Below are 144,179 nucleotides of genomic sequence, written 5' to 3'. Positions count from 1 at the left end.
ATTATCACAACCTAAGCTACTTACTGTGTAGGGTCTTGGACACAGTTAAAAGGCTTTACCTGATTATTGGTAAGGCACTCTTTGATATTTTGACCAAACTTCTTTGGTAAATTGGTTATACTGATGTAACAAAATCCATTGCAGTTATGACTACTGAGGAAATGATATATTGGTGCCCACTTGCTGTGTAATACCTGTAATAAATAGGAGATACTAAAGTTTAGTTATTATTATTTTCAGTTAGAATTTATTCCTCTAATAAGCTATTTAAAGACCAAGAAATTGAATAAGTTTTTTGATATTTTAAAATTGTTCCCACACTGAAAATCAACACATATTCAGGTATTCATTCAACAAATTTGTGTTAAGTGTCGACTAAGTGGCAGGCACTTAGTGGCATATATAGGAATGGAAAAACAGCCTATTATTGAAAATGGTATATTTTCAACAATGTTTAACATCATGGATGTTAAGAACATGTTGAAAAGATTTGGAAGAAAGACTATGTCAGAAAAACTCAGATTTTGTCATATATTTTGTAGCAGTGATATTCTATAAAGCATGTAGATAATCAACATTTTTAAAAGATTTTCTTTATTAATGTCTTATTTCCTGACTAACCAACAGTGCCAGATACTTCTGTACCTTTTTCCCCACTTCCCAGTACTCTTCTAGGGTTGTTCCTCCTTATATTAAAACCTGGATGATAGCTTTTGAGAGATTTTCCCATATCCCTACTCAGAAGTAAGTACCATAAATATTAAAATAACTATTTATGACATGGCATTTTAGTTGAGGTATAGTCACAGTATCATCTGTTGCCAGGGCTTTAATCAAGTTTTCTCTCTGCATTATCTGTCCATTAACAAATTCAGAATTCTCAGAACAGAAATCACTCCAATAACTCAAAGACAGTTTATGAGTAGGTGTATTTTATGTAATATATGCATAGTGCTATCAATATAGTACAAACAAATAAAAGTCTTGAAAAACATAGTTTACCACTTAAAGGAAGCTTTCAGTGAATCCTTTTGTAAAGATAAAAATCGCTGACATTTAGTCATGTGTGTAAATATAGATTTTCTTTTATTAGGTTTGCTTTATTATGATTTGTTCTCTCAACTCACAAGTTCCCCAAACTTTTGAATCTGTATTTACTGTTATTTTTATAAAACAAAGCAGCAAAATACATGTGTAAGAGCACTGAATATAAGAGTCAGAATTGTATATTTCTGTGAACTTGAGTGTGTCTTTTATTTCTCTGGACCTAATCCAAAGGAATTATATTAGATGCATGTTCAATTCCTTCCAATTCTAAAATGTGATGATATGTTGTGATGCAACAGCTACTTCCGTTATGTTAGAAGCTTTTTATCAGTACCTACAGTACAAAAATAGAATTGACTAAAAGTAATCATCTGGTGCTTTTCTTCTTGATGTGATGTAAGCTGTTCTTAGAACACATTCCAGTCTCTGTCATATGCATAATTCTAAATAGAGTTTTCTGACTGTTCAGATATTCAAAGAGCTTCAGTAATTTGTGGACTATGGCATTCTACCTGGGCCACAAGTTAGTGACCGATATTCTGATCTACTCTTTTGAGGACTTTACAATGAACTTAATTAAGCTTATTTTCTCTTATATCATTAAAACAGATTGCAAGACCAAAGTTTAACTTGAAAGGTGACTATATGCTCTTTTAAACAGAAAGCAATATTTTATTTTAATTGTTGGAACATTTGTCATGTTTCTATTCCTATTGATTTTTTACATCATTACCATTGAATAATGTTTCCAAAAATTATGCTATAAGTTTAAACATAAAACTTGAAGTTCATAGCTACATCGAGGATGCCATAGCACTGATCTTGATATAGAATTACAGCCATTGACAATTGTAAGGGTATTTACATGAGAGAGTTTATAAATAATTCTTAGCAGATCAATTGTGTTAGAAGCCATTGCAACAAACAAACAAATAAACAACTCAACAAGGCTCGGGAGAATTACCTGATTCTTACCAATGGGAGGTACAATTGTATCAGAGAACATGGTGTGCCCCTGCCTTCATTTGCAACTGAAATTGCACACTTTTCTTCCTCTCCGTGTTTCTTCCCATTTAAAAGAAATAAAACCGTAGAGCTTGTTGTACCTCACTGCCCTTGTTTAGTGCCTTCTTGCCTCTTTAAAATGTAAACCTCCTAATCCAGAAAAGGGATTGTCTTTTCTAGCATCCCAAGCTTAGCTCAATAGCTGGCACATTGCAGGCACTCAGCCAATGTCCCTGAATGTCTTTAATCCATAAATGGGAAAACTGAGGCCCAGAGATTAGTCAAGTGGCTTGTCTAAAGCCACTCAGCTTATTTGCTGGCAGAACTGTGAGTCCTCACTCTTCTAAGTCTAATAATCTTTCCACAGAACCACACCACATAAGGCAATGCAGTTAGCCTGCGTACATTCCGGTTATTTCAATTATGCTTTTGTCCTCTGCTTTATAACAATATTCTGAATAGACTTGCTCCTTGAACTCCTGAAAACCAAAACTTGCACTCATCCATGAATATACCACCTTTGCCCCTACTCTATGCTCTGCTTGTTTTGCGCATTTTGGAATCTTGCCTTTGCTTTCAGAGCTAAGAAATCTCCCCATTGTAATTGCCTGAGTGTCTGCCTGATGGTCATTAGCCACATAATCCCAAAGCAGGCAGAAAGCAAAATTTCACTTATCACGTATTTTATCTTTATTGATACACAGTGTGATTATACCTCTGAAGAGTTAATGCTCCAGAAATATTAGGTATGTTCATATGAGATCCATGAGCCATTTCAGATGATAAAAAAAGTACCACTTTATGGAATTCGAACCAGTCCATTAACTTTGCATTGCATGAAACTATCAGGTTAGGATTTTTAATTGAATGGGCTTGAACTTTCTTAGTGGCTATTTCTTCCTTTCCATATTAAAATCTCACCCTTATTGCTGCTGAGTATATAAACAAGCATATACATATACAAACACTCCACTTAATTAAAACCAGAAAGCCCATTCACTTAATTAGTTAGTGTGAATAAAGCACCCTTTGGAAAAGATGCTACTAACTTTTGCCACTTTAGAAAAGCAATTTAACAAATATTAGTGACTCTCTTTGGCTCGGTGTAAATTGTGTACAGAAATGTGCCAATATTTACATGCACACACACTTCAGATGCCTCAACAAGACATTAAACAAATTCATAGCATATATAATCAGAAACATTTTATCATTTGTAGAAAAATTAAACTAGTGAAGAACTTCTTGATTTTTCTTTTTTTCTCTATAGTTTAATAATCAAATCTGTTGGCTATTAAACACTAAATATTCTTCTAAAAATGCTTCACATGAGCTATCGTCTGCCAATGCTAACAAAAGCATTATAAGAGAGTGTGACTATTGCCTCCACATATAGATGAGGAAACTGAGGCACATGTAGGTTAAATAATTTGCCAATGGTGGAGCTTGAATTTGAACCCAGGAAATCTTGATTCCAAAGTTGGAGCATTTAATCATTGGACTGTACAACCCTGTTAGTCAAAACAAGTGTAAACTTTGTATTTTATTTGAAAATATATTTGCCTAACTATTCTCAGGTATCTATGAATACTGTAGGTATCTTTCACTGTTCAAATGTAAACCTTTCTGTGATTTAAATTCTATTGGACATTGCATAACACATCAAAAATAATGATTTAGTCTCTCACGCATTGATTTACCATGCTCATCTGTAATAAGGGAAACTTTTCCCTAAAATGACTTAAATCATCTCTCTCATTGGTCATTACTTTGATTTTAATGACTCAAGTATTATTTTTGATTTCCTCAATATTTTAATACTACCTCAGTTTGGGAACCTCCCCTAAATTATTAGAAAATTCATGGACTAGGTATCTGAAATACTTTACAGCTTTAGTATGAGCTAAAGCTACATAATACACTTGTTGGAACCACATTTAGGAATTTATAAACTACTGTATCACTCAAAGCTTAAGCTGCAAGTGTTCTGATTTTCAAGCCCATCCGGAATTAGAAACTGAAATCCACAAGAAATGGATGAGTAAAGTGGAAGCAACCACTTGGTACTAAAGAAGGAAGCTTGGACACACAAAAATTCACACAGATTTGTGTTATTACAATGTTTAATGATAAATATTCAAAATAAGGACACACATTATCAATAAAGAGCAAAAATGTTTTTAATTATAGTAGTCTGGAAAGTTATAAATAATACGTATTACAAAAATGACGAAAAAAAGAAATAAAAATTGCTGGCAAGGGTGTGGAGAAGAGACAACCCTTGCACACTGTTGGTGGGAATGTAAATTGGTACAACCATTATAGAAAACAGTATGGAGGTCCATCAGAATAGAGCTATCATACGGTCCAGTAATTCCACTTGTTGGTAAAGATCAAAAGGAAATGCATCACTCCTACTTATAAGCTGGTTGTTTGGAACTCTTTTTTTGTTCAGTTATTAAATGGCATGTTCTGTTTTGCTTATTTGTCTGACCAGTTTTAATTACTCTGTTAATTTCTGAATCTCCTCTGGAATTTTGTCAAAAATGCTAGGAGTAAAGTGCAAAAAAAACCAATAGCCAAAATTCTAATGAATAAGAATTAAGTATCTACCATGATAAAACCTTTCTAGGCATTGTTGGGGATTTACAAATTGTGATAAAACAGGTATTATACATACATTAAAGCAGTGCAAGCAACGAGGAAATGCATCATCTTCCTCTATAATTGATTAATTTCTATTGGATATGGATCTGATTCTATTATTACCAAAGACAGAATTAAAGTAAGCATTCAATCTTTGGAAACAGGCTAGTCATTATATTAATTTTCAGCATGTTATTAAAATATACACACATGATTAAATATTTCAAGTCAATTTAACTTCTAATAAGGGAAATGTTATAAAAGTAGAATAATGCTTCCTAAATGTCTGGGCAATACAAATATAATCAGAATGATGAAAAAACAAAAAGCAAAGAAATGATAAAAGGCAAGATGAAGAGTAAAGGGAATCAAATAAGATAATTTAATGGAAAAATCTGGGAAAGCAGAAGTAGAAGAGAATACAATAAGTCAAAGATAATGAGAATGGAGAAGAGAAATTAGCTGTAGAAAAAGGTAAATTCTGAAATATGAATTTAGACTATTTACAATTTCATTTTGGGTGGATTTAAACAAATGGCAAATGTCCACTAAGTAACCTTGACTATTATGGTATTTCAGATATAATAAGGTCAGGAAAATAGTGAGCCTGTCTGAATTTGTGCCTGTCTTAAAAATTTATGTTAATGTACAAACATAACAGGCATATATTAATGAGGTTTTCTCCTGTACATTTTAAGTGTTCATAACTCTCTTGTTACCTTGAGCTACCTATGTGTTTGAGGAGGATTTAAATTTTTTAAACTGTAGCGTAAATAATAGTAAAAATAAATAATAGCAATAAGTAAATACCAAACAAGATATTTTAAGTATATTAAAATCACTATATGCTAATGCAGTACCTTTAATGCTTTGCATTAATGGATACCACAGATTAGCTCATTTAGTATCTATTTCAACTTCTTTCTATTGTACTTTCTTGAAATACAGACTCTGATAAAGATTATATTTTTATATTTTCTTATAACTGGGATTCAAGATTTTATTTAGCTCCCATCCATTATATGTTCTCATGCATTCTTTGAATTTGGAATTGTACAAAGTGGAAAAAGTCAAAGTATGATGCATCCATTCTACTGAAGTATGTCACCAACAGTATGACTCTACAGTTAATGACCACTTGATTTAGAGACTTTCCTTTAGTAATAGCAGCAGTATCCTGAATGTGGCATTATTCTGAAGTAAGCAACTTCACGATTTTGAACCATGGAACTGCATCTTGCAATGCAATTCTGGAGATTAAGAGTTGTTCCTGGAATTTTGGCCTGAAGCAAGCTCTATTGATGATATTTTCAGGCATTAAATATCTGGCAATGAATCATTTTCTTTGTAGGTTTGGAAAAGTTGTTTGTGTTCTCTATAACAAACATCTAACTGATAAACTATATGAAAAAGAAAGGATTAATACATATCCTCTGACAAACAAAGTAGGATTTTCAAGTTCATAGCTAAAAAATGGGCTTGAAAGCCAGGTCTTCCAAAGACAGAAAATAATATTCTAATTGATTTAGCTCTGAAATTTAACAAGAAGCATACTAGACCACTTCTAAACAGGATGCTGAAGAAGGGAAGGATCCAGTATCCAGATAGGATGTTGAAGAAGGGAGGAGTCCAATGCCTATTTCCACCATTGTGACTGATGGCACAAGAAAGGTGATTCAGATAAGAAAGACGGAAGTTAAAACATGTGTGTTTTGATATTCTTTCTCCATGTTTGGTCCCAGAATGGAGAGGTATATAACATCATGAAATGTCAAGGCAAGGCGTTGCAACACTTCACATTTAAAATATTTGAAGGAGATTCCCTTGAAACTTGCCCTATAACAGAATGTTGAGAGTGGCCATGTCAAATGGAGTTTCAAGGAAAAACTGATTAAGCTAGAAGGCGGGCAGGAATGCTGCTTTCCTGAGCACCTCTTGAGTCCTGTGAGATGGTACTGGAGCAGAAGCTTTGGTATAGACTGGCTGAACTGTGAGCCAGGTTGAAAAAAAAAAAAAAAAAGAAAAAAAGAAAAACAGTGAATGCTGAGAGGAATTTCACATCCAATAAGATCCAAAGTGAAACCAACCAGCCTGCAGGCATGTATCCTAGCCAAATGAACAAATTAAAAATCCAAGGTTAGGTCATGAGCACAATCGATTCAGCATCAGATACCAGTATGATGATCAGGAATGGTAAGTTCAGATCTCAGTTACCAATCCAGGGAGAAACCCAAACTAGTTATTCCATTAGAGAAACCCTGATGATCTGGACAATACAAGGTGGACTTAAGGAGTATATTTCCCTCCTGCCCCACAAGGTCATGAAAACTATACATCATCCCCGTATCTCCAGGCACTACTGGAGAGGGGCAGATAACTTGAAAACACTCAGCATTTCATGTAAAGAGAATGAGAAGTTTCTATAAGGGATTACTGAAATATTTAACCAGATTGAACTATAATTTCATTTTTGATTTTTGTTACTTTTTCTTGCTTCCCGGTGGGGTAGCCTACTTGAGGAAAATGTCATTTATAGAAAAAATTTAAAAACTGTTTTCTTTTACTATTAGATTGTAGCATAGGTTTATAACTATGTTCTATTTGGATACCAAAAATTTACTGATATATGACTAAATAAGATTGATTTTACTAGTGTAATGACTACAAGTGAAACACTAAAATTATAAAGAAGATAGAATTCCAAATTATAGGATCTTTTCAAAAAGCATGAATTGAGTGTAGGCATAGTTACACTTTTATAGGTTCCTGTTTATGCCAACAAACAAAAAAACAAACTAGATAAAATGTAAACAACTTATCAAATTTTATTACCAGTGTTTTTGTGCACATTTTTCTTTTCTTTTTAAAATTAATTTTAACTTTTAACCATAAAATATACCATAATTGATTATTGTTATTGGTATCTATTGGTAATAGATTGTATCATAAAATGAATACTGTTATTGGTATAGAGTTTCATGAATATTAACATGTATAGAATTAAACATCACCAAAATTACAATTCAGAAAAGATTCATCACCTTTAAGAAAACATTCCTTGCTTTATTCCCTTATAATCCCTGCCAACCCCCATACATCCACGCACCTAACCCACATCAACCACTGATATGTTCACTAACACTGTACTTCTGTCTTTTAGAGAATGTATTATAAATGGAATCTCACAGCGTGTAACAATTTGAGTTCTTTAACTCAGCATAATGCATTCAAGATACATCCAAGTTGTTAGATGTATCAAAAGTTGACTTTTAAAAATAATTGCTTAAATGAACTACATTATAGGAATACAGATGCTGTAAACATTCTTGTTACAGATTTTTGTGTGAACATAATTTTTATTTCTAATTACATAAGAGTAATAGTCTTTGGTCATATGATGAAAGTATGTATAATTTTATAAGAAACTTCCAAACTGTTTTTCAGAGTGGTTCTATTAATTTGCATTTTCACCAAAAATGTGTGCAAGTTACAGATGCTCCACCAACTTGTTAGTGCTTGACATTATCAGCATTTTGATTTTAACTACTCTAAAGGGTATGTAGTAGTAATTCATTCTGGTTTTAATTTACATTTTCCTAATGGCTAATTATGATGAACATTTTTCTATATGCTTATTTGCCATTTTTATATCCTCCTTGGTGAAATGCCTGTTCAAGCATTTTGCCCACTTTTAATTGGATCACTGGCTTTTTAATTTTTAACTTAGTTCTTTACATACATCTATGTGTGTGTGTATACATTTATGTGTGTATATATATGTGTGTGTGTGTGTGTATCTTTGTATTCCTTATACATTTTGTTATTTATATGTTTCTTTACCAGATTTGTGATTTGTATTCTCTTACCCATTTTTTGTAAAAGGAAAAATTATCAACTTTGATGAATCTAATTGATCTTTTTTTCTCTTTATTCTTCTTCTAAGAACCCTTTGCCTAACCCAGGTCACTAAGATTTTTTTTCTAAATATTTTATAACTTTATATCTTGCATGTATATCTATGTTTATTTTGTATACTTTTGTATAAAGCATGAAGATTAGGTTGAGGGTTTTTTCTTGCTTATTTGTTTTTTTGGTGCGTGTATATCCAACTGTTCCAGAAACAGTTGTTGAAAAATATATTATTTCTCCATTTGCAGTTTTGTTGATAATCAGTTGGCCATAATTGCATTGATCTATATCTGGTTTCTCTCTGCTACTTCATTGATCTATAATTCTGTCTCATCACTGATACCACATTGTGTTGATGGCTGTAGCTTTATAGCAAGTCTTAATGTGAGATTTGCTATAAAGGATAAAGTAATTCTTATAAGGATAGAGTCTTCCTATCTTATATTTCATTGAAATTGTTTTAGCTATCCTAATTCATTTGCTCTCCTTATACAGCTTAAAATTATATAAAATTTAGAAAGAAAATTTTAGATTTACTATAATTTTATTGAAATTCCAGTAAATCCAGAATCAATCTGGATGAAACTGAGATCTTTACTTTGTGGAGTCCACAAATCTCTGGGCATTTTATGTCTACCCATTATTTGGACTCTTTTTATTCTTTCATTAATATTTTATATTTTTCCATATACCTGTGCATGTTTTGTTAGATTTATACCTAAGCATTTATGAGCTATTATATTGTTTTTAAAACACTTTATTTCCCAATTATCCATTTCCACTATTAAAAAACTATGGTTGAATGTTGCATGGATCCTGTGACCTTGTAAAACTCACTTATTAGTTTTAGGGGTTTCTTTTAATATTCTTTGGCATTTTCTTTTCTTTCTTTTTATAACAGTTTTATTGAGGTGTAAGTGATATGCAAAGAACTTTACATATATAATGTGTACAGTTTGATGAATTTGAACATATTCAAACATCCTTGATAGCATCACCACAATCAAGGTAACAGATACATCCAACAACTCTCAAAGTTTTCTTCCGTACTTTTGTTTTGTTTTTGTTTCAAATGGGTGCAGCACACCAACATGGCACATGTATTCATATGTAACTAACTTGCACATTGTGCACATGTACCCTAAAACTTAAAGTATAATAAAAAAAGAACACTTAACATGTAACCCCTTTCAACAAATTTTGAGGTGTACAGTACTGTATTGTTAATCACAGGCACTGTCTATATTTCTAGAACTTATCTAACATCACTGAAATGTTATACCCATTGAACAATTCTCCATTTTTCTTACCCTGTAGACCCTGAAAATCATTATTGTCTTTTTTCCTCCTATGAATTGACTAGTACAGATACCTCCAATAAGTGGAATTTTACAATATCCGTCCTTCTGTGAATGGCTTATTTCACTTAGTGTAATAACCTCCAGGTTCATCCATAATGTCAAATGGCAGAATTTCTTTTTTATGAGGATGGAAAATATTCCTTTGCTTGTATATGCCACATTTTTAATCATTAATCTCTTAATGGACACGAGATTTTTTCATATATTGGCTATTGTAAATAATGCTGCAATCAACATGGGCATGCAGATATCTCCTTGAGATTCTGATTTCAATATTTTTGGATATATAATCCAGAAAAGGAATTTCAACCCAATAATAAAATAATAATAAAATAACCCAATTAAAAAGTGGGCAAAGGATTTGTACAGATATTCTTTACAGAAGACACACTAATAGCCAACAGATAGATGAAAACATGCTCAGCATCATTAATTATCAGGAACATGGAATAAAAACTACAATAGGATATCACCTCACACCTATTACAATGACTATTATTTAAAAAAAATAACAAGTGTTTCCAATGATGTGGTAAAATTGAAACCCTCATCTACCGTTGTTAGGAATGTAAAATGAAGCAACTACTGTATTAGTCCATCCTCACATTGCTATAATGATACCACCTGAGACCGGGTAATTTATAAACAAAAGAGGTTTAATTGACTCACTGTTCCACATGGCTGGAGAGGTCTCAGGAAATGCAATGTGGTGGAAGCAGAAGGAGAAGCAAGTACTGTTATCACAAAGCTGTAGGAGGGACAGAGAGTGAGCAATGGGAAGTGTCACACTTTAAAACCATCTGATCTTGTGAGAACTCACTCACTATCACCAGACCAGCATGGGGGAAACCATCCTCATAATCCAGTCACCTCCCACCAGGTCCCTCCCTCAATACATGAAGATTACAATTCGAGATGAGATTTGAGTGGAGACACAGAGCCAAACCATATCATTCCACTTCTGGCCTTTCCCAAATTTCATGTCCTTTTCACATTTTAAAACCAATCATGCCTTCCCAACAGTACCCCAAAGTCTTAATTCATTTCAGCATTAACCCAAAAGTCCAAGTCCAAAGTCTCATCTGAGACATGGCAACTCCCTTCCACCTATGAGCCTGTATAATCAAAAGCAAGTTAATTATTTCCAAGACACAATATGGATACAGGGAGTGGGTAAATGTTCCCATTCTAAATTTAAGAAATTGACCAAAAAAAAGGGGCCACAGGCCACAAAAGTTCAAAACCCAGCCAATCAGTCATTAAATCTTAAAGCTTCAAAATCTTTGTTGACACCATGCCTCACATCCAGGTCATGCTGATGCCAGGGGCGGGCTCCCACAGCCTTTAGTGGCTCTGCCTCTGTGGCTCTGAAGAGTTCAACCCTCGAAGTTATTTTCACCTACTGGCCTTGAGTGTTTGCAGCTTTTCTAGGTGCAGGGCGCAGCCTGTCAGTAGCTCTACCATTCTGGGGTCTGGAGGATGGTGGCCCTCTTCTCGCAGCTCTACTAGACAATGCCCCAGTGGGGACTCTGTGTGGGGGCTCCAACCCCACATTTCCCCTCTGCATTGCTCTAGTAGAGGTTCTCCATGAGGGCCCTGCCCTGCAGCAGACTTCTTCCTGAACATCCAGATGTTTCCCTACATCCTCTGAAATCTAGATGAAGATTCCCAAAGTTCAACTCTTGTCTTCTGTGCACCCCCTCAGGTCCAACACCATGTGGAAGCTGCCAAGGCTTGGATTTTGTACCCCCTAATGTAACGGCTTGAGATGTATGTACCTTGGCCCCTTTTAGCCATGGCTGGAGCTGAAGCAGCTGGGATGCAGGGTCATCAAGTACAGAGGCTACACAGAGAAGTAGGTCCCTGGGTCCCACCCAGGAAACCATTTTTCCCTCCTAGGTCTCAGGGCCTGTGATGGGAGGGGCTGCCATGAAGATCTCTGAAATACACTGGAGACATTTTTCCCATTGTCTTGGCAATTAATATTCGGTTCCTCATTACTTACACAAATTTCTGCAGCCGGCATGAATTTCTCCCCAGAAAATCAGTTTTTCTTTTCTACTACATAGTCAAGCTACACATTTTTCAAACTTTTATACTATGCTTACCTTTTAAACATAAGTTCCAATTTCAAATCATCTCTTTGTGAACACATATAACTGTACATTTTTAGGAAAATCCAGGAAGCCTCTTGAATGTTTTGCGGCGTAGAAATTTATTCTGCCAGATACCCTAAATCATCTCTCTCAAGTTCAAAGTTCCACAGACCTCTAGGGCAGGGTAAAAATGCCACCAGTCTCTTTGCTAAAGCATAGCAAGAGTGACCTTCGCTCCAGTTCCCAATAGGTTCTGCATCTCCGTCTGAGATCACCTCAGCCTGGACTTCATTGTCCATATCACTATCAGCATGTTGGTCAAAATCATTCAACAAGTCTCCAGGAAGTTCCAAACTTTCCCACATCTTTCTGTCTTCTTCTGAGCCCTCCAAATTGTTTCAACCTCTGCCTATTACCCAGTTCCAAAGTCGCTTCCACATTTTTAGGTTATCTTTATAGCAGTGCCCCATTCTCAGTACCAATTCTCTGTATTAGTCTGTTTTCACACTGCTGTAAAGATACTACCTGAGACTGGTTAATTTATTTTTAAAAAAGAGGTTTAATTGACTCACAGTTCCACATGGCTGGAGATGCCTCAGGAAACTTACCATCAGGAAGGAAAGAAAAAGAAAAGCAAGTATCTTCTTCACAATGTGGCAGGAGAGAGAGAGAGAGACAATGAGCAAGAAGAAGTGCCACATTTTAAAACCGTCAGCTCTCAGGAGAACTCACTCACAACCACCAGACCAGCATGGGGAAACTGCTCACCTCCCACCAGGTTTCTTCCTTGACACATGGGGTTACAATTCAAGATGAGATTTGGGTGGGGACACAGAGACAAACCATATCAACTATGAAAAGTAGAATGAAAGTTCTTCAAAAATTAAAAATAGAACTATCATACACCTTAAATCTTATATAAAGTCAGCACAAAAGTCACTCTAATTGAGGATATTTTGCTTTATTAAGATAAAAATGACTTTTCTCCCAATTTACCTGTGCTTATTTGGAAGTTGGTGTGTTTCCCAAAGTGAAATAGTTGTATAAACACTGAAAACTGAATAGGAAAACAAATTACCGTTAATATGCAGCCTGAATATTATAACTATCCACAGATAGGAGAAAAGTACAAGTTAAAAATCTGTACTCTTCTAAATATTTGACACTTGGTAGGTAAGAAGCCTACTTTTTCAAATATTTGCATGCTTAATAACCATAACAAATAGATATTCAGAAGTAAAGCATGCTTTTTGTGTTATATGAAGGGGAGAGATAAATGACAGAATATTGACCTACTATTTACAGTCATGGAAAAAAAACCACTGAGTTCCTGAGCGCCCCCTTTTCTCACTTTTAAATTGGAGATGAAACAGTTAAATTTTTGCTCATCTCACATATTTATTCATTAAAAATGTGATGAAATTGGATAACATCAGAAAGTCATTTTGCAACCTTCAAGCCTTCATATATAAAGTATTATTCCTTTTAAATATTTGTTGTAATTTAGCCCAAATAGTCATTAATTTTTAAATATAAAAGAGTAAATGTGATTATGTACAACTCAGCTACATAAAGCATTTTATTTTCCTTTAAATTTGATTATTGCTCTAATATTCACCAAAGATATAGACAAAGTGCTTTGTATTTATTTAATTTTTCTATTTACATTAAAAGGTAACACAAACTAATTCCATTTGACCTCCCCCTGCTCAATCTCCTTAATGATAAAATATTCTTTCAAATTACAAATGACATGAGTATTTGTATAGTAACTAATCTCAGTAGTTTAATCCTAGATCTTATTAAATTTAATCTTCCTGAGCATTCGGCACAGGGAATCAAACCTTCTTTTTAAAGTGTCCCATTCAGGTCTCAATGTACTAATCGGGCTTATCTTTCTATTGCAAACTGACTCAAACTAGCAGAAAAGGAAGGAAGAAAGGAAGGAAGGGAGGAAGAGAGAAACGGAAGAGGGGAGATGGGGAGGAGGGAGGGATGGAAGGAAGGAAGGAAGGAAGGAAGGAAGGAAGAAAGGAAGGAAGGAAGGAAGGAAGGAAAGAAGGGAAATTTATATGATATTACCAGAGGATGCTTGCAAAAACAAGAGATGTCAACCTAACTACATCAGGCTTTCTCCACAATTCTTTTATTTTCTTGCCATATTTTTGGTTTCCTTCTTCAGGTCATCTTTCTTGGCACTCCATCTCCCCACATTTGATCAAACTTGATGTTCTTATGCCCTCTCGTAACTGTATTCCATCTCCCTAGATCATCCCATTCATTCTCTTTGATTGAGCTTTCATGTTGACGTTTTGACTCAAACTTTATTACTTGTCTCAATACTCCTGGTTTGAGGCTTGTATTTCAACATTTTTTTCTGTAATTGTTTACGTTTCTCACATTCCACATCTTGATTATTGAGTATATTTATGCACATACTTGAGTTAGAAACCCCAATTATCAAAAATAATTCATCTTTCATGGTATTATATTTTAAATCTGTCATTAATTCCTTTTAATTATATTCTCTTAGCATCTCAAGAATCCATTCCCCTTTCTCCATTTGCACAAAAATTTCCATAGCTATATCCCTGAATATGAGTTGCTTGCCTTATCATCATGGCTTTATTAAAGTTCCCTCTGTCTTTCTACTTCCTCATCCCAAACCATATTGCTGTGATGTTCTTCCTAAATTACTGATTTCATTATGTTATTCCCATATTTATAAACCTCTGTAAGATATAGTAAAATCCCTTTGTATAGCAACAAAGCCTGACACATTGGAATATACTTAAATACATTTATGATATTTGAGCTTTGGTTGAGGTTGTTTACATAACTTATGAGCTTTATAATGGCCTTCAATACATCAAACATTATACCACTGTCTTACTAGTAGAGCTGGACCTAGTTTTGAATCAAAATTTGGGTAAAGGAATTAGGTAAGGAATCTCGATGCTTACATGTAGCAATTCATAGATTGGCTAAGAAAAGAACATAAATTTATATATATAATTTATAAATATACATACATTTGAGAAGTTATACATGAATAATGGGACACTTTGTAAAATGCAAGAATAGTAAATGGCATCTGCCATGTAAGAGAATGCACTTTAAAGGAAAGGAGATCTTTAGGCTGTAGGAGATGATAGATGATAGAGTATGTGTTGGAGTGGAGTTTTATGGAGAGTAAAAAAAGCAAATGAAGAAAAAGAGAATGGAGAAACACAAGAAAATGTTTATCAAAGAATAAGGGCTACTTTGATTTAGTGTTAGGTTTAATAATTGGTAAAATTCTCAAATTTAGAAGTCATAAGAAAAATATAACATGTGAAATGTTCTCTCCAGATTTAAAAATAAGAAAGTAAAAGAATCACCTACAATTTCTTAAAATCAATACATTTTATTACAATGTCATGTTTAAAAAATGTCATGTTATTTTGTTTCACCATGAAATAAGGCTTAACTCTCTCTTTGCCTGTATATAATATATTTCTCAAGCACATCAAAACACTAGATTACTTACCACTTTTCTTGCCGAGGGATGTATCTGCTTCTTAATTTGGTGCTCATGGTTTTATACTGGCAATTTTGGCATTAGGAAATGTTAATAACAAACGTAATATGTTACGTGTGGATTAGTTACCTTCTTAAACTGACCTGTCAATATTTTGCATGTCATTGTCATCAAATCTTCCAAAGAATGAACATGTTCTTTCCCTGAATTGAGATGCACCATTTATAATGGAATGGAGAGAGATGTATACAAAAATCTAGGTAGGAGCTATGAGTTGCACTTACATGTGGAATATTCTGAATATGTTACTGAAACAGGAAAACTATTGAGGTTTTTCATATATTAAAAATTGTTTCTATTCCAGAGTCATCCTTGAAAGGGAATGTCTTAAAAAAAGAAAGCCTCAACCAGGCACTAACCACCTCTCCCCACCCTACCCCTCCTACACCTCCTGCTTTTTTGTGCATATGCATGTTTCAGTTAAATCACTGACAAGGAAACTACCAGCCTTATGTTTCTACTAATGTTAGGAACAGCACATAGAATTTGTAATGTTAAGCATAACAGCTGATCATAGTATAGAGGAGTAGAAAAGGACAAAAAATGATGCCATTAACCATGCAAATGTGTGCCACATCTGTACTAAATTGTCATTTGCATGAATACAGCTAAGGCAAGCAGGATTACTGTCATTAGAGCAATGCTGTTTGCACTGCTATATTGTACTTAAGGTTGTGTGGGTGTTTCCATTTATAATGCCCTCCTTCTTTTTAGGAGTTTGTAATTTGGTTGTAATGATCTGCTTTTGGATGAAACGTTATTACAAGTTCACAGAGGGGGAGAAATTTTTAATTACAAAATTGGATTCAAATTGGTACAGCCATATTTTATCTGGAGAAAAGCATTTAAGAACACTAACCAAAAAAAATGATGTTCCCTTCCAAAATACAATTCTTTAGAATAGACTGTGTAAGGATGTGGCTTTTAAGCTTAAGATAGAAAACTGTCTTTATTTTCACATTTTCTGTTTGTTGATTTTGCATAGTCTCCCAACAGGAGATCAATACTATATAATTTGTCAATTTTACTTCTTGACAAACTTCTGAAAAATATTATTTTAAGTAGATATTTTATTAATGGTTTTATCACCCAAGCTTTTAATAAACTACATATTGTGTATTAATATAGGGTCTCTAGAATCTAACAAGACATGAAGTAGTGCATAGATACTTAAGAAAAACTTTAAGTTTTGCCTACTTATAAGAATAACAAATTACTTCAGCTTTTGGAAAGGTTGGCAGGAAGTTTAAGTGCTATCATAGGATGTTTTTAAAAATCAAAGATATAATTATGACTCACAATTATCAGTTAGAATATTGACTTTATAAAGACACTAGTTGGCAAGAGATGTTGCCTGTGCATAGGTCTTGAACACTTCAATAACTTTATATTCTGAAAAGAAGTACTTAGGAATACATGTGGTATATACACATGTCTGTCTGTCTGTCTGTCTGTCTATCTATCTATCTATCTATCTATCTATCTATCTATCTATCTATCTATCTATGTTCTCTGTTGTATAGTAATGGCTAAAAGTAGAACTGACGTTAATGCTTACTCATTGAATAGAATTATTGGTGATTAAATTAATTAAGACCGTATCTATAATACTCTAAGGAAAAGATAGTCATTTGTTAGTTTTAGTAATTCCCACAGCTGTTGACAATGTCATTTGTAGATACACAAAGTATGTGCACCATAAATCCATACACATTTGTAGATGTTTCAGTCAGTCTCCTGTCAAAAAATAGATGACACCATCAGATAGAAAAATTGGAACAGAGTTTACTAAAGGGACTAATTATAATGGCATGAGTGGGACAGAGAAATGCTGCAAGAAACAGTGCAGCCTCTTGGGAGTAGTGACAGAGGGGCTTAAATAGCATACCTCAGCCTGAAGGGCAAGAGGAAGAGGCAGTTATCAGAACATGGAGAGACAGAGCTTGGGAGGGGCCCTTCTGAAAGGAGCCAGGACCTTTGGTCAAAAGAAACTATCCCAAGGTAATCTCTGAGAGAAGGCACAGGGGGAGTAGACCTCTGCACATTCATTTTCTCACTGTTGCAACCTTCTCGTAATGTTCTTTTTTGGCCATTGGAGGGACAAACAGAAGGCCGCCGGCACAGTAAGTCACTAAAAGTTCTGAATTTAAATGGCTTTAAATCCTAAAAATCGCTATTTAATAGCATCTAATAGCTACTAAGACAGCTTTTTGCAATATTAACTGAAGCCTTCAGTCCAGTGACAGCAGCTGAATATTTTGGCATATCTTAAAGTTATTTTTGCTAATATTCATGTTCATGCAAACTACTACTTTTTAAAATTTCAATTAATTCATCAATTCTCAAATAATTTATGTAGAGCCTATTATGTAGCAAACAGAGAGTCTTGCAAGATAGAGTTGGATATGACATGGTCTGTGCCATAGAGGGGAGCAAAATGTGATGGGGCAATAGCACCTATAAACAAATAACTCTAATTTCAGCATATGTGTTGTTGTTAGTAGTACAAATTGACTGCTATCAAGAGATGAGCAGTAAGGGATCTATTCATAACAGAGACGAAGAAAGACATAGTGTACATCTTAATTGGTCTGGGCCTTAAAAGGTAGCTAGATTTCAATAGGCAAAGGGTAGGCTTTCCTGCCTGAGGGAATCCATGGTATGAGTCTGAAAGGACACAGTAGTTCAAGGGATGTTTCACATGGGAACAGTGTTCATTAAAAGCAACAAGAACAACAATAAAACAAGTTGATATCTTCTAGGAGGAAACTTTAAATGTTATTACATGAAATTTGTTTTGTAGTGAATATGAAAGAGCAAGTTTCAGAACAAGGAAGTAACACAATCACAGCAGCCCACTAGAAAGATTGTTCTGGCTTTTGCAATTAGTTTGGACTACTTTGGAGAGGCACTGTGTATAGGACAATCACGAAGAAAAGAGTATCAGTAAACTGATATTCACTAAGATGACAAGGCTTGAAATAGAATGGAGACAGTGGAATGCAAAAAGTAGAGGCTAATACAAGAGAGATTTCATAATGTGTTCTCTGACGTCTAAGAATTTCAATACTATATTTAAATATGAAATATCTGTCTCAGATCAACTTAAAAGAAAAAAAAGAAATATTTAGGTTATCAGATGTATCACTGCCTAGTATCACGTTCTCCTGAATATAAGTTTCTTTTCAATATGCTTTTACAAAGCCAAGGGAGGCCGATCGCTTTCTCCTCTGCCTCCCTGTGGTTCCAACAAGTATCATTATCTCTAATCCCAGCATTGCTCATCCTGCTGAGCAACCAATAGCTATTAAAGATAGCTTTTTGCAGTATTAACTGAAGCCCTCAGTCCAGTGGCAGCATGTGGATATTTTGGCATATTTTAAGCTACATTTTTTGAATGGCTTATTAGAATTCATCGAAGTCATTTTGCGACTAAAAAACTCACTCATCTTACCTGACTTGGAACACACTGCTAGGAAGTTTTATGCTCTTCTTATTTGGTGATTTATACTGATGAATAAAATTTGCTTACTACATTTGCATGTAAATTGGTTTTGTGAAATTATAATTTATGAATGTCATAATCATAATAACAAAAGCATTAATAGCACCAATAATATTTAAAATATATCAGTCAAGTAAAACACCAAGACATTACTAAAAATAATAAAATACATGATCCTTTTTTAAAGTTCAAATAAACATGAATTTCTCAGTGTAACTCTTAAGTCTACAATTCTTTTCCCTTTCAGTTTTTTCCTATCATGTATGGATGCTACTTGTTATGATATGAAAACAGTATTCCTGGATTGGGAAGTTAAGACCGGGCATTTTGTCCCGACTTTGAAAGAGTTGGAAATGTCCCTATGAGCAAGTTACTCTGAGCGTCTCTGGTTCTTTATGGCCAACTCTGTTAAATTAAAGAGTTGGACTTGATATTTAATCTCCTTTGCAGATAGTTAGCATGATGTCTTATTTCAATTTCAAATATCCATACATTGATAGTGTGAGAGATTTGCTAAAATAAAATGTTAATAATGTATGTTATAAGTTTATAAGGTGGATTTTGGAAATCACTGTTTCATAATGACAATATGTGGAGTTCGAGGTTTTGTCTTCATGACACCAGTGAAGCAAAAGATTATACACACACATATACATATATATATGCACACACATTCACGTGCTCACACACACATATACAAATCAGTCAGTAAGCGTATTTCCAAACATCTGGATTTTTTACATCATGGAAACCAAAACTTCCAGATGTTTTCACTAAGGCTTAGTGTTAGGCATATTTTTAATACAACTGTTGAGAATCTCAATATAATTAACCCCAAAGAAAAGTACACGTATGGTTTCTGTGTGGGTGCGCGCACGTGTGTGCATGTGTGTGCATCTGAGAGAAAAAGAGAGAGAGAGGAGGTAAGGAAGGAAGGAAAATTAACCACTTTGCTACTGCATAAAAGGTTGCACAGTATACCTGCAACAACTTGCTGAAAAAATAAGATAAATTCTTCATTTCTCCATGTTATTGTCAGCTTGACTTTGGTTCCAGACTAAAAGGAATGATTCATCATTTCTCAACTTTACACCAACAAAGGATATTTTTTTCAAACTTATTTCTGTCTATAATTTAGTGCTTGTGTTTTCACAGTGTCTTGTGACTTACCCTGTATTTTATTATATTTGAATTCTTATTGTTGAATATATATAAGCACGTGCTGTCCATGTATTCGTCTCCGTGTCTGTCTTAGAAACAGGTAGGGGAGAATCCTTTCAGTGAGCTGCAGAACTGCTGGGGTCACCAAAGAATTCTGCTTTCCTTACTTGTCAGTTTAGGTTACCGTAAAGAGATCAGCTCTTAAAAATGCATGACTTTATAGGGCAAAATGTGTCAAAAATGGTTTAAAATAATAAAATCCTAAGAACCATAGGGGGTGGGAGGGAACAGTAAAAAGAATTACTGGTATTTTCTTATCCTATATCCTATATTTATAGCCAGTATGACACATGTGAGATGCAGTCATTTTCTCCAAATAAGTTTTGCCAAAATTACTGCATTTACTACTGTTACACTTATTAATTATCTCGATATGTGTGGCTGGAGTGCCTATCTCTAAATGCTCCTGTGCTTTGCCATGGAGAATTCTTGCTCTCATCTTAAGGTGAGGAAGATGCTGCTGAGTATCACTTCAGGAGGCTATGGTATGAAACTTTAGGAATAACCACAACAGAAATCAAATTCTTGGGGGAATAATATGTAAGTTTTAAAACAATCCTACTTTTTTTCCTTTAATTAAAAAGGAACACACATAGAATATTGCATAAAGTATTTCCTAATTATGCTGTTACTTTTTCAAAGTTGTGTCAGTACACACTTTACTGGGATGCTCTGGATTACATGTAATTTTAAGGCAAATCACTATGAGGTAGGAGATATTTTTAGCTTTCTAATATATGATTGAGATACTGGGTATACTACGTACCTAATCATGAGGAAAATAGCCTTGACTTGTATGTCAAGGAGTCCACTAGTTGAAGGATTAACTTTTTTTCTTCAAACATGCTAATTTAATTTTGTACCTTCAAAGTCACATTCCACATCCTATACTGTATTCACTGATGATACCAAATTCAGCAAAAATATGTGTATCAGTTTATATAAACAAAGCTATCTTTATTTATGCAAATTAAGTAAGTTGGTGTACAGTGGCACAATCTATGGCCTCAAAGGGTCTTTGGTATATCAGTGTGGGTTTTGTTCACAAACTGGTGCACTGCAAATTTGTAGGTGCAAATTTTGAAAACTCTTTCAAAAACATGGCACATCATTTCATTCCTAAAAAATGATTGGTATGCTAACCTAAGAATTTCATAGTGCAAATTATATTTCATTCTGAAAATTCATGAAGACCTAAATTTAAATAGATTGTCATCATTTTCTCAATCTAAAAGCACTGAAGAAACTAAATATATTTGAAGGTATTTTTCTGTGTAAATTCTGGCCCATCATATCTGTTGAGGCTAAGTAAACAGTTGGCAAGGAACTCCCTCTTGTGGTCAAACATTCTTAATCAGAAAAAGATTTTGTACTCAACTGATGTTCTGGATTATTAAAACATGGGTCACTTGTAACCATTAAGATTAACAGTACTGATATAAGTGCTTTTACTGAAGCAATTCATTGCAAATTAGGGCTGAATTCTGGAACATATGCTCTTAATTTTTCCTAAAACAGGGCTTTGCACTGCTGTTCAGGATAAAACCACTTCGATTACAATTTCTAAGGTTTCTTATTGCTTTAAAAATATCATCGTACTCATTAACAATTATACACACACACAAAAAAAACAGACACATTGAGTGTAAGACATTTATGAATTGAGTATTGTAAGAAGTGCAAATTCTCTTTATTTTGATCTCAGCACTTTATTTCTAATAGTTTCTAAAACTGTAGGACTGTTCAATATTTTTATAAGCAGTGAGAGAAAGAGTTCCCATATGCTGTTAACCAGTGCTCTCCCAGAGTACATGTGGCAACAGATTCTACCGTCAGAGGTAATGCATACCTGACACCCAATCAAAAATGTCCTAAATACTTATTATGAATGAGACAAATTACTAGACACATAATGAAACTGACAAATTATCATTTTTTTTCTGAACATTTGACTTAAGCAGCACTTTCAACTACTTCCCAAGATTGGTAATAGACAGAAACTATCTGCCCTAGTACTGAATATGCAATTCATTTTCATGATAGCAAATTAAACCCTGATGCCAAGAATCCCAGGATTTGTCCTGACAGCACATGAAAGCTTGTGAAAAAGGCTGTGCTCTCAGATCAGGTCACTGCTGCCAGTTCAAATACTAACTGTACAATCCGAAAACTTCTTTTATGGGTGACTTTCAATATGAGCAAAGGAAGGATCTAAAGTTAGAGTCATTATTTAAGAAAAAAAAGAGAGAGAGAGAGGTGCTTATTGTATAAGTTCTGCGTTTGTGCAAGCAATGTCTACATGTGAGAGAGCTATTTCTTTATGTGTGCTGGTTCCAACATACCTTTGCCTGCCTAAAGTTAAACACTCAATTAATCATCACCCAAATGATGCACTTATGCTTCCTTTACATAAACTAGGGAAGAACACACATAGAAGGACAAAATTGTTTGTCTTTAAGTTTTTGTTCATATTTCTTAGCTGCTCCTATCATTAAGTTTTATTGACTCTTGGTGTATTCTGTCTTAATTGTTTTTCTTATCTTTTAAATATACAAAACTGAGTATGTTCACTGTAGAAAAATCAGAAGTATACACATTTTTATATTGGAAACGTAATAAGCATTTGTGTTTCCCAATAAATGAGTAAATTTGTAATCATTTTAGTAGCATTATTTCACAGACATTGACTCTTTTTCATGTTTGTTTTAGCAATCTGACTTTTAATAGCAAGCACACTCTTTATTACATGAGTGAATTGTTACGTATTTACTCAATCCGTCATAGATGGAAATGTTTAAAATCTTTTAAACTTTTCCAGTATTACTAGAAAGGGATATTTACTTAGTTGTATCTTTCTATACATACTTATTTAATAATTTAAACCAGTTTCAAATTAGTGATTTATGCCAGATGAAAGGTGACAATATTTTGATTAATGTATTTTTACTTTTATTTAAAAATGGTATATATTTTAGTATATTTTAAGTATATTTCATGGATTCATTTTCAATTAAATCAAATATGGAATGCATAAATATTATTAAAATAATATTTATGTAATATTTTTCTCCAAATAAAAATAACTTTCTATCACCAGAAAATAATTAATTAAACTCTGAGCACAAACTCAGGTTCTTTGCAAAGAAAATAATGTTAATAATCAATAAATATATAATCCAGGCTATGAGTACCATTTATATTCTTTTACTCTATAATTTTACTCCACTCCATAATATTAAGACCCTATAATACTTTGGAAGTTAAAAGAATGTTTTCAAAATACTGAGTTCTTTGTACACTTAGAAGAAATTTCGAGTAAGTTAGCTTCTCTTAAAGGTAATTATTGGTTTGTAATATATTTTCCTGCAATATATTTTCCAGAATAATAATTTATGTCATGAGGGCAAAAAGAGTAGGGTAGTATCTATGTACAAAATTTATCTTTTTTAGCTCTCTTTCTATTCCACTTGTTTAATCTAAGATTCCATTGATTGTAAAGTGTACAATTAATTTTGGTGCCATTAAGAAAAAAAACCTCTACCAATTATAATTATATCATGGACTACAAGACAAGATTCTCTCTTAGGTTAAAAGTTTAGAATCAATGTCTTAGAATTAATGCACCATATAGTTAGAGGCATACAATATATAAAGAAATATAAATAATTATCTAAAATTATAATTATATTTACCAATAAGAATATGTAACTACAGGGATATACCATAGAACTCTGGCCATGGTTTTATGATTCTTTAAAAAAATTAATTTTATTTAATTAAACTTATTTTAATTTAACATGACCACATTTAACACCTTAACGTATTTTTTTCTGGAGTATACATTATGAATGTATGTTTTAGCCATCTCTAGGTAATAAACTACTATATAAAAAGTATATATGGGTAAAAAAAAACAACAACAACACAGTTCTCTACAGTAAATGCATTGTCTGCAAATATTTTGAAAACCTGGGTAAATTTTTGTTCAAATAATGAATATAGATAGTTTTCACATACCATTAATAAACTTAGAGTCATAAAAAAGTAGAAAATACATTTATATCTCTATTTTTATATGCATGTAAGTATATCTGATGCTAAGTAATCTGGTTTTAGAGAATTACAAAATAGCTCTTGATAAAACAGTGACTCAGCTAATTTTACACAATATAAATTTTAAGGTAAATAAAATTTGCTAAGTCTAAGATGGCTGGCCTACATTGTCTCTTCTGTGCCTATGGCAGACACTGCTACCATGTTTCTTTAACTCTAAGATGTCATCAATCATGAAACACACCATTATTTTATGTTCAATCTAAAAAGAGAAAAATACAGTTGCCAACTAGACTGTGACATGCCATTGAGTGCAAGACACACCCCAATTTCAGAGAGGGAAAATGATCTACTCTAGAATATACGGAACATTACAGTCAACGATGACACCTTTTTCTAGTACGTTTGAATACAGTCTCAGAGAATTTTGCAATGCAACATTCTCTATAGACAGACCAATTGAGAGGTGAGAAATTGTGACATGGGAATCACTAAATGTTGACAAATCCCTGTGACAGCAAAGGGAAATTTGAAATAGTCTAGTAAGGAAAGAGGTAGAGGTCCAGAATATTCAGTGCCTCTCTGATACTGTAGTTTTAATAAGTTCATTTACTGAAGGAATTTCCCCCAAACACATCTTTCTACTTTCATTTACCTATTGACAAGCGACTGGAATTGATACAGGAAGAAGGAAAGAAAAAAGGAAGAGAGAGAGAGAAAAAAAATTGCATTAACCAAGTCTTATGTTTTAGGGCTGATTCATAGGTATTTCATGTGTATTTTTTATTTGACATTGCTCCATTTTTACGGATGGAAGACCTGAGGCTTTGGTAAGTGAATAATGTCTCCAAATTAACACAGCCTTCAGGAGCAGTAGTTGGAATTAATACCCAAATCTGTCTGACTCCAAATCTTACGTCTTCTTTACTACCTTAAAACACTACTCTGAAATTTATTTGCAGAAAGTTTTGTTACACAAATCTATTAAGCAAATGAAGACATGCCTGTACACAATCAAAACCAGAACTTCCTGATGTGGTCTAGATATTAGATTTATAATTTATTTTTTCTGGTATATTATGGTTATTTGCCTACCATTTGACAACCTCCAGAAATACTTGCTACTAACACCTGATTACCACTCTAACTCCCAGTAATATTCTCATTTATTCTTCTTTACCTTTGGCTGTAGACTTCTGTATCTTGTCATTCATTTCAAGATGCTGGGGCTAGAGTTTCTCAAGTTCTTCTGTTATCTTCTTTGGTCTGACTCAACTATCGCAAAAACTTAGAAAGATGGAAATGCTTCTGAATTGCTGGACTAGCCTATAATATAATTTTCAGTAAAACTATGTATTTTATTTGTTGTGTAATCATACCTTTCTAAAATAGAATATGACTTAGCCTAATTAATAAAATGTTTCATTTTAAAATTACTGAAATTCCTCAAACAAGGTCACTGCATGCCAAAGTAGAGATGATTTAGGGTAAGAAGAAGTGAAATAAGATCAGTTAGCCACGATATTTTCGGAGGAAATTGATTGTACCTTTTGGCAAACCAACTTACTTGTTCATTCTAAGGAGACGTTTTGTTCTTTGTGGAACATGCTACTTCATTTAAGGCATTCTTTGCGAAGAAGTTGTTCCCTCTGGTACCTGAAACTACTGCATAAACCTATAATGATTTTTTTTGGTGGTCGCCATAACTCTCTTGAGTGTATTACTCTAGTTTAAAGTGGCCCCTCAATTGTAAATGATCAAATTGTTACATGGAACATTTATACAGTGGTACCTCTTCTTGAAGCAAGAGTGAAATTGAGTGTTTTTGTGCCACACTAGGGACCCAACGTGTTCCAATAGATAAGCCACTGGCCTCAGGATGTAAAACCCTTCATACTTTCATTTTGCTCATATGTTTTGCCATGTATTTTGAGCCATAATAAGATGTTTAAATCTTGTTCATTTGAATTCAAAGACATTAAAAACACCACAAGAAATAATTTTAGAAATTAGATATTTCACTTCAACTGAAATCAAGCAAGTACTTAAGCCACTACTTTGGTGAAAAAAATTACTAAAAATATTGTATGTTTTTCAAGGAGAAAGGGTGTCATGAGAACAAAAAAATAAAACTTTGTTTATTACAGTGGTGTTACTCTACTTCTAGGCTGTCTATGAATGGTTAAACGGTGGTCTCTAAGTTCTTGGCAAGATTTTAAAAACATTTCATGGAAAGTCAATATAAGATTATAAGTAAAATGTTCACATCCTTGCTTCTGACTGAAATTATATGACCTAACTATTTTGACACTATTTTTAAAGCATTCAAAAATGTTACTGGTGATTATTTAATGTTTAATTTTAAAATAGAAAAATAGTTACAGCAATTGGTAGGGATTTTAAATTCATCAAGGAAAATAAAAGAGATAATTTATGCTAAAAATATTTGAGCTTAGAAGATTTGTAATTCATCTTCTTTAATGTTAAGCTTCTAAACAAAGAAGACACTTTTGAGAATACAAAATTCCTTTGCAAAACACTGAGTGTCAATAATTTCATGATTTAAAGAACTACTTATATAATTGTCACTTTAATGTATAAATATTAAAATTTTCTCAGTCACAAAATATAAAACATATGTTCTTCCTTGTTATCCTGCTTTCTTTAATGAATATAGTTTCTTCCCCTTGAACATTTTATAGTGAATGGGTATAATATTAACTGGCAATTGATTCAAGTGAACCTCATGTACTATTAGATGTGAAATGAAGGAACAAGTTTCTCCGTTATTGTTACTATTTGGGATAAAGAAATGGAGGGACAGCTTCCATGAAAACATGAAAATGCCAGGAGCAATTGTTAAGTCATTCTCATCTAGCACCCTAATAAGAAAGTGGTTCTTCCCATCTAAGAGAGTAAATTCTGATTCTCTCCTTTGCTACAGCCTGAGAGCATGCAGTGTAACCGAGAGAGGACATAGTGGCCAAGATCTGTGAGCCAAACCAAACCAATCCTGTATTAATAAAAAATAAATTATGATTTTTTTTAGATGGGAGAACTACCAGTCACCAGGTAACATAAAAATCCTAGTTAAAGATATCTTTCAGCAATTGTCATTTATATATTCCTGGGCTGGATGCAACTCACCAGAGTTTTATTTTTAAAAATGGTTCCTAGTTAGAAGGTAAAAAATGTAACCGACATTCCATTCAAAAAGTTGGTTTACTTTTACTTTATTTTTCTACTTTACTGATGAGATATAAGAGAGCCAGAGAAAGATAACTTCAATATAAATTTAAAGATAAGCATTTTACATATTGTTTAGACCACAGAATTCGGAGACAGATTATGTAGGTTCAAGTCTCTCATTCACCAATGGCCAGTGATGTAACTAGATAAATTACTTAAGTCATTGTATCAATATTCGTATATGTAAATTGAGGATAATACTACAAGTGAATGTAATACATGTTAACAATAGTGCAAATATTTTGTTAGTAAAATGATGCAGCTTTGAGCCTCAAGTTTTTCATAAATAAAAAGGAATTGGAACAAATAATCTCCATTTGTCAACTCCATTTCAGATATTTTATATTAATTTTTAATAGTAAAAAGATTATAAAAATCATTTTCCATGCCCTCTCCAAGATAGATGACACTAATGGGAAAATATATAATTTTGCACTAGCATGATGTTAACTTTAGTGTAATGGCCCTTCCTATACATAAATATGGTCTTTATTAAGTTTAAGGGCATATAAACAACAAATCTGGGAATCGATTATTATCTTCTGTGTAAGAAGGTATAAAATATAGGGAAATGAGTGTGATATATTTAGAAGATAAAATATTTGAAGAAGAATTATGGGAAAAGACAGAAAAATGAAGAAAGAATAAAACAGAGGAAAACTATGTAGCTGGTAGAGGTAAGAGTGACTGGGGGAAAGTGTTTGTGAAATACTCTTCTATAAATGTTCATCAAGATATCCACAACTGGTATACCTAAAAATCCCAATATACTTTAAATAGATATATAAATAAATAAAAAGAAGAAAAAATAATACTTGTGCTGTCATTATACGTAGAAGACAAGACAAAAGAAAAATTATCTGAAAGTAAGAATATAAATTAATCACCCAATTTAGTGGGTTATCTCTTGCATTTCACTGCAAGTCAACATGGAGAGAAAGAGTAGTCTGGGAATATCTGTGTGAAAATAAAAACAAAAAGGCTGATGGCAGGTCTAAACTTAGTCTAAAGCCACCATCAGAAACAGAAAATTCACCTTTCCTGTTAAATTATAGTACTGTATAGGAGAAAGATATTTAAAAGTTCATGTAAGAGGAGGAGCCAGTCTTGGAAAGGTAGCCTTTTGGAGGAAAGAGGGTTAAAAGTAAGGGAGAGATGGCCTCTGGAAACTGCATAATGAAGGAGAAAGAAAAAATAAGGAAAGAAGAGTGAAATTTAAGATCTCCCTTATGAAAGAAAATAAACAAATTCAAGTATGCACTGCCTCTCACCTACCACCTTGCTACAGAAAAAAAAGAAAGAGAGAAGGAGGGAGAGAGACAGAAAGGAAGAAAGGGAAGGAAGGAAGGAGGGAGGGAGGGAGGGAAGGAAGGAAGGAAGGAAGGAAGGATGGAAGGAAGGAAGGAAGGAAGGAAGGAGAGAAAGAAAGAAAGACTTTAATGATAATGGGGAAAAAATCCTCATGGTCCCCAGGCAAAAAAAAAAAAGATAAAAAGATAAAAAACTTCACATGAACTACAGAATTAGAATGTCATAAAACTTATTAGACATTGCTTAGCCACATTCAAAGTAAGAAATCAATGAAGCAGAAAATTTAAAATATCTCACAGAGAAAAAGTGGGAAACAAAGCTTTTCTATCTACTCAAGACACTCAAGATATCCTTCATGTATTAATGTTATAAACAGCTTTAATCATACAGGAGCTCAGGGAATTTTGTATACAAGAGTCCGTCTTGAGGGATCGATTAAAATGTGTGCATCCTTAAACTAAGTGGTGACTGGAAAAACTTCAGTAAATAGAGAGATGATTAACATTTAATATTTTAATTGCAGACCTAAGGCTAAATCACAAGTGGAGTGTTCATTTACTTGGGAAACAAATACTAAGATGAAATTACACATGTCAGAGATTTATTAGGGCTAAACACCCCTGAAGGATAAAAGGGAGACCTTTAGAAAAGACAGTGATACTCTTCACATACAATTCAGGTTTATGAATCACAAGACAAAGAAATGAGGATTGAGTAGACTCAAATTTCTGCATCGTTCTCAAAAAGTTATGGCTAAGCCAACACGTTCTCAAACAAATTTCCTCATTAAAAGATTCTCACATTCCTCAGATCATAGGAGCATGCAGAAAGCCTTGATACAATGTAAATTTGTGGTATATTCAGAAGGACAGTTGTTGGGACTATCAGTTAACAATGCTTCCTACTACAGGAGATCTGAGCTGTGCAATTTTATGGCTTCCACTGTCCACTCTTTTCAGTATTGTTGTAGGACGTAGGATGAATGGCCCCACAAAGATGTCCCCAGAACCTATGTGTTATATTACATGATAAAGAGACTTTGCGGCTGTAATTAATCAATCAGTTACCTTAAAATAGAGAGATTCTCCTGTGCTATCTTCATTGTCTTAACCTAATGATGCAAGGCCTTAACAGCAGAAAACTTTCTTTAACTGGAGGCAGAAGAGCTGTGGCAGAAGATGAAGTCAGAACGATTTGAAGAATGAAAAGGACTGATATACCATTGTTGGTTTGAAGACAGAAGGAGCTATGTGATGAATAATGAAGATGGGCTTATGCAGCTGGGAAGGGCTCCTGTCTAACAAATGAAAAGCATTTTAAAATAGTAAATTTCAAAGCAAATATATCAGTGATTATGTTAGCTTTAAGTGAACTAAAACTTCTAATTAAAAGATGAAATTAGTAAAAATTGATAGAAAACAATAGATTAATTAAAAAAGTGTAGTAGAAGTAAATGAACAGAAAAAGAGATGCAATGCAAACACTAAAAGCAAGCTAGATTTCTGTATTCATATTTGTGTAAGTAGCTTTTAAAGAAAAGAAGCATAAAATGACCTTAAAAGAAACATAATTACTAAGATATTTTAGGTTAATGAAACTAAAATAGTTGATCTAGGCCCTGCTGCCTCAGAGTAAAAGTTTTTTCTCTTCCTGGCAGTTGAATGTCATAGAATAATGACTCAACCTACAAGAACATACCCGAGTCAGAACCTACAACTATCCACATTAGCTAGTGTTTAGCCTTCCATTGCTCATTCTTAAATACTATATCAGTTTCCCAGAACTACTGCAATAGATCATCGAAACCTGGGTGGCTTAAAATAGCAGAAATTTATTTTGTCACAGTTCTAGAGACCAGAAGTTCAAAATCAAGATATCAGCAGAGGGGCAGGGCCAAAATGGCTGACTAGAAGCAGCTGGTGAGTGTCACTCCACAGAGAGAAGAAAAAGTGGTGAGTAAATACTAAATCTTCAACTGAAAAATCTAGGAGGACACATTGGGATTCATCAAAGAAACAACTCAACCCATCGATAATGGAGAGTAGTGAGACAGAACGACTGCCCACTCAAGAATGGCATGGGGCCAAGGGAGGCTTCCCCATAGCAGGGAAATGGTGAGAAAGTGAGAGTCCCTGGGGACCCATAATTCTTCCACAGACCTTTGCAACCCTGGACTCAGGACTTCCCCTCATAAGCCCACCCCCAGTGGGGCCTTCATACCGTCATGCAGAGCTTTGTGATGTTGAAAGAGCCACTGCTCAGGCACATATGGAGTCCCTGGAGCCTTAAATCCCTGGGCATCCTGGCATCAGTGGCTGGAGGTAATGGGGGAGGTCAGGCTCCCTCACATGACCCTAGGGACTTCAGGCCTTGCCTCTGCAAGTTGTGGGATAAGACCGACTGATCTGGGACTCCAGCCACCTGCCCACTCCACGGCCAGTTCCCTCAGGCCAGTAACAGCTCTGCACTTCCTTGGAATGGAGCCCCTACAGAGAGAGGCAAGATGCCATATTTGTTGTCTTACAGCCCTCGTGGCTGTTGCCTTCAGACACTAGAGGGTGAATGGTGACTTGGGTTGGGCACAGTTCCCCAACATAGCATAGCCACCCCACGGAAAAGCAGACTGTTTTTTTTTTTTTTCAGGTGGGTTTCCAATCCCACTTCTCTTCACTGGGCAAGACCTCCTGACTCAAGACTCCACCCACTTCCCCCACTGAGGCTCTCAGGTGGTAGCAGCTCTGCGCTTCCTTGGGATGGAGTTCCCATAGGGAGAGGCGAGCTCACATTGTTGCTATCTCAGCTATAAGCTAAGGAAGAAACAAAGGGCCTAGTCAGTATGCTGTCACCTCCAGCATTCAACAGTCATCATATGTAGAGGAATCAAGTCCTTCTTTCCTGTGAGCTTCCAACCCCTACTCCACCAGGCAGGACCCCTGGCTCAGGACCACAGATCAGCCACCCCATCCCTAACTGAGCCCACTGGTAGTGGGTCTGAGTTTCCCTGGGGAAAGTCTCCCAGAGGCAGCAGACAGCCCCTCTGCTACTACCACAGCAGCAGTTCTGCCCCTGCTGCCCTCAGACTGGTGAAGAAAGAAAGAGCCTGAGGTCTTCACTCACACCTCTAGCATGCCACAGTAACTACATGGAGTGAACTCATTCTCTCCTCTCTGTAAGCCCTTGACCCCTGCTACACAAAAAGCAGAGCCCTAAGCTAAGGCCAACAGTGCTGGCACCCCACCCCATGATTGAACATTCCCAGCTGAAGTTTCTCTGACATGGAACTCCCAGAAGCAACTGAAAATCCCTCTCCCACTGCCACTGCAGTGGTACTGCCCTTGCTGCACTTGGACTGGGGAAGGAGAAAAGACCCTGAGTGCTTTAAACACAACTCCAGCAAGTTGCAGGTGCTCTAAGAGGAAGAGACCAGCCTGTCTCCCCTGTGACCCAGCCGTCCCTCTTCTCATTACTAGGCGGGATCCCTCTGTAGGGAAAGGCCACCTACAGAGGAAATCCCATCTGTGGACCTTTCAACAGAAACCCTATTAGCCGGAAGAGATTGGCAGACTATATTAAGCATTCTTAAAGAAAAGAAATTCCAACCAATAATTTTATATCCAGCAAAACTAAGCTTTATAAGTGAAGGAAAAATCAGATCTTTTTTAGACAAGCAAATGCTAATGGAATTTGCAACCACCCAACTGTCTTACAAAAGGTTATAAAGGGAATCCAAAATACGGAAAGGAAAGACTGTTATTGAAAACTACAAAAGCACACTTAAGTACATAGACCACTGACACTATAGAGCAACCACACAAATAAGTCTGCATTATAATCACCTAACAACATGGTAACAGAATCAAATCTGCACATATCAATACTAACCTAGAATGTAAATGGGCTAAATGCCCCAATTAAAAGCACAGAGTGGCAAGCTGGGCTAAGAAGCAAGACCAAGTGTTATGCTCTCTTCAAGAGACCTATGTCATATGCAATGACACATATAGGCTCGAAATAAAAGGCTGGAGAAAAATCTACCAAGCAAATGAAATAAAAGCAAAAAGCAGGGGTTGCTACCCTAATTGTAGACAGATGTTAAACCAATAAAGATAAAAGAAAGGCAAAGAAGTACACACATAATGGTAAAAGCTTCAATTCACCAAGAAGACATATATACATACATACATACATACATACATACATACATACATACATATATATACACACACACACACACACCCAACACAGGAGCACCTAGATTCATAAAGCAGATTCTTATAAATCTATAAATCTACGAAGAAACTTAGATTCCCACATAATAATAGTGGGAGATTTCAACACAAAACTAACAGTTTTAGATCATCAAGTGAGAAAACTCACAAGATATTCAAGACCTAAACTCAACGCTGGACCAAAAGGACCTAATAGACATCTACAGAACTCCCCATGCATATCCACAGAATATACACTCTTCTTATTGCCACATTGCACATAATCTAAAATCAACCACATGATTGGATACAAAACAATCTTCAGCAAATTCCTACCACCCCCCCCAAAAAAAAAGAAATTATACCAGTCACACTCTCAGAGACTAGACAGCAATAAAAATAGAAATCAACAATAAGATAAGAGCTCAAAACCATATAATTAAATGGAAATTAAACAGCCTGCTCCTGAATGAGCTTTGGGTAAGTTATGAAATTAAGGCAGAAATCAAGAAGCTATTTGAAACTAATGAGACAAAGATGCAACATACCAGAATCTCTGGGAAACAGCTAACAGAATGTTAAAAGGTAAGTTTACAGTACTAAATGCCTACATTGAAAAGTTGGAAAAATCTCAAATTGACAACTTAAAATGACAACTAGAGGAGCTAGAGAAACAAGAACAAACAAATGCCAAAGCTGGCAGAAAATAAGAAATAACCAAAATCAGAGCTGCACTGGAGGAAACTGAGACATGAAAAACCATATAAAAGATCAATAAATTCAGGAGTTTGTTATTTGAAAAAATTACTAAGATAGATATATCACTAGCTAGACTAATAAAGAAAAAAGAGAAGATCCAAATAAACACAATTAGAGATGACAAAGAAGACATTATCCCTGATCTCAGAGAAATACAAAAAATCCCAGAGACTACTATGAAAATATCTATGCACATAAACTATAATAGAAAATCTAGAAGAAAAAGATAAATTTCTGGACACATACAACCTCTTAAGACCGAACCAAAAAGAAACTGAATCCCTGAGCAGAACAGTAATGGTTCTAAAATTGAATCAGTAATAAAAAGCCTACCACGAAAAAAAAAAGACCAGGATCAACAGATTCACAGCCGAATTCTATCAGATGTACAAAGAACGGTACAAAAGTACCATTTTTACTGAAACGATTCCAAAAAATTGAGCAGGAGGGACTCCTCCACCCAACTTATGGTACGAGGCCAGCATCATCCTGATACCAATATGTGGCAGAGGCACACACAAATGGGAAACTTCAGGCTGATAAACAGATGCAAAAGTCCTCAACAAAATACAAGCAAACCAAATCCAGCAGCACATCAAAATCAATCATATTCAAGTAGGCTTTATCCCTGAGATGCAAGGTTGGTTCAACATACACAAATTAATAAATGTGATTCATCACATAAACAGAACTAAAAACACAAACCACACCATTATCTTAATAGATGCATATAAGTCTTTTGATAAAATTTAAAGCACACCAACATGGCACATGTATACATATGTAACAAACCTGCATGTTGTGCACATGTACCCTAAAACTTAAAGTATAATAATAATAAAATTTAAAAAAAAGAAAAAAAAGAAAGATGATGCTATAAACAGTAAAAATAATAATAATAATAATAATAACCCTCCTTTAGGTTAAAAACCCTCAACAAACTAGGCAATGAAGGAACATACTTCAAAATAATAAGAGCCACTTATGACTAACCAATAGCCAACATTTTACTGAATGGGAAAAAGCTGGAAACATTCCCTTTGAAATGAGAAACAAGGCAAGGATGCCTTCTGTCACCATCCTGTGAAATCTTGTAGGGGAAGTCCTGGCCAGAGCTATCAGGCAAGAGAAAGAAATAAAAGTCATCCAAATATGAAGCAAGAAAGTCAAATTATCCCTGGTTGGAAATGACATGATTCTATACCTAGAAAATCCCTTGTTTGCCAAAAGCTTCTAGATCTGATAAACAATTTCAGCAAAGTTTCAGGATACAAAATCAATGTACTAAAAACAGTAGCATTCTTATACAACAACAACGTGAAAACTGAAAGCCAAATCAAGAATGCAGTCCCATTCATAACTGCCACAAAAAGAATAAAATACTTAGAAATACAGCTAATCAGGGAGATAAAAGATCTCTACAATGAGAATTTAAAAACCCTGCTCAAAGAAATCAGAACTGACACAAACAAATAGAAAAGCATTCCATGCTCTGGGATAGGAAGAATCAATATTGTTAAAATGCCTCTACTACCCTAAGCAATTTATAGATTCAATGCTGTTCTTATTAAGCCACCAATGATTTTCATTATAGAATTACAAAAAATAATTTATAAATTCACATGGAACAACAGCAAAAAAAAAAAAAAAAAAAAAAAAAAAAAAAAAAAAAAGACCCAAACAGCCAAGGCAATCCTAGCAAAAAGAACAAAGCTAGAGGCATCATATTTCCTGACTTCAAACTGTACTACTAAGCTACAGTAATCAAAATACATGGTACTGGTACAAAACCAGACATATAGACTAATGAAACAGAATAGACAGCCTAGAAATAATGCTGCATGCCTCCAACCATCTGTTCTTTGGGGAAAACAACGGGGGGAAAGGACACCCTATTTAGCAAGTGGTGCTAGGGTAACTGACTAGCCATATGCAGAAGGTTGAAACTGGATCTTTTGCTACACCATATGCAAATTTAACTCAAGATGGATTAAAGACTTAAATGTAAAACCCAAAACTATAAAAACTCTGGAAGATAACCTAGAAAATACCATTCTGGACATGGGACCTGGCAAAGATTTCATGACAAAGATGCCAAAAGCAATTGCAACAAAAACAAAAATTAATAAATGGGACCTAATTAAAATGAAGTGCTTCTGCACAACAAAAGAAACTATCAATAAATAGAAAACATACAGAACGGGAAAAGATACTTTCAAACTATGCAGCCAACAATGTTCTAATATCCAGCATCTATAAGGAACTTAAATTTACAAGCGAAAACAAACAACCACATTAAAAGGTGCCTAAATTTAAGATATGAACAGACATTTTTAAAAAAGAGACATACACACAGCAAACAAGTCCATGAAAAACAGTTCAACATCACTAATTATTAGAGAAATGCAAATCAAAACCACAAGCTGCCATCTCACACCAGTCAGTAATGCTATTTTTAAAAAGTCAAAAAATAACATGTTGGTGAGCTTGCAGAGAATAGGCAATGCTTATAAACTGCTGTTGGGAAGGTAAATTAGCTCAGTCATGTGGAAAATAGTGTGGTGATTTCTCAGAGAACTCAAAACAGAATCACCAATCAACCCAGCAATCCCATTATTGGGTATATAATCGAAGGTATATACAGTTTCACCATACAAACACAGGAACATGTATACATTCATTGTAGCACTATTCACAATAGCAAAGACATGGAATCAAACTAGTTAGTGATCAATGGTAGATTGAATAAAGAAAATGTGGTATATATACATCATGGGATACTATGCAGCCATAAAAAAGAATGAGATAATGTCCTTTGCACTGGCAGTGATGTGAATGGAGCTGGAGGACATTATCCTTAGCAAACTAATGCAGATGCAGCAAACCAAATACTGCGTATTCACACTTATAAGTGGGAGCTAAACAATGAGAAGACATGGACACAAGGAAAACAATACACACTCGGGCCTATTTGAGGGGAGAGGACGAGAGGAGGAAGACGATCAGAAAAAGTACCCGTTAGGTACTATGCTTATTGCCTGGGTGATGAAATAATCTGTATACCACACCCCTGTGATATGCAGTTTACCCTTTTAACAAACCTGCACATGTACCCTTGAACCTAAAATAAAAGTTATAATTAAAAAAAAAAAGATATTGTCAGGTCTGTTCTTACTCCAAAGGCTCTAGGGGTGAATTCATTATTGCCTTTTCCGGTTTCCTGTAGCTCCCAGTTTTCCTTGACCTGCAGCTGCATAACTGCACTATCTGCCTCTATCTTCTTATGTCCTTCTTCTCCTCTATGTGTTTCAAATCTCCTCATTTCTCCTGTAAGAACACCAGTCATTCAATATTTATTATTATTGTTATTATAATTTAAGTTCTGGGATACATGTTCAGAATGTGCAGGTTTGTTACATAGGTATACATGTGCCATGGTGGTTTGCTGCACCCACCAACCCATCATCTACATCAGGTATTTCTCCTAATGCTATCCCTCTCCTAGCCCCCCACCCCCTGACAGGCCCCAGTGTGTGATGTTCTCCTCCCTGTGTTCTCATTGTCCAACTCCCACTTATGAGTGAGAACATGCTGTGTTTGGTTTTCTGTTCCTGTGTTAGTTTGCTGAGAATGATGGTTTCCAGCTTCATCCCTGTCCCTGCAGAGGATGTGAACTCATCCTTTTTCATGGCTGCATAGTATTCCCTGGTGTATATGTGCCACATTTTTTTTAATCCAGTCTATCACTGATGGGCAGTTGGGTTGGTTCCAAGTCTTTGCTATTGTGAACAGTGCATTAGATTTATGGCCCATTCAGATAATCCCAGAGGATTATCTTGAAATTCTTAATTACATCTACTAATATCTTTTCTCCAAATAAGACTATATTCACAGGGTATGGGTGAACATATCTTTTGGGGGTCTATCAACTGTGTAAATATATGAAATGGTAGCCAAATAACATCAAACATTTGAGAAAGGCATTTTTTTTTTTTTTTGAGACAGAGTCTTGTTCTGTTGCCCAGGCTGGAGTGCAGTGGCGCGATCTCGGCTCACTACAAGCTCCACCTCCCAGGTTCATGGAGAAAGGCATTTTTAATTAAGGGAAAAGACCCACTGAATGAACAGAAAGAGGAATTCTGGTTTCAGTAAACATCAAATGTAGCTTATGTTTGATACATCCACCTACAGACCACAATTATGAACTGTAAATAAAATATGCATGAACAATTCAAAGGCCCTGAAAGTGACTGAAAATAGGCAGAAATTGAATGGCTCTTTCCTTGGAAGGAAACAACACTGGATAAAATTTATCTTTTTCTATATGTGTGTGCCCTTCCTCCAAGGATATTATCCAGTTAAATTGATGTAAGGTAGGTTAAATTCAGTCAGAAAGCTCACTAATACTCTTACTTGCCTAAGAAATTAGCAGACAGATATTTGGTTTTGCCACAACGACTGGAAAGTGAGAGAAAAAATCAAGGAGAGAACAGGGTGTTAAAGAGTGGGGGCTCAAATTTCATACTTAAGTTCTGTTCTAATCCTTGGCTAACACCTAATCTACATATGTGTAGAAAAAATATAATAGTCCTGGTTGAAAAGCATCTACAGGTAAAACAAAAACAACTAGAAAAGACTTTAGCTTATCTAAAACAGGGGCAACAGAGTTTTAAGTTTGAATCTAACCAATTGAATTGCCAGATAGAATAAAAAACCAAACCCACCAATGAAACAAATGAAAACAAACAAACAAAACCAAGCATTCTTTAGGGATATATGATATAATCAAGATCTCCTATGATATATTATCAAAATGTCCAGTATACAATTAGAAACTCCTAGCCCTATGAAGAAACAAGAAAATGTGATATGCATTCAAGAGAAAACTCAATGAAGAGAAATGTGACCCTAAGAATGCTTATACACTGCTGGTGGAAATGTAAATTAGTTCAGCCCCTATGGAAAGCAGTTTGGAGATTTCTCAAAGAACTTAAAACACAACTACCATTTAGCCTAGAATCCCATTATGGGGGAAATACCCAAAGCAATATAAATCATTTTACCATGAAGACATATGCACATCTGTGTTCATCACAGCATTATTCACGACAGCATAGACATGGAATCAACCTAAATGCCGATCGACAATAGATTGGGTAAAGAAAATGTGGTACATATATTCCATGGGATACTAAACAGCCATAGAAAAGAACTAAATCATGTCCTTTGCGGCATACGGATGGAGCTGGAGGCTGCTATCCTAAGTAAACACAAGAACAGAAAACCAAATTCTATATGTTGTCACTTATAAGTGGGAGCTTAACACTGAGAATACAGTGACACAAACAAGAGAACAATACACACTGGGGCCTACTTGAAGGTGGAGGGTAGAAGGAGAGTGAGAATCAGCTACTGTGCTTATTACCTGGGCAATGAAATAATAAGTATGTCAAGCCCCTGCAACACACAATTTACCCTTGTAACAAACCCACAGATGTATGCCCGAACCTAAAATAAAAGTTGAAAAGAAGGAGAAAAAAAAAAAAAAAAAGAAACTGACTTTGAAGTCTATCCAGATGTTGGAATTAGTATACAGATTGTAGTTATAAAGTATAACTGGTCTTTCTGACAGATTAAATAATTATCTGTAAAGAAATGTCTGAAGAATCTATAAAACTGCTGTTATGCCTAACCAATAAATGAAGCAAGACCTAAAATCAATACACATACATTGATTACATATTAGAAGAAAACAAATAGGAGATAAAACAGAAAAATAATCTTTATGGCCATATCTCTTTTATTTTTTACTTGAGTACTCAAATACCATCATGCCCTATTAGCAAAAGTGTCAGTTGGGTTATCCTCGACTCTAACTGGCCCAACCATCTCCCTGGAACTTACGCAAGGCAAGGCAAGAATGTTCAGACATGTCTCTCCACACCAAGGTGAAAGAGAAGTGGTCTGATGAATCCAGGGCTGCATGTCTTTTGCCTGGTGTCACTGTGGGGGACCAGTTCTATCCGGTCCTTCCCATCCTCACCTCTTCACCTGGACTCTGAGGTTGCAAGTCTTTCAGATGATACTCTCATTCTCAGAAATGCTTCCCTTCATTCTTTTCACTGTGTCCAGAAGGGATATTAGTATGAATGATGCATTGTGTCAGAACCAGCCCTACCTCACACATTTTAAGGTTTTGATCCCACGTCATCAGCCTAGGTACCCGTACCTTGAGGTTGACTTTATTTTGGGAACCTCATAGGCCTTCCTTGCTCTGACTTTTTTTTTTTTTTAAGTTCCTGGATACATCCACAGAATGTGCAGGTTTGTTACATAGGTATACATGTGTCATGGTGGTTTGCTGCACCTATTAACCCATCATCTAGGTTTTAAGCCCCGCATGTGTTAGGTATTTGTCCTAATGCTCTCCCTCCCCTTGCCTCCAGCCCCCGACAGGCCCCAGGATGTGATGTTCCCCTCCCTGTGTCCATGTGTTCTTATTGTTCAACTCCGACTTATGAATGAAAACATGTGGTGTTTGGTTTTCTGATCCTGTGTTAGTTTGCTGAGAATGATGGCTTCCAGTTTCATCCATGTCCCTGCAAAGAATCTGGTTCTAGATCTTTGAGGAATCGCCACACTGTCTTCCATAATGGTTGAACTAATTTACACTCCCACCAACAGTGTAAAAGCATTCCTATTTTTCCACATCCTCTCCAGTATGTGTTGTTTCCTGACTTTTTAATGATCAGCATTCTAACTGTGGTCAGATGGTATCTCATTGCGGTTTTGATTTGCATTTCTCTAATGACCAGTTATGATGAGCTTTCTTTCATATGTTTGTTGGCGCCATAAATGTCTTCCTTTGAGAAGCGTCTGTCTATATCTTTCACCCACTTTTTGATGGGGTTGTTTGAATCAATGTGCAAAAATCACAAGCATCCCTATACACCAATAATAGACAAACAGAGCCAAATCATAAGTGAACTCCCATTTACAACTGCTACAAAGAGAATAAAATACCTAGGAATATAATTTACAAGGGATATGAAGAACCTCTTCAAGGAGAGCTACAAACCACTGCTGAACGAAAAAAGAGAGGACACAAATGGAAAAATATTCCATGCTCATGGACAGGAAGAATCAATATCGTGAAAATGGCCATACTGCTCAAGGCAATTTATAGATTCAATGCTATCCCCATCAAGCTACCAATGACTTTCTTCACAGAATTAGAAAACTACTTTAAATTTCGTATGAAACCAAAAAATAGCCCATATAACCAAGACAATCCTAAGCAGAAAGAACAAAGCTGGAAGCATCACGCTACCTGACTTCAAACTATACTAGAAGGCTACAGTAACCAAAACAGCATGCTACTGGTTCCAAAACAGATATACAGACAAATGGAACAGAACAGAGGTCTCAGAAATAATGCCACACATCTACAACCATCTGATCTTTGACAAACCTGACAAAAACAAGCAATGCGTAAAGGATTCCCTATTTAATAAATGGTGTTGGGAAAACTGGCTAGCCATATGCAGAAAACTGAAACTGGACCCCTTCCTTACACGCTATACAACAATTAACTCAGAATGGATTATAGACTTAAATGTAAGACCTAAAACCATCAAAACCCTACAAGAAAACCTAGGCACTACCATTCAGGACATAGGCATGGGCAAAGACTTCATGACTAAAAACACCAAAAGCAACGGCAACAAAAGCCAAAATTGACAAATGAGATCTAATTAAATTAAAGAGCTTCTGCACAGCAAAAGAAACTATCATCAGAGTGAGCAGGCAACCCATATAGAATGGTAGAAAATTTTTGCAATCTATCCATCTGACAAAGGGCTAATATCCAGAATCTACAAGGAAACAAGAAAAACAAAACAAAACTTTTTTTTTTTTTTTTTTTTTTTGAGATGAGGTTTTGCTCTTGTCACCCAGGCTGGAGTGCAATGACGCAATCTCTGCTCACTGCAATCTCTACCTCCTGGGTTTAAGCGATTCTCCCACCTCAGCCTCCTGAGTAGCTAAAATTACGGGTGTGTACCACCATGACTGGCTAATTTTTGTACTATTAGTACAGATGGGGTTTCACCATTTTGGCCAGGCTGGTCTCGAACTCCTGACCTCAGGTGATCCATCCACCTTGGCCTCCCAAAATGCTGGGATTACAGATGTCAGCCACTGCGCCTGGCTGACAGTTTCTTAAAAACTACTACTGAGTATCTACCCAAAGGAAAAGAAGTCATTATGACTTATATTGCATACACACATACATTTATACAGCACAATTCGTAGTTGCATATAGAACCAACCTAAGTGCCCACTGACCAACAAGTGGATAAAGAAAATGTGGTATATATACAACATGGAATGCTACTCAGCCATAAAAAGGTATGAAATAATGTCTTTTGCAGAAACTTTGATGGAGCTGGAGGCCATTCTAAGTGAAGTAACCTAGGAGTGGAAAACCAAACATCAAGTGTTCTCACTTATAAGTGGGAGCTAAGCTATGAGGACGCAAAGACATACAGAGTGATATAACGGACTTTGGGGACTCATTGCAGGGGAGGTTGGCAGGGGTGTGAGGGATAAGAGACCACATATTGGGTACAGTGTATGCTGTTCAAGAGATGGGTGCACTAAATCTCAAAATTCACCACTATAGAATTCATTTATATAATAAAAAATCCACATGTACCCTAAATGCTATTGAAATAAAAACAATATATTTTTTAAAAATTTCTATGTAGTTACAATATTAAAAAACTGAACATACATTTACCATGTAAGCAGACATTTATTCCCTTGCTCATTTGACCCAAAAGAATGAAAACTTGTCTTCATAAATACCTGTACAGGCTTGTTCTAAAAAGTGTTATTTATTGTAGCTAAAAACTAGAAACAAAACAGATTTCCCTTAATAGGTGAATGGCTAAATAAATCGTGGCACATCCATACCATGGGTTACTACTTAGCAATAAGAAGTAATGGACCATTGTTACATGCAACAATGTGTGTGTAGGGATCTCAATGATATGCTGAATGAAAAATCCAGTCTCAAGGGGACACATACTATATGATTCCATTTGAATAACGTTCTCAAAATGACAAAATTGTAAAACAGATCAGTAGTTGTTAGGGGATAGAGATGGTTGAGGCAGAGGTTGGTGGGTGTGAATGTAAAGGGATAGCAAGAGAGAGAGAGGGAGAGAGAGAGAGAGATCTTTGTGTTTATGGAATAATCCCATTCCTTGATTGCAGTGGTGGTTACAAAAGCCTAAACATATGATAAAACAACATAGAACTATACTCACACATTGTATTAACATCAAATTCCTGGTTTGAATATTGCCCTATAATTATGTAAAGTGTATCCACTGGAGGAAATTAGGTGACACGTACGCAGAGCCTCTTTGTACTATCTGCAACTTCCAGTAAAACTAGAATTATTTCAAAATAAATTAAACATTTTATAAAATAAAAGAGAAAACTGATAACTTGATAAGATTGTTTGTAGTTGAAGGTATAATAGCTGATGGGCAGGGAAAAAACATACCATCTAAAAATATATGATTACTTTCATTTTTGTTTTCCTCAGTCTAGAAAAACCACCAATCATCTTAACTATTGGTATTATTATTATGATTGTTAGTTTAGCTATATACTTCTTTAAAAAGTTAAATTTGAAAGGGAGAGGTGATGCTACCTAAAGCTCTCTCAATGCATTCTGCTAATTTGGACTGAGATCTTTTTCAAATTACAATTTAACATGGCTGACATTTATGCTCCTTGTTTCTTGACAAGTGTCCGGTTGTCGATCACTAAATAATTGCTTCATTTAGCCTTAGTTCAATATGTTATAATTTGTAATGTGTTTTGTGAATAAAATGCTATTTATTTATGTGCTTTGAAGAGTAAGAGAAAAAGAGGATTAAATTATTTTACCATATGATTAGCAAATTTTAAAGTCAGGATTCATAGGCTGTTGGAAAAGTACAACACACTAATTATATTTTGGGAAATCCTAAGAATATTTTAAATTTATTAATATACACTTGTTTGCAATCATCAATATTTTTATCATCTAAACATAGCTTATATGTAGAATCTCCCTCAAATGAGTAATCTTATTAAACTGGTCTCTGATCAGTTTATAATATTTTTAATGTTAATGTATATGGATTTCTGACAACCTAACTAAATAATAAAATGGCAGACTAAGGAACTTAGCCACAAGAATAATTCAAAAGAATTTGGTAAAATTTATCATATTTTCAGAAAAGATTTTACACCAATATGTTCAATTATCACACTATTTAAGCTTATGCATTTCTTTTAACTGTTTTATCATTCACAGATACCACTGCTGAATATTAGTTCCTTATATTGTCAGGATTCATGACTAAATGATGTTATGTTCTCTTCCAAGTGGGCTAATTTTCTACATGATTGTGGCTCTGGAAGCAAAGAACTAGAAATTGGTATCTATTAAGTTTTACTGACTACTCATGAAAGCTTATAATAACCAGCTGGATCCTGTAAACTGCATGGTGGGTGTTCAACTATATTTACCAACAACTCTATAAACAATATGTATACTTTCATTTTAGGTTAACTAGTAAAAATCATTGTCTAAAAACTACAATCTTATGCTCTGTGCCAAAGTTAAAAGAGGCACGGGAAACCCAGGAAACTGTCTACCCTTACTTTTGGGTCTTTCAAAAAATATATATTTGTTTGGAAGCCCAGATCCTTGAAATGTATTTATATTTTTATAAATTTTCAGATATATATTATAAATATTTTTATGCTTATATTTTTCTGCCAATATAAATGAAGACTTTCCACCTTCCTAGAGAAGCTATGTTATGATAATGACAATGGAAGAATTCTTCCAAGTTGTGCAGGCATTTGCATAACAATCAGTAGAATGTAAGTTCCAAAAAGACAAACCCTTTGTTAAAATAAAATTTTCAAAATGATAAAATCATGACTGTTATCAAATATTAAATGCATATGTTTTAAATATTTTATTTAACTTATTAATTAATGAAGGAATAAGTAACAAGCTACAATTTATTGGATTAAGAATTTGACTTAGCAAAAAAAAAAAAAAAAGAATTTGACTTAGAGAGATTTATATTCTCTATTGGACAATGTTCATTTGCATTGTCATAAACAGAAATCATTTGCATTATCAGTTTTCTAGACTTTAATTTTTATACCATATGTCAAAGTCAATTACACACCTCTATACACACCTCTATAGAATCAGATAATTTTCAGGGATACCACTAGACAGTGTATTTCATTAAAAAGAAAACCAGTAATATCTTCAGTTCTTTAACTGACAACCTTGTCTGGTTTTTTAACTGTTTATATTCCTAGGACAAGAAATGGTGCTTTGCTCTTCATGTGTGATTAATACATATTAGTCAATGAATAAATAAAATAATTTAAAGAACCTAGATAACACCGTTTCAAAATAAGCTACAAATGAACCCAAATAAGCAAAAAAAGATTTCTACTTTTAGAATTATAATGTAAGAATCATTTGAATGATCAAATATAACTGCTTACATATCAGATATCGTAAAGACATAATTATAAATATGTTAAAACAAGGAAGGCAAAAGTTTGTCTCATTTAAAAATTGTTTTATTATCTAAACACTTTACTTACAGAAATCCCTTCAAGCCCATGGTTTATATTATGCTATCAATGACATTCCTGGTCAGAAATCGTCCATCTTTGCCCATCTGCCACTTTTCTTTTTTTGAGTTTCAGAACCATTGAATTCAAATGCAATCACAATTTTTCAACAGGTTTTTTTTTCCAACAAATTCAAACAATTTTACATTGAACTTTCACTTCTTACATAGAGAAATCAAAATAACAGAGAGAGAAGAGCAAAGGGAAAAGAAAAGAAAGTATAGGGAAAGAGCCGTGGGAGAAATAAAGGCTTACTAATGAAGACTTAATCAGAAAGGTCTCTGTACTGCTCCCCTGAATTCACTTCTGAAGGTAACTAAATGTTTTGAAGACTAAATAACCTTTTTTGTCATTATAGTTCAGTTGCAGTTCTTTCATTATGCATTTGAAAAAGCCAGTTTTATGTGGATTGTAGGAACTGCAAATTGGCCACATAAACGAATACCTACAAAACACACATTTAACTAAGAAAGTGTCCAAGTGTATGTGATTCCAGTGGAGACATGCAGAGAGGGTTTTGAACTTCAATTTTAAAATTCATCTGTGCAGATAATTTTTTTTAAATAAGCAAAGAAAATGCTTTGTCATTGGCATGGGTATTTTAATTTTTAGGATATTTTCTGTTGTCTCAATCCATGTATGGAAATGTATAGTATATTTTTAAAGGAAAAAATCCCCCTTTAAATTCCCCCAATCTCATATGTTTGAACAAAATTTTCTCAAAGAAATATGATATACTAACTTCTATAAAATGCTCAATCATAACTATTATTCAATGAGTGTCTTATATGGTACCTTGTGGAGAGGGGGATTTGAATACTTCAATTAATTAATGTGAATTGATTAAATAAGAGTTGCTGAGTAAAAATGGTAGATATAATTCATGAAAAGTAAGTCTTTTCTTAAGACACATAAATTCTTGAATATGGCATATTTACATGTGGGAGATGGAAGTAGTAACTTTTCTCATCAAGATTGTGTCATTTCTTATTTGTAAAATTTTAGAAACAACGTTTACATTTTGATCATCAGGAGTACTTAGACTTCCCAATGAAACATCAAACAACCTTGTGAAGAAATAAAAGAATAAAAAAGAAGTCTTTTACACACTGATTTTTCTAAGTGCATCTTTCTGTAGAATCGATAGATGCATAAAGAAATAGAAGACAACTGTATTCCATTACAGGAGTATAAAAAGATTGCCCTCTCCAACCGCAATATAGCAATATTCATTTAGGCATTTTTGCAGGGGTTTGGGCATTAATACAATTCTTTAGGAATTTTGACTTAGTGTCTTGTGTGAATGAATGTATTGCATTCTACTACTTTTTCGAGTCGTAATTATAATTTGAACTTTGAACTGCTAGATATAGAAAACTTAAATCTGGGAAAAAAAATAAATATTTTATTCAAACTCTTCAGGACACTTGGGGTATTACCACATATTTTAAAAACTATTTTTAAAATATTCATATGGTTTAAGGAATATACTGAAATGACAGCATTGTATTCACATAATGTTTGTAATGAATTATTTGAACTCTATTAAACAAAATATTAACATAAATATCAACTACCCCATTTGCACATTTTTAATTACAAAACTATGTTAATCTCCCATTAAAGGAAAAAAACATGTTATATATTTTCTCTGGTGGATTTGTTGTAATTTGGAGACATTTTCCTGGACTCTTGACCATTTGGGTGTGGTATAGGTATATAGATGGATGGGAAGGAAGGAAGGAATGAAGGAAGGAAGGAAGGAAGGAAGGAAAGAAGGAAGGAAGGAAGGGAGGAAGGAAGGAAGGAAGGAAGGAAGGAAGGAAGGAAGGAAGGAAGGAAGGAAGGGAGGGAGGGAGGGAGGGTTGAAAAAAGAGAAGTACTGACTTTTAAAGCGAAGGAGTAAATGTTTGTTATTTATACATTTGCCAACAACAAAATGTTTTCAGGACAAACTTATCTATAATCAGACTTTGTTCAACATGTGTGTTTTACAGTACATTAAAGTTAAGGCAAAGATTCTTAACCCTGAAATATAAAAATTGTAAGATGCATTTATATAGATGCAAACTCCTTTGCCTATGTCTGACTTTATGGGTATGTTGCATACTTATCCACTATATTAACCACTACATAAGCACTGGGCTCCAAATTAAAGAGGCAACAGATGACATAAATATTACCGTACATTTATATTGCTGAATGAACAAATTAGTCATCTCTTCACTAATACTTGTTCCTTCTGTAAAATTCCACATCTTGGGTACTGCTTCCGTGTCTTTTTTAGGCGAGACTACAATAGTCTTTGGGGGTAATTTATTTTTTTAACATTCTGACTTTAACCTTATCCTGGCCAAGTCCTCTAGATTTTAATTCTTAACAGCCTCAGAGTTCCATCTGTTTCAACTCCACATGCTTCTCCATAATTTAATCACCATTAACTTTAGTTCTGAATTTATTGTTTGTCCCTTGAACATTAGCAGTGATTTCATTAATCATCTCCCCATGTCCAATCTCAGCATATCCTTAAACCTGCTAACATATTTAGATCTGATCATGTTACTCTTCTGTCCCCAAACTCAGAGGAGTCTATGTGTATCCCAAGAAAAAATCAGCTTGATACACTTTTAAAGCTGTTCTAAGAGCTGACACTTTTCCACCTTTCTAGGCTTTTCTCTCACTACCCCCATTCACTGTATGTCATATTCTTGGAAAATTGGATGGTTCTAAAAATAAATTGGAAATTATTCCATGTACCACAGCTTCAAAAAAGTACTATCTCTTTTATTTAATTTTGTAGGCCCAACATTAAGCAATCTAGTAATTGTAGAACCTAATTAATTAATTAATAATTAATAATTAAACAGAAAAAAATCAAGGGTTGCTAACCTAATTTCAGACAAAACAAACAAAACCAGCAAAGATCAAAAAAGACCAGGACACTACATAATGGTAAAGAGCTCATTCAATTCAACAGGAAGAACTAACCATCCTAAAAATATATGCATCTAATACAGGAGCGCCCAGATTCATAAAGCAAGTTTTTAGAGATTTATGAAGAGATTTAGATTCCCATGTAATAATAGTGGGAGACTTCATCCAATACCACACTGTCAATACTAGACAGATAATTGAGGCAGAAAATTAACATAGATATCCCGAACATAAATTCAGCACTGGATCAAATGAAACTGACAGACATCTACAGAACTCTCCACCCCAAAACAACAGAATATACGATTTTCTCATCACCACACGGCACATACTCTAAAATCGATCACATAATTCGACATAAAACAATACTCAGCAAATGCAAAAAAAAGAGTGGAATTATATCAGCCACTCTATCAGACCACAGCACAATAAAATTAGAAATTGAGACTACAAAAATCTCTCAAAACCATACGATTACATGGAAATTAAGTAACCTGCTCCTGAATGGCTTTTGGGTAAGTAATTAAATTAAGGGAGAAATCAAGATGTTTTTTAAAACTGATGAGAACAAAGATGCAACATACCAGAATCCCTGGGACACTGCTAAGGAACTGTTAAGAGAAAAATTTATAGCACTAAACATGCACATCAAAAATTTAGAAAGATCTCAATTTAACAACCCAACATGACAACTGAAAGAATTAGAGAAGCAAGAGAAAACCCCAAAACTAGCCAAAGATAAGAAATAACTAAAATCAAAGCTGAATTGAAGGAGATTGAGACACACAAAAAAAAACTATTAAAAAGATTAATCCTCAACAAAATACTGGTAAACCAAATCCAGCAGCACATCAAACGGCTTATCCATCACAATCACATAGTCTTTATCCTTGGGGATGCAAGGTTGGTTCAACATGCACAATAAATGTGATTCATCACATAAACAGAACTAAAGATAAAAAGCACATGATTATCGCAATCAATACAAAAAAGGCCTTTGATAAAATTCAACACCTCTTCATGTTCAAAACTTGCAATAAACTAGGTATTCAAGGAACATACCTGGAAATAATAAGAGCCATCTATGGCAAATCCTCAGCCAACATCATAATGAATGGGCAAAAGCTAGAAGCATTCTCCTTGAAAACCAGCACAAGACAAGGATGCCCTCTCTCATCATTGCTATTTAACATAGAGTCATGTCATCTGCAAACAAAAATGACTTCCTGTCTTCTTATTTTGATGCATTTTATTTCTTTCACTTGCTTGATTGTTCTGACTGGGACTTCCAGTACTATGTTGAGGAGCTCTTATGTTAGCACCACCTCTTGGCTGGAGGCGAACTAACTTAAGCCATTACAGCAACTCATGGCAGAATAATACTGCTCCCAGGAAGGAGAAAATGGCTGCTAACACCACTGCTTGTAACTGGCTAACCAGAGGTCTTTAGTTTGTCCACCTGACAGACTCACTACTAACATAAACAGCATTTGAGAAAGCCAGCACTCTAAGCCTGTCTACAACCAAGGATTTTCACAGAGTCTATGTCACTCCCCTGCCACCTCCACCAAAGCAGGTGCTGGTATCTACTACTGGGACACCCAAACACAGATCAAAACCATGGACTCTTTGCAGACATTCCCCAGCACTATTCTAGACTGGAAGTCCCCCTAGGTGGCTAGATCTAGAAGAGCAATAGCAATTACTGCAGTGTGGCTTTCAGAAAACCCCATCCCTAGGGGAAGAAGGAGAGCAATATATCAAGGGCTTACCCCATGGGACAAAAGAATCTGAACAGCAGGCCTTGAGTCCCAGACCATTCCACTCATGGGAAATTTCTCACAGTAGAGACACAATTGCAATGCTGGGTGTAGTAGGGAAAGTTTGCACCTCTACCCCAACAAGCAGGCATCCTCTGTGACTGCAAAAGGCTTAAAAAAAAGGGGTCCTTGTTTCCCCTGTCGCTTCACTTAGACATGGCTGGGGCTTCACCCACAGGAACACAGCATGGATGCAACTACAGACAGCCTTTCTGGTATAATCCAGGGTAGCACAGCCCCACAGAAGGAGCACCACCTAGATTCAAGCCTGCATGACAGGCAGATGTTGATGTTGGAACATCAACGTTTCTACAGATGAAAAGAGGTGCCTGTAGGATCTGAATAGCTGAAACACTGGAACAGGAGTGAGGCTCTGTGGTGAATAGCTTTCCTGCTGGCTTGGCAGGGAAACTGAGGTAGCTTCCAATCTTTACCCTGATAAAACCTCAGCATGCTTAATTAAGCGCTCACCCAGCCACCCTCATCAAGGCTGGGACCTCAGCCCACTTTTGGGTATTACATCTACCCGCCTCCTGGTTAGGCTATGACTGGTGCCTACCCAGGAATACCTCCTTTAATGACCTGAAACTGAATCATCAACTCAGTAAGTAAAATACTGGAGAAAAACAAAATAAATAAATAAATGAAGTGTATACCGCAAGAGAACAAGGTAAGCTTCAAGAAACCCCTCCCATTCTAATCCCATAGGAGACAGTGAACTTGCCCAAATACCAAGAATATAACTACTACAACCAGGATCTGGGAAACCAAGCAAACAAAGACTCTCTATAAGGAATTCACATAGAGTCTTCAGCCCCAAAAGCACCAAGAATCAAATTAGGCTAAAATAAACAATTTTTTTAAATTTTCTTTTAACTTTAAGGTCCAATTTTTAAGAGGGGAAAAAAAGAAATTAAAAAACACAGTCCGATCAAAAATAAATTCAAGAACAATTTGAAAAAATACTCTACCCAAATGAGAAGGAATAAGAAAAGTAATTTTGGTAATATGACACAAGCTCCCAGCAATGGATCTGAATCTAGAAAAAAAAAAATTCTCTGAATTGCCAGATAAATCATTCAGAAGGTTATTAAGCTACTCAAGCAGATACCAGATAAAGGTGAAAACCAACTTAAAGAAATTTTTTAAAATCCAGGGTATAGATGAAAACTTTTTCAGAGAAATAGACATCAAAAAGAACAAACAATCAGAACTTTTGGAAATGAAAGAAATGAAAGACACACTTAGGGAAATACAAAATACAATGAAAAGTTTCAACAACAGACTAGCACAAGTAGAAGAAATAATTTCAGAGCAGGAATACCAAGCATTTGAATTAACCCAATCAGATCTCAACAAAGAAAAATAATAAAAATAAATAAACCAAGCCTCCAAGAAATATTGGATTATGTAAAATGGCCAAACCTAAGAATAATTGGCATTCCTGGGGAATAAGAAAAAACTAGAATTTTGGAAAAATTACTTGAGGGAATAATTGAGGAAAAATTCCCTGTTCTTGCTAGAGATCTAGACATCCAAATACAAGAACCCCAAAGAACTCCTGGAAAATTCATTGCAAAAAGATCATTAACAAGGCCTCTAGTCATCAGGTTATCCAAAAGCAAGATGAAAGAAAAAATCATGAGAGCTGTGAGGCAAAGGCATCAGATAACCTATAAAGAAAAACCTATAACATTAACAGCAGATTTCTCAGCAGAAACATTACAAGCCAGAAGGGATCAGACAAATAAATTCTGAGAGAATTTGCTACTACCAAACCAGCACTACAAGAAATGCCAAAAAGAGTTCTAAATCTTAAAACAAAACCATGAAATAGACCAAAGTAGAACCAACTTAAAGCATAAATCTCACAGGGCCTATAAAACAACAACAGAATGATAAAAAAGGTATTTAGGCAACAACTAACATGGTGAATAGAACAGTACGTCACATGTCAATCCTAACTTTGAAGGTAAATGGCCTAAATGCTTCACTTAAAAGATAGAGAATGGTAGAATGGATTAAAAACCACCAACCAAGTATACGCTGTCTTCAAGAGATTCACTTAACACATAAGGACTCATTTAAACTTAAAGATATTCCACTCAAATGGAAACCAAAAGCAAACAGGAGTGGTTATTCTTATATGAGACAAAAGAGACTTTAAAGCAACAACAGTAAAAACAGACAAAGAAGACATTATATGATGATAAAAGGATTAGTCCAACAGGAAGATATTGTGTCCAGAATTGGTGGGTTCTTGGTCTCACTGACTTCAAGAATGAAGCTGCGGACCCTTGCAGTTAGTGTTACAGTTCTTAAAGGTGGCATGTCTGAAGTTTGCTCCTTCTGATATTCAGGTGTGTTCACAGTTTCTTCCTTCTGGTGGGTTCGTGGTCTCACTGGCTCAGGAGTGAAGCTGCAGACCTTTGCGGTGAGTGTTACAGCTCATAAAGGCAGTGTGGACCCAAAGAGTGAGCAGCAGCAAGATTTATTGCAAAGAGCGAAAGAACAAAGCTTCCAGTGTGTAAGGGGACCCAAGTGGGTTGCCACTGCTGGCTTGGGCAGCTTGCTTTTATTCCCTTATCTGGCCCCACCAACATCCTGCTGATTGGTCCATTTTACAGGGAGCTGATTGGTGTGTTTTACAGAGAGCTGATTGGTCCGTTTTGACAGGGTGCTGATCGGTGTGTTTACAAACATTGAGCTAGATACAGAGTGCCAATTGGTGTATTTACAATCCCTCAGTTAGACATAAATGTTCTCCAAGTCCCCACTAGACTCAGGAGCCCAGCTGGCTTCACCCAGTGGATCTCGCACCCGGGCTGCAGGTGGAGCTGCCTGCCAGTCCCGCGCCATGGGCCCGCACTCCTCAGCCCTTGGGTGGTTAATGGGACTGGGCACCCTGGAGCAGGGGGCGGCACTCATTGGGGAGGCTTGGGCAGAGCCCACGGCAGGACAGGGGAGGAGGCTGAGGCATGGCGGGCTGCAGGTCCCAAGCCCTGCCCCACAGGGAGGCAGCTAAGGCCCGGTGAGAAATCAAGAGCAGCAGCTGCTGGCCCAGGTGCTAAGCCCCTCACTGCCTGGGGCCGGCGGGGCCGGCCAGCTACTCTGAGTGTGGGGCCTGCCAAGCCCATGCCCACCCGGAACTTGCGCTGGCCCGCAAGTGCCGTGCAGAGCCCCGGTTTCCACCTGCGCCTCTCCCTCCACACCTCCCCGCAAGCTGAGGGAGCTGGCTCCAGCCTTGGCCAGCCCAGAAAGGGGCTCCCACAGTGCAGCGGCAGGCTGAAGGGCTCCTCAAGTGCAGCCAGAGTGGGCGCCAAGGCCAAGGAGGCACCAAGAGTGAGTGAAGGCTGCCAGCACGCTGTTACCTCTCAATATTACAGTCCTAAATATATATGCATCTAACACTGAACATCCCATATTTATGAATCAATTACTACTAGATCTAAGAAATGAGATAGATGGCAACAAAATAATACTATGGGAATTCAATACTCCACTGATAGCACTAGACAGATCATCAAGACAGAAAGTCAACAAAGAAACAACAGAGAAACTATATTCTAGAACAAATTAGCTTAACAGATATTTACAGAACACCCTACCCAACAACTGCAGAATATACATTCTTTTCATCAGCACATGAAACCATTCTCCAAGATAGACCATATGATAGGCCATAAAACAAGTCCCAATAAATTTAAGAAAGTCAAAATTATATGAAATAATTTCTCAGACCAAAGTGAAGTAAAACTGGAAGTTAACTCCAAAAGGAACTGTTAAGACTTTTAAAAATACGAGGAAATTAAATAATATCCTATAATAATGACAAAACTGATCCAAACATCTGGGATATGGCAAAAGAGGTGCCAAGAGGAAAGTTCATAGCATTAAATGCCTACATCAAAGAGTCTGAAAAAGCACAAATAGACAACCTAACATTATACCTCAAGGAACTAGAGAAACAAGAACAAACTAAACCCAAACCCAGCAGATGAAAAGAAATAATAAAGATCAGAGCAGAACTAAATGAAATTGAAACAAAAATATACAAAAGATAAATGAAACAAAAGCTGGTTCTTGGAAAAGATAAGCAAAATTGATAGACCATTAGCAAAACTAACCAAGAAAAGAAGAGAGAATATACAAATTTGCTCAACTAGAAATGAAACAGGAGACATTACAACTGATACCATAAAATACAAAAGATAAATCAAGGCTATTATGAATACCTTTACATGCACAAACTAAAAAACCTAGAGAAGATGGATGAATTTTTAGAAATATGTAACTTTTCTAGATTAAATCAGGAAGAAATAGAAACTCTGAGCACACCAATAACAAGTAGAGAGATTAAATCAGTAATAAAAAATTGCCAACAGAAAAAGTTCAGGACCAGATGGATTCACAGCTGAATTCTATCAGACATTCAAAGAAGAATTGGTACCAATCCAATGACAATGTTCCACAGGATAGAGAAAGAAGGAATCCTCCATAAATAATTCTATGAAGCCAGTATCACCCTAATACCAAAACCAGGAAAGGACATAAAAGAGAAAACTACAGACCAATATCACTGATAAACATAGATGCAAAAATCCTCAAGAAAATACTAGCTAACCAAATCCAACAGCATATCAAAAAAGATAATACATCATCATCAAGTGGGTTTCATGCCAGGGATGCAGGAATGGTTTAACATATGCAAGTCAATAAATGTGATACCTCACATAAACAGAATTTAAAACAAAAATCATACAATCATCTCAATAGACACAGAAAAAACATTTGACAAGATCCAGCATCTCTTTATGATAAAAACCCTCAACGAAACTGAAATAGAAGGAATATACCTCAAAGCAATAAAAGTCATATATGACAATCCCACAGCCAACATAATATTGAATGGAGAAAAGTCAAAAGCATTCCCCCTGAGAACTGGAACAAGACAAATATGCCCACTTTCAGCATTTCTATTCAACATAATACTGGAAGTCCCAGCCAGAGCAATAAGACAAGAGAAAGAAATAAAGGACATTCAAATTGGAAAGAGAGGAAGTCACACTGTAGCTGTTCATCAATGATATAATCATCCACCTAGAAAACCCTAAAGACTCATCCAAAAAGCTCCTAGATCTGATAAATGAATTCAGTAAAGTCTCAAGATACAAAATCAACGTACAGAAATCAGTAGCACTGCAATAACCAACAATGACCAAGCTGATAATTAAAACAAGAACTCAATCCCTTTTACAACAGCTGCAAAAAATTAAAATTCTTTGGAATATACTTAACCAAGGAGGTGAAAGATCTCTACAAGGAAAACCAGAAAATACTGCTGAATGAAATCATAGATGACACAAACAAATGAAAACATCCCATGCTCATGGATGGGTAGAATTAATATTGTGAAAATGACCATACTGCCCAAAGCAATCTACAGATTTAATGCAATTACCATCAATATAGCATTGTAATTTGCCACAGAATTAGAAACAACAATCCTGTAATATATATGGAACCAAAATATAGACCGCATAGCCAAAGCAATAATAAGCAAAAAGAACAAAGCTGGATGCATCACACTACCCAATTGTAAGTCATACTACAAGGCTATAGTTAACAAAACAGCATGGTACTGTGTATAAAAATAGGCATGTAAACCAATGGAACACAATAGAGAACCCAGAAATATAACAAAATACTTAAAGCCAACTGATCTTCAACAAAATATAGAAAAACATAAAGTGTGGAAAGTACATCCTATTCAGGAAATGCTGTTGGGAAAACTGGCAAGCCACATATAGAAGAATAAAACTGGATCTGCAACTTTCACCTTATTAAAAAATCAGCTCAAGATGGATCAAAGACTTAAATTTATGACCCTGAAACCACAAAAATTGTAGACTATAATATCAGAAAGGCTCTTCTAGACATTGGCTTAGGCAAAGAATTTATGACTAAGAACCCGAAAGAAAATGCAACAAAATCCAAAATAAATAAATGGGACCTAATTAAACTAAAAATCTTCTGTATAGCAAAAGAAATAATCAGCAGAGTAAATAGACAACCCACCGAGTGGGAAAAAAATCTTTGCAAACTATGCATTGGACAAAGGACTAATATTCAGAATCTACAAGGAATTCAAACAAATTATCAAGAAAAAAAGTGATTCCATCAAAAAGTGCACAAAGAATATGAATCAACAATTCTCTAAAGAAGAAACACAAACAGCCAACAAACATGAAAAAATGCTTAATATCACTAATTATCAGGGAAATGCAAATTAAAACCACACTGAGTAACCACCCTATTCCTGTGAACATGGCCATAATTTAAAAATCAAAAAAACTACAGATGTTGGCATGGATGTGGTGAAAAGAGAACCCTTTTACACTGCTGGTGGGAATGTAAACTGATGCAACCACTCTGGTAAACTTTATGGAGATTCCTTAAAGAACTAAAAGTAGAGCTACCATTTCTTCCAGCAATCTCACTACTGGGTATCTACTCAAAGGAAAGGAAGTTATTATATGAAAAAGACACATGTACCTGCATTTTTATAGCAGTTGCATTCACAATTGCAAAGATATGGAACCAGCCTAAATGCCCATCAACCAAGGAGTGGATAAAGAAAATGTGTTGTGAGTGTGTGTATCCACATACACAAATATACCATGGAATATTATTCAGCCTTAAAATGGAACAAAATAATGGCCTTTGCAGCAACTTGGATGGCCATTATTCTAAGTGAAGTAACTCAGGAATGGAAAACCAAATATTGTATGTTTTCACTTATAAGTGGAACCTATGATGTGAAGATGCAAAGGTATAAGAATAATATAACAGACTTTGGGGACTCAGAGGAAGGGACAGAAGTGGGGTGCAGGATAAATGACTACATATTGGGTAGCATGTACATTGCTTGGGTGAATCACAAACAAATGGAAGAACATTCCATGCTCATGGATAGGAAGGATCAATATCGTGAAAATGGCCATACTGCCCAAGGTAATTTATAGATTCAATGCCATCCCCATCAAGCTACCAACGACTCTCTTCACAGAATTGGAAAAAACTACTTTAAAGTTCATATGGAACCAAAAAGGAGCCTGCATTTCCAAGTCAATCCTAAGCCAAAAGAACAAAGCTGGAGACATCACGCTACCTGACTTCAAACTATACTACAAGGCTACAGTAATCAAAATAGCATGGTACTGGTACCAAAACAAGAGATATAGACCAATGGAACAGAACAGAGCCCTCAGAAATAATACCACACATCTACAACCATCTGATGTTTGACAAACCTGACAAAAACAAGAAATGGGGAAAGAATTCCCTATTTAATAAATGGTGCTGGGAAAACTGGCTAGCCATATGTGGAAAGCTGAAACTGGATCCCTTCCTTACACCTTATACAAAAATTAATTCAAGATGGATTAAAGACCTAAATGTTAGACCTAAAACCATAAAAATCCTAGAAGAAAACCTAGGCAATACCATTCAGGACATAGGCATGGGCAAGGACTTCATGTCTAAAACATCAAAAGCAATGGCAACAAAAGCCAAAATTGACAAATGGGATCTGATTAAACTAAAGAGCTTCTGCAAGCAAAAGAAACTACCATCAGAGTGAACAGGAAACCTATAGAATGGGAAAAAATTTTTGCAATCTACACATCTGACAAAGGGCTAATATCCAGAATCTACAAAGAACTCAAACAAATTTACAAGAAAAAAAAACAACCCCATCACAAAGTTGGCAAAGGATATGAACAGACACTTCTCAAAAGAAGACATTTATGCAGACAACAGACACATGAAAAAATGCTCATAATCACTGGCCATCAGAGAAATGCAAATCAAAACCACAATGAGACACCATCTCACACCAGTTAGAATAGCAATCACTAAAAAGTCAGGAAACAACAGGTGCTGGAGAGGCTGTGGAGAAATAGGAACACTTTTACACTGTTGGTGGGACTGTAAACTAGTTCAACCATTGTGGAAGACAGTGTGGCAATTCCTCAGGGATCTAGAACTAGAAATACCATTTGACCCAGCCATCCCATTAATGGGTATATACCCAAAGGATTATAAATCATGCTGCTATAAAGACACATGCACACGTATGTTTATTGTCGCACTATTCACAATACCAAAGACTTGGAACCAACCCAAATGTCCATCAGTGACAGACTGGATTAAGAAAATGTGACACATACACACCATGGAATACTATGCGGCCATAAAAAAGGATGAGTTCGTGTCCTCTGTAGGGACATGGATGAAGCTGGAAACCCTCATTCTTGGCAAACTATAGCAAGGACAAAAAACCGAACACCACATGTTCTCACTCATAGGTGGGAATTGAACAATGAGAACACATGGACACAGGAAAGGGAACATCACACACTGGGGCCTGTCGTGGGGTGGGAGGAGGGGGGAGGGATAGCATTAGGAGATACACCTAATGTAAATGACGAGTTAATGGGTGCAACACACCAACATGGCACATGTATACATATGTAACAAACCTGCATGTTGTGCACGTGTACACTAGAACTTAAAGTATAATAATAAAAAAAAACTACCAAAGAATTTATCCATGTAACCAGAAACCAAAAACCACCTGTACCCCAATAACTATTGAAATTTTCAAAAAGATTAATGCATCCAGGAATTGTCTTTTTTTGAAAAAGTTAATTATAGACTTCTAGCTAGAATAATAAAGAAAACAGAGAAGATAATGACAAAGGGGATATTATCACTCACCACACAGAAATGCTAATAACCATCAGAAAATATTAGGAAAACCTCTATGCATACAAACTAGAAAATCTAGAAGAAATGGATAAATTCCTGGACACAAACACCCTCCCAAGTCTGAACAAGGAAGAAATTGAATCCCTAAAGAGACTAATAGCAAACTCCAAAATTGAATCAATAATAAACAGCCTACCAACAAAGAAAAGCCTAGGACCAGATGGATTCACAGCCGAATTATACCAGATGTACAAAGAAGAGCTGGTACTATTCCTACTAAAATTATTCCAAAAAAAAGAGGAGGAGGGACTCCTCCCTAACTCATTCTATGAGACTAGTATCATCTTGATACCAAAACCTGGCAGTGACACAATACAAAAAAGAGAACTTCAGGCCAATATCCTTTATGAATATCCAGGCAAAAATCCTCAATAAAATACTGGTAAACCAAATCCAGCAGCACATCAAAAAGCTTATCCGCTATGATCAAGTAGGCTTTACCCCTGGAATTCGAGGTTGGTTAAACATATTATAAACAGAATTAAGGCAAAGGCCACATAATTATCTCAATTGATCCAGAAAATTCTTTTCATACAATTCAATACCCCTTCATGTTGAAAACTCTGAATAAACCAGGTATTAAAGGAACATAACTCAAAATAATAAAAGCCATTTATGATGAACCCTCGCCAACATCAAAATGAGTGGGCAAAAGATGGAAGCATTCCCCTTGAAAACCAGAGCAAGTGAAGGATGCCCTCTGCATTGGTCTATTTTCACACTGCTATAAAGAACTTCCATGAGACTGGGTAATTTATAAAGAAAAGAGGCTTAATTAACTCACAATTATGCATGGCTGGAGATGCCTCGGGATATTTACAATTACGGAGGAAGGGGAAGCAGTCACCTTCTTCGCAAGGTGGCAGGAGAGCAAATTAGGATGAAGGAAGAACTTCCAAACACTTATAAAACCTTTAGATCTCATGAAAACTCACTCACTGTCACAAGAACAATTCCATGATCCAATCACCTCCCTCTCTCAAAACATGGGGATTACAGGTCCCTCTCTCAACACGTGAGGGTTACAATTTGAGATGAGATTTGGGTGGGGTGGTGACACAGAGCCAAACCATATCACCCTCTGTCACTTCTCCTATTCAACACAGTACTGGACGTCCCAGCCAGAGCAATCAGGCAAGAGAGAAAAGGCATCTAAATAAGAAGAGAGGAAGTCAAATTATCTTTGTTTGCAGACGACATGCTTGATTCTGTATCCAGAAAAACCCATAGTCTCTGTCCAAAGGCTCCTTGATCTGATAACCAACTTCAGCAAAACCTCAGGATACAAAATCAACATACAAAAATCACTAGTAGTTCTATACACCAACAACAATCAAGCCGATAGCCAAATCAGGAACATAATCTCATTTACAATTGCCACAAAAAGAATAAAATATCCAGGAATACAGCTAACCAAGGTGAAAGATCTCTACCAATAGAACTACAAAACCCTGCTCAAAGAAATCAGAGATGACACCACAAATTGAAAAACATGCTCATGGATAGGAAGAATCAGTATCATTAAAATGGCCATATTGCCCAAAGGAATTTATAGGTTCAATGCTATTCCTATCAAACTGCCAATGACATTCTTCACAGAACTAGAGAAAACTATTTTAAAATTTATATTGAACCAAAAAGAGCTCAAATAAAATTCAAAGCAATCCTAAGCACAAGGAACAAAGCTGGAGACATTGTGCTACCTGACTTCAAACTATACTACAGGGCTACAGCATGGTAGTGATACAAAAACAGGCACATAGACCAATAGAACAGAATAGACAGGCCAGAAATAATGCTGCACGTGTACAACCATCTGATTTTCAACAACGCTGACAAAAACAAGCAATGGGGAAAGGAATCCTTATTCAATAAATGTTGCTGGGATAACTGGCTATCCATATGCAGAAGATTCAAACTGGACCCCTTTCTTGCCACATATACAAAAATCAACTTAAAGTGTATTAAGACTTAAATGTAAAACCCAAACTTCTGAAAACCTTGGAAGACAACTAGGCAATACCACTCTGGACATAGCAAGAGGAAAACATTTTATAATGAAGATGCCAAAAGCAATTGCAACAAAAGCAAACATTGACAAATGAGATCTAATTAAACTAACTAAGTTCTGCACAACAAAAGAAACTATCAACAAAGTAAACAGACAACCTACAGAATGGGGAGAAAATTTCTGCCAACTATGTATCTGACAGAGGTTTACTATCTAGCATCTGTAAGGAACTTAAACAAATTTACAAAAAACAAAAAACCACACACACACACAAACAACTCCCTTACAAAGTGGGCAAGAAACATAAACAGACACTTTTCAAAAGAAGACATATATGTGGTCAACAAAAATATGAAAAGAAAGCTCAACATCACTGATGGTTAGAGAAATGCAAATCCAAAGCACAATGAGATACCATCTCACACCAGTCAGAATGGCCGAGCGTGTTGGTTCACACCTGTAATCCCAGCACTTTGGGAGGCTGAGGAGGATGGATCATGAGTTCAGGAGTTAGAGACAGCCTGGTCAACATAGTGAAACTCCATCTCTATAAAAAATACAAAAATTAGCCAGATGTGATGGCACGAGCCTGTAGTCCCAGCTACTCGGGAGGCTGAGGCAGGAGAATCGCTTGAACCTGGGAGGCAGAGGTTTCAGTGAGCCGAGACCATGCCATCGCACTCCAACCTGGGTGAAAGAATGAGACTCCATCTAAAAAAGAAAATAAAAAAAAGAAAAAGAAAGAAAAAAAAGAGTAAAAAAAAAAAATAACAGATCCTAAAGAGGTTGCAGAGTGAAAGGAATGCTTATACACTGTTGGAGTGTATATTAGTTCAATCATTGGGGAAATCAGTGTGTTGGTTCCTCAAAGAGCTAAACACAGAACTACCCTTCGACCCAGCAATCTCATTACTGGGTGTATACCCAAAGGAATATAAATTGATCTATCATAAAGACACATGCACACTTATGTTCACTGCGGCACTATTCACAATAGCAAAGACTTGGAATCAACCTAAATGCCCATCAATAGTAGACTGGATGAGAAAACGTGGTGCATATACACCATGGAATACTATGCAGCCATAAAAAAGAACAATATTATGTCCTTTGCAAGAACATGGGTGGAGCTGGAGGCCATTATCCTTAGCAAACTAACACAGAAACAGAAAACCAAATACCGCATGTTCTCACTTGTAAGAGGGAGCTAAATGATGAAAACACACGGACACATAGAAGGGAACAACAGACACTGGGACCTACCTGATGGTGGAGGGTGGGAGGAGGAAGAAGATCAGGAAAAATAACTAATGGGTACTAGGCTTAATACCTGTGTGACAAAGCAATCTGTACAACAATCCTTCATGATACAAGTTTACCTATATAACAAATCCGCACATGTACCCATGAACTTAAAAAAAATGAAAAAAATAATAGCAATCAGTTTTTAACTCATGAAAAAATGAAGCAAACATGCTTAAAGTATATATTAAAATATTTATTTTACATATTTTAGTGAAAGAACAATGGTTGTAAGCTTTGTAATCATTGTTTATGTACAAACACTAAAACTTTACAAAATTATGATCTTTCATCAGTCCTACCATTCGAGTCTAAGTTTTAATTTTTTAACCTTGAATGCCAGTTAAAGGTCATATAACATACATTATGTTTGGAATACATAGTATTATCTTAGGCTAAATGTAATATATTAGATATAAAAATTACAGAAAACAGAGGACAGGAAAAAATATGACTTTAAACCCTGTTCTCTTCTTCCAAATAAAGTCATATTTCTTGTATGAATAAAACAATACAATTATTATTTTAATGAAAGCAGTGTAAACACATTTCAGAATTACATAGAAAATATATTAATTTGAGACTAAAATAAAATAAATTTGAGACTAAAATAAAATAAAATAAATTGAAAACCATATACTCATTATTTCATTCAATCAGAAAATTTTTGCATGCTAAAAATTATGCTCAGAGCTGAGGAGGCCACCTCACATGCATACATCTGTACACACACATATATATTCATATATTTTCATACACACACATACACATGCAAACAAAAGTGCATGCATGAAAACATTCACACACGTATTTGCCCACATGTGTACAGCCATATGTTGGCATTCACACACATGTGCATGCATATAGACATATATGCACACACTATCAATATATATGCATACATATATCTACATACATACATTCATGCAGACACACATAAGCTCACCTACACAAACGTATACAAACAGACATATTGCACACACAAAATCACAATTTAGATTAAGTCCTGTCAATGGAGTAAACAAAAATCGAAGTAAATATTCTTTTAGAATAGTTCATAATCTTCAGGTGGTGTTCACTCTGTGCATCCTAATCTCCACTTCTTATGAAGGTACCAGTCATATTGCATTGGGGCCCAACCTAGTCACCTCGTTTTAATTTAATTACCCCTTTAAATATTCTATGTCAGAATACAGACATAGTCTTATGTACTGGCGGTTAGGATTTTTAACATCTGGATATTGAAATCTGAGCATGGATCACAATTCAGCCCACAACACATATGGTTCCAAGATAATCAAACCAATATTTTAGATAGATATAATCTTAATCAATTGAATAAAAATATAAAAAATTTGTAGCCTATATCTTAGAAACATTAATATTGATTGGTTTTTCAAAATTTTTAGTTTTTAGTTTCTTTTGAAGTCCTACATAATTTAGCTGATGTAATGTGCAATTAATAATTTATATTAGGCATCTTGAAAGTGAAGATGCAATTTATTTTACATTCACCAAAATCTATTGATGCATATCAAATATAAAGTTTCTTCTTTACTAACTCAAGTTCATAGTTTACATAAGGATTTACTCATTATGTTGTACAGTTTTATGGATTTTGACAAATGCATCTCATGTGTCCATGATTACAGTATCATGTATAATAGTTTCACTCTCCTAAAAATCCTTTGTTTTTCACCTGTTCATACCTGCTTCAAACCCTTATAAACACTGATCATCCCCTACGTCAAACCCATGAAAACCACTGATTTTTTTTGTCTCTATAGTTTTGCCCACTCCAGAATGTCATATTGTTAAAACTATACACTGTGTAGCTTTTTCAGGCTGCCTTCTTTCATTTAGAAATATGTATTTAAAGGTCCTCCATGTCGTGTTGCACTTTGATCATTTCTTTTTATAACTGAATAATATTTCATTATAGAAATATAATGTAATCAATTTATCCATTAATCTTTTAGGACATTTTGATTGATTCTGGTTGTTGGCAATTACGAATAAAACTGCTATAAACATTTGTGTGTAGGTTTTTGTGTGGACATTAAGCTTTTAACTCAATAGAAAAAAAATACCCTAGGAATTTAATTCCTGAATCATATGGTAAGCCTATAAATATCTTTGTAAGAAACTGCCAATCTGTCTTCCAAAGTGGGTGTAATATTTTGCATTTTCATTAGCAACAAATGAGAGTTTCTGTTGCTCCACATACTCACATACTAGCCACCATTTGGTATTAGTCAGTGCTTTGGATTTTAGCCATTCTGAGAGATGGGTAGTGGTATTTTATTGTTGTTTTAATTTGCAATTGCCTAATGACATATTTTTTCATATGTTTATTTGCCATGTTTATCTTCTTTGGTGAGTTATCTGTCCAGAAATTTTGCCCACTTTTTAATTAGCGTTTTGTCTTATTGTTCAGTTTTTTAAAGAGTACACATAATTTTTAAATATTTCCTTTATCAGATATGTTTTGCAGCTATTTTTTCCCCAGTTTGTGGCTTATGTTTTCATTTTTTAACAGTGTCTTTTACAGAGCAAAAGTTGTTAATTTTAATATTGTCTTTTAGAAGTTTTACTGTTTTGCATTTTACATTTAAGTCTATATTACATTTTATATCCATTTTTGTGAAAAGTGTTAAGATTTGTTTCTGAGTTCATTTGTGCTTGTGGATGTTCAGTTGTTTCAGGCCCATTGGCTGAAAATGACTATCTTTTCTCTATTGAATTGTCTTTATGTCTTGGTCAATAATCAGTTGACTAAATTTGTTTGGGTTATTTGTGGGCTTGTTATTACCTTCCATTGATCTGTTTGTCATTATTTTCAGAACCTTGTTCTTTTGGTTACTGGAGCTTATAGTAAATCATGAAGTTGAGTAGTGTAAGTTCTCTAAATTTGGCCTTTTTCTGAAGTACTGTATTGGCTACCCTGAGCATTTTGACTTTCCATCTGTTATTTTATCAATATTCACAAAATAATTTGCTTCATGTTTGATTGGTAATTTATTGTATCTATAGATCTGTAGATCAAATTGGTGAGAGGTGACATCTTAAAAATATTGAGTCTTCCTGTCCTTGAACATGGAATGTCTTTCCATTTATTTATATTTTTCTGAATATATTTAATCAGTTTTGTAGTTTTCCTCATAGAGATCTTTTAAATATTATTAGATTTATAACTAAACAAGTCTTTTAATGGTGCTAATGTAAATGGTGTGTGTTTAATTTTAAATTACAATTGTTCACTGATGATACAGAAGGAAGAAATTGACTTTTCTATATTAACCTCACATTCTACCAACTTTCTGTAATTACTTATTAATTCTAGCATTCTTTTTTGTTAATTATTTGGTTAATTATTTGACATAGATATTGATTTATATGTGAACAAAAACAGCTTTATTTTTTCTTTCTCAACACGTGTATTTTCTTTTTCTTATTGCATTAGCTGGGACTTCTAGTACCTTGTTAAATAGGAGTGGTGAGAGGCGATATTCTTGCCTTGTTCCTGATCATCTAGTTTCCTATCATTAAGTATGAAGTTAGTTGTAGATTTTTGTAAATATTCTTTATCAAGTTGAGAAAATTCCCTTTTATTCTTAGTTCACTGAGAGTTTTATCATGTATGAGTTTTGAATTTTGTCAAATACCTTTTCTGTATCGATTGACGTTATTATATAATTTTTCTTTTTTATTCTATTGATGTGATGAATTACATTAACCAATTTTCTAATGTTGAACCAGCTTTCCATACCTAAGGTAAATATGATGTGCCTGCAGTGCATATTTTTTATACACTGTTGGATTACATTTTCTCATATTCATTGAGGATTTTTGAACTTATGTTCAGAAGATAAATTAGTTTGTAATAATTTATTTCTTGTAATGTCTTCATCTGCTTTTGGCCTTTGGGTAGTGCTGGCCTTGTAGAATGAGTTATAAAGTTTCTCCTCTGCTTCTGTTTTTAGGAAGAGATTGTAGAGAATTGGTATTATTTGTTTCTCAAATGCATGGTCAAATTCGCCAGTTAAACCAGATTTTCCTATTACTTTCAGTATGGAAAGATTATTAATGTTTGATTCCATTTAATAGATGTCAACCTATTCAAATTATTAATTTATCCCTGTATGAGGTTTCCTAGATCATGTTTCTCCAGGAGTTCATTCATTTCACTCAAGTTATCAAATTTGTGGGCACAAAGTTTTTCACAGCCTTCCCTTATTAACCTTTAATGTGTATAGAATCAGCAGTGATGGCCCCTGTTTCAATTATCATATCAGCAATTGGTTTTCTTGGTTGTCTCTATTGTTCCCTGTTTTCAATGTATTAATTTTGGCTTTAACTTTGCTATTTTTTTTTTTTTTTGCTTCCTTAAGGATCATGTTTTTCTTATTCTGGTTCCTTAAGGTAGAAACTTAGATCATTGATTTTTATGTCTTTTTAAAAATATATACATTTAATGTTATAAATTCTCCTGTAGGTACTAGCTTCAGGGCATCTCAAATATTTTTATACTTTTATTTCATTTTTTTAAAATATTTTAACAGTTCTTTTGAGCGTTCTGTGATTTATGTGTTATTTAAAATTGTGTTGTTTCACATCTAAATTTGGAGTTTTCTAGCTAACTTTCTGTTAATGATTTCTAGTTTAATTTCATTGTGGTCTGAGAGAAGACTTTATAAGATTCATATTATCTTAAAATTGGAAAGCTGATTTTATGGCCCAGAATTTGGCCTGTCTTGGTGAATATGCCATGTGAGTTTATGAAGAATGTGTTTCCTGCTTTGTTTGATGAGTTATTCTATAAAGTCAATTAAATCAATATAATTGATGTCTTCGCTGTTTTCTGTTCCTTATATAACAGAATACCTAAAACTGGGTAATATATAAAGACAAGAAATTTATTTCTTTCAGTTATGGAGGATGAGAAGTCCGAGATCAAAGGTCTACATCTGGTTAGGACCTTCTTGCTGGTTTGGACTTCGCAGGGCACCAAGGTTAGGTCTTTCTTCCTGTTCTTACATAACCACCAGTCCCAATCTCTTCCATGATAACCAATGAATCCATTAATCACTGAATGGATTAATCCATTCATGAGAGTGGAGCCCTCACGACTCAGTGACTTCTCAAATCTCTACCTCTCAATACTGCTACATTGGGAGTTGTTTCACCATAAATTTTGGAGCGTTATTGATGATACTTTTTATTTCAACTATGCTCTTAATAATCTTTTGCCTATGGAATATATGAATTATTAATAGGAGTATGCTGAAGTATCCAACTATAATAGTAAATTTGTCTGTTTCTCCTTGCAATTCTAATCATTTTTCTTTATGTATTTTGATGCTCTGTTCATATGCAAATATACATTAGGAATTGTTATGACTTCTTATATAATTAGCCCTAATATATCATTATGTAATTATTTTTTCATCTCTGAGAATATTGCTTTTTATGAAATTTTAAATTCTAAAGTTAACATAGCTTCTTCAGTATTCTTTTGATTAGTGTTAGCATTGTATATGCTTCTCTACACTTTTAATTTATGTTTTGATATTTCATGTGGTCTCTTATAGACAACAAATAGCTGGAGCTTGCTCTTTTGAATGTATTCTCTCAGTCTCTGGTTTTTATTTTGAGTATTTGAATCATTCACATTTACAGTTATTACTGATATAGTTGGATTAAAATCTACCATATTTGCAACTATTTGATTTGTTGCACTTGCGCTTTGTTTCTTTTTAAAAAATTTCCTCTAATTGTTGCTTCCTTTGGTTTCAATTGGTTATTTTATATTATTCCATTTTCTCTCCTCTTTTAGCATACTTATTTTTTAAAAAGGTTTTCAGTAGTTGCATTTGAGTTTACAATGTACATTTGAAATTAATCTAAGTCCATTTTCAAATACAACTCTATTGTTTCCTGTATATTTTGTGTAACTTAAACCAGAGTATTCCCAATTTAACCCACCCATCTCTCATTGTTGTCATTCATGTTACTTGTCCATAAGCTATACTTGCCCAATACGTTGTTGCATTTTTACTTTGAGAAAAACAGTTATGTTAGATCAATTAAAAATAAGAAAAAATTATTTTATGTTACCTTCGTTATTCCATCTCTAATTTTTTCCTTTCGTTTTATGGATCTGATATTATTTTTTTCTTTCTGAAAAACTACTTTCAGAATTTCTTTCAAGGCAAGTCTACTAGTAACATATTCTCTTAGTTTTTGTGTGTCAAAGAAAGTATTTCTCTTTCACTTTTAGTCACTGAGTACGGAATAATAAGTTGGTGTTTGTTTTTTTCCTTTTAACGTTTTAAATATGTCATTACACTCTCGTCTTGCTTACATTGTTTTGGCAGAGCAGTCCAATGATAATTTTATCCTGTTTCTTCTACAGGTAAAGTATTTTATTTTTCTCTGGCTTCTCTTTGTATATTCTCTTAGTTTTTTTTTTTTTTAGCTTTTTTTGGGGGGGGGTGTAATTTTATTTTATTTTGCTTGGTTTTGTTTTTGGTATTTATCCTGCTCTCTGTTTTCTAAGCCTCCTGGACATATGGTTTGATATCTATTACTAATTTTGGAAAATTCTTAGACATTATAACCTCCAACATTTTCCGTTCTTTTCTCTCTTTGTTGTCTTCCTTGTATTTCCATTATGCATATGTTACAATTTTTATGATTGTCCTACAGCTTTTGGATATTCGATTATTTTCTCATTTTTCTCTTTGCATTTTTGTTTAGGATTGTTTCCACTGATATATCTACAAGCTCACTTACACTTTCTCATATCCAGTCTGCTACTGAGTCCACCAAAGAGTCTTTATTACTGTTACAGTGTTACTGATTTCTGGTATTTCCTTTAGATTCTTGTTTAGAGTTTTCATCTCCTTGATTGGCATGATTATCCTATTATTGTATGTTCACTTTTTCCACTAGAGGCCTGCTGTAGGTTGAATTGTGTCCTCGAAGAGAAATGGAGCAATCCTAACCCGCAGTACCTATACCTATAAACTTACTTGGAAATACAGCCTTAGCAGATGTTACTTGTTAAGATGAGATTATACTTGAGTAGGTGGGCCCCCAATCCAATATGATAAGTGTCCTTATAAAAGCTGGACACAGAAACAAGCACACAGGGAGAACACCATGCAAAGATTGGAGTTATGCTACCACAAGCCAAAAAATGAACAGAAGCTAAAAGAGGCCGGGAAAAGATCCTTCCTGAGTGCCTTTAGAGGGAGGATGGCACTGCTGACACCTTGATCTTAGATTTCTAGTCTCCAGAACTGAGACAATACCTTTCTATAGGGTAAGCCTCTATGTTTGTGCCACTTTGCTATGGCAGTCCTAGCAAACTAATCAAGTATCTTAGATTGTTTAGCTTTTTATTCTATTTTCCCCTCTATGTTCCTCAGACTAAATTTCCATACATTTTCATATTATACATTTATATTATTGTTAATGATTTTAGGTTAATTTCAATGTAATCAGAGAATATACTCTAAATAACTCTTTCTATATAATTTTTAAATTATATTGGTATTATTCTATAAATATATCATTTCAAACTTTTGTCTGCATGTTTTCTAACTTACTCAGTGATGTGTGTTAATGTTTTCTTTTGTGATTATGGATTTGCCTACTTTTCATTTTGCTTCTGAAATGTTTTTTTTATTTTCTCATTTTTGTATTACTCACATACAAATTATTCATGTTACCACTTCAGTTATATTTTCAGAATACTCAAACATTAGTCCTAAAGGTAAACATCTCTTTCTAAGAGATTCATCTATAAGAGGGGAAAATGTATATGATTATATTGCTGGGTTTTTTTTACAGCTTTTGTGCTGTGATACATTTCTAAGTAATTTTTACATATCGGTTCGAATTTCTTCTAGATAATTTAGGAAACATATAATGACCTAGAAGTCAAGATTTGTTCCTTTCAATTTTCTGGTTGTTGTTGTTATTGTTCTCATTTTAAGGTGTCTAAGAAGGAAACAAATTCAAATAAGGCTATCTTTCCATCTTAGGATAAAATGCTACAACATATTTAAGTATATTATCTCATTAAATATTTTAAAAATTTGCCCCATTTTATAAACAAGAGCACTAAGAGCTAGATGTTTTAAGTAGGATAGTACTCTCTTATCCACAAGGGTTATCCCAGTGTATGCCTGAAACTGCAGATAATACGAAACCATATATATATATATATATATATATATGTATATATATATATATAAAAACTATGAGGTTTTTTTTTTAATCTCATAATCAAGATAGCTACTAAGTGAGTAACAGGTGGGTAGTACATACGGAGTGGATACACTGGATGAATGGATGATTGACATCCTTAGTGGGATCCAGAGGAATGACACAAGATTTTTTTCATGCAACTTCATATGTTTACTTCTGGAATTTCTCATAAATTTTTGGACTGTGGGTAACTGAAACCATGGAAAGCAAATGTACAGATGAGGGGGTCTACTGTAACTTGCTCTAATATACAACCAGTAAATAGCAACTCCAGAATTCTAGTTCAAGTCTGACACTATTACTCTTAGCAGCTCTCTGCCTCAGATTCTTTCAGCAAGAATTTACAGAGTACCAAATATATACCAGTCAATAAATATAAATATTTAACATTTTTTCTTGGTATTATCAAAAATAAGAGAATGTATAATGTGGTGTTTCTCCCTTCAAGGTGGCTATAGTTACATAGTGGATACAAGGATATTAGAAAAGATTTTGTTTCTATGAAATTGAGAGCAATTTATATTTATATTATTTCATAATCAAATATCCTGGGAAATGTGTTCTACATATGTGGTTATGAGATTATATAGAAAAGAACTATAAAATAGTATCCTAAAATATTTGTCATTTGTTAGAAGAAACAAAAATAACTTGTTCCATGCATTTCACCTACTGGCTTTGTGACACAATAACCAGAAAAAAGCCACCCAGTACTTCTGACAGCCTGAGTCTGTCTGCACTACATCTGAATTTATTACTTGCCATTTATTATATTGCTAATAAAAACAGTATAAAATACTATCTAGTCACATTAAATCTGCATGGAAATCTTGTTACATTTCAATAAATGATTTAACATTTTATTATCTAAAATACTAATATGGAATGAAGTTTACCAACATTTCCGTGAACTGTTAACTAAATATTGATTGGACTAAAAGTTGCAACATTAACTGCGGGAGAAAAGTTTTTCAACTTTTTATGGTACAAAAAGGCACTGTGTGCTTAGGTGCTTTTTGACTAAATTGATACAGCACAGCCATGGTTCAGGATCCCACATAACATTTATGAGTCATACAGTGATGTTTCTAGTTATCTTTACTCAATAAAAGTTGTACATGCAATTAAAAATTTTAAAGTAAAAAATAACATTGGATGAAAATGAAACAATCATACCTTTGATCATTTCTTTATAGTAGTTACATAAAAATGTCAACAATACATTAACCTAGTTTGAAGAAAAGGAAAGCATTTTACATTTGTATTAAGCCATTAAATAACTGGTTTTTGCTACTTAGAATTTCTGTAGTTGATACTATATTGTAGGGTTTTATCTACAGTTAGCCTAGAGTATATAAAGTGTGTATATAAATATATATACACATATATAGAGACAGTATATAAAAATCTTTAAGCAAAAATATTTAATGATTGAAAAATGTTCTTCCTTTCAACATAATACTGTTATCAATATATAAAATATATTAGACATAACAACAGATTTTATAGTTCTATTTAACATATATGAAACTAAGGTTTAAGGTGAATGGCAATCACTACTTAGCTGTTTTTCTTTTTTAAATCCCATCTCTATTCTAGACTTTACTGATGGCAAAACATTAGCTTTTGCTCTATGACATACATACATTCTGTGATATATCACATAGGAAATATAAGTTTTCCACACTCTTTCCATCTTAAATTAAATATATATCTACATATACGAAGCTGCAATTATTACCAACAACGTAATTTCCAAAAATAAAACATTCTCATGATTTTTAGGAAACATCTTTAAAATGCTCATTTTATCAGACAATGAGAAAAAATAATTCAAGGAAAGCTATTCAATATTCAGTTCCATAAAAACTCACCCTGTGACTTGTCTATGTACTTATTTTGTCCAAATATTTATTTCTTCTTTGTTATATTAATATCCTGCTCAGAAACTTAATATTCTTATTTGTTAGGAAATTAGGAAGTTGCAAAGAGATGTACTTTGTATAGTAGGTCAAATACTGTATCGCATCTCCCTTTGATATTACAGTGCCTAAATCAGACCAAATAGTTCTTATTACTAGAGAACCAGGTGTCTACCGCACATGGTGTGGGACCACCATTGTATATGCAGTACATCTCTTTGTCCTTTACAAAGTACACTTGGAATTTTGTTTCTAGTACATAGGCTTCCATTTTGATAATCTGCTTAAGGAAAAAATATGAGAGAAGGAGGAAGGAAGGAACTAACAATATCTAGAATTTCCCATGAGAAATAGGGGACATCACTGGTAAACAGCTTGGATTTAATTTAGAGAGTATCACATATCTATGTCCCTGCTTAAAAAAGGGAAAAAATTACGTGTATTATTTTCCCCAATGCTTAGTTTACCTCTTCTAAAAGGCTCTAAGTGATTATTTCTGACGCTGATTGAACAGAGAACAGAATGATTCAGTAAGTTATTCATAGTATGGGACAGAGCGGCCTTTCAGATTCTGCTGTAGTGCTGTTATGAAGAACCTGCCCCTAAATCCTTAAGATATGTGTGTAAGTGTACGTTTGTGTGTGTGTGTGTGTGTGTGTGTGTGTGTGTGTAGTTTATATGCTTCTGTTTCAAATGGCCTACTATATGTCTAGAAGGGAATATGAGAGTCAAATTTGGTATATCTGAGTCACTATAGAATTAAAATATTATATGTTCACAAAGGTACATTAGTAAATGTACATTGTTAAAGCCTACAATTAATTTTTCCAAAAGTTAAAACTTCATCAATGCCAACTGCTGCAAGATTCTCATAGAGCTTGGATAAATGTTGACTTTGCCTTAAACATAGAGAAGGCATTATCATTGTTCTGCATCACCACCTTCACCTACACTTTCTGAGGTAAATGATTATCTTTTACTCTAATCTTTTTTAGTTTTTTTTTTTTTCCTGGCAAGACCAAAGCAAATTTCCTCACAAAAATTTTTGGAAGGTAAACAGATAAGGATTAGATTCAACCCACAAACACCACGAGCTAATCAACTACATCACCACCTCTCAATCACTGGTGAACCGCAAATTTCTATTTTCATGGCATTTCTGTTGTTGGTATTATCATTGACTCAAGGCAATAAAAGTCTTTCTCCAAGAGTGCACATTATGGATCAATTCGCCCACCAAGTTTGTCACTTACTCTAATTTATGTACGCTTGAATTTTTCATATTGTATAAATGAGGTGCACAAAACTGGGTAGTTAAAACAGTTATGAACCCATGCTTCACCTTGTTTCTGATCTCGAAGACTTTAAACAGGCTTATGCACATCAATCCTTCCTTGTATGTGAAACTGCTGTGATAAATCCCACACAGGGACTTGCTATTTAGGCACCAAACTTTGCTAAGACAATGCCTTCCCATTCCTACCTCAGTGAATTCTTGAAACTGGGATATCATTTGCTCCAAAAGATCCTTAAAAATTACCAGAGAGAAAGCATGGGTTTTGAAGTCAGACAGCTGCAGGAACAATTTCAAGCCCTGCCACTTACCAGGTTAGGGATTTTGAAGAAGACATTTGATCTAGGTGGGTCAAATTTCCTTTGATGTAAAATAATAATCGTGAAATAATAACAATAATAACTTATTTTCCAGATTGTTGTGAGGACTGTACTACAGGTAAATAGGTCAAATACTGTATCACATCTCCCACTTATATTACAATATCTAAATCAGAGCAAACAGTCCTTATTTTACTGGAGAACTAGGTGTCTACCACATATAATGTGGGACCACCCTTGTATATGCAGTCTGTCATTGACAAAACGTTATTTTGTGTGTGTGACTGTACAAGCCATTGGCCAATCATTAATTTCTACCTCACATCAAGGCCATTAGGACCTCTGAGTGATGAGCAATAATTTCTACACTAAATAAAATGTCTCACTTAGCAAACAGGGCAATGCAATTAATTACCAGTTCACCCAGCAACAAAGACCATGAGTTAAACCAGGGAACGGTGAATGGCCTCTTCCAAACTCAGTAATAGCAAAGATAGACTTTTCTTTATTCAGTCAGGCTACTTTGATTCTCAGAAGATTCCCTTAAGATCAAGTAAAGTTCACTAACGTTAGCTTTGATTTTAAGATATGATTCTTTTCTGAATTCCGTCAGCAACTTATTGCTCTTGACACCTAAAATTAGCCATCACCCAAGATTACAGTTAAGTTTACATCTACAAAGGCAAATCATTGAGGGGAAATCTTTCACATTTTCAGTGTAAGGAACGTTTTCTAAAAACAAACAACATTGCTAGAATGATTAAAATAACCCAAAGCTCTAGCAGCAACTCTTAATGGGCTTTGTCATAAATTCTATGGACCAAAACTTTAATCCTTCGCCTTTTTTCTCCACTTACCTTTGTATAGCTGATTTATCATGCCATTGAAATTTCAACCCAAAGGTTGTCTTTTACTGATCACCCAGCGTAAAGTGGTCACATAATCTATTTGCATAGAATTTACAAGCAGCTGATATTATTTGTTCTTTTTTATTGTCTTAGTTCAAGACAGTGTCTTAGTATCTAACGCTGGTATAACTGCTATGTACTTCTACTTCTTAAGGTGTTTTAAATCTCAATTTTCATGACATACTATTACTTTTTTTTTTTTTTATCCCATAGAGGTCTAAAATCCTGAGTAATAATTCAAAGTGACCTCATTTCCCACCTCTTGGTGGTTTTAAATATCTAATTGTATAAAGTAACTCCTAAAGAAGACAGCCCTTCTATTTTTGAGAAAAGTTAATTTACTTACCAGTAATATGGTTTCCCCAAAGATCTATTATCCCTGGGAGATAAAAGGATAATATAATTTTGCTACTCCATAATATAATGATGATTATAAATTGTTTACTTTGAGCAGCATATCAGCTTTTCCAAAATAACTTTTACATTTTAAAAGTTAATATTACTTCTTATTTCATAGATCAATAGATAGACAGATAGATAAACAGAAGCTTCTTGACTGACTATGGAGTTACATTCTAACAAGGCCATCATAAGTTGAAAATATTGTAAGCTGAAAATGTACTTAATACACCTAATCTACCACACATCATAGCTTAGCCTAGCCAACTTTAAACTTGTTCAAAACACTTACAGTAGTCTTCAGTTGAGCCAAGTTATCTGGCAACACAGTGCAATGTACAGTACTGGTTGTTTAACCTCCTGATTGCATGGCTGACTGGGAACTACAGCTCACTGCCACCACCTAGCATCGTAAGACAGTGTCATATTGCATATCTCTAGCCCAGAAACAGATCAAAATTTAAAATTCAAAAAGGTTTCTATTGAATGTGTATGCTAAAACACCATCATAGAGTTCAAAAATGGTAAGTCAAATCATCATAAATCAGAGACCATCTGTGTATACACACACACACATACACACACACAATCTTTTATAGATATGTAATTTTTTGTACAAATATATTGATAATTATCTCATAAAATTGATGTTTTAAAGAATACAGTTTGGGAGTCAGTGGATTGTTGTTTTTATTTTGAATTTTGATCTAAGTATTAAAGATAAATTCTGCTACTTTTATTCTTTCTGTACCATTTGGTAACTTGAACTTTCCCATACGAACATAAAATAAATACATGAAGACATTTTAATTCAGAGAATCATACTAAGTTATCATGGTTTTTGTCGTTTTTGTTTTGGCTATATTACCATCATCTGACTTGTTAAAGCCTGGTCTGTCTTCTCATGAATTGTGTTTGCTGTGTTCTCCATCAGGTGTTCGAAAAACTGGATAGTAATTTTGGTTATGTGTCTCAAAACATACCGACATCTACCAGAATAAGGCTAAAACAACTTAGAGAATAGATTAAATCAATTATAATGTGTTTAGATTGTCCTATTGACTTTGTGCTATTATATATTTTATTTTGTTTCGTTTTCCCATGCAATAGGCAATCTAACAGCCAGTATCTGTGGATTCTATTTCCAGAACATATCCTTAAGCAGGCCACTTCATTCAACTCCAGTGCCACAGGGCTAGTGAATTCTACCATCATCTTTGCCTATTGCTATAGCTTCATAATTCCTTGCTGATAGTTGTACACATACAATAAATTTTGCACAGATCATCACTCACTGCTTAAAATATTTCAATGGTTTACAAATTCCTCAATCTGATTTAAATGACCTATCTGCTACTTATTTGGCTTTTCCTCAACTTCTATCTCTTTCCCATCCATTTCTCCAATCACATTGAACTATTCCTTTTTTTTTTTTTTTTTGAGACAGGGTCTCGTTCTCTCGCCCAGACTGGAGTGCAGTGGCGCGATCTCGGCTCACTGCAACCTCCACCTTCCAGGTTCAAGAGATTCTCCTGCCTCCACCTCCCAAGTAGCTGGGATTACAGGCATAAGCTACCATGCCTGGCCACACATTGAACTATTTCTCCAAGCTATTACCTTTTACTGATCACACCATGTAAGGTAGCCACATAACTATTTGCATAAAATATAGAATAGCAGACATTGTTTATTCTTTTTTACTGCCCATATTTTTCCAATAAAATATAAACTCAATAAATGCTATTTTGTTCTTTGCCATCTTGGACAGTGTCTAATATATAGTAGACAATAAATATTACAATTACAATTACAAGTGGTGAATGAATTATTATAAAAAACAGATTATTAAAAAGGGATAAAGAAGACGTTTTCTATTATATAATAATTTTGACTCTGTTAACAATTCTGAATAATATAGATCTTCATAGTATTGAGCATTGTGAAATGCTTCAGCTCACAGCCATAGAAAATGTTCCCTATATTCCCTAATTCAGGACTGGAGGGAAATCGTCCTCTTGTTATAAACAGAAACTATTTTTATGTGAATCATCATGTCTAAATTGTACTATAATAAAGTATTATTTCAAAAATAGCTTTGTCAAAATGAACACACTAGTGAACAGTCTTCTGTATATCACTACATCAATGGTACTGATAGATACTAATATATAATTATTTGAATCAAACTTTTGAAATGAGAATCTTTTAGCAATTTTTCAATATTACTATTTCATGTTGAGTACCAGATGTCAGAAGAGTTGAAAACATGTTTATTTTGGTCCTTTGGTCCTTCAAGATTTTTCTGACTCAATATCTTCCTCATCTTGCATGGATATGTATTTAGCCTCATTGAGTGAACAGGCTTTGAGGAGCAGCAATCTGCATACTTCCAAAAGAAATGATTTGGCCACCTGCACTTTTGGAAAATTGTAAAAAAGCTACAGAAGGCTTTCTGAGGCAGAAAATATCAATAAATAATATTTAAAAGTTTTGGATCTCTGAGGAATATAGAGCCTCATTAAGGTGCAAGTTCTTTAGAATGTTTAGAGAGAAATAGATGTGAACTCAGCTGGGTGATTTACAAATCTGGCAGAAAAGAAGTTAGTAAAGTTTAATGTGATTCTTATTTCAAAAGAAATATTACAATATACTTTTGCAATTTCCAAACTGCATGTTCAAATTAGTTTGGATTCCCAATATTTATTTCTGTCTCTCTCTCGCTACCTCCCCTGCTCTCCTACTCTACTCTGCCCTTCCCTGTCTTTGATTGTCAATACACATAAGCTATTAGAAGTCCTGGAAGTTCTATGTAAAGAAACTTAACTTTGTCCCGATCACGATTGCTTTACCATGGATCCTACTAATATATGTATGCATAACACACTCTAGGAAATAATGCTCTACATATTAATATTTGGTTACTTGAGATGCATTAGGATATAGAAAAGACTATGCCTGAACTCAGAAATTACTCTTCAAAGCTATCAGATGAAATTAAACAAAGCTTACAGATTTTACAGAGCTAATTGGAAGTAACCTCTGGAACTTACTATAAAGTCTTTGTTATCTTGAGTTACAGATTAAGTTATAAATTCATTTTCATTTCCTCGGAAATGCTAAAGCTTTTCATTTTGTATTTCTTGTTTTAAACCTGGAAAAACTGGTATTAATTTTTGGCAGAAAAAAATGAGGTTATAAAGCCTGTATTCATTCCAGGTTTACTCTTTTGGAGAATTAAAAACTCAAAATTCCTTCAAATTTATAATTTCTGCTACTGTTAATTTCAACAAGTGTTTTCCAATTGCTCCAATAAATTTCAGAACCATTTCTACTTATGTAAGTACTGATAAAATTTTACATATTTTAAATATGCTTATTATTTAACAAGGGTTTTTAAGATTTATCTTTCTACATTTATATTTTGGGAAAGATTTTTATTCTTCTTATTTAATAACTATCCTATATGAAGCTACTACAAACTTTACCCTTCTATATGTATGGGGCTTTTTCAAGTTATGCTGACAGTACCATTAGAAGTCTAATTAACTAGTTAAATTTAAAGGTTTACAATTGTAAGCCACTGAATTTCAACAAAATGCTGATATATTGATTGTCTATTTAATACAATTATGCATAATTGTGTATACTTGAATAAAAATGTCTCCAAGTCTTATCAATTTTAATGTGAGTTTTCTCTCTTGAATTAATTTTGCCCATATGGGTAAACCCTCTTGGCCCAATGCAGGAATTCAAAGATCTTAGTACAAGTGAATGAGAATAATCATATTATTATACAATTTGGAGGCTATTCTAATTAATATTTACATGTGATTTACGTTATGATGGTTAAGTAATTGTCAAAAGTTTTTGCCTGCATTAAGCAGCAAAATAAAAATGTTACTTTCCAATTGAGGTGATAAAAGAATTTGAGATGATAAAGACACGCAATCTGATGCTGGGGATATGATCATTATTATCTGCTTTAGAAACAGGCTTATGATGATTATCATTTGACCTGCATATGCACCATACTTTTTATCATTATTTCTCAAAGTGCTGTCCTTGGACCACATAAAGCAGAATCAATTGGGAATAATTAGGTTACAAGTCCAAGTTCTAGACCTACTGAATGACAGGTTGAACATTTAAAAATAATTCATTAGTTGCAATTAATACACAAGGTTTTAAAACATAGCTCCAGTTAAGGGAATTTTACATAAGAAAATTACTACATATTATTGGTTCAATAATTAAATAAATGAATTGGATGATGATGAAGATAAATCCACAATTATTTTTATTTTGCAAGATTAGAAGTTGTTGAAAACCACAATATAGTCAGTCCTGGTGATACACTGATAACAAAAAATTCTTGACAAAAGTTACAAAAATTCCAATATCTAAAAATATAAATGTGCAGTAAGAGCTCTACTGTGATCTCAAGCATTGTATAATAGTGAGATTTCTTGCCCAAATTCTAAATTAAAATTATGAACATGTTTACTGAATTGATAGTTTTGTTTAGCATTGCGAATACTAGTACTCTGAAATCACTTATTTAGTAGTTATTGGTAAGTAGCCATTAGTCATACGTAAATGTTAAAGTCTAAGATCTTGTACAAACTTGTCATTAGGAAACAGCAAAGGGATTTTCATTTTGTTAGCATAAGTCATCCAGTCACTAATTTGAAAACTGGTTTACAAGTCATCCCAGTAATTTTAGCTCTCAGTTTTCTCATCTGTCCAGTGATGAATATATTCTCAGCTTAAGCTACCTGCCAAGAGTTTTACAGAACAAAAACACAGAGTTAGCACCATGCCAGCCAGCATCCCACCCCTGTGTTGACACCACTACTGGCATGAACACACACACAGATGCCAGTGACCCTGACCCCTACCACACACAGCCACTGCTGCTGGCATTAATGCACACATAGAGGCCAGCAGCCCTGTGCCTGCCAGCATCCTGTCTCTGCACTGACACTGCCATCAGTGCAAATACACACATGGACTCCAGAAGCACAACTCCCTACCCAATGCCATCACCACCACCACTGCAAATGCATGCATGGAGGTGAACAGCTTGACTCCAGCAAGTTTCCCACCACAGCCAACAAGTGTGCACCCAACTGCTGTTGCTGTTGCTGGCATATATGGAAGAGCACAGATCTCACTGGCCCTGCTCTGACAAAGTGCTTTGGCTGGTACTATCCATCCAGGTGCTATGGCCAGCAGCCCAGTAACACCTCAGCCCCTCCAGTGCCTAATCTTAAGGTTAGGAAGCAGAGAACAAACCCAGGGGCCTGACACGAATCCCCCAGAGTTAGAGTAGGGCAGTTGAGGATTGCTGAGCTGAACCTTGGCCCCTGAAACAAAGCCAGTCAACTGAAACCACCTTATACCACAATCAAGACCCAAAGGTATCAAAGAAGATAAAAGAAAAAATTCCGAAGTACAGCATCTCCAAAGACTGAAGGAACGTAAGTCCACACAGATGAGAAAGAACCAGTGCAAGCACACTGGCAATTTAAAAAGCCAGAGTGTCTTCTTACCTACAAATGACTGCACTAAGTTCCCTAGCAATGATTCTTAACCAGGCTGAAATGATTGAGATGACAGAAATAGAATTCAGAATATGGATAAGAATGAAGATTATCAAGATTTGGAGTGGTCAAAACCTAACCAAAGGATTCTAAGAAATACAATAAAATAATCCAGTAGATGGCCATTTTAAGAAACAACCAAACTGGTATGGTAGTGCTGAAAAACTCACATCAAGAATTTCAGAATACAATCACAAGTATTAACAGTAGTATGAACCAAGCTGAGGAAAGAATCTCAGAGTCTGAAAACCAGTTCTCTGAAATAACTTAGTAAAACAAAAATGAAGAACAAAGATTAAAGAATGAACAAAAACTGCAAGAAATATGGGATTATCTAAAAGATCAAATCTATGACTCATTGCATCTCTGAAAGACAGGGAGAGAAAGAAAGCAACTTGGAAAAAATATTTCAGAATGTCGCCCATTAAAATTTCTCCAACCTATGTAAAAAGGCCAACGTTAAATTCAGGAAATGCAGAAAGGCCCTATGAGCTACTACACAAGAAGACCATCCCCAAGACACATAATCAGCATATTTTCCAATGTCAAAAGGAAAGAAAAAAATGTTAAAAGCAGCTACAGAGAAAAGCCAGGTTACCTACAAAGGGAACTCCATCAGGCTAACAGTGGACCTTTCAGCAGAAACCCTACAAGCCCGAAGACAGGGGCCAATATTTAGCATTCTTAAAGAAAAGAAATTCCAAAGAAAAATTTTATGTCCAGCAAAACTAAGCTCAGAAGGAAGGAGAAATGAGATCCTTTTCAGATAAGCAAACACATTGTTAAGGGAATTTATTACCACCAGACTTGCTTTATAAGAGGCTCTGGGCTGGGGGCGGTGGCTCATGCCTGTAATCCCAGCAATTTGAGGCCAAGGCAGGTGGATCACCTGAGGTCAGGAGTTTGAGACCAACCTGGCCAACATGGTGAAAACCCGTCTCTACTAAAATACAAAAATTAGCTGAGAGTGATGGCAGGTGTCTGTAATCCCATCTACTTGTGAGGCTAAGGCAGGGAGAATTGCTTGAACCCAGGAGGTGGATGTTGCAGTGAGCCAAGATTGCACCACTGCACTCCAGCCTAGGCAACAGAGCGAGACTCTGTATCAAAAAAAAACAAAAAAAAAAAAAAAAAGAGGCTTTGAAGGGAATATTAAATATGGAGAGAAAGAATGCTACTGGCCACTACAAAAACAAACAAGTACTTAGACCATTGACACTATGAAGCAACCACACAAACAAAATAAAGTTTAAATTAACAAAGATCAGAAAAGACAAAGAAGGGAATTACATAGTGGTGAAGGCCCCCAACACAGGAGCACCCAGATTCATAAAGCAAATTCTTAGAGACCTATGAAGAGATTTAGATTCCCACACAATAATAGTGGGATACTTCAACACCCAACTGACAATACTAAACAGATAATCGAGACAGAAATCTCATGATATTCGGGACCTAAACTTGACCCTTGAGCAAACAGAACTAATATACATCTACAGAACTCTCCATCCAAAAATAACAGAATATATATTTTTCTCATCTGCACATGGCACATATTCTAAAATTGACCACACAATCAGACATGAAGCAATCCCCAGAAAGTTACAAAAAATGAAATCATATCAATGACATTCTTGGATCACAGTCCAATAAAAATAGAAAAAAATACTAAGAAAATCACTCAAAATTGAACAATTACATGGAAATTAAACAACCTGAAGGACTCCTGAGTGACTTTTGGATAAACATTGAAATTGAGACACACATCAAATCAAGAAATTATTTGAACGTAAAAAGAATGAGGTTATGACATACCAATATCCCTGGGACACAGCTAAAACAAGAGGAAAATTTACAGCACTAAATGCCTACATCTCAAAGCTAGAAAGGTCTCAAATCAACAACCTATCACACCTAGAGCAACCAGAGAAACAAGAACAAATCAACTCCAATCCTAGCTAGTAGAAGAGAAGAAATAATCAAATCAGAGCTGAACTGAAGGAAATTGAGACAGGAAAAATGATAAAAGATCAACGAATACATGAGTTTGTTATCTGAAAGAATAAGATAGATAAAATACTAGCTAGAGCAATAAAGAAAAAAGAGAAAAGATACCAATGAAAACACTCAGAAATAACAAAGGAGATATTACTACCAACCCCATCAAATTACACAAACCCTCGGAGACATGATCGAAACCTCTATGCATGTAAGCTAGAAAGTCTAGAAGAAATGGTTACATTCTTGGAAACATACAACCTCCCAAGATTGAACCAGGAAGAAATTAAATCTCTGAATAAAACAATAAAAAGTTCTAAAATTGAATCAGTAATAAAAAGCCTACCAACATGAAAAAGCACAGTACCAGATGATTTCACCGCCAAATTCTACTAGATTTAGAAAGAAGATATGGTAACATTCCTGCCGAAACTATTCTAAAAAATATTGAGGAGGAGAGTCTTCACCCCAACTCATTCTATGAGGCCAGGATTATCCTAAGACCTGGCAGAAACACAACACAAAAAGGAAACAATGCCAATATTCTTGATGAACTTAGAAGATTCAAAAATTCTCAGCAAAATACTAGCAAACCAAGTCTAGCAGCACATCAAAAAGTTAATCTAACATGATCAAGTAGCTTTTATCCCTAGGATGCAAGGTAGGTTCAACATATGCAAATCAATATATGTGATTTATTATATAAACAGAGTTCAAATAAAAAAACCATGTGATCATATCAATAGATGCAGAAAAGGCTTTTGATAAAACCCAGCATTCCTTCATGTTAAAACCCTCAACAGACTAGATGATAAAGGAACATACTTCAAAATAATAAGAGCCATTTATGACAAACCTGCAGCCAACTTCATACTGAATGGACATGAGCTGGAAGCATTCCCCTTGAAAACCAGAGCAAGACAAGGATGCCCTCTATCACCACTACTAGAAGTCCTGGCCAGAGCAATCAGGCAAGAGAAAGAAGTAAAAAGCATTTAAATAGGAAGTAAAACTATCTCTGCTTGCAGTCAATATTATTCTATAACTAGCAAACCCCATAGTCTGTGCCCTAAAGTTCCTTGATCTGATAAACAAATTCAGCAAGTTTCAGGATACAAAATTAATGTACTAAAATGATTAGTATTCCTGTACAACAATGACAACCAAGCTTAGAGTCAAACCAATAACACAATCCCACTCACAATAGCCTCAGAAAGAATAAAATACCTACAGATACAGCTAACCTGGGAAGTGAAAAATCTCTAGAATAAGAATTACAAAACCCCACTCAAAGAAATCAGAGATGACACAGCACATGGAAAAATATTTCATTCTCATGGACAGGAAGAATCAATATTGTGAGCATGTATCCACTGCCTAAAGCAATTAACAGGTTCAATGCTATTCTTATAAACCACGAATGAAATTTCTTTTTCTTTTTTCTTTTTTTTTTTTTTTTTTTTTTTGAGATAGAGTTGCACTCCTTTTGCCCAGACTGGAGTGAAATGGTTTGATCTCAGCTTACCGCAACCTCCGCCGCCTGGGTTCAAGCAACTCTCCTGTCTCAGCCTCCTGAATAGCTGGGGTTACAGGCATGCACCACCACGCCTGACTAATTTTGTATTTTTAGTAGAGATGGGGTTTCTCCATGTTGGTCATGCTGGTCTCAAACTCCTGACCTCAGGTGATCTGCCCACCTTGGCCTCCCAAAATGCTGAGATTACAGGCATGAGCCACCACATCTGGCCTATGAATGACATTTATTACAGAATTAGAAAAAATGATTAAAAAACTCATAGAATCAAAAAAGAGCCTGAATAGCCAAGGCAATTCTAGCAAAAAGAACAAAGCTGGAGGCATCACACTGCCTGACTTCAAACTATACTACAAGGCTACAGAAACCAAAACAGCTTGGCACTAGTACAAAAACAGACACATAACCCAATGGAACAGAATAGAGAGCCCAGAAATAATACTGCACAACTCTAGCCATCTGATCTTCAACAAAATTAACAAAAATAAGCAATGGGGAAAGTACTCCCTATTCAATAAATTGTACTATGATAACTGGCTTGCCATATGCAGAAGACTAAATAAAATTGGACCTCTTTCTTATACCATATACAAAAATCAACTAAATTTAACTTAAATGTAAACCCTAAAACTACAGAAACCCGGCCGGGTGCGGTGGCTCACGTCTGTAATTCCAGCACTTTGGGAGGCTGAGGTGGGCGGATTACCTGAGGTCAGGAGTTCAAGACCAGCCTGACCAACAGGCAGAAACCCTGTCTCTACTAAAAATAGAAAATTACCTGGGTGTGGCGGCATGTGCCTGTAATCCCAGCTACTTAGGAGGCTGAGGCAGGAGAATCACTTGAACCCAGGAGGCAGAGGTTTCAGTGTGCCAAGATCGCACCATTGCACTCCAGCCTGGGCAATAAGAGTGAAACTCTTGTCTCAAAAAAAAAAAAAATGTAGAAACCCTGGAAGACAACCTAAGAAATACCACTCTGGAAATAAGAATGGGTGAAGATTTCGTGATGAAGGTGCTAAAAGCAATTGCAACAAAGAAAAAAATGGACAGATGGGACTTAATTAAAATAAAGAGCTCTGCACAGCAAAAGAAACTATTAACAGGGTAAACAGATGACCTACAAAATGGGGAAAATATTCACAAACTATGTATCCAACAACAGTCTAATACCTGGAATCTATAAGGAACTTCAACATATTTACAAACAAAAACAACCCTATTAAAAATTGGACAAAGGGCATGAACAGACTCTTTGAAAGACATACCCATGGCCAACAATCATATGAAAAAATGCTCAACATCACTAGTCATAAGAGAGATGCAAATCGAAACCACAATGAGAGAGCATCTCACACCAGTCAGAATGGTATTATTAAAATGTCAAAAAATAACAGATGCTGGCAAGGTTGCAGAGAGAAGGGAATGCTTATACACTGATAGTGGGGATATAAATTAGTTCAGCCATTGTGGAAAGCAGTGGGGCAATTTCTCAAAGAGCTCACAACAGAATTTCCATTTGACCCAGCAATCCCTTTATTGGGTAGATACTCAAAGGCATATACATCATTCTATTAATATCACACAGACACATGCATGTGTATATTCACTGCAGTACTATTCCCAATAGCAAAGGCATGGAATCAACCTTGATGCCCATCAATGGTGGACTGGATAAAGAAAATGTGATACATATACACCATAGAATACTATGCAGCCATAAAAAGGAATGAGATCATGCACTTTGCAGCAACATGGATGGAGCTGGAGGCCATTATCTTTAGCAAACTAAGGCAGGAAAAGAAAACCAAATATTGCATGTTTTCACTTCTAAGTGCAAGCTAAAGACTGGGTACTCATGCACACAAAGAAGAGAGCAACAGGCACTGGGGCTTACTTGAGTGAGTGTGAAAGAAGGGTGAGTATCAAAAAGCTACATATTGGGTACTATGCTTATTACATAGGTAACAAAATAATCTGTACACCAGTCCCCTATGACGTGCAATTTACCTATGTTACAAACCTGTATGTGTATCCCTAACCTAAACTAAAAGTAAAAAAATAAAGACAGTTAATATGAAAATAAAAGTCAGTAGGTAGTTACCACGATAAACGATAAGCATACTTAATTCATTTAGTTATATTAGGAAATATTTAGTGATCACTTTTCACTTTTCTTGGAATCAAGTTATCTTTATATTTGCTTTTCATTCATTTATCCATCCAACAAATATGTATTGGGCACCTACTATATGTGAGACATTCTGATTGTTACAGGAAATGAGCCCAAGATATGATCCCTTGGAATTATCAGTCTGGTGAGAAAGACAGATAATAAAATAAATTAATACACGTTATAAATTACAATCATTTTAAGTGCTATAATTTAATGTCATATAGAGTGTTAAGCACATTTACCATTGAAGTCGAAGTCAGAAAAACTTGCGCTGAGATGTGAAGAGTGAATGAAACTTAACTCAGCAAATGGAGGTGGTAAAGTGCAGGAATAGACAGAGCATTCCTGGCCGAGTGAGCAATTATTTGGGTATTCCTGAAACATTTAGGTTGAGTAAATCATGATAAAATTTTCTTGAGATTCTATCAAATGACAGAATTAATTATCTGTGGGAATATTTGGTAGTTTTCAAGGATAAAATAAGGTTCAATGTGTTTTTACACCTCCATTTATTTAGTTAACTTGTCTTTCAGTGTCCAACCTGAAAACACAATTGTGTATTCAATATTTGAAGAGCACTATCCAATTGAATAATGTTAATTTAGAATGCCATAAAAATTAGCTAATTAAGTCATCATAGATAGTGACAAAATTTATGTGCTACTGTATCACTTTTTATAGATATCTTAGGAAAGAAAATGGAAGAATCTGTGTAGCTAGAGTGCAGAATAAATATTACAGAACTTATATGATCACTCAGATTTTTTCTTACTTTAACTAATGCCATGAATTTATTTTAATTCAACTATCTTGGTTTGATAAAATAAAACTGACTTTCAAGCCAATGAAATTTATATTTGTTATTCTTTCTATCTATTAAAGGCATCTGTAGCCCCCTTTCTTTGAGGAATTTCCTCACAAATGCCTCTCACCACAGAAGCTGAAAATGACAGATACTCATTTTCCTAGTTGTCCTGTCAGTTAGGATGGGGCACGTGACTTAAGTTACTTCAATCTAATGCCTCATGCTAGCCCCAGCATCAGAAGGATCATAAGAAAGATAACCATATAACCTGATTTACCTTGGACAGCCTTGGTTCATACCTGTTGTCCCAGTGTAGTTATTAATGTTATTAACCTGTTTCACTTTCAAGAGTCCCGGTATGGATGATGGATTGTATGGTCCTTTTAATCATATGGAATCATCTCTGGTAGGTGTAGCAGAACTAAATTCAGAGCTCAGCAGTGGCAATGGGTCTGGGGTAGTTTCTGATGTCCTATGCGAGTGTTATAGGCTATACCTTTTAGGCCATAGTTACTGGTTGAAGTAGGGCTTCTTTTCGGTGAGCCAGCTCTTGGAATTGTTTCTCTATCTATCTGCCTTTGGCTACCCAATTATGTACTGTAGGCCTTCCAGTGGTGAAGTAAATTACACAACACCTTTCTTTTCTTCTTTTTTATTTTCCATTTCAAAATGGAAACAGTTTATTACACTGCTCACTTGGGGACACTGCCTTGCTAAGGACATCTCAGGAGGGAGAAGCGGGTGAAGGGAGCCAAGGACAGTGGCACACACTACCAAAAAGCCCTGGATAGGCTACCTATGTACAAATTATTTTCTTATCTGTTAAAATGTAGACTATTTGCATTTTCTTTTAACCACTTTGTCTTAGTCTCCAGTCATGGAGCCACAGGAATAGGACTTCTCCATATTCTGTAACACAGTTATTAATTTTTGTGGCCTCTTTGAATGTTGTACATTCCTGTTTTTCAAAAAGAACTGATTTGTTTACTTTTACAGTATTCTTCCTGTTATAATTTAATTGTAAATACTCTTCTATTAAAAGCCTTTTTGATACACCTCTATAATTGTTATTTATAATAGTTCAAGTGAAAAATGTCTGAGATGTCATAAATATTTGCATGTATACAAACTCCCTTTAGTGTTTTTTGGTATAACCATTTTACTTGTAAATAATCAATAAATTATTAAGATAATTATGATAATTATGAGAAGTAATACCTAAAGAGTTTCTGCACAGCAAAAGAAACTATCAACAGAGTAAATGCACAACCTACAAATTATGCATTCAACAAAGCTCTAATATCCAGCACCTATAAGAAACTTGAACAAATGTGCCAAAAAAATCCCATAAAAAAGTAGGCAAAAGACATGAACAGACAATTTTCAAAAGAAGACATACATGCAGCCAACAAGTATATGGATAAAAAGTTCAACATTTGTGGCCATGAGAAAAATTCAAATCAAAACCACAATGAGATACCATCTCACACCAGTCAGAATAACTATGATTAAAAAGTAAAAAAAATAACCAATGCTGATGAGGTGTGGAGAAAAAGTAATGCTTGTACACTATTGGTGGGAGTGTAAATTAGTTCAGCCATTGCGGAAGACAGTGTTGTGATTCCTCAAAGACCTAAAGACAGAAATCTCATTCATCCCAGCAACCCCATTACTTGGTATATACCCAAAGGAATATAAATCATTCCATTATAAAGACACATGCACACATATGTTTATTATAGCACTATTCACAATAGCAAAGACAAAAAATCAACCTAAATGCCCATCAATAGTAGACCGAATAGAGAAAATGTGGTACATGTACACTATATAATACTATGCAACCATAAAAATTAACAAAATCATGTCCTTTGCAGGGACACGGATGGAGCTGCAGGCCATTATACGTAGGAAACTAACACAGGAACAGAAAGCCAAATACTCCATGTTCTCACTTATAAGTGGGAGCTAAATGATAAAAACACACCGACACACAGAGGGGAACAGCACACATTGTGGCCTTTTTGATGGTGGAGGTTGAGAGGAGGGAGAAAATCAGGAAAAATAGTGGGTACTAGGCTTAATAACTGGGTGATGAAATAAGCTGTTCAACACTCCCCATGACACAAGTTTACCTATGTAACAAACCTGCACTTGTACCCCGAATTTAATATAAAAGTTCTAAAAAATGAAAAGTAGTACAATTTACATTATAAAAATATCAAATGTCTGGTAACAAATGTATAAAATGTACAACAAATGAAGTTTAAAACTCTCATTTTTAAACTGTTATTAAGAAAAATTGAAGAAATCTTCAATAACTGAAGAGATAGTCATGTGCACGGATTACAGCCAAAACTGTAAAGATGGCAGCTTTCTACATCATTCTGTAGATTCAATAAAATCCTAACCAAATTTCTAAAAATGTTGGTAAATTTAATGGCCGATTTAAAAATTTATGCTGAAATTTAACAAGTCAAGAGTCATCAAGGTAATACTATAGAAGTGCTGTTGGTGGGACTGTAAACTAGTTCAACCATTGTGGAAGTCAGTGTGGCGATTCCTCAGGGATCTCGAACTAGAAATACCATTTGACCCAGCCATCCCATTACTGGGTATATACCCAAAGGACTATAAATCATGCTGCTATAAAGACACATGCACACGTATGTTTATTGCGGCACTATTCACAATAGCAAAGACTTGGAACCAACCCAAATGTCCAACAACGATAGACTGGATTAAGAAAATGTGGCACATATACACCATGGAATACTATGCAGCCATAAAAAATGATGAGTTCGTGTCCTTTGTAGGGACATGGATGAAACTGGAAAACATCATTCTCAGTAAACTATCGCAAGGACAAAAAACCAAACACCGCATGTTCTCACTCATAGGTGGGAATTGAACAATGAGAACTCATGGACACAGGAAGGGGATCATCACACTCCGGGGACTGTTGTGGGGTGGGGGGAGGGGGGAGGGACAGCATTAGGAGATACACCTAATGCTAAATGACGAGTTAATGAGTGCAGGAAATCAACATGGCACATAGATACATATGTAACAAACCTGCACATTGTGCACATGTACCCTAAAACCCTAAAGTATAATTAAAAAAAAAATAAAAAAATAAAGTAACATATGTGCAAAAAAAAAAAAAAAAAAAAGAAGTGCTAATATGGAAGAGTTATAGTACCAGTAACAAAAGACTAAAATACCATAAGTAAAGAAGTAAAGCTATATTAATTAAGACAGTATTATATTACCATACAGACAGGGAAACTGACCGAGAGAGAAAAATTAAGTGACCAGAAACAATACAAAATGTAAACTGTCATGTGATTTATGACTAAGTTGACATCACAATTCCACAATTCCACATGAATATCCAATTTAGTATATCCAAAAAAGTATATTCAAATGCTTACTTCACACTTTACATAGAGACACAGATACATATTCTAGATGGATTACAAATATAACTCCTAATGTTTAAACATTCAAGTTGTAGAAAATACATGACCTTGGAATAGGCTATGATTCCTTAAATAAGGTACAAAAAGGCTAATTGTAAAATTAAGAGAAAAAACATCGTCTTTTATGTTTACCAATAGAGTAAATATTTACCATTGCTAATGTTCTTCATTTCTCCTTCAAATATGAATTTCTATCTGGTGCAATTTTCTTTCAGGCTGAATAATTTTTTTAACATTTCTTTTTACTGAAGGTATACTGTCCAGGAATTCTCTCTTATTTACCTGATTGTATTTATTTCACCACGATTGGAAGAATAGGAGAAGAAGGGCCTCAAAGGATGTGCACCTCCTGATACTCTTTGGCTCTGTGTCCCCACCCAATCTCATCTTGTAGCTCCCATAATTCCCACATGTTGTGAGAGGGACTCAGTGGGAGATGACTGAAGTATGGGTGGGTGGGTCTTTGCTGTGCTGTTCTTGTGATAGTGAATGGGTCTCATGAGATCTGATGGTTTTAAAAAATGAGAGTTGTCCTGCACAAGTTCTCTCTGCCTGCTGCCATCCATGTAAGATGTGACTTTCTCCTCCTTGTCTCCTGTCATGATTGTGCGGCTTCCCCAGCCACATGGAACTGTGAGTTCTCCATTAAAACTCTTTCCTTTGTAAATTGCCCAGTCTTGGGTATGTCTTTATCAGCAGCATGAAAACAGGCTAATACACCTCCTAATTCCTACGAATAAGGGTATTTACATGGAAAAGGAACTTTGTAAATATAATTAAGCATTTTAAAATGAGTAGTTATTATGAATTTTCCTGGTGTGCTCAGTGTAATCACAAGGGTCCTTGTAAGTGAAACAAGGATGCATAGAATCACAGAGAAGATGTGAGACAGAAATAGAGGTCAGAATGATTCAACTGCTGGTGTTTAAGAGGACCATGAGCCAAAGAATGTAGGCAGCCCTAGAAGCCAGAAAAGGCAAGAAAATTAACTCTCCCCCATGGCATCCCTTCCCCACCTGCCGAGCCTCTGTAAGGAGTGTGATTCTGCAAACACCTTGAGTTTACTCCAGTGACATCCGCTTCAGACTTTTGACCTCCAGAACTTAAGATAAAACCTTTCGTGTTGTTTCAAACCATTGACTTTGTGATAATTTGTTAGAGCAGGAATAGGAAACTAATGAACTCACCTATGTTTTTGAAGATTTTCACTGTATACAGAATTCCAATTTTATTTTTTAGTCAGCACTTTAAAGATATCATTTTATTGTCTACAGGTTTCAACTTTTTCTCAGCCACCATTCATAGTGTTCCTTAACTATATGTAATTTGTCATTTGTCTCTCTCCACTTTCAAGGTTTTCTTTGTATTTGTGGACTTCAAAATGTGCCTAGTTGTGCTTATTCTTGCGTTAAAGCGAATCGAATATGGCCTGAGAAGAATGCTGTATTTATATATTTGAGACTTTGTGGATGAACTGTAATCTAACTTATTAGGTAGACAAGATTGAAAACCTAACTTAAGAGTATGTGCCTGTAACAATAGCTGAGTATTGGGCAATCCCAGCAGCCGTACTTCAACCACTCATATACTGCTGATGGTTCGAACTGTGTTCAAATAAAGCAAACGCTGAGCTGTAACCAATCCAGTTGTTTCTGTACCTCACTTCTGATTTCTGTACATCACTTCCTTCTTTCGTCTATAAATTTTTTAGCACCCATAGCTGTGCTGGAGTCTCTGAATCTGCTGTGATTCTGGGGGCTGCCTGATTTGTGAATCATTGATTGCTCAATTAAGCATCTTTAAATTTAATTCAGCTGAAGATTTTCTTTTAACACTCACATTTGACTTGCTTGTATTTGGGTAAGGTTCTCGGATGTTTCGATTTATGTTTTTCACCTAATTTGGGTAATTTTTAGCTATTATTTCTTAAAATACTATTGATGATCCATACTCTACTTTCTCACCTCTGAGACTCTTAATTACATACTCGTTAGACAACTTGATATATTTCACATGACATTGGGCTTTATTAATATTATTATCATTATTATTATTTTCCTTTATCTTTTTTGAGCAGTATGGTTTCTATTAATCTACCTTCAAGTTTTATTACCTTTTTTTCTTTGATTTGGAGTCTTGCTCTGTCTCCAGGCTGGAGTGCAGTGGCACAATCTCGGCTCACTGTAACCTCTGCCTCCTGGGTTCAAGCAATTCTCCTGCCTCAGCCTCCCAAGCAGCTGGGACTACAGGTGCACACCACCACACTTGGCTAATTTTTGTACTTTTAGTAGAGACAGGGCTTCACCATGTCGGCAAGGATGTTCTCGATCTCTTGAACTCGTGATCTGCCTGCCTCGGCCTCCCAAAGTGCTGGGCTTACAGGCGTGAGCAACAGCCCCCGGCCCAAGTTTTATTACCTTTTTATTTGCCATCTTTAATTGCTTTTAAATGCAATCTTTTAAAAAAAATCAAATAATGTACCTTTAAGTTCTAGAATATCCATTAAATGGAACTACTTTTACAAAAATCATAACTTAGGAAATTATGACAGTGAAAGAGATCAGAACTAACTGACTCCATCTGGCTTCTGATCTCTAAGCTGTCCTTGTTCATTTTTGGGCATAGGCTAAACTAAACTTGGGAAGGAATTTAGCTTATAGTTTAACTCTGAAAGAAAGATGATAATAGTCCTTTCCAAAAACAAGCAAACAAACAAAAAATCTTGTCTGAGGACCAATTTTCCTTTGTAGGACTAACAAATTAGCTACAAGATTAGAAGTTATAATTTAAGCACCATGCAGCCTCTGGCTGCAAGAGTCTGAACTTCCGGAAATTGTTCCTGGGAATAAGATCACTATTGTAACATCTAAGATGAGTACTTGAGATATTTTGCAGACCCTGTACTTGATGCACTGGCTGACACCATGCAGACTGGTAATCTGGCTCAACTGGTTCTGTAATCCCACCCAGGAACAGAAGACAGCAAACAAACAAACAAACAAACAAAAAACTCACTTACATCCCCTATGATTCCATCTCCAGCCCTACCAATCAGCACTTCCCACTTCCAGAGCCCCCAACCTCCAAATTCTCCTTAAAAACTCCATTCCATAATGCTTGGGGAGACTGATTTGAATAATAATAAAACTTCAGTCTTCCACACAGCTGGCTCTGTGAGAATTACATTTCTCCATCACAATTCCCCTGTCTTGATAAATTGGCTCTGTCTAGGCAATGGACAAGGTGAACCTGTTGGGTGGTTACATTAATCTTTCTTATGTATTTCATTTCTATGCTGAAGTTTCCCATCTCTTCAATCTTTATAACCAAGGTTTTCTTAGACATTAATAATAATTACTTTAAAATCTCAGTCTGATAATTATGACATCTTTTCATTTTGATTTTCTTTTTATGGATTGCTTTGTCTTTTCTTGACTATGGGCTAAATTTTGCTACTTCTCATGACACCTCATTTTTTTCTATCAGATACTTTGTAGAAATTCTAGCTTCTATTATCTTTCACTAAAGAGTTTTAATTTGGCTGGACTAAAACTATAAACTCCTTTCTTTCCTTCTGTTGTATAAGTGTTGAGACCTTCATTCACTTACCTCAGTCTTTCAGTTGCTGCCTTCCAAGGGGCTTCTTGGAGTCTCCACTATGCCTACTTAGTTGAAAGGCCTCTAAGAGCTGAGGTGGATTTGGGTTTCCCCATTCACGTCTCCTCCCTTTCTGGGATTTTCTCCTCACTTCCTAGGCACTCTAGAAACCCTGGATTCCATCCTCGGCCTCCTAACATGAATGCTAGTAAGATGTGAATTTCTGCTTCAGCTTTAGCAGGTTTATGCAATGTGGACCAGAGACTGTCACAGGTTATCTGACCCAATGAAGTTCTCAATTTTTATAGATTGACTGTCTTCCAGATTGTTTTTTACCTTGGTCACTTTCCAAAACCTTACATTTTTCTTATATCTTCCAGATTTCATAGTAGTTCATCTGAATTAAATGTTAATTTTCTGTAACATTATCGAAAGTACAATTGTACCAATAATATAAAAATAGTAATAAATGAACTATATCAAGTGAATATATTCTTAATACAAATTATATCATTAAGAATGTGAAAATGCAAGCCTCGGAGTGAGAGAAGATACTCTCAATTCCCATATCCAAGAAGATCTTCTATCTAGAATATATCAAGAATTGTTATGCATCAAGAACAAAAAGATAGAAAGCCCAATAAGAAATGGGCAAAAGACTTGAACAGACCTTTTTTAAAAGAGAATATCTGATGGCCAATACATATAAGAAAAAGTGATTAATTTCATTCATTATTGGGGAAATGCACATTAAAAATGCAACAAGGTGCCATTATACACTCATTAGAACTGCTAAAATTAAAGAGACAAAAAATAAATTTTGGCAAGAATACCGAGAAACCAGAAATATTAGACATTGGTAGGAAAGTAGTCTTTGGTAACATCTACTAAAGTTTAACATATGCATATGCTATGACTCAGCAATTCCAATCCTAGGTTTATACCAAATAGAATATGTACCTATCCTTACCAAAAGACATACATTAGAATACTCATAACAACATTATACTTAGTATCTTCCATTTGGAAATGACTCAATGGCAATTAATTTTACAATGTGTAAATAATGATATAGTTATCCAATTACATACTATGCAAAATATGTGTAGTATAGTATATATACTATATATTATATATACTATACTGTACAAAATAATAATTTTAAATAATTTTTTAAAAACTATAACTGCACACAATATTTATGACTCACAAATGTTATGTAAAATAAGCAAGACACAAAAGAATATATGATGTATTGCTCCATTTAGATCAAGTATCAAATTAATCAGTGCTGTTAGAATGACAGTGTTGCGGGTACTGATGATGTCGTATCTGGTGGTTACATGGGCATATTCATTTTGTATAAATTAATTTTATTACATGTTTATAATATGCACATCTTTCTGTTAAACATCAATAAAGTTCTTAACATATTTTAATACTATATATGTCAAATTTAAAACTTGGGTATTAAAAACCTCCTCTGAGACAAAGGAAAGAAACAAATGAATTTTATAGAGAAAACAAAATCTGAGGTTTATTATAGTTTAATAATTATCACTGACTCAGAATATCAATCACATCTATTGATTCTTTGTGCATTTTCTGTATGAACGTATGTTTTGCTATTTTGAAAAGTCTACGGCATCTTTGCACATTATTTTCATGATGTATACTTTGTTGCCTATCTATATAATAAACGACTGTTAAAAACAATAATTAAATCTTATAAGAGTGTTTTCAGTAAAGCTTCAATGAGAACAAAATTATAGAGTATGAGCAGTTCTTTTAAAGGTTATATTTCCTCATTCTTTCTTTAATGACTGGAACATCTGTATCAGAATTTTCATTATTTAAGTCTTCAAAGCTGCAAATCATCTTAACATTAGGAGAAGCCTTTCAAAACAACATACCACACTAATATTTCCCGCTTTACAAGTCCACTTCCCTTCCCCCTCCCTAAAAGGTCCCTAAACCCTTCAGGCCTTGAATCATGTCACTATCATTCTAGCTAAAGAGAAGTGGAGAGCACTCCCTTGGGTTCCTATTAACACCTGCTACTTAATCAGCCAGAGGGGCTGTTGGTGACTGATGGCAAATAGTTTCATCCATCTATCCCTCCTCCCTCCCCAGAGGCTGTACCACCATTGCAGCCATCCCAGCCTGGGGAGTGAGAATAACAGATATTGGGCAATATACCAAGTTGGAGAAATATATCCAATTGTTCAAAAGCTGGACTTTGTTAGTAGTAGTAAATTCCCAGTTATAAATTTGCAAACCAAAAACATGCAGCTGTGGAATGTATTAGCTGCAAATCTGTAATTTTTTAGCATTCAGATTTATAAATATTTCAGGTATTGTACAAATACAGCAGCAAATAGTAATAGAGACCTCCCTGGATAGAAGGCAGCTACAGATAATATATATGTGGCTAAGCGTAGGAGGTCCTTACATTTTGAACGAGGAATGGGTTTCGCAGTGCAGCCATGTCTAATTCAAACTGTTTTCGTAATCTGCTGCCAGGGGACCATGCTGGGTGATTCACGGTAATGAACTCCACCTGGGTGCTCTGTAAATCTGAGCAGGAGAACTGACTGCAGCCTACTAACTGTTGTTACCACAGATCTGGTTGAGAGAGCTCTAATTTGATCATTAAGTGACCATTCCACCAAGGAACCGTGAGAAATGCTTAGAGACTTCCACTTCACGATAGTGCAAAAAAGTCTGCTATTTAAATAAGATTATTATGAAATAAGATGACCTATTTTGAGAAAAAACAGGAATGTTTGTGGAACAATATAAACAAACTAGTATTAAATATTTAATCTTGAACCAGTGGATCTTAGTGTCAATTTAACGGAATCAGTATTTTTGAGAGGGAAAAAGGTAATATAAATGATTATAACAGATAAAAGCTGTTCACTAAAATTGTTTTAACACCATTATATAATCAATGACAGTTAACTCACCAACTATGATACTTGGAGCATCAGGCTTTATATAAACAGTGAACTAAATTACATATTATATTATATTGTATTGCATAATAAACGTATGTCAAGGAAATAGCATTTTTATAGATGCAGAATGTATATGTCATTGTTGCATAATAAGAGTTATGAAATGGTATCTATCTCCTAGAAAACACAAGTTGAGCTGTGTCGCCTGAATTTATTATTTTATTTATGTCTGAAACTCTTGTCACCAATTTAATAATGTAATTTGAGAACAAGACCATGGCTACTGATGCCACATTTCTGCTGCTGTATCAAGTCCCTTGGGAACCAACTGAGAACAAAATAGGCCATTGATTGATTTCACTGTTCCCTTTCATTGTAATTTCCCTTCCATTCATTGTTACAAACTCTTGTCCACTTTTGTGGACACTTACTGTTTTTTCTGGTCTATTCTCACCACTTCTGACAGTAGAGCAAATATTAACACGATGTTTCTCTGGAAAAATTTTCATATATTTGTAGTCTTTGTACAAGGACTACAACTGGGACATTTGTGAGATTTATCAACAAGCTTTTCAGTGAAATAAACCAATAAAAAACCCACTCATTTACACAAACATTTATTCCTTGATATTTGCTTAACCAAGTTTTTGGTTGAACTTTATTTGAATCTTTATAATATCTTGCCCTATCCTTAGATAAATCCTGTCCAACTGCACTGGAAACAGGAGTCTAATGCATAGACTTGTTAGTGTGTGCATATCTGCATATACTTGTGCGCATAGACACTCTAAACCATGCACTATCACACTGCAAATTATTATCCTCATGACTTTTTCTTTTATACATTGAAATTTTTAAATATATGACATTTTCTTAAAATTACAGACCTGCATTCTGATTAATTTTAAAAGTAACGCAAATTTTAAGTCAATGTTGAGTATTTAATAGTAGATCAACTGAGGAACTGGCTGTCTCAAGGCAGAATGCATCCTTGTCACTGGAAGTGTATTAGCAAAGACTGGACATTTCAATGAGGGGATTTTGTAGTAGGAATTCTCACGATTAAATTGCAGTCAGATTATAATATCTCTGATGTTCCTTTCAATGCAGATATTTTGTGATTTATAAGCTCATAGTTTGTATAGATCAGAGAACTATTGGCACCAGGTAGAAATGAAAAGAAACAATCAAGCACTTCACTTTAAGGCATTTAAGAGACTTAGGTAAGGTCAAATAGAAGATAACATAAAAGGAAATTCAAGGAATACATCAACAAATTGAACGATACATTTCTATCTGACTATACAAGAACTAAAGAAATTTTCAGAAGGATAGTTAATAAAAAAAGATTTCTACTAGAACTATTTGAGTCCAATCACAGGGATAACACATTCACTTTGACAATTTTTCTAAAAGTCTAGTCCCTCAAGCTTCTCAATTTCAATTACTTTTTTTCCTTGAAACCACTGTCAGACAATACCATACAGCAGTCTTTCCCAAAGAAGTAAATAACAATTCCAAATACTGTGTATTTAAAATATATCTATAGTCTAACCACTTTTATCAACTAACAAACTTATGAAAAAAATAGACAAATCTACCATCATACTTCAAGACTTTAATACTCCTTTCTCAATAGTAAGTAATAGGGAAAAATATAATGATGAACATTATTTGAACACTTCCAAATATCATGACTTAATTTGTTGACCATTATTTTCAAGTATAGTAACAAGTACTTTCTTTTCAAGTGCATATGGAACACTTACCAAGGCAGACCGTATGCTGAACCATGAAACAAGTCTCAATCAAGTCCAAGGAATTGAAACCCACAGAGTATGTTTTCTGGCTTCAAAAAAATAAAAAAAATTGAATTAGAAATACATGAAAAAATGTATCTAGAAATTCTCAAATATTTAAACATTAAATAATATAATTCTAAATTATGAGTTACAGAAGAAAACATTTAAAAAGAACATATTTTTAAGTAATGATATTTAAAAGATAATGTATAAAAATAAGTGAAATATCCTAAACAAATGCTAAATAGTAAAGTTATAGTTTGTAATGCTTTTATTAAAAATAATCTAACGTGTCTTTTTAAAAAACAATGATAAAAGAACGCAATAAAGCAAAAATAAGTACAAAGAATAAATAAGTAAATAGCACAAATCATTACAATAGAAAACAGGCAAACAGCATGGAAAATCAACAAAGACAAAAGTTGATTCTTCAAAAGACTAATAAAAATAATAACCTCCTTGCAAGACTGATCAAGTGGAAAGGAGGGATAAATGACTAATATCAACAAAAAGATGGAGTGCCTCCACAGATTCTGCAGACATATAATGACTATTACATGAATATTATAAGCAATTTTTTTGCCAACACATTTGATTAAATAGACAAAATCCTTAAAAAATACACAGCAAAATTTATTTAACAAATTCATAAGTAAAATCATGTAACATGTAGTAAAAAGTGATATATTCATATTCTGGTAGATTAAATATGGAAATATTATTTTGTAACTCCTTTCATCAAGAAGTCTTAGGTTTCTTTCCTTTTCCATAAGGAATGCATCATATTTTTACCTAAGTAAATTTTTTAGCCTGTTACCTGTCTGTAGAAATTGGAGAACTCATAGGCAATTTTTATGCAGCCACATGAATAAGCTTAAGCAAAAATGGTAGAAAAATCACCTCACCAACACCCAAATTATAAGCAATGATAAGCCACTGTTGTTTTAAACCACCACATTTTGAAATACTTTCTTATGCAGCACTATACAACATATAATGAAAGAAGTAAAACTCTTTACTTGCAGATGAAATGACTGCTTGACTGTTTGAAATGACTGCAGAACTGTAGGTATCTACACAAAAACTACTTTGTTGATTATCCTACTGTTAAGTGGAGAGAGTTAACGTTACAAGATACAAGATAAATGTGGGAAAATCAATTTTGTCTCTAGCAAAGGACAATTTAAAATATAAATTAAATATATAACACCATTTATTGTAGCATAAAATAGAAAATTTCTAAAATAAATTCAAAAATGTGTGTAAGACAAATACACTAAAAAATAAACAGTGTTGAGAAAAAAAATGTAGACTCAAATACCTGGAAAGGCATACTGCGTTTATGATCTGCAGTTTCAAAGGCTTTAAGATGATATTGCATCAGAGTTTTGAAGAAATTGCAAACTAATTTTAAAATTTGTAAAGAAATCAAAATGGCCTAGAATAGCCAAAGCAACTTTAATTAAAAAAAAAATTAAGTTAGAGGATTTATACTGCCTGATTTGAAAATATATTATAAAATTATAATAATCAAGGCAGTGGAAGTTTAGTATAATGATAAGTGAAAATAGATCACTAGAGCAGATTGGAGTGTCCAGAAATAGATCCGCACCTATATAGCAAATGGATATTTGACAAAATTGTAAAGGTATTACAGTGGGGAAAAGATCATTTTTTAACTAATATTTCTGGAACCATTAAAAATCCTATGCAAAACAAACTAACACAAAAATTCACTTTGATCCATATTTTATTCCATATTTTAAAAGTTACTTAAAATGAATCATAAACATAAGTGTAAAATCTAAAATTATAAACTTTTTAAGAAGAAAACAGAATAGAAATTATGTTTAACCCTAGGTTAAGGCCAATGCTTACTGGATATGACACTAAAACCATGCTCCATAAAATACATAAGACTTTATCAAAAGTAGAAACTTTTGCTCTTAAGAAAACAAAAAGACAAAAAGACAAGCCATATGTTGGGGGAAAATATCAAGTATTATAAATAGTATAACTAATAAAGAAATTATATCCAGATATAACAAACACCCAAAACTCAATAAAACAAACATGCAAACCAATTTGAAGAAAATGAGCAAAAGATTTGACAGTTTCTACGTAAAAAGATACATAAATGTCAAGTAAGCACCTTAAAAATGCTTACCATTAGTTAATAGGGAAATGTAGATTGAAACCATGATATAATACCACTATATACCTATTAGAATGTCTAAAATTTCAAAAGACTGATCACATCAGGTGTTGGTGAAAATTTGGAACAACTGGAATGCTGAGACACTGCTAGACAGAATGTAAATGGTAAAAACATTCTGAATAAGAATTTGAATGTTTCTTAAAAAGTTAGTACATATGCTAATTGGCTCTATTTAGTCATTCCACAATGTATACATAATTTAAAACATCATGTTATACAACGGAAATATATAAAATTTTAATTTGTCAATTAAACAAATATTTTTAAAGTTAAGCATGCACCCACCATATGACCTAAATTTTCTGCTCCTCACTATTTACCCAAGAAAAATTAAAGCATATGTCCATACAAAGACTTGCATACAAATATACATAGTAGCATTATTAAAAATAACCTAAAACTGAAAACTACCCCAAAATGTTCACCAATAGAATAATGTATTTACAAATGATGGTATACTCATGAAGTAAATTACTATTCAGTAATAAACATGAGCAAATAGTGGTAATTATATAGACGAATAACAAAAAGTATTATGCAAATGAAAAAGCCAGATACAAAATATATATATTTTATGGCTCCCTTTTCATGAAATTCAAGAATAGTTACTAGTACTCTGTGGAATTAGAAATCAGGACACCAGTTACATGTGGAATAACAGGGAGATTGACTAGAAAAATCTACAAGGAAACATTCCAGAGCAATTACAATATTCCATATGTTGATTTCCTTATGGGGGAATTAAAAACTCGGCAAACTGTGCAGTCAAGGTCTATGCGTTTGACTAGATGTAATTTGATTTCATTAAAAGAAGAAAAGAAACATTTTGGCAATAAAATATTTCAATACATGGATCATAAAGAACTTTTTCTAAACATAGAGCTAAAAGTGATAGAGAATAGGAGAAAAATATTACAGAATTACAATTTATTCCCAAGAGGTCCCAAATCTGAATAACAGGAGTTCCAGGAAGAGAGAGCTGATGGAATAAAGAGGTAATTATCAAACAAAGAATATAAGATATTTTATTTGGACAAAAGGCATGTTTACTGTTTACGTGCAGAGAATCTAAAAACAGATTTCCTGGGTTAAGTTCCATCTATCAATAAGTAATTGTACAACCTCCAGCAAATTACTCAACCTCTGTGTTCCTAAGTTTCCTTATCTTTAAAACAGAGATAATTGAAGTACTTTCCTTAGGTTGCTCTGAGAATTACATAAGTTTAGATATACAAAGCACTTTGAATAGCTGCTGGCTATGCAAATATTACTCGTATAATTGTTATTAAAGGAAACATATAAATTTATAAAATGAAAAATATCATAAATATTAAGCAAATTAAACAAAATAGACTCACACTAAGATATGTTACCATGAAATTTCAAAAGCCTGGAAACCAACAAACCAACCATCTTTTGAAGCTTTCCAAAAGACGGAGAGAAAAAGGGGAAAAGGAAGCTGATTACTTACAAAGGCTTAGAATCACAATGGCATTACATTTTTTAAAAGCACCAAAGGAATATAGAATTTAGTGTAAAATAAATTAGGAAAACAAAATATGAATATATAAGACCTACAAGGAATTTCCTACCAGATGAATTGAGGTAGTGATAAAAGAATAAACAAGAAAGTGAAATACACGAGACTTAGGAAAAAGAGAATCTGCTCAAACGGAATAAGAAGAAATCCTGGTATAAAGAGTAGGTCCAGAACTCACTGGGTCCAGATGGGAACAGGAGGTAGAAGATTCACACAAGTGTTGTCAAGGAAAAGAGAGAATTCATAGATCTGATAGCAGTCTGAAAATATTAGAAGAATTAATGGGTTTTGATTTTTTAAAAAAGGGATTGTGAAAGAAAAACAATAGCCAAAACACTTTAAAAATCAACACAAGAAAGAAGGTATAACACTATTACCTACTCTATTTTTGTTCTGTAGTAAGCAATATTTATGTAGTCAAAATAATGCTTATTAGTATTTGACTTAGAATCAGCCTATACAGTGAAAATAAAAAGTCAGTAAAGAACTGAAAGAAGGTGGAGGATAAAAGGGGATGAGTTTTAGAATTTCTAATATCCTCATCTTTCAGTCAGGATTTGAAATAATGTCTATAGTGAATGGAACAAAAATACAGAAACAACTATATTCTTTGAAGTGCCAGGTAACCAAAAAAGAAACTAAAAATGGCAAGGTGAATATATTGAGATGAAGAGGAGGAGGTATGGAGAATCCAAGCAAAGTAAATAGTCAGGAAATAAAAATAAAAATAATGCTTAAAGTTGATATATCAATACATTGAGGTTTCTCTGTCTCATTTAAAAATATACCCTAAGAAAAAATAAAATAAAATAAAAAGTGGTATCTATTTCTGAAACTGGCAGTTGAGTGTATTATAATAGTGCCATGAACAATTGCATTTCCTTATAATTCTACTGCAATTTCTGCTATCTCATTTTTATCTTTTATGCATGTATTTATTTCATAGGAGTAAGAAAAATTACTGAAGAATACTACAAAGGTGTGAAATACAATATTAATCAGTGACTAGAGAAGATGAAAAATAAGTAAACAAAATAGAATCCACGGACAGATCAGAGAAGATATGTAGATGCCATATATAATCATGTTAAAGATATGATATCAAATTAGTATTGAAAATATTAATTATAGTATTGGGGCAATTGATTATATACAAGGAAAGGACCAAGATGAGATCCTTATATCACAAAATGCATAATAATGTATCTTACATGAATTTCAGAACCAATTATTTAAAATACTCTTGAATGGCAAGAAAATATAGGGAACTTATTTTACCATTTGTGGTGAAGAAGGCCTTCGTAGGCAAGAACACAAACCCAAAACCACAAAGAAAAAGACTGCAGGGTTGATTACTATTGAACACTTCTGTTTAAAAATAGCCATAAACAATGTTAAAAAGCACATAACGACAGGAATGAAATATCTGCAACATCTGCAGCAGACAAACAATATCTATACAAATAGTCAAATGACATGAACCATAAATAAATGAAAAGACAATAAACTTAATTAACAGTTTTAAATGCAAATTAACACAAGATTATCATTTCAGTGATAATTTTGATAAAAATGAAGTTTTGATAGAATTCCCCATGTGTAACTTCTTGTTCCTGGTGTTTATTGATAAATTGATAATTCTGTATTTCTTGTACGAAAATTTTCTAACTACGTTTGGTTTCTTTTAGTAGTTGATTTTGAAAAATTATATTTTTCCTACGAAATTATCTATTACATCATGTTTTTAAATTTATATGCATGGATTATGCAGTTTTGATAAATTTTTAAAATTCTTAGTTCCGATGGTTATTTTCCTTATTTCATATTTTATATATTTGTGCTTTTTCCCTTTTTTGTTGATACATTTTCCCAGTTTGTCTCTTTGACGATTTTAAATGATTTCTATTGAATTATTTGTTCTTTAGTTTTTCTTATTTCTAATTAATATATGGCTATGTTTTTATTAATTTCTAACTTCCAATTTCTTTTGTTTTTTTGTTGGTTTTCTAACTTAAAATTTGTACCTTCATTCTTCTTTATTCTTTTATTTTTTCATATAATGTTTAATGCTATTTTTTTATTGTGCTCTGCTTAAATTGTACCTGACACATCCTGATATGTAGCTTTCCATTGTCATTTTTTTAGAACTTTCTTAATTTCACTTTATATCCCCCTTTGTTGCTAGACATGTTTAATAAATATTTCAAAATTTTTCTATGGAGGGTTTTCTGTTTGTTTTTTATTTTATTATTATGTTAGATTTTTATTGTCATTTGATCAGTTAAGATTTTTGGCATTATTTCTACCTTATTAGAAAATAATTGCTTTGATAAATTTCAAAATGGTAATTTTGAAAAAATAAACAATAAAAATAAAACAAAATTTGATTACCTTTTGATCCATGCAGTCTATGCTCATCTTTCTATTACCACTTTATTGTGTCTCTATAGAAAGATTCACAAAATAAAGATAAAATACTATTCATTGTTTCAGATTTTGTACTTACATTTGTAAATTTGTAAATTTTTTACAAAAAATTTTGTAAATAATTTATGTTCATCAATGGTCTATTTCATTCTTCTTAATGGTTGTATATTCCAAGGTATAGTTATGTTATACTACGGCTATAACTTCTCCAAGTGTGTTGGGTTACCTAAGTGAGGTATATGCCTATCAGTAGCATTAAAATTCATACAAAAATAACATATAAAAATAACATATAATATATAAAATTCTATATATGTTATATATTTGATTTATATATATATTATAAATAGACCTAAAATATATGTAGATCTACTTCATTCTTCTTATATTATATCATATATAATATTATATATATACTGACAATGTCCTTAAGGCATGTTAAGAAAGACATTAAAACAAAATCTCAAGAAAACATGTACACAAAAATACATTCAATTTTAACAATATATTTACAAATGTATTCATAAGCACACATAACAGAGATTGGGATTATTCACACCATACTATAATAGAAGTGGGACTGACAGATGTCCAGACAGAGTAAAGGGGACAACTCTGGACTAAGGTCTAGAACCTTCCCCCTGTAGACCAGATCAATGCTAGCATTTTTCTGAAACCCCATTCTCGCTCAGAGCCTATTTTCCTTCTTCCTTTACTCCTTCTTTACAGCATTTTGTGAAGAGCACACTCAATAAACCGTGGGCCCTCAAATCCCTATCTTGGTACTGTTTCTAGGGAACCTCTCGTTGACTGGTAGGTATTAGTGTAAAGAGACAGGGCTAAAGCACAATATAGACTCAAATATAAGAGAGGCTGAATATGAGACAGATGGAATGTGGTGTGTAGAAGCTGTTTTTACGTGAAATCAGACATTTCCCCAAAGACGACACTTCATCAAACAGTATCCCTGAAATACGAGAATAAAGTTTGCAAAAAGTACGTAATCACATAGACTGTCAATAATTTTTTTCAAGACTTTGTGATATATTTTAGAGGATACATTGCTCTTATACTTTATACTACAAAGTCAAATTTTGTTCTGAGGCATGGATTCCAGCAGTCCAAATTATTATACACATCACCATATTGAAAAGCATTAAACATGAGAAAATAATACTCTTAAATAGCTCATTAAAATAATTAGTTTGCCAGGATGGTGTACTTCTTGTTTCTTTCAAAACATTTTGATATATCTTTATAATAGTCAATTATGTTAATTAAAATGTAAAAGAACAATATGAACACCTCACTAAAACAAATTTTTAGAAAACTTAACAAAACTTGGTCAGAGTTGAAAAGACAGTATAGAAATCCTTTGTTTTTCTGGCTTACCTAGGAATTATTGTATTATATACTTTCACTTTTTTTTTTCTTTTTTAAGACAGAGTCTTGCTCTGTTACCCAGGCCTGAAGCGCAGTGGCATGATCATAGCTCATTGCAACCTTTAACTCCTGGGCTCAAGCAATCCTGCCTCAGCCTGGCAAGTAGCTAGGACTATAGGTGAGCACCACCACGATTGGGGACTTTTATTATTATTATTATTAATTTGTAGAGACAGGGTCTTGTTTTGTTGCCTAGGCTGGTCTTAAACTCCTGGGCTCAAGTATTCCTCTTGCCTCAGCCTCCCAAAGGGCTGGGATTACAGGTGTGAGCCATTGGGCTCAGTTTTTGTAATATATTTTTAAGGTCAATGAATGGAAACTTATTTAGCATATTTGTCAGAGGTCAGAAATAACACACACACACACACACACACACACACACACACATGCAGTCTAATGGAATACACCAAAAAAGTTCTGATTAGATGCTATGATTTTTAAAAATGTATTATTCAATTTTTAAAAACTTTTAGACATCACTAATAAAAGGTGCTTAGTCCTATGAAAGAAGACATTAAAGCAAATTTGCCATCTGAGATAACCTAGCAGAACTATAAATCACAGTCACTTAGTGATGTATCTATAACTACTTAGCATGACAAAATCGGATAGCAATTAGATGATTTATGAGGTATAGAGAAAGAGAACCCCTCAAGGGGAATATTCAAAGATACCAAAATATTTGAACATAAGAAGAATGTTTTACTTTTCTTAATATCAATTCAGATCTATATGAGGGAGAAAAAAATCTAGTGGGTAATTTAAGCATAATTTTGTGGAGTTAAATATGAAAAATAAAAAATGAAATGGTTCTAAGAAGATGATAAACAATAATAAAAATGCTTACAGTACTATAAATACAGGGTATAAACTCTTTTCCCTCTCAAAAAATAAAAAATCTAATCTAGCAGAATATTAAAATCAGTATATTTTAATAGATAAAACATAGGATTGTAATCCTTGTTTAAACTCAAGCTTCATAATCTATTCATTTTTAATCTTTGCAATATTATTTAACTTCTCTGCAAATCAATTTACTCATTTATAAAGTAGGGATTAAAATACCTATTGTTTAAGGCTGTTTTGAAAATTAAACAAGTTATCAAATATAAATTTGGGAAACAGAGCATATCAACCATGCACATTTGGTTTTTCTGTTGAAATGGCTTGAATTTTTACCACTTCTGTTTTAAAAAATAAGTGGAGGACTGGGCACGGTGGTTCACACCTGTAATCCCAACCATTTGGGAGGCCGAGGCAGGTGGATCATGTGAGGTCATGGGTCCGAGAACAGCCTGGCCAACAAGGCGAAACTCTGTCTCTACTAAAGATACAAAAAAAATTAGCCGGGCATGGTGGCACACACCTGTAGTCCCAGCTACTCGGGAGGCTGAGGCATGAGAATGGCTTGAACCCGGGAGGCAGAGGTTGCAGTGAGCTGAGATCGCGTCACTGCGCTCCAGCCTGGGACACAGAGGGAGACTCTGTCTCAATAAAAATAAAAATAAATAAATAAATAAATAAACAAATAAATAAAAGTTAAGCGGAGGTAAGAATATAAGTGTGTTGAGTTACCTAAATGAGGTATATGCCTATCAGTAGCACTGAAATTCATACAACTAGATAGTGGACTAAACAACTGATTTTCTGTTCAATACATTGTTTTGTTTCCCTTGGACTCCATTGAAACACAGTGGAATTAAGGCAAGAAAAACTTTCAAACAGCTCTGTATATAGAAAACAATTGTATAAAGACCTCGGTATGGTCAAGAAATCTAAGAAGTCTGATTTTCGACAACTCAGCAGTTGTCTCTGGTCTAGTCAAAAACAATGACAAACATTTATTAAGGTCTACATGCCTCACAATATTCAAACTATGTTAAATGCATTGATTAAATTGAATCACCAGTAAGACAGTAATCACTTGTAAGATAGTAATATTATTCTAATCGCTTATAAGAGAGTAATATTATTATCATTCATGGTGGTCAAAATAAAGTTTCATGGCTTCTGGATTCATGTCCTGCCAGAGTTAGAAGCAGATGTATTTAAAAACAAACAAATATCAAATAAAAAGTAAAGTTATGAATACATAAATACACAAAATAAGATAATCTGATGTATACATTTTAGAAAGGAGCAGAGTTATGTGCTAATGAAGTCTGCTTGGAGCCTGGTAGGGCTCCTCCCTCCCCTTTGAAGCTTTTTACTCAATTTTCCTTCTGGCACTAAGATGTATTTTCAGGTATCCAACGAGAATGTCTTCCAGGACTCTGGGACAGAAGGAGACTCAGGAAGAAAGAGGCAGCCACAGGCAGTCTCCTCTTGAATAGAAAGAACCAGTTATGGCCCCATGAGGACAATCTTTGTTTTGTTTTGGATGGCTTTAATTTCAACACATTGCTTCTAAATAGTTGACTATCATTCTAAAGCATCTTTCTGCCCCTCCCATTCATACTTGTACAAATGCACTCCTTCTCCAGCCTAGTACTTACAAAACAACAGTATCTTCTGAGACAACCAAGCCATGACTTTCCATATCTTGGGGATTTTGAATCGTGAGAAAATAAGTCTGTATACCTGGGCTAAGATGTGGAAGAAATTAAGATGAACTCTGCCGATTCCTACTCCTTTTTTTTTCGAAGCTTTAAAACTTATTTTATTCAACCCAGTGGAAATTTCTCTTCAACATCAAAAAATAGTGGGTAGGTTTATTTCCATATCTTTTAAGAAGCATGGTTTTGGCCGGGCGCGGTGGCTCACGCTTGTAATCCCAGCACTTTGGGAGGCCGAGGCAGGCGGATCACGAGGTCAGGAGATCGAGACCACGGTGAAACCCCGTCTCTACTAAAAATACAAAAAAATTAGCCGGGCGTGGTGGCGGGCGCCTGTAGTCCCAGCTACTCGGAGAGGCTGAGGCAGGAGAATGGCGTGAACCCGGGAGGCGGAGCTTGCAGTGAGGCGAGATTGCGCCACTGCAGTCCAGCCTGGGCGACACAGCGAGATTCCACCTCAAAAAAAAAAAAAAAAAAAAAAAAAGAAGAAGCATGGTTTTTACCCTTCCTTCAACTCTATTTTAATTACTAAAAACTGACAGTCTCCAAACAGAGCATAGAATTAAAGAATAAGTATTGCTTTTTCACAGAATGTGTGCTATGGCTCCTGATACCGTTTACAGTAAGTGCAGTAGTACTAACACAGCAGAGTCACTGTGTAAGGCCAGGTTGGTGGCCATTAAAAGACATGGAAAGAATGCCAATATCAAGGAAGATGTGGCATCTCTCTTTGTAAAGTCCTTTAAAAAAAGCAAAATAATAATTTCTAATATATAAAATAACTATAACTGATGGAATGAAGTTTTGATTTTGATGCTGCATGTAGATTTTTTTGAGTTGGAATAATTTTAATTCATTTAAATATATATTGAACATATTCATTTCCATTATAATATGGTATTGTTTTAAAATAATCCCTTTAAAGCAAAAAATACTAGTTTAAAGAAAATACAGATACTATTTAGAAAGGGCAATAATTTATAAATCTGAGTATAATCTAGGAAATGTTGGGCTACACAAATACTATATCCAGGATTGGACTGGAAACTTTAAACTCTGCTCTTTTGTACTGGTTGCTCTTGGGCTGCAAGCAGACAGACTAACCCAACAACTAGTTTCAGATTCAAAGGTCAAAGAGCTGCATTTTAGCTGCTATTTTTCAAATATGCACAGACTTTTACATGTTAGTAGCTACAGAGCAATGCCAGTATTCTCATTTAACTCTTCTAATAAATAAATACACAATCCAAATGTTAGGAATATATATTTACCTTGTCTATGCAAACATAATTTAGTATTTTAGCACTTTATTTGTCTTGATTTTACTCGTGAAAATTTTTGTTTGGGGGAAAGCAAAAACATCCTGGGAAGCAGGAAAGGTCTTTATTTTTCATAAGTGGATTCCAGTAGCAGACATTTATCATTTTACCTGCATTCAAATCTCTTCCCCATGTGTGTCCCTGTGGGTTTTGTGGGGCTGAGCCCTTCCACCGTAATCAGCATTACTGCTGGGTGGAGAGGTAGGAATTACCTCAGGTCTGGACAATTCTAGTGCTCCATCTTCTTCATCACTGGGAGTATTTCAGAGATGAATCTAAGCAGGTATTTAATTTCTCATTTCAATCTACTAACCACCATCATCGAGTTGATGTACAAATTAAATAACTTTAGAAATGAAGTTAAATATTCAAAAATGTTTAGAACAATGCCTGAAACACTTCCTAAGCAACCTATAAATGTTAGCTATTAATATTACTATTACTAAATTGATAGGACTTGAGTTTTGGTTAGCAGCATTCCCTTGTTCCCAACATAAAGAGGACGTTTTGAAACACTGGATTCACACTTATGAGAGTCAATTAATTTCTCCTTATGCATTGATTTAAAGATAATACAAATATAGTTATTTCTCATTAAACTAAAAAGGTCTCCACTCACACACACGCTTAATAATTTGTTTTCATTTTGTACTATGATCCAACAATGTTGTTTAGACATTTTGTTTCTGAACAATGATATTTATTTGAATATTTGGATATATATTAGAACATTATACGCGTCTGTACATATAATATATAAATATAAAATATATACATATATAATTAGCATATACCAACTGCAGTGATTTTTCTTTGATTATTGTATATTCTAGTAGGAGACACATGCTACATTTTGCTAGATTAAACAATAATTGAGAGTGATTCTTCACATGATCAGAGAGATAAAATAAATTAATATATTTATCTGTAGACAAATACTTGAAGACGACATTAAAAGTGAAAAAATAAACATTTTATGACTAGAGTGGTAGGATTTTAGGTTAATATTTTCCTTTAAAACTAATGTTACATGATAACTTTTATTATGGCTAACAAAAGTCTGAGGAAAAAAAGTATCATTTGTGGATATGTGCATTTTTCTAAACTACACCTCTACTCGTGATAATATGTTTGCTTAAAATGCCCACTTCTTTCCTCCTTGCTTCTCAAAATACCATTCATCTTTCAGGGCCTGCCTCAAATCCCACTTCAATAAAGATCCCTCTGACTCCTCAACCTGAAATGAATTCTCCTAGCTCTGAGCTCCCCTGAAATTCTTATCTGCACAGCGTATTTAAAAATTAATCATGCATTGTCTTGAGGTAGTGAAAAAAGATCCTGGGCTTCTGAAGCCAGACAGATTCAGGATGAATCCTGACTCTACTACAAACAGCTGCAATGACCTTGGGCAAGTTACTTGTTTTGTAATAAAAACAGTAATGACCTGATCTTTACCACGTGCTAGGTATGGTTTAAAATGCTTTACCTGTATTATCTCATTTAATCCACACAGTGACGCAATAAAATAGATGTTGTATCCCTTTGTGTAAGTAATGGCATTTGACACACAATGTTCTTACCTGTATATCTGTATCTATACAGTAGAGTATCCAAGGCCACATTGTAAGCAAGTAGCACAAACAGGCTTCAAATCCCAGTGACCTCACTGCAGACTCCATGTTCTTATGCAATATACTATATTGCCTCTAAATTTCTATACTAGCAGGTCATGATGCTTACTAAACTCATAGACCTATGAAGTGGGTGAAATTTATATATATATATATATATATAGTGCATGACTCGGAGTAGATGTATTACAAATGCTATTTACTGTCTCCTCTGCCTTCTTCCTTATTTATTGTTGCTTTGAACTGCCACTTATATCTGTAGTGTACATTATAATAAGCCAGTCAAACACAAATTATTTCAACACACTGTGGCAAAATCTGGAAGCAAGAACTTAATTGTAACCATATTAATATTCCCAATAATTTGTACTTTCCACAATAACTGGAATTATAGGCATTCTGTCAGTGCTTATTGAATTTTTGTGATAATAGACTTTATTTTTAACTTGATTTGTTCTAGAGAAAGTTTTTGGGAAAGGGATTCCTAGTAATAGTCTCTTCCAGGAATAATCCAAACATTAGCATTTCCTAACGTGTGTTCTGTACAGCAAGATGCTCTGTGGGGAAAAAAATGGACCTGGGCCAAATATGTTTGGGAACTATAGCATATTTTCACTCTCATTCTAGAGAATCACAGCTTGCATTAGGATATTTATTAAATCAATATTTATTGAGTACCCCACACTTAATATACAGGGGTAACTAAGGTATAAACAATCTAAGCCCTTATGATTTTATGTTTATCCAGTCTCTGAGAAGTCTTGCAATGAAGAAATACGTTTTACCTTGTTCAGACCAATATATTTCAGTACATTTGATCAAAATCCTTTTTTTACAGACACACATTTTGGCAAATAGAGCCATCAGTGTTACCCAGAATAATGCTTTTTTCCTCTCCTAACCCAAGTTTTTCACTGTAGTACTTCGGATTTTTATGGTAAATAAATAAGAGAAAAGGACGATTGAATAGCTAACAGTTCATATTGTTATTTAATCAAATATTAAAATAGATTACTAGAAATGTTTAAATTGCAATTCTACTTGGTTTGTTCTAGAGAAAGTTTTTGGGAAAGGGATTCCTAGTAATAGTCTCTTCCAGGAATAATCCAAACATTAGCATTTCCTAACGTGTGTTCTGTACAGCAAGATGCTCCGTGGGGAAGAAAATGGACCTGGGCCAAATATATTTGGGAACCTCATATAGTGAAAATCTTATACACTTCATGTTTAGGAACTGATAATAAGGTGATGCAAAAGCAAAACGTCATTGAAAATTCCTCCCAGAGGTAGAAATGAGCAATCTGTAAGCATAAATTTACAGATTAATGTGTGCAGGATTTTATATAATGTTGGGTCAAATCCATACTCCAGCCTTTGCCATGACACTATAACCTAGTTTCTATAACCTAGTCTAAAATCTCTTTCTCAGGCTGAAATGAAAATTATTAGACACATTTAAACAAATCAGTGACTACTTTTTTGTCACCTGTAGATATTTATTGAGGCGATGAGGGAAAACTGGCCTAAATTATTTGGTCTGATCAATTGTCTTAATTCTTTTCCATTTACTTTAATGTATTTTTCATAACTACTAGCCACAAAGAAAGTTATTTTATCAGACTGAGTTTCTCTTGACACTTCACACTTCTAACTACCTGTTTTATATTCACATTTTCTCTCTCTTTGGTATTAGTGGCTTTTAATGTGTTATCTCCATCTACTTCCATGGATATTTATTCTCCTGACCCTCCAATATTACCCCTTTGCTATTCTCACCTTCTCACTGTGGGTATTATCCAGAATTGAATTCAGAGATCTTTTCTGTTTAGTATCTCTATACTTATCCCTATATCATCAGGGATTAAATCAGCACCTCAGACACATCAGGTACTTAGCATGCGCCTATCAATCCTAAATGGAACTCTAGCCTTGTTTGAATTTCTTTCCAAAATATTCATGTTTGCAGTAGGGACCATGTCTATTTTATTTACCTTTTTATTCCTAGAACATTGAACAATGCTTAGCGAGCCAATGCAAACTCAATAAATATTTCTTAAATCAGCAATTGAAACCAATCAATTGGACTTATTTAGAAGTAAAAATTTATCAATATCTTGCCCCCAGAATTTACTGTTAAGATGGTATACAGAAATATTTGTAATAGTCAATTCATCAAATCACAATCACTGCTCAGCCAAGTTATTGAATTTTATCCTTTTCATGTCTGATTTATTACTCTGGTATGCAATTACTTATGTGAACATTGTAGTAATAATTTGTCATTCTATAACTAAACATAAGAATAGGTTAAATATATGTATTTTGAGGTCCAAATTTCCAGATGAACACATGAGATGATTACATATTTTGTTCAGTCATTCTCTATGCATAATATAGCTCAAATTTTATTACAATTGAGGTTACATTTTAAAAATTCCTTAAAGATAGGAATAGTGTCACAGCTTAGCATATACAGTATTTAGCTTTTTGCTATTCACATAGTTGATGCCCAACAAATATTTTTTGACCTAATGAATGATCAACATTAGGATTTACTGAGACCTTGCAAGTCATTTTGTATTATTTCTCAGCTTGAATCAATTCTAAAATATGACAGAGTCAGTGTTCAGTACTTCTTGACTCTGCTTGCCATGGCGGACTCCTCATTCTTTTTCCTAGTTGTTTAGTAACTATAATTCCAACTCTGAATATGCCACATACCAAAAAAACTAAATTTTCCTTTCTCACTTCCTCTACTAAAAAGTTGCCTATATTATCTCTTGCTTTCTGGAAGCCAGTTCTCTGAAATATGAGAATCATGATGGTCAATTCACTGCATGGTTCTGTCTTTACCTAACTCCAGGTGCGACAGAGATACTGTGCATTGATATTTTATAAACAAAAATACTTACTAGGCTAAAATACAACTGAGGCACAATTCAGAAGCTAATACAAAAGATATACAATTGTATTAGCTAGCCAAAAGTGTTGAACAGATTTCTTCTCTCTAGAATCTTTTCATTATTTAACATGTTATTCCTCCCATGAAGTGAGATTCAGATACAGAAAGATTAACTGGAATGAACAGGAAGAGTTAGTGAAAGAGAAATGGCAAGTTCACATTATGTCAATTGTAAATAATCATTTTTGTCCTAAGAGAACATTGATTTTTGCCAATAATTACTTATTACTTTAAAAAGAATCATAAATTAATTTATGAGGATTACAAATTCAGTAGTCTAAAACTTAAACATTAAATCCAATTAAAATAAAATTGGATTAGCATATTATAACATGGAATCAATTGAACCAAATATACAAGTGCCTTGTTTATCCAACTGGACATTTGATAATTCAGAAAAAATTACTTGGCACATCTTTATGTTTAGTTATAAACTACACATTGTGTTTAAAATGCATCAACATTGTATGATAAGTTAGAACTGATCCCTTTTTAGTTTCTTCTCTAGCTTTCTATAAGTTCCTGGATGGATAATAAAATCTCTATTAATACTTTTATAATGAACTCTCACTGTGAGAAAAAACATGTAGGATTTGAAAACTGTCATGTGATGTACAAAATAGGGACTACATTTGTTACTCATTATCTGATACTTTATAACTATGGATTTTTCATATCCTTCTAGCTTCATGTCACCTCAGCTGCTCTGAAATATATCTTGGTTCAAATCAGGGCCAGCCAAACATGAATAAATAAATGAAATTGAACAAGTAGCTCTTGGAGGTCCTTTTCCGTGATGTATAGAAAAATCCTCATCTTGTTGAAAAATCGTTATCTCATTTTTAGGAAGGTCGTAATCTGGTAGGTATTGGTTAAAGGTGTGGTTCATTAATACTAATAAATAATTCAAAATTGTTATATTTTCAAATAGTTATTGGATATTAGCAGTTGTTGGGCATAAGAAGACCAGAACACTCATAAATTATATGTGTTTCATAGAACAATAGAAGCTAAGTTTTTAGCTATCCATTTTGTTGTACTTTGGGCATTATGTCCTGAATTATCAAAGTCATTTTTATTCTCTCAAAAAATATACTCAATTACATTTCATAAAAGTCTCTCATGACTTCCACATGGAAAAATAATCTTTCTGTTCTAATGTCTCATTATTGATATTTCAAATATATTTTTCTAAAAGATAGGTGAGTTTAGAGGAATATCTTAAATTGGGATAGTCTAAATTAGAGAATGAGGTATACCAGGTAGTGAGTTGGTTCTGTTTGCACTCTTGTTTTCACCATGGCACCAAGTGTAATAATATTTACCTGCAAAACACACTCCCTCAGTGCTCTGTATTTCCCAAGGCTGTCCTCCAGCTAATTCATCAACTTTTCTTATTCAAGAAAAAATATCAAAAAGTAAGGGTAATGATAGTATAAAAATAAATTGGAATATATTTTTGTTTCTCTGTGAAATATATCACTCACAAATTTTTATATTTTACTTTTCATTAATAATAAACAACTTGGGGGCAGACCTTACATGACATTTTGCCACATGGTTTAAAACTGCTAATGTAATGTATCTGTGCTCTAAGTTAGTTGAACTTTTTGAACCTAAAATAACTTATTGTGATATTTGAATCAAAATGGTGCCCATGTTAAACTAATGTTTGTGTTGAACACTGATTGGCTCCTGTGTAGAAATGGGCCTGACTCCTTCCTGTTCTATTAAAGATGATCCAAAGTAGTTTCTTATCTCAACAACTAAATCAGAATTATACAAGTTTTCTCACATTTTAATAACTTCCAGATGGTGGAAAAACTAAAATAAAACTAAGAATTCAACAAAAGTGTGGGAAAATATTAGCATAGTACAAAAGACTAAGAACACTAAGGAAGTTATTTTCAAACTAGTTTTTCCTTGCTTTAAAAAATGCCACTGGCAAGAATAATGATGCTTCCATAATGTTACTAGAGTGCTATATTTGTAAAGCAGCATGCAAGCCTCATAAAAGGGTAATGAGTTCCTTAAGTGATAGTAAAATAAGCTTTCATGTAGAGATATGCTGAGGTACTACTGTTCATGGGCAGCAGAGAGTTGCATTACCTATTTTGTATTGCAATTTTCACTAACACAAAAAAAGGAATTGCAGTAATGGTCACATTTTCCTTCCTGTGACATTAAAAAAAGACTCTAGTGGAGCTCAACTAAGTAGAGAAAATGATAAAATCTTATATAAAATTTATGCTTATTTGGCCATTCTTCTTTATATAAGCATGTTATTTGAGTAGACTAGGAGTTCTTTCCTCTAGCTGATCATAGAATTACTTTCCGATAACAGTTTTCAGTTGATTTGCTCTCTTCTAGATTTTTCAATTATTGTAGCTTCATGAAATATGCATCATTCTTTGACATTTATATTAAATAACACTTATATTCTCCCTCCCATGTTTACATGTAAAAAAAAATCAATCAAAGGAATCATTCAGTATTAGTAAATCTTTTTTTATAAAACACATATAAGAAAGTTCAAAAAGTCCCTCAACCTACCTCTTTCTTTACAACAGAAAAATCTTATCATATAATTGAAATCCCTTAGGAATAAAAATTTCACAGTAACTTCTATTGGCTAATTGCCTACAAAATCAAGAAGTCTATTCTCTCCTCTCTCACTATTCTTAATTGGATTTCTTGCTCTTTAGCAGCAACAGGAAACAGATGCTCACAGAATTCAGAAATCCCCAGTAAGTGACAGGTACATGAAATATCTTAGCATTTTGTTATATTAATTTTGTCAAAGAAACATGTTAGGGTGAGGGGAGAGATTATATCTATGAAGTTTGTGAGTATGATTCTAAAATATTCAAATGGAAATTATGACTTGTGAGGCAGAAATTTAAAAGCAAATATCTTTGGAGGATGGACTGCAAATAAATATGTAGACGACTGTGGTGAAGAAAAGCTCTCCTTCTAAAGTATGTATTTCTCAAGAAAAAAGTACAACCCAAAAAACTAGAGCATAGACCTTTCTGAGGTTTCATAAAAAAACTTAGTCCATTAGCTCCAAACTATTGAAGTGACATATATAAACTCTTTGCATGAGTTACATCAAGACAAATAAGAGTGCTAAAATGTTAAATTCTGTTTGCATTGGACAGGGTAAATGTATATTCCTACCATTTAGATTACATACTTTATTTAATAGAAGAGTTAAATGAGAAAATTGGCATTGCTCTGTAGCTACAAAAGTATAAAAGTCTGTGCATGTTTGAAAAATAGTAACATAAAGGCAGCTTTTTAATCCTTGAATCTGAAACTGCATGTTGGGCTGGGCTATCTGCTCAGCCTGAGAGCAACTACTTTCTCAGCATAGTCTCAGGCTAGAGGAGCATGTGTAGCATTTTTAAAAAGTTTATATTTTCAATATTTTGTATAATTAAAAAAATAAAACTTACCAAGGAATTTCCAACTAAATAGCTCTTCCTTTCATAGGAGAAGGGTAGAGAATAAGACACTGACTTTAAGTTCCCCAAATAGATTGGATTTTTAAGGGAAAAAAACCCCTACATTTTGGATGTAATCATAGTTCATAATGATATTCAAGGCAAATTTTAACACCTTCTAGAAAAAAATGGTAAGCCAATTTCTCAATAAATTATTTTAAACATACAATTGATAGCAAATATAAAAACAGTTTAAAATAACATTCAAAAACAAAAAATAAATATTGAAATAACAAAAACATTCTATAATGAACAAGACATTATTCTAAACAAAAGGAATTAGTTTTAAAAACAGATATTAAGTTTCAAAAATAAGCCAGTAAGGAATGGTTTGCCTTAGGGAAAAAAATGACTGAATTAATATTTAGCAGTCATTCTGACAATAGGAGGAGCAGATAAAAATGACAAGATTCTTATCACCAATATCACTTTTATTCATTCACTAATTTAATATTCATTTACAAAACTATTATTTGGACAAGAAACCATATATAGAAATATGAAAGTGTTAGTAAAATATTTAAAAATACCAACTGACAATATTTCTTCGTGTAATTTTTTATTACCTTGATTCTTCCCCATAGGAGCAAACTCCTAGATCTCACGTATCTATTACCTAAATATGACTTGAAAAATTCTAAGATAGCTTCCATGATCTTCATGCCCTTGTGTTATTCTAATGAGCATGTTACATAGGAAAAAAATTTTTGCAAATATCACTAAGGTTACCATTTAGTTACCCTTAAAATAGGGAGGTGATCAGGGTGGGTCTCACCTTATCACCTGAGCTGTGTAAAAGCACAGAGCTTTCTCCAGCTGAGAACAAAAGAGGAAGCCTGAGATTGCAAGCATGAGTAAAATTTGGTGCATTGTTGCTGGTTGGGAAATGGAGGGTAGTATGTGGAAAGAACTTGAAAGAGATTCCTAGAACTGAGAGCAACCCTGAGGCACTAGTCAGCAAGGAATCAGGAACTTTAGTTCTACAGCTGCATGAAACTGGATTCTGTAACAGTAAGAAAGACTTTGGAAATAGAGTGTTTCCCAGAGCCTCCAAATAAGAACTCAGCCTGGCTAATATCCTGATTTTGACTTTGTGGGATCCCAAACAGAGAATACAGTGGAGCCCACTTTGGCTTCAGACCTATGGAGCTTTGAGCTAATAAACCAGTTTTCGTTTAAGCTGCTAAATTTGTGGTAATTTGTAACACTCAATAAAATAAATTTTAAAAATCACAACGTTAGGATAAAGTTGCTATAGTAGAAGCTGAGAAAATAATTTTAAATTTGGAAACCCTAGACCCTGAGACGTCATGGGCCATAATGAATACATAATTAGTCAAGTTTAGGCTTCTAAGCTCCCGATCTTTCCAGGATGAGACCAGATAAAGTTTCTTATGAGCTGGGAAAGGAGGTTCTTAAGAGCAATGGTAATAATAAGTCCCATATCCAACACCTTAGATGGTAATGGGTTACTGAGAAGGTGGTATGGCATCTTTTCCTTCCCTAAATTTTGCCTGAAAACAGGAGTTTAACAAACACATAGACAGCTTTGGGGATCTGAACTACAGAGAGATTGGTATCATCTTTCCTGGGAAAAATCACACAATACAGTTAGTTGGTAATAATGACAAATCATGGCAAATATTAACATGTTTAACTATTATGTGTCAGGCACTGATGTGGATTACTTTCATCCATTATTTCATTTAAACCTCATAAAAACTCTATGAAGATAAACCTACAATTTCTGCCTATTTTATAAACAGAAAGTGTAAAGAAAAACAATTTTCAAATCTTCTCAGCAAATAAGTACAGAAAGAAGGATGTGAATCCTAATAGTCTGGCTCCTTAGTTTATGCTTTTATCCACTAACCTAAGACTTCAAGAAAGTAGGAACAAACAAACAAAAAACAAGCAGAGAAATGTGTTTTCATGTTTTTAGGCAGATGATCACAAGACAGCCTGTCACGCAACTGTTGCCCCCATCACAATACACACATTTCTAAATGGCAGGGGGAAAATACTTCTTGTGTCCAAATGTGTAAGCAGTGAAGGAGTCCAGATGGATGGCCTCGGCATTTTCCCAATATGCCATATATGGTGGGATGAGCAGGATGGCAAGATCATTCTGAAAGGGGCAAAGGCAACAGAGAAGTGGACCAAAAAGTATCTTAAAATCAGGAGAATGGACAAGACAGTCTCCAGATGTTGAGCTTATTCTGCCCCGTTCCTACTCTGCCGATACAAAGGGTATTCTTTTTTATTTGTATTTTTTAATTTTTTTGAGACAGGGTCTCACTCTGTCACCCAGGCTGCAGTGCAGTGGCACGATCTCAGCTCACTGCAACCTGTACCTCCCGGGTTCAAGCGATTCTCCTGCCTCAGTCTCCCTTGTAGCTAGGACTACAGGTGCACCCCGCCATGTCTGGCTAATTTTTTTGTATTTTTAGTAGAGACAGGGTTTCACCATGTGAATCTCAAATCTTATAATGAAATTGGAATGCAATAGATATTTTACAAATAACAGGATTTCTTTATTGCTTTCATGAGATATTTTTCACAAAGTCAGAGATTATTTTACTTATATTCGTGTTAAATTTCTGAAAATAAGCTTCTGGGATTAAACAATGATAAATTTTACATTATGTATATGGCTCAATTATGTAACTGTGATTGGTTGAATGAGTATCATCAGATTGGTCTAGAATATGGGAAATAATCTGGAAAAGCTAAATAAGTAACTATCCAAATTTATCAGAATTGCTTTCCTATATAAGTAGAATTTTAATCTACTTACATACATTATGAGTTTTCTAGCTATATATTTATTTAAAATTTATACAATATGTATACTTTTTAAATTTTTACTCTTATTTTGGTATATCTGTCATCACAGAAAACAAACACAAGTTTTTTTATTGGAAAGATCAAATAGAAAGTTCAAATAGAAAGTGTGTATTACATTTATACTTCTGTTTAAGGGACCAGTTAAAAATGAGAACATCATATATTAACTTCATGTAATGATAAATGACGCCAGAATGTTTCTTACATTTAGTTTTAAAGCGAAACCTAGAAATTTTAGTTAGATCTAAACTTAGCTGTGTCTCCTCAGATTCATCACTTGCTACCATATGCTGTGTTTCTGATTACAATTCTCATAATCTGTGGAGTGGCTACAGATGTCTGCTTTTAAATAAAAACAACGATCAGTTTTCTAAAGAATGGACATGGGCCACATTTCTAATTTCAAGTTAGAAAATTTGTTCCATTTTACAGGTTTATTTTTGCACCTGCAGACTCCTAGCAAGATTTGCAGTCCCTGACTATTCTAGACAATTCTTTTTTATCATTTTTCCAATTTCAAGTAATATTTTTTAAAGATCCATCCTGAGGCTATGTTCTAAAATTTTATGCTGAAGTTACTTTCACTCATTTGAAAAAAATTTGAGCATAATAAGTAAATTTATAATTTATTTCATTTTGACAATGATTAGACATGGGTAATCTGAAAGTATTTTCACTCTCAATTATGTGAATCTGTCATTGATTAGGAAGAGTAGATTTTATGTCCTTACATTCATTCTAGACATCCTTGGAAATTTGATCCTACAAATTATGAATTTTTATTGAATAATTCTATGATTGTTATTGAATAATTCATCCAATTTGCAGATAAACTAAGTCTCATAAAAATTAAGAGGGTTGAGTCACAGCACTAGTGACTGGGAGATTTAGAGCTGAATCTAGAAATATGTATGTACTCAACTAAGTCAGTCATCATCTTTCATTGATAAAGAAGTTGTACCCAGGATTTTTAGTTAGTGTTATCCAACACAGGCATGTTTTGCATTTTCATTTTCACGTTTCCAAACAGTTAAATTATTTGCCTGTATTTAACCACTTGAAGTTTCATTGGACAGGAAATGGTGCTCTATACTATAAAAATGTGCACACATGTGTACGTATATGTGTAGATATTCAGCAGTAAATAATGTTATGAATCTTTCCAAAGCTTAAATCTCAGAGAGTGTGATTCACACACCCATTTAAATATAGAAGTTTAATGAAAGCGATATTTCTGGGTACTGCCATATCCATTTCTAAATACTTCAATTTTACCTCATTTTTTTTGGAATCCTACATAGTAGTTATTTATTAACAATTGATTTAGTACTTCCTTTCCCTCTGTCTCTATTTGTCTATCATTTCCTTATTCTTAATTCATTTCCAAGGAATGTATTTTTCTTGTGGAAATTTCCAATTCATGTATTTTGTATTGTTGAATAAAACAGGCAAATACTGAGTCCAGAGGTAATATATTAACTGCCTCAATGTTCAACTCTAGAGGGCACATCTTATATTTCAACTTCATGATAAATTAAGAATATTTTAAGTAGCATAAATATAACGTGGTTTCTTTCCAGTATTATTGATATTCTTTGATAATATCTTAGAAATATCTCACACCAGTTAGAATGGCCATCATTAAAAAGTCAGGAAACAACAGGTGCTGGAGAGGATGTGGAGAAATAGGAACACTTTTACACTGTTGGTGGGACTGTAAACTAGTTCAACCATTGTGGAAGTCAGTGTGGCGATTGCTCAGGGATCTAGAACTAGAAATACCATTTGACCCAGCCATTCCATTACTGAGTATATACCCAAAGGACTATAAATCATGCTGCTATAAAAACACATGCACACATATGTTTATTGCAGCACTATTCACAATAGCAAAGACTTGGAACCAACCCAAATGTCCAACAACGATAGACTGAATTAAGAAAATGTGACACATATATACCATGGAATACTATGCAGCCATAAAAATGATGAGTTCATGTCCTTTGTAGGGACATGGATGAAACTGGAAACCATCATTCTCAGTAAACTATCGCAAGGACAAAAAACCAAACACCGTGTGTTCTCACTCATAGGTGGGAATTGAGCAATGAGAACACATGGACACAGGAAGGGGAACATCACACTCTGGTGACTGTTGTGGGGTGGGGGAAGGGGGGAGGGACAGCATTAGGAGATATACCTAATGCTAAATGATGAGTTAATGGGTGCAGCACACCAACATGGCACATGGATACATATGTAACAAACCTGCACATTGTGCACATGTACCCTAAAACTTAAAGTATGATAATTTAAAAAAAAAAGAAATATCATACAGCTGAAAACAGAACAAATCCATGACATAGTAAATGTAGGGTTTTCAAAAGCCAAGTTCACATAATTCTTCATAACTTAAATAAAGTACCACTGGTATAGAAAATTGCTAAATTCACTAGATACATGTGCCTTAAACATTTTGTTTTTCATTAATTTATTCCTTCAAAAACCCAAAGGGAGCATTATCTCTGTGCCAAGTTTTTACCCTATGAAAGTTTTGCTGTTACTCATATGGAAGAGCTCTTAGCATGGTGATGATTGTTATATAACTGCATTGTTATTATAATAAATATAACTGTCAGTAGTGCTTTTGTAAGTTTTTCTTACTCTCTTATTGCTCACATGCCTTTCTTCTTTACTTATATAAAGACATAAAAAGGCATTGAATTTGCAAATCTGTGATAATCATTATTAATTTATCAACTTTTTTTTTTTTTTGAGACGAAGTCTAGCTCTGTCACCAGGCTGGAGTGCAGTGGCGTGGTCTTGGCTCACTGCAACCTCTGTCTCCTGTGTTCAAGTAATTCTCCTGCCTCAGCCTCCCGAGTAGCTGGGACTACAGGCATGCGCCATCACGCCCAGCTGATTTTTGCATTTTCATTAGAGACGGGTTTTCACCATGTTGGCCAGGATGATCTTGATCTCTTGACCTGATGATCCGCCCGCCTTGGCCTCCCAAAGTGCTGGGATTACAGGTGGGATCCACCATGACCGGCCCTCAACTTCTTAATTAGAACCACATTCATTGTAGGATTTCTTTTCTATCACAGATTTGTTTTATCAGCTGTTTAGATGGTAGTTTGGAGGAAAAAATAGCATTTAATTGTGTTTAAAAAGTGATGTGTGAGGTTTTTTGATAAAGCGAGAGGCCATAATGCTCAATACCAGTTATTGGTATTTTCTCCTACTTGGGAGGTTAAGTCTTCAGAATCTTCCTTACAAGGCCTTTCATTTTATTAACATGATAATGACTATGATGATGAAAATAAGTAGCTAAATAGATATTGTATATGTTTAAAATATAAAATTATATAGTTATTTTATATTAAGATATTAATAATAATTAATAATACACGCTTATAGCAAAATTAGAAATATCTCAGGAATGTAAAAATAATTTAACATTAGGAAATATGGTAATGTGTTTTTCTTCATGTTAAACAAATTAAAATTATGGAGAAAACATATTCGGTTTGGGAGGCCGAGGTAGGTGGATCACTTGAGGTCAGGAGTTCAAGACCAGCCTCTCCAACATGGTGAAACCTCATCTCTACTAAAAATACCAAAAAAATTAGCTGGGCATAGTGGCACAGGCCTGTAATCCCAGCTACTTGGGAGGACGAAGCAGGAGAATTTCTTGAACCTCGGAGGTAGAGGTTGCAGTGAGCCGAGATTGTGCCACTGCACTCCAGCCTGGGTGGCAGAGCGAGACTCTGTCTCAAAAAAAAAAAAAAAAAAAAAAAAAAGAAAAGAAAAAACAGAAAAAGAAAACATATTCAATAAAATTCAATATCCATTCATAATAAAACTCTTAGCAAACTAGCTATATATGGAAATTTCTTCTACTCAAGAAAGTTGTAATTTCAGATATTTTCAATTATGGCCTTTTCTTCAAAATTAGAAATCAGAAAAATTAAACTTATTGTAACAGCTTCTATTCAATATTCAAACAAGGAGTCCTCGTGTATAAGTAGAAAGTAAGAAATATATTTCCACATTTGGAACTTATATGAGTGAAATAGATAAATTATAATATTGATCATGGATTTCAGCAGTATTTCTGGGCACAAAATCTACATATAAAAGACATTGCATTACTGCAGACCAGCAACAATTAGAAAATATAATGATAGTAATAACAGTAATTAACAAATAAATTTTAAAAAATCATGTTCAGGGATATGGATATGAAAATTCCACAGTGAATTTTTTTAACACAATATCATAGACTGTCACAATGCAATTGATATAAAAAAATATGAGGGTCAAGGTTTCCCTAGATAATCGTGAAGAAGAACAACATGAAAATACTAGTTATCTAACTATGGAAACTATAGCAATTTAAGATAATGTTATTAACACAGGGACAGACAAGCCAATAGATAGAATCAAGAACCCCAAAATTGACCCATTTAATATGAAAACCATATCTATGAAAAATGTGGCATTACATATTGATGGTAAATACTGAGCCCTAACACTGTAAAGCGAAAAACAAAGACTTAGTATCTGTATTGGCCTGATCTGAATGTAACAAAAAGTATTTAAAGTGATTAAAAAGTCTATCTCTTGGCTGGGCACGGTGGCTCATGCCTGTAATCCCAGCACTTTGGGAAGCTGAGGGGGGTGGATCACCTGAGGTCAGAAGTTTGAGACCAGCCTGCCCCAACATGACAAAACCCATCTCTACTAAAAATACAAAAAATTAGCTGGGCGTGGTGGCGGGTAGCTGTAATCCCAGTTACTCATGGGCTGAGGCAGGAGAATCGCTAGAACCCAGGAGGCAGAGGTTGCAGCGAGGCAAGACTGCACCACTACACACCAGCCTGGGAGACAAGAGCAAAACTCTGTCTCAAAAAAAAAAAAAAAAAAAAAGTCTATCTCTTTTTTTATTGTTTAAAACAAATACATAGATATAAAAATTACTGGTTTTTTGAAAGTCATTTTAATACTTAATAACAACTCTATAGAACTCATGGCCTTATTTTATGAAAGGAGTCAATACTTTTTAAACACTGATTAAATATGTTTAAGGACTATAGGTACCTTCAGTAATTTTCTTTCTTTTATGCAAATAATATTGTTCTAGGAAAAATATCAATGTAATCAAAATTTTCCATAGTGTTCGAATAAATTTCTAAAATGTTCTATTTTTCTCAGTCTGTGCTTAGGTCACTTTTATCATTCATAACATTGATTGTGTTTTCTCTATCTCATCCTAATGTTTTTTCCAGAAGTTTTCTATTTTATTAATTTTATAAAGAACCAAATTTTTTGCTTTATGGATCCTCTTCATTATAGATTTGTTTCTTATTTCTTTACACTTTGTTCCTTTTTTTCTACTAACAACTCTACTGTATTTGAGTTTATTCTGTCATATTCATTTCTTAGTAAAATTTTCTAGCTTTATTCTTTAGTATATAATTACTTAAGACTCTAAATTTTCCTTGAGGCACCACTTTTTCATTCTACAATTATATAAAGTATTTATATTGTTTATTTATATGTTTAGTTAAAATGTATGCTTTAAAATGCATGCTTAAAGGTGCATATTTCCAAATATATAAAATTGTTGAAGTTCTCTTTAAACTAAATGCCAAATTTACATTGTAGTCACAGAAGACTGTGTGATACAGATTTTTAAATTTTTCCTAATACTTATTATTCAAGAGCATAGAGTAAAATTTTAGGAATATTCTATGCTTGAAATACTGGCTATCTTGATTACTACATGATATGGTTTGGCTGTGTCCCCACACAAATCTCATCTTGAATTGTAGTTCTCATTATCCCCATGTGTTGTGGAGGGACCTGGTGGGAGATAATTAAATCATGGAGATTGTTTCCTCCATACTGTTCTCATGGCAGAGAATAAGTCTCATGAGATCTGATGGTTTTACAGAAGGGACTCCTGTTGCTTTGATTTCATTCTCTCTGCCTGCCACCATGTAAGACGTTCCTTTCACCTTCCACAATGGTTGTGAGTTTTCCTCAGCCACGTGGAACTGTGAGTCTATTAAACCTCTTTTTCTTTATAAATTACCCAGTCCAGGTATGTCTTTATCAGCAATGTAAAAACTAATACAGTTAATTGGTACCAGTAGAGTGAGGTGATGCTGTAAAGATACCTGAACTTGTGGAAGCGACTTTGGAACTGGGTAACGGGCAGAGGTTGAACAGTTTGGAGGACTCAGAAGAAGACAGGAAGATTTGAGAAAGTTTGGAACATCTAGGGACTTGTTGAATGGTTTTGACCAAAATGCTGATAGTAATATGGACAATAAAATCTAATCTGAGGTGGTCTCAGATGGAGATGAGGAAATTGTTGGGAACTAGAGTAAAGGAGAATCTTGCAAAGTTTTAGCAAAGAGACTATTTTACCTTTCATTTAATCATATTTTTAATCATTAAGTACAAAACAATTTTTTGTCTCAAAGTACATTTTCTCTGATGTTAATATAAGTGCAATCTTTTTAAGTTAGTATTTGCTTGGCGTAGCTTTTTCTGTTCTTTTATTTTCAACTTTACTGTTTTCAACATTTCTTGATACATTCTCTTATTGGAAGCAGATATATTGGTTTTTTTTTCTTTTACTTTGTTAGTTTGGGATTTGTAAATGGAACTTTTACATGATATTGATTATGATTTCTAATAGACTATTTTTAATGATCATATTTCAATCTTGCTATATACCATGATTTTTCTATGCTCTTTTTTCTTTTTCTAGGTCTTCTTTGTATTGATTTATCTTAATTTCATTGTTTCCCTATGTTAGTCTGACAGTTAAATAATCTATTTTTGTTCTTTTAGTGGTTATCACTAAAATTTTAAAATACATAATATCCCTTAAAATTAAAAGTAATTAACATATTTGTGGTCCCCTTTCAAACAACACATGGAGCATAGAATCTTTTTATGTATGATCATTCTACTCCACTTGATTATACTTCTGCATTGATTTATGCCAAATCATTATATTCTCTGCAATGTACTAATATCTCTGTTTCCTTCTCACCCACCTTTGGAAGGTGATTCAATGATGTGGGTGAAGCCTATGTGACTAGAATAAGTACCTTTATAAAGGAGATCCTAGATATCTAGCTAGTCATTTCCACCCTGTGAGGACACAATTAGAAGGCTCTACGAACCAGAAATTAGTCCTTATGAGACACCAAATCTATCAGAGTCTTAATATTGGAATTCCCAGCCTGTGGAACTGTAAGAAATAAATTTCTGTTGTTTATAAACTGGCCAGTTCATGGAATGTTTATAGCAGCAAGAACAGACTAAGATGATCTCTAAAACGCTTCTTATGTTTGCTTTATTATAAAGTTAAGATGTATAACATTCCCCTTGTGTTTACTAATTTAATTGCTCATCTTTCTTCTTGTGTTATAGACTCTTTTTAAGATATCATATTCTTCTTTGTGAAGTATGTCATTAGAAATTCTTTAATTAGGTCTGGCTTATCATAAACTTTTTGGTTTGTTTTAAAGATTTCTTTGTTTCACCTTTATTGGTAAAAGGTAGCTTTGTTGGGTATAAAATACTGGGTTGACAGTCATTGCTTCTCAGATTTTTGAAGCCATTTATATACTTTTATATTTTTACTGTGGCTAAGTGAGTTATCAGTTTCTAATTTTTTTGTTTTAAGAAATTTTTTATTTCACTTTGTTAGTCTTTTTATGTTATAGAGTTTTACTATTATGTAAATAAATGTTTCTTTTCATTTTTCTTGCTTCAGATTTTCAAAACTTTCTGAACCTGAAAAATTATGCCTTTCAATAATTCTGGAAAATGTTCAGTCATTCCGTTTTCTTCTCATGGCACTCTAAATAGACATGCGCCACATTTCATTTATGTTAACCACTTTCTAATAGTTTCCATTCTATATTTATTAAATTATATTCAGTGTAATTTCTTCAACTGTAACTTCTAGCTCCCTACTTCTCTCTTTTACTATGTCTGGCTGTTCATTTGTCTTTTTTATTATTATTTTAATGATGATTTTCTTTATTTCCATGTCTAGATAAAGATTTTTCAAATATATTGTATTTTAGTCCTATTATCTTATTTTCTCAGATGTATGGTATCTTTAAACTTATAAAACACTTCAATTTCTATTCTAAATTTTGTTCCAATAATTAAATTAACTGAAGCTTTTGCCTCTTCTCATGGTGAATTTTTAATTTGACATTTGGATTTGGAACTCAAATCTAAACTCAGATACAAAGCTCTTTGATACAGCTTTATCTTTAAGAACGTTGAGACACACAGCTTTAGAATGAGTCCTTTCAGATTCTCAAGAGTACCCAATATGATTATTTTAAATTAATTTTACAGACTGAGGTTTGAAAAAAAAAGCTATTAGTAAAAATTACATCTTTTTCCCGTAATTAAGAATTTCTGGATAGAAAAATTATCCTCCTAACCCATTCTCAGGAATTCAGGCTGAAACAAAATGTTTACTTTTTTTTTCTTCTTTTGCTAGTAGTGCAACTTTTTTCCCTGTCCAAGTATTTACTAAGACACAGCTCTTTAATTGTCTCTATTAATCTCACTGGAACTCTAAATGTTTATTCTTAAGCCCTTTGGCTATTAAAATCAAGCCTCTTATTTACTATAACTGGCAAATACTTATAGACCATCTTTAGTTTCAGCTTGAACTTACTATCACAGATTCTACCCCACTAATATTTCAGGCTGCCAACCCTTGCTTTTTCAGAACATTTATTGTTTTTCTTATTTACTTCAGAGCTCCATTGATTAGGTTACTGTATAATACTTTTCCTACATATTTTATTTGTTCTGTCTTCTTAACACTTGCAGAAAAAGTTAGGCATTATTTAGCTTTAAAGTATTAATTTATTTTATTCTAACATATTATGAGTTTAATACTGTCATTACACTTATTTTAATAGGAAACTGAGGTACAAATGTTAAAACAACTTATGCAGTATCATACACCTTATAAGTGGCAGAGGTAGAATTAAAACAGGCATTCTAGTTTGAGAATCATTATTCTCAAATTTTAGACTACATTTCTGTGTTAGGCCAATTTTGCATTACTATAAAGAAATACCCAAGACTGGATAATAATTCAATTATTTCTGTTTTTATCTTTTTAAAAAAATTATTCTTTCTTCTGTTTTTATGCCTCTTTAACTGAATCTTGGCTTATTTCTGTCCTTTCTACATTTTCATTATAAAGGAATGCATGACAAAAGACTATGTGTCTCAGAATATATTTGGGCATGTCTAGTAAATGTTGAAAGTAAGACAACTTTCTAAATAGTCTCCTGTTCCTCTTAATATCCTCCTCTGTTTGTGGTTGTCTCAATCCAGTCTCATCAATTTAGGAAGGAATTATTATAAATTATGGATAACTGAAATAAATCCATAGGAACTTCAAAAATTAACTTTTTTCATAATCTTACAGAAAATAAGCTGTAGATTTTCTAGAATAGTATCTGCTTAAAATATTCTGCCTTGCTATCTTACTACATAACTATGCATCTAGATTTTAATTCAAGAAATATATTCACTAATCTTACAGAGCCAATGAAAGATGAACCCAGCTCTGGCCCTCAGGCCCTGTCAATAGAGTTGTAAATCCATAAAAATTGAAAGTACTAAAGTACTATTCATTTTTTTGTCTTTCATGTACATATATGGAATAATTTGGTTCTAACCAACTTTGTAATGGTTTCCAAACCAGAGCAAATAAAAACTTTTGATGTTAATGACTTTGCTTACTTCATGTTTTTAAAGGAAAATTGAGAATTATCTGTTCATATCCTTTGCCCACTTTTTGATGGGGTTGTTTGATTTTTTCTTGTAAATTTGTTTAAGTTCTCTGTAGATTCTGGAAAGAAGACATTTATGCAGCCAACAGACACATGAAAAAATGCTCATCATCACTGGCCATCAGAGAAATGCAAATCAAAATCACAATGAGATACCATCTTACACCAGTTAGAATGGCGATCATTAAAAAGTCAGGAAACAACAGGTGCTGGAGAGGATGTGGAGAAATAGGAATGCTTTTACACTGTTGGTGGTACTGTAAACTAGTTCAACCACTGTGGAAGACAGTGTGGCGATTCCTCATGGATCTAGAACTAGAAATACCATTTGACCCAGTCATCCCATTACTGGGAATATACCCAAAGGATTATAAATCATGCTGCTATAAAGACACATACACATGTATGCTTATTGCTGCACTATTCACAATAGCAAAGACTTGGAACCAACCCAAATGCCTATCAATGATAGACTGGAATAAGAAAATGTGGCACATATACACCATGGAATGTTATGCAGCCATAAAAAAGAATTAGTTCATGTCCTTTGTAGGGACATGGATGAAGCTAGAAACCATCATTCTGAGCAAACTATTGAAAGGACAGAAAACCAAACACCGCATGTTCTCACTCATAGCTGGAAATTGAATAATGAGAACACTTGGACACAGGGAGAAATATGTCACACACCAGAGCCTGTCATGGGGTGGGGGGAGGGGGAACGGATAGCATTAGGAGATATATCTAATGTAAATGACGAGTTAACGGGTGCAGCACACCAACATGGCACATGTATACATATGTAACAAATCTGCACATTGTGCACATGTACCCTAGAACTTAAAGTATAATAAAAAAAAATAAAGGAAAATTGAAAGATTAATCACTCTAAAATTGAACTATTCACAAAGGTAAAAATTATTAGATTACAAATGAACATTCCATTATAGGTTATTCTACTGGTCCTAACCACAAGTATTTGGAAATTTTCTTTATACCTTAGGGTTAGGATATTATTGACATATTCAAGTAGTTCTACAAATCTGTAGCATGCTGATTTCTGCTTGCTAGAATCAGTCTAAGGTTAGCAGAATTTGCCACTTAGGAAGTTAATCCCTTCACACATTAAAATTCTCTGGATAGTGTGATACATTTGGGTATCAGATTGGATATTCCCTTGTTATGAGCCTTTTTGGACTATGGAGACAACAAATTCATCATGTGGGCGTGCTACTCCAGCCCACTTACCAAATGGCCTAAAAAGCTGCTAGTTTTGAGTGGAGCCCAGAACAAGAGAAGGCTCTGCAACAGGTCTAGGCTTCCGTGAAAGCTGTACTGCCCATTGGCCCATATGATTCAGCAGATCCAGTGGTGCTTAAAGTAGCAGATAGGGATGCTGTTTGGGATCTATATTATATCCCTATAGGTGAGCCATTGAGCCCTTTAGAATTTTGGAGAAAAGCTCATCCATCCTCTGTATATAACTACTTTCCTTTTGAGAAATAGCTTTTGGACCAGTACTTGGCCTGGTGGAGATTGAATGTTTAACCATGGACCGCCAAGTGACCTGAGCTTTTCATCATGAACTGGGAATTATTTAGCCCACCAAGCAATAAAGTTGGGCATACACAGCAGCACTCCATCATCAAATGGAAGTGTTATGTACATGATTAGGTCCAAGCAAGCCATGAAAACACAAGTAAGTTACATTAAGAAGTGGCTCAAATGTTCATGGTCCTCATTCCTGCTACACTGACTTCTATCTCTCAGCCTGCACCTATGGTCTTATGCGGAGATCCCTATAATCAGTTGATTGTGGATGAGAAGACTTGGGCTTGGTTTACAGATGTTTCTTATGAAGGCACCACCCAAAAGTGGCAGCTGCAGTACTACAGCCCCTTTCTAAGACATTCCTGAAGGATGGTGGTGAAAGTAAGTCTTCCCAGTCAGCAGAACTTCAAGAACACTTGGTTGTCCATTTGGCTTGCAAGGAGAAGTAATCAGATATATACTAATTATATACTGATTTACAAGCTATAGCCAATGGTTTGACTGAATGGTCAGGTACTTGGAAGGAACATGATTGAAAAATTGATGACTCTGCATGTTCTGCACGTGTATCCCAGAAGTGAAAGTAAAATTTTAAAAAAATGACAAGGAAGTCTGAGCAACAGGTATGTAGAGAGACAACTCTGAATGGACAAAAATTATAGCAATACTTGTGTCCTACGTGAATGCTCACCAAAATGTGACCTCAGCAGAGGAGGATTTTAATAATCAAGTGGATAACATGACCCATTTCATGGATACTAGTCAGCTTTTTTTTTTCTAACTACCCCTGTTATTGCCCAATGGGCTCACAAAGTGGCCATGGTGGTAGGAGTGGCAATTATGCATGGGCTCAGCAACATGGATTCCCACTCACCAAGTCAACCTAGATATAGCCACTGCTGAGTGCTCAATATGCCAGCAGTAGAGAACAACACTGAATCCTCAATATGGCATCATTCCCTGGGGTGATCAGCCAGTTTGTGGCAGTTTGATTGCATTAGACTGCTTCTATAATGAAAAGGGCAGTGTTTTGTTTTACTAGAATAGACACTTAGGCCAGATGTGGGTTAGCCTTCCCTGCACACAATATTTCTGCAAAATGCGCCATCTGTGGACTTACAGAAGGACTTATCCACCATTATGGTACTCCACACAGCATTGCTTCTGATCTAAAACTCCTTTCAGAGCAAATGAAGTATGGCAATGAGCCTATACTCATGGTATTCATTGGTCTTACCATGTTTCCCATCATCCTAATGCAGCTTAATGACAGAAAGGTAGAATGTGGAAAAGAGCTTCATTAAAAAGACGCAACCTAACAAGTTGACAGAGGTGGACTTGTGACGGTTAATGTTATGTGCCAACTTGGCTGGGCCATGGTGCCCAGATACTTGGTCAAATATTATTCTGCATGTTTTTGTGAAGGTATTTTTCGGATAAGATTAACATTTAAATCTGTGGATTTTGAGTAAAGCAGATTATCTTCCATCATGTGTGTGATTTTCATCCAATCAGTTAAAGTCTTCAGTAGAATAAAGAATGACCTCTCCAGAATAAGAAGGAATTTTCTAAGCAGATTGCTTTTGAACTGGAATCTCAACTCTTTGAATCTCCAGCATGCTGGTCTACTTTGCAGATTTTGAATTTATCAAACTCCTGCAATTTTGTGAACAAATTATTTAAAATAACTTTCTCTCTCTCTCCTTCTCCTGCTCCTGATTCTGTAATTCTGCTTCTCTGGAGAACCCCTAACTACTGCAGATTTTCATGATCATAATTAAGAACACATTAGAATAACCTCTAGAATTAATTTAAAAATCAGATTATTCAATCCAACAGTTTGTTAGTAAGTAAAAAACACAGACAATATTCAATTATTTTATCTGTAAAGCCATAACAGATGCATATGTAAGCCATGAAAAAAGAAAATGACATCTTAATGCACAAAATTCTAAAAGTATATTCTTCTTAATTTAATCAGCTTCTAATTATTTGAGATGAAAAAGAAAAAATGAACCAGAGATCAGGTACATGCATTTCTCACACACGTAATGCATTTTTAACATCTTTAATTATTCTAAATAATTATTTTTATTCTAATGCTTAAGATAAGAAGTTGATTTCTGAAGTTTTAATAAAAGGGATATATCTTTTGTGATAGGATGTGACCAATATTTTGCCCAGATAGTTATGGCTTTCTTTGAAATGACACTTAAGAAGATTCAGAAAATAAAATGTATATAACTTTGACTTTATATATATCACAAAAACAATTTAGAGGTTTTCCTTTTAAGAATTCCTTGTATCACAAAAATAACTTGTAATTGGTGAAATTTGTATTAACAGAATTTAGTTAGATACATGAGCTGAACTAGAAAACTATCATCAAGAACTGCTTTAGTGATGGGCTAGATGATCTTTGTAGGAAAAACAAGACGATTATTATCTATAGAACAGAAGACATGGATTTAGAGATATTAGCTAACTTGTCCAGGTTTTCACACTCTGGAAGTGAAAGAACCACTTAAACTTGTGACTTATTGGGAGAAAACATAACAACAGCCAACCTTAGGACATACAAGAGAATAAATTATGGTTTCTGTCCACATTAAGCTTATAGTCTACTCTGGCACACAAGATACGTAGTTAGTGCAATTTAATGTAATCTTAAATGGCATCAGTAAAGAAATATCTTTGATACACACATACAGGCATACTTTGGAGATACCATGAGTTTGGGTCCAGACCACTGCAATGAAGTAAATATATCAATAAAGCAATTAACAAAGTTTTTTTTTGTTTCCCAGTGCATATATAAATTGCATTTACACTACATTATAGTCTATTAAGGGTGCAACAGCATTACATCAAAAAATGTACATACCTTAATTTAAAAATGCTTAATTGCTAAAAAATGCTAACAATTATTTGGACCTTCAGAGGGTCAGAATCTTTTCACTGGTAGAGGGCCTTGCCTCAATGTTGATGGCTACTCACTGACAAGGGTGGTGATTGCTGAAGGTTGGGGTGACTGGGGCAATTTCTTAAAATAAAACAAACAATGAAGTTTGCTGCATCAACTGACTCTTCCTTTTATGAAACATTTCTCTATAGCATGCAATGCTATTTGACAGCATTTTACTCACAGAAGTTCTTTCAAAATTGGATTCAATCTGCTCAAAACCTGCCATTGCTTTATCAACTAAGTTTACGTAAAATTCTAAATCTTTGTCATTTCAGCAATATTCATAGCATCTTCATCATGAGTAGATTCCATCTCCAGAAACTATTTTCATTGTTCATCCATAAGAAGTAACTCCTCATCGATTTAATTTTTACAGTGAGATTGCAGCAGTTCAGTCACATTTGCAGGCTCCACCTCTAGTTCTAGTATTTTTGCTCTTTCTACCACTTCTGTAGTACTTCCTCCACTGAAAGGTTGAACCCTTCAAAGTCATGCATGACGGTTGGATCAGTTTCTCCCTAACTCTTGTTAATGCTGACATTTTGACCTTCTCCCACAAATCACAAACCTACTTAATGGCACCTAGAATGATAAATTATTTCCAGAAGGTTTTCAATTTACTTTTTCCAGATCTACCAGAGGAATCCATATCTATGGCAGCTATAGTCTTATGAAATATATTTCTTACATAACAAGACTTGAAAGTCAAATTCCTCTTAATCGACGGGCTTCAGAATAAATGTGTTATCAGGCATGAAAACAACACCAATCTCCTTGTACATGTCTATCAGAGCTCTTGGGCCACTAGCTGCATACTTAATGAGCAGTAATATTTTGAACATAATCTTTTTTTTCTGAGCAGTAATTTTCAACAGTGGGCTTAAAATATTCAGTAAATTATGCTATAAACAGATGTGCTGTCATACAGTCTGTGTTCTATCCATGGAGCACAAGTAGAGATTAATCATAATTCTTAAGGGTCCTAAGCTTTTCAGAATGGTAAATGAATATTAGCTGCAACTTAAAATCATGAGCTGCATTAGCTCCTAACAAAGCAGTCTTTTTTAGCTTGCAAGCCAGGCATTGACTTCTCCTCTCTCACTATAAAAGTCCTAGATGTCATCTTCTTCCAATAGAAGACTGCTTCATCTACACTGAAAATCTATTGTTTAGTGTAGCCTCCTTCATCAATGATCTTAGCTAGATCTTCTGGATAATTTGCTGCAGCTTCTGCAGCAGGACTTGCTGCTTCATCTTGCACTTTCAGGTTCTGGAGATGGCTTCTTTTCTTAAACCTCATTCTATTTGTCTGTTCTTACACTGCTACAAAAAAACTACCTGAGACTGGGTAATTTATAAAGAAAGGAGGTTTAATTGACTTACAGTTCTGCAGGCTTAATGAGATGAATAACTGGGAGTCCTCATGAAACTTACTATCATGGCAGAAGGTGAAACGGAAGCAAAGACCTGCCTCACATGGCAGCAGGAAAGAGAGATAGAGAGCAAAGAGGGAAGTGCCACACACTTTCAACTGGATCTCTTGAGAACTCACTCACTATTATGAGAACTTGATATGGTTTGGCTCTGTGTCTCCACCCAAATCTCATCTTGAATTCTAATCCCCACATGTCAAGGAAGGGATCTGTTGGGAGGTGATTAGATCACGGGGACAGTTTGCCCTATGGTGTTCTCATGATACTGAGGGAGCTCTCACAAGATCTGATGGTTTAAAAGTAGCAGTTTTCCTTAAACTTTCTATCTCTCCTGTTGCCTTGTGTAGAAGGTGTCTGCTTTTCTTTCACCTTGCATCATGATTGTATGTTTCCTGAGGCCTCCCCAGCCATGCAGACCTGTGAGTCAATTAAACTTCTTTTGTTTATAAATTACCCAGTCTCAGGTAGTATCTTTATAGCAGTGTGAAAAATGGACTAATACAAACAGCAAGGGGAAATTCTGCCCCCATGATTCAATCACCTACCTCATGGCCCTTCCTCCAATTCAACATGAGATTTGGGCAGGAACACACATCCAAACTGCATCACTCATGAACCATATCCTCTGCAATGGACTGAATGTTTACAATTTCTCTTTAAACTTTTCTTCTAGTTTTCGTCTTTTCTTCTGCAGCTTCCTCACTTCTCTCAGCCTTCATAAATTGAAAGGATATAGGGCCTTGCTCTAGATTTAGGCTTTGGCTGAAGGAAATGTTGTGGCTGTTTTGATCTTCTATCCAGATCAGTTAAACTTTCTCCATAGCAGCTTTAAAACTATTTTATTTTCTCATCATTTGTGTGTTGACTGGAGTATCACTTTCAATTTCCTTCAAAAACCTTTCCTTTGCATTCGCAATTTGGCTGTTTGGTGCAAGAGGTCTAGTTTTCAGCCTGTCTCAGCTTTCAAAATACTTTCTTCACTAAGATTAATCATTTTTAGTTTTTGACTTAAAGTGAGAGGCACGTGACTCTTCATTTTACTCGACCTCTCAGAAGCCATTGTAGGGTCATTAACTGGCTTAATTTCAATATTGTCATGTCTCAGGGAATAGGGAGATCTGAGGAGATGGAGAGTGGTGGGGAAACGGCTGGTCAGTGGAGCTGTCTGAACACATGCATTTATTTATTGATTAAGCTCATCATCTTATATGGGTGCCGTTTGTGGTACCCGTAAGAATTATAGTAGCCACACCAAAGATCACTGAACACAGATCACCATAACAGATATAATAGTAATAATATTTGAAATAATTTTGAGAATTACCAAAATGTAACACCGAGAGATGAAGTGAACACATGCTGTTGGAAAAATAGCACCAACAGACTTATTTCACGCAGGGTTGTCACAATCTTCAATTTGTAAAAAACACAAATTTGTGTGTGCAAGAAATCTGTGAAGTGCAATAAAGAGAAGTGAAATAAAATGAGGTATGCTTTCATATAGCCTTTCTGAGAGATTCTAGGAAAGGTAGAAAATAAGCAGCAAGGTAAAGAAAAGAAATAACAAATAACTTCAAGGTTACCATACTTGGGAAATGTGAAAACACAAGTCATGTTTTAATTCATTAATTGAGACAGAGTCTCACTTTTTCACCAAGGCTGGAGTGCAAAGGCATGATCACAGCACACTGCAGCCCCAACTTCCTGGGCTCAATTGATCCTCCCACCTTAGCCTCCTGAGCAGCTGGGACTATAGGCAAGTGCCACCATGCCCAGCTGGGTTTGTGTGTGAGTGTGTGTGTGTATATATATATAAAAAATATATAGTGTGTGTATATAATATATATTATATATAAATATATAATATATAATATATATAAATTATATTAATAATTATAATATAAATATATTAAATTATATTATATATTAATTTATTAAATATATTAAATTAAATTATAATATAAATATAATATATTAAATTATATTAATAATTTAATTATTAATTATTTTTAATATTTAATTATTAAATATTAAATTATTTAATTAAATATTGAATTATTGATATTTTAAATAATTATTAAATAATTAAGTATTTATATATAAATAATATATAAATATATATAATATATATTTATATTATATATACACACTATATATTATATTTTATATATATTATATATACACACACATATATACATACACATACATATATGTATAATATAAATGCATGTGTGTTTATGTGTGCGTGTGTATATATATATATATATATATATACACACGCACACATATATGTATATACATAAGTATATATTGTTTTGTAGAGATAGTGTTTCTCCATGTTACCCAGGCTGGTCTCAAACTTTTGGGTTCAAGCTGTCTGCCTGCCTCAGCCTCCTAAATTTCTGGGATTACAGGCATAAGCCACTGTGCCCAGCAAGTCATTTTTTTTTAACAGGTACTTTGAAGCATGAGGGAAAATATTAGCTCTAATATTTGATGTCTTGGGACATCAGCTCTAAGAAAAAAAAAAGATAGTGAATTAAATGACGGAATTATAGAATAGTATGTTTCTTCTGAAGATCTGTATGAAATCAAAATTATGTACAATGAGTATCCATTTTATAATCAGGGAAAATAAATACTTATTTTAAAAATAAAAGTTATGAACTTGGGACTTCTGTTTCCAGCTATGACAATGCTAATGGTACTGGACTTTCCCTCTTTCTATAAATAACTAGAAACTGGACAAAATATATAAAACCACTGCTTTATGACTTTATAAAATAGACAGTGATGGACTATGATCTCCAAGAGTAGGAAACAAAAAAGATATTATATATAGTTTCATCAATTTTTTCTCTGGTGGCATGTTTTGGACTGTTGTGCACAGAGAAGAAAGAAAAGTAGAACATTATATTCAAATAGTTGATAATCTAGACATCGGAGATTGTGAAAGCTGCGGCGGCTTGATTTTGTTAGTTGGACCAGCGCAGACAAGTGAGCTATGCAAGAAAAAAGACCCATTAAGTCTACTGATCTGCCTTTGATTCTGGGTGAATAAGAAGAAATACATTTGTAAGGTGAAACTCCATGACTCTAGGCACAGAACACCTTCTGGAGACATGTCTGCAGAATAATTCTCAGGAATCACTCAGAGGTGGGAAACATACATGATCTGACACAGTGAGTGGAGCGAGCTTGATGAGGACCAGAGATTTCACTAGAGATCCCTGCAGGGCCAAGCTTCAATAGTAGAACTAAATTAGCCCTAACGTAAATGTGATTCTAGATCAACCCTACAATGACTCAGACCAAACCTTTAAAGTATAAAGAAGATCCATAGTAATTTAACTGCCTGCAAAATAGAATGTAAACATATAACCAAGCAAAAATATTAGTCAATAGAAACAGGCCCCAAAATCTCAGAGGTTATAGAATTTGCAAAGACTATAAAACAGCTACTGTAAGTATTCTTTAAGATAAAAAGTAAAAAAAAAAAAAAATTACTAAATAAGAAGAGAAATAGATGACTCCACAACAACAACAACAACAAAACACAATGAAACCTATAAAACTAAAAATCTGTAATATATTAAAATTCACTGGAGGGGAAAAACAGAAGACTAAACACTACAGAAGAGAAGATCAGTGAATATAAACACGTTGTGATAAAAACTACCTAAAATAAAGCCCAGAGAGAGAGGGGGAGAGAAAAAAAGCTAAATAAGACATAAAGAGAGTTCAGTGACCAGTGAGGTAATACCACGCAGTCTATATATCTGTAATTGAATCCCCGAAAGAGAAAATGAGAAGAGTAGGGAAAATACTTAAATAAAGAATTTAAAGTATTTCAAAGCTTATAAAAATGATACATCCACAAATCAAAGACACTCAAATGAACCCAGCATGATAGAAAACAAAGAAAACATGTCCAGAAACATCAATTTCTGGATTGATTTGAATTGTTGAAAACCTTTAACAAAGTTAACATCTTAAAAGAAGCCAGAAAAAAAATACACAGGTACATAATGCGTATATACTTTTGAAAGCTTCCTATTTTAAATATAAAGTTGGATAATTGATATGGTTTGGCTGTGTCCTTACCCAAATCTCATCTTGAACTGTAGTTCCTATAATCCCCACGTGTCCTGGAAGGACATGGTGGTAGGCAATTGAATCATGGAGGCAGCTACCTCCATGCTCTTCTCGTGATAGCAAGTAAGTTCGCATGAGATCTGATGGTTATACAAGGGGTGTTTCCTACTCTTCACTCTGGATGTCTCCTTCCTGCTGCCATGTGAAGAAGGACATGTTTGCTTCCCCTTCTGTCATGATTGTAAGTTTCCTGAGGCCTCCCCAGCCCTGCAGAACTGTAAGTCAATTAAACTCTTTGTCTTTATAAATTATGTTGTCTCGGGTATTTTTTCATAGCAGTGTGAGAATGGACTAATACAATAAAACTATTTGAATAAAGACTATGAAAAGATACTATAGGAAAAGATGGAAAATAATATGGCACATATTAAAACCCTACAGCAATCACTGAATTATATTAGACATAACTCTAATAAGTGAATATAGGATATAAAGTGAAGAAATTTTTTTTTTCTTTTTTTTTGAGACAGAGTCTCGCTCTGTCACCCAGGCTGGAGTGCAGTGGCATGATCTCGGCTCACTGCAAACTCCGCCTCCTGGGTTCACACCATTCTCTTGCCTCAGCCTCTCCGAGTAGCTGGGACTACAGGCGCCCACCACCACGCCCGGCTAATTTTTTGTATTTTTAGTAGAGACGGGGTTTCACCATGGTCTCAATCTCCTGACCTCGTGATCCGCCCGCCTCGGCCTCCCAAAGTGCTGGGATTACAAGCGTGAGCCACCGCGCCCGGCAAGTGAAGAATTTTTTAAAAATCTGAAAGAAGAAAGCAAGAAGGAAAAACAAAAAAAGAAAAGAAAGATAGGAGATGAATGGAAAACAACTAGAAAAAATGTTAGATTTGAGCCCAAGCATATTAGTAACTATTGTAAATACAAATCATCTAATTAATTAAACAATAGAGATTCTTAGATTGGATAAAAGGCAATGCTCAGCTATATGCTGTCTTTAAGGAACAAGCTACAATCACAAATACAAAAAAATGGTTAAAGTGAAACTACTGAAAAACACATACCACGCAGATACAAATATCAAGAAATATAGAGTAGCTATATTAACATACAAAATTGACTTTAGAATAAGAAATATTACTGGGTGTAAAGAAGAAAATATCATAATAAGGAATCAATTAATTAAGATTACATAGCAACACTAAATATTTACATAGGTAAAAAGAGAAATTGAGATATGTTTCTCATATATATCATCAGTGTGTATAAAACTAAAGAAATAGATAATTTTGTGATAATGATAGAAACTATATCTTTCTTTTCTCAGTAATTGATACTAAAAGTGAATTAAAAATGTTCCGTAAGGATATAGAGAAGTAGAATTTTAAAAATTTATAAAACAAAGAATTTATAAAGCACTATGCTCAATAACAGCAGAATGTACATTATGTGTTACTGTATTTAAAAGATTCATCAACATAGAACATGTGCTGAGTCACAAAACAATTCAATGAATTTGAACAGATTGAAATTATTATAAGGATCATTTTCTCTGACCACTATCAAATTATGTGAAAAATAAACAAAGTAACAATATCAAGAGTCCCTCAATTTGGAAATTAAGCAGTATATATCAAAATACTCGTGATGGAAGAATCACAATCAATATTAGAAACTATTTTTAAAAGAATGATTATGAAAGCACGACATAAAAATTTGTAGGATGAAGCTAAAATAATGATTAAAGGATGATTTTAGCTTCCAATGATTGCATTAAAAATAAATAAATGTAGAAGATTAATAATGTAAGCTTCCACCTTAAAAATCGTGGGGCAAGATAAAAAAATTAATCACAAAGTAGGCAGAAAGACACAAATAATGATGACCAGAACAGAAAGCAATGGACTAGACAGTGGGACAAATACAAAAAAAAAACAATAAAACTGAAAGTTATTTGAAAAGAACAGTAATTGGTTAATCTTTAAACTGAGCAAGAAAAGAGAAGACACAAATTACTAACATAGGGCTGAAAAAAGTGCCATCCTATAGAATCTGTAACTGTTACAATGATATAGAAGAAATATTATGGATAATTAATGCTAATAAATTCAACAATGTGAATAGAAGGGACAAATTCCTGGAGAGAAAAAATTACTAAAATT

The sequence above is a fragment of the Nomascus leucogenys genome, chromosome 2, assembly GCF_006542625.1.
Source record: "Nomascus leucogenys isolate Asia chromosome 2, Asia_NLE_v1, whole genome shotgun sequence".
Classification (NCBI taxonomy): domain Eukaryota; kingdom Metazoa; phylum Chordata; class Mammalia; order Primates; family Hylobatidae; genus Nomascus; species Nomascus leucogenys.
Note: the sequence above shows the minus strand (reverse complement) of the source record.